Source organism: Furipterus horrens, unplaced genomic scaffold (genome assembly GCF_987537825.1).
Source record: "Furipterus horrens unplaced genomic scaffold, mFurHor1.1.pri manual_scaffold_13, whole genome shotgun sequence".
Lineage (NCBI taxonomy): Eukaryota > Metazoa > Chordata > Mammalia > Chiroptera > Furipteridae > Furipterus > Furipterus horrens.
Window position 1 is genome coordinate 7,194,120 of NW_028327183.1, and position 128,640 is coordinate 7,322,759.

General features: G+C 49.4%; 3 protein-coding genes across 3 annotated transcripts; all 3 read left to right on the forward strand.

Moving 5' to 3' along the window:
- The first annotated feature begins 1,534 nt into the window (after window positions 1–1,534).
- LOC149993980 (metallothionein-2B) lies at window positions 1,535–2,461 on the forward strand. Its single transcript, XM_090261026.1, has 3 exons — window positions 1,535–1,709; window positions 1,991–2,056; window positions 2,229–2,461. The coding sequence occupies exons 1-3, from the start codon at window positions 1,682–1,684 to the stop codon at window positions 2,318–2,320; spliced, it is 186 nt and encodes a 61-aa protein (XP_090117152.1). The 5' UTR covers window positions 1,535–1,681; the 3' UTR covers window positions 2,321–2,461.
- A 9,950-nt stretch (window positions 2,462–12,411) lies between these two features.
- LOC149993981 (metallothionein-1) lies at window positions 12,412–14,060 on the forward strand. Its single transcript, XM_090261027.1, has 3 exons — window positions 12,412–12,501; window positions 13,088–13,153; window positions 13,821–14,060. Exons 1-3 carry the CDS (start codon window positions 12,474–12,476, stop codon window positions 13,910–13,912), a joined length of 186 nt encoding a protein of 61 aa, XP_090117153.1. The 5' UTR covers window positions 12,412–12,473; the 3' UTR covers window positions 13,913–14,060.
- Window positions 14,061–38,259: 24,199 nt separating this feature from the next.
- Window positions 38,260–113,599, forward strand: NUP93 (nucleoporin 93). Its single transcript, XM_090259537.1, has 21 exons — window positions 38,260–38,450; window positions 44,069–44,186; window positions 78,962–79,024; window positions 84,519–84,647; window positions 93,936–94,010; window positions 95,976–96,065; window positions 97,541–97,680; window positions 100,195–100,327; window positions 101,980–102,137; window positions 103,012–103,177; window positions 103,403–103,496; window positions 104,230–104,421; window positions 105,014–105,140; window positions 105,227–105,299; window positions 105,550–105,594; window positions 107,141–107,257; window positions 107,963–108,081; window positions 108,854–108,971; window positions 109,420–109,503; window positions 110,892–111,020; window positions 113,330–113,599. Exons 1-21 carry the CDS (start codon window positions 38,272–38,274, stop codon window positions 113,438–113,440), a joined length of 2,460 nt encoding a protein of 819 aa, XP_090115663.1. The 5' UTR covers window positions 38,260–38,271; the 3' UTR covers window positions 113,441–113,599.
- Window positions 113,600–128,640: the final 15,041 nt, after the last annotated feature.

The following is a 128,640-nucleotide window of genomic DNA, read 5'->3' on the forward strand; positions in this document are numbered from 1 at the left end:
TCTCTCAAGGTGGTTGGTCCCTTCCAGTTGTGACCAGCTCTAATCGCAAAAAGGCCTTTCCAACCCAGTACAAAATCTTTATCCCTGTAACCCCCACCTCCTGTCCAACAACTGCTCTTGGAGTTTTCAAAGGCACACTGGGTCGGGGAAGGACACAGACAGCGATCTGAGAATCACTCAGGTACTACATATTACAGACATGGAAAGTTCCAGAAAGGAAAAAAACAGGATGTTTTCCAGCATGTTCCATGGGCACCCTGACGAAATATGGGAGTCAGGAAGGGGTCCCCAGAGGAAGTGACATTTGAGCTGAGCTGTGAAGACGTTTCCACAGGACTTTACAATAAATGCTGCAAGGACAGCCTATTCCCTGCCACCTCCTCACTCAGCTCCCCGCTGCAGCAGCCAGCATTCCTGAAGCCTGCCAGGAACCTTCCAGTAACCCGTTCCCTGCTCTGATGACACACTCTGAGCATGCCGAGGTTGATGATGCAGAGAGGAATCCGGATCCACCTGATTTCTCTTCCCCTTAGCATCCACTGGGGAAAAGAAGTTCTCCTGGGGTTTTTCCCTTCCACAAGTTCAAGGTCGATGCCAGCTTTCCAGTTCGCTACTTGCTCTGCTCCTTTTCCTCCCCTGTCTGGCTAGATCTTCTCACCCTCGCCCCTCAGACGCCTGCTTCCTTCCATCTGGATCGAGTCTCCTGCTCTCTGCTCCCCCTGCCCCAGAGGGTGCCCTCCATCCTAGTCCTGACCCTGGTTTCACTTTTCCTTGGGCCCTTGTGGCCCTGCCCCTGTGACCATGAGTTTCCAGATCACAAGGCTTGTGGCTTCTTGATTGTTATTCTCTCTTGTGAGTGGATGACGTCCACCCTTAGAAAGCCTCCAGCATGGGCTGGGCCTTCTCATTTGAATCGCCAGATTCTGCCACTTCCTAGCTCGGTGACCTTGGGCAAGTTACTTACCCTTCATCTTTCCTCTTCTTTAAAATGGGAATGACGGAGAGTCCTTATCTCATAGGGTTGATATGGGATTAAATGAGAAAGCAATGCACAGACAATGGGTATGTCATCAATAACTGTCCCCCGGGTTTAATATGTTGCTGCACAATTATTAAGGCTTCTCAGGGACAAAGAGTTTTTTGTAATCTGTCCTCACTTCCAACGGATTACTCGTCCGAGCTGGATCGCCAAGGCCGGCTTTCACACGCTCTCTGTAGCTACTCGGGTTCCAGTACGGGGCGGAAGGGGAGGGTGGGGGCGTGGAGAGGGAGCGGGAGGGGGGCGCGAGCGCACCCCCGGTCACAGCGGGAGGGCAGCGGCAGGGTGATCGGCGCACGGCCCGGGCTGCCTGGAACTCCTCGTCACACCTCTGCACCCGGCCCCACCCGCGCCGAGCTCTCCCGCACGTAGGGCTCCTTCTGGGAACTGTCGCCCCGCGGTCCGTGTGCACAGCCCTGTGCGCTCGGCCCTGTGCGCTCGGCCCGGTGCGCCCCGCCGCCGCCGGTGACTCAGCGAGGGGCGTGTGCAGGCGCGGCGGCCCGGGCGGGCTTTTGCACGCGTCCCGGCCCCCTGCCGCTATAAAGGGAGCCCACCGCGCGCTGCGCTCCAACCCGCCTCCTCGAAGTCCTAGCGACCCGCTTAGCAGCCGCCCTCGGACTCCAGCCACCACTTCGGCTCGCCATGGATCCCAACTGCTCCTGTGCCACCGGTAAGGGGACCAGGTCCGGGGCTGGGGACGCCGGGTGTCTGTTGGAGAGCTAGACGAGCAGTTTCCGACGCTCGTCCTGCTCTTCCTAACCCCTGGGCTTCAAGGTGCTAATCCCTCTCTAAAGCGTTTGGTCCGCGTCTCTCTGCCGGCCTCCGCTTTACCGAGAGCTGGGTGAGCAGTGGGGCTGGCGGAAGGTCCGGGAAGCGAGGCCGGGCTCCTGGCACCCACTCACTCGGTCAGGCCTCCGGGACCTTCCTCACTTGCGTCTCTCCCCCTTGCAGGCGGCTCCTGCACCTGCGCCGGCTCCTGCAAATGCAAGAACTGCAAATGCACCTCCTGCAAGAAGAGTGAGTGGAACCCTCTTTCCTACCCCCCAAGTGCCCTCCGCCCCACCTTCTATTCCCCCCTGAGGGGAGTTTAAACAGAGCAGTTGGCGCCCCTTTGGGAGGGTGGCACCTCCACAACGGGCCCAGTCGGGAAGGACGGGATTTCTTATTAATCGCTTATCCCCTTCTCCAGGCTGCTGCGCCTGCTGCCCCGCGGGCTGTGCTCAGTGCGCCCAGGGCTGCATCTGCAAAGGAGCGTCGGACAAGTGCAGCTGCTGTGCGTGATGTGGGGGGGAGCCTGCCCCCCGGTGTAAATAGAGCAACGTGTACGAACTGCAGTTTTTTGTACAACCCTGACCCGTTTGCTACATTCCCCCCCTTTTTTCTATAAAAAGACATGAATGATAATAAAAGTTGTTGACTTTATTCTGACTGTTTTTTCTTGGCGTACCCACCAGGGCTGGGGTGGGGGTGGGGGGTGGGGGGAAGTGCAGGGATATGGGTTCTGAGCCAAGAGTTGTTATTCCCTAAGAGCCTTAAGGCAAGCCAGGTACCTCAGTGAGAAGCTCTAAGGGCGCTGGGTAGATACAGGGTTCCCAGTGCTGTCATGTCAATGTTGGTGGTACAGAAACTTCTCAATCCCGAATTCTCATTTCTCTCTGGTTTCCCTGCCCAACTTCAGTCCCTCACTGGATTTAAGGCTTGAAATTAACTAAAGCGTGGAAAACAACTCCCTGCTTGCTCGATGTCAACATGGGCTTGAAAATCCTTGTAGTGAAGGGTCAGCTTTTTGTTCCTTGTCCATCTCAGACCTAAATCTTGGTGAATAATAATGACTATGAAATGACAGAAAAGAACACTACAAAGTCCACATTTTTAGATTCAACACACAATTTCAATACATAAAGATCAAATTATAACATGGGAGATTTTAAAATGCAGCACAGGGCTCATCAGAAGTGTGTACTGGGCACTGGAAACAATTCCTAAACGCCCGCAATCGGTGGGCCACAAACACCTGGAGTGGCACGGCCCCTGATGCCCCCACAGGGGGCCATCACTCTTGGCCTGCCCAGTGTCACTGATGGGATACCTGCTATCCCCCTGAGAGCTCGCTGTTTGACTTGGCTCCAAATGTTCCCAAGTTCCTCCCTCCGGCAGGCTGAAATCTGCCCTCCTCCAAAATCCAGCTCTTGGCTATTTGAAACCAGCAAAGTGTGTAGGGATTTGGGGAGAATTGCCCCACTTTTCTCACTGAGTGGGAGTGTGCCTGGGAATGGGTTCCAGATGAAGGACTTCTGTCAGCCTGCGCAGGGTGATGTCTGGCCCTGCAGCTTGGAGGGAATGACTTGTAATTAATGACAACGGTTAGTCCCCCTGGCTATTTGTGGAGGGAGACGCTATTTGATGTAAAATCAAAGAGAAAGACAAGTCACGTGGACCAGAGTCAGGACCCTGCTTGCCCACAAGGCCCTATGTGAAGAGGGGATCACAGAAGCCAGACTGGGCCAAGTGCATGGGTTTTGGTGTCACACATCCTGGTTCACAGACTACTTTGTCACAAGTGGTGAGTCCTGCACAGGTCGCTGAAACCCTCTGAGCCTCCATTTCCCCATTTAGAGAAAGGAGATTATAATCTCTAAGTGAGGATATATAAGTTATTAGAGTGTCCTGGCTCCAGGCTAGGGCTTACTAATCAGTGGCCCTTAGAATCACTATGTCCGCACTGACATTCGTGGGAAGAGAAACCCTTCTGGCTCCCAACAAGTTCCTGGGGAAAGGCTCATTGGTTTAGAGGCATTACTCTGGGATGGACGTTAAGGGTGGGATCAGACACTTGCTGAACCCGAGTTCACAATCTAATGCGATTAACTACTTAACTGAGGGTGTGATTAACTAAGGGTAATCTAGCTATAGGTCTATCTCCAATTTATTTGCAAAGTTATCTAGCTACACCTTCCCATTTCTCTGTGTTTGGTGATGACAGTCTTCCTCCTTTTGATCCCAGAGATAGGTGTGAGGAGCTGCAGAATGTCATTTCCTCACCCCTTTCCATGATTCATCTGTTAATGATCTCCTTACTGGTTTGAGTCACTGGCTTCTTTATCCCTAACACCTGGGAGGTCGGAGTGGAGGGTGGTGGGTGAGGGCCCAATGATGCTTCAGTCAGCCTGCCTGAGTGTGTGTCCCACCTGTGTCACTTAGAGCCACGCGACGTACCCTCTGTGTGGCTCAGTCTCCTCCACTGTAAAGGGGCAAATTAAACCATGTGGGTCATAGGAGTGAATGAATTCATACATGTGCAGAACCTACTGTGGGTCTGGCACATGGTGAGTGGTCTGCTACAATACTAGCTATTCCTTTATGATGCTTCTGCACAGCCTAGGGGAAAAATATTAACCTCTAGGCGAATTATTAGCCAGGGCTGGTGTGTCCTGTGTTGTTCTCGGCAACCCTGTGAACCTACAACCTGCAGACAAAACAGAGTCCTCTATTCCACCAAATAGTAATGGGCATGAAAAATATGCAGTTATGGGAAGATGCCCTGTGGGGGATCCCCAAAGTCCCCACAGCCAGTGGTTCCGGGATGAGAACAGGAGATAGTACGGCTGTTAAGATACTTTGCATATGCATGACAAGGTGATAGCTTGATAATCGCAGTGGTACTGCTCCAGGGCAAAAGGTACAAGTGACTCCCAGGATTTAAAAAGAAAGGCTCGCAGCCTTGAGAGGAAGGAGCATGTTGGAGAGCCTGATAAAGGGGCGCCATGATGTAGGAGGATGCTGTAGCCGCCGTGTGGGAAGCAGTGAGCAGCTGTGCAGTTTGTAGTCAGGATTCGGCCACGCGGCCTGGGCTAATGAGAAAGCAGGCCCGCTGCTGCTTTGATCGTGCCTGCTCCAGCTGACTCCGAAGCCACCAAGGACTCTGCCTTGAAGACCCAGACTCTATCTGGACTCCTGGAACTCAGGACATATGGAGAGGACACTCTCTTAGGACTTGTGCCTTTCCTGGACTCCGCCATGATCCAGTGTAACATGGGACATGCTTTTTTGGACTATTATATGGAGGCTGTAAGGGATAAAGAAACCAGTGATTCTCAAACCAGTAGGAGATCATTAACAGATGAATCATGGAAAAGGGGCGAAGAAATGACATTCTGCAGCTCCTCACACAGATCTCTGGGATCAAAAGGTGGAAGATTGTCATCACCAAACACAGAGAAATGAGTAGATGTAGCTAAATAACTTTGCAAATAAGTTAAAGACCTACAACTAGATTACCCTTAATTAATCACACCCTGAGTTAAGTAGTTAATCGAATTTGATTGTGAACCCAGATTAACCGGTAATGGAGAAACGGAGAGGGAGGGGGAGCTAATCGCATTACTATAAAACCAGTTTTCTTTGTCTACTTCATGTGCCATGCCCCTGGCTGGCAGTGAGCCCGACTCTGCAGACTAGTGAATAAATGCTTCGCTTTGCTGCTCAAGTCCTGTGTCCTAGTGTTTCATTGTGAGCGTTTCTCACAGGGCTGAGGACAATGGACCCCAGATCCTGAAGGAGAGAGCTGACAGATAAGGGATGGGAAACTTCTGGGCTTGGTTTTTTTTTTATAGCCTTTGAGGGAACAAGGGTGTCAGACTGTACTGGGACTTGGAGGACCTGAGCCACCACCTGTGCTGAAACAAAGGAGGTCTGCGTCACCAGCCAAGCACCCCAGCACGAGGTTCCCTGTTATCAGAGGCAACTGAGGCAGAGCCGCCAGCATCCTGCTGAGGCCTGGTTTCCCTCCCCCTTGAGCATTTCACAGAAACAAGGGCCATAAATCTCTTGGACTTCCTGTTGCCAAAGCAGCCATCCTTAATCAGAGGACATTGTTGTTTCGCAAACAGCTATGCCAAGGACTCTGGAGCTGACCGGCAGAGTGAGTCCCCCTCTGGGGTCTGCTCCACGCCCTTAAAGTCCCTCTACCCCTTCCGTTGGTGCTCTAGTCCTTTCAAACTCAGCCGCCTGCTTGAACATCCCTCGATAATGGCTTTGAATTGGTCCACCTGACTTCTCCCTTCTTCTGGGCACAAACCTTACAAAGGGAAGTGCTGGGTCCCGTGGGAAAACAGGGCTCTGAGTGGAAGTGCTCCCAGCACCCCCAAGGTTAGAATATTGTATATAAAGACCTGTTTTTCTCAGCACTAATTGTTGGGTTTGACACCAAGGCACCATGTGAACAGGCCCCGGTTTGCTCAGTAACAGTCTCAAAAACCCAAAGAAACCTGCTATTTTTTTCTGCTGCCTTCACCTCCTTGTACTTGGAAATGATTCCTATTTCCTTTTTTTCCCCATTTTTTTAATTGTTGTTCTATTACAGTTGTCCCATCCCCCCCTTTTAAAAAATATATGGAAAGCAAACTATTTTACCACTGATAAGAATCTGTCTTATGCAAGACATTGGAGATAGCCAATTTTATTGTTATAACATAGTACTATTATACTTATTTATATTATTAATTATTATATATAATTATTATAAATATCTATATATTTCACTATGGGTCAATCGTATTGCTGCCATGGTTGAGCTGGCAGCTTGCTGTTGTTAAAATGGCTTGCTTCAAGCAGTAGAGGGTTGTCAACAGACCTCAGCCACAGGCTGGTGACTTTGGGACCTTCTCCTTCCCTTGAAAGCCTGACTGCAATCCACTGAGTATACAAATACCCAGCGATGCCACCTTGGGCAAGGAATTTAGAGTCCTTGTGTTGAAGAGGTCTTGTTAGCTAAAAGGGCTCAAACGTGAAAGTATTTCCCTTGTGGGGCTCCGGTGCGGGTGCAGAGATGCGCAGAGATGAAACCAGGGCCGGGCACTTGGTAAACGCTACGTCCGGCTAGGAGGTGAAACTACTTTTACTGCTGTGTTTTTCAAAGCCATGTCTTCCCATCCCCTAAAACGATCCCTCCTTTGGGGTATTCCATGCTGTAGGAACCTCCAGGAGTGGGATATACCAACAGACTGCGGGGAGCACTAGCGTTTTCTGCAAAGGATGCCGACACACGTGTCCGTGGATCCCCCCTGCGATGGAGATTTGCAGGGTGGAAGGAGGCGGAGGCCAGAGTGGGCAGCAGTGCGGTCCCATGTCGGGGCACAGGGAGAAGAAATACGGGCGGGAGGCCGAGGTCCCACTGCACACGGTCGTCTGCACACAACGCCCTCGGCGTTCTCCTCCATTCCTGCCAAGTCAAGGACGTGAGCGGGAGGGGGTGTTGCACACGGGCTCCTGGAAGGAGCAAAGCAGAGGACAGGGCCACGAGACTAGGTGTAGAGCAGATGTCAAGGTCGCAGGGGCGGGGTTTCAGTAACAAGGGCCTGCAGATCGGAGGCGACTGCCCCCTGTGCAAAATTGGGAAGGGTCAGGCCTGGAGGCTGGACACGTGGGCCACAGGGCGTACAGGCCCCTCATGTGATCAGGCGTCAGCACTGCAGCCCGCACGGTGCGCACGGAGCCCCGCAGCGGGAGGGGAACGGTGCGCCCGGCCCGCCAGGGGCGCCCAGCCCAGCCCAGCCAGCCAGCGCGCTGCGAGCGGCGCCGATTCCGCCGCGCAGGGAGCAAGAGCCACGGAGAGAGAGGCCTGTGCCCGGGCCGCCTCCGCTGGCTATAAAGTGAGCACGCGGGCTCGGGGGGCGCCACCACGCGCTGCACTAGCGCAAGTGACTCTTCTCCTCTAGCTTTGGACCCCCTGCCTCACCTCTGATGGGAAGGGACCCCAGTTGCCCCTGCCCAGAGGGGCAGAGCCCCAGGCTCTGGCGCTTAGGAGGCCGCTTTCCCAGCCCCACAACAGTGTCCCTGAGTTGAGAGGGGGAGTGTTTTGAAGTTGAGAGGAAGTGGACTCCTGCAGAGAGAGAGCAGGTTCCGTGCTTCCCCTCCCGCCCCCCCCTCTCCGGGGAGCCAAGGGCCTTCATCCCCCTTTAGAGCATTTCCAGCCTCCCATCAGGTGATTGGGAGGCGCTGCTGGACCCAGGACTCTAAGTTGTCTGTGGTAGCTTAGAGGCAGGGGACAGTGTACCTTCTGCCCTCAGGATATAAGGTCCTGCCGCTCAGACCCAGCCTAGCTGAACTGGGTCTGGAGCCTGGGACCATCCCTGCGGGGTAAATAGGGAGCCACTGTGGGTTGACAGCTGTCTCTTCTGCATCACATGTCTCACTTCCTGTCTTTCTCCTCCTTGCAGGTGGATGGACCCTGCCTCTACGCCGCTCCTGCAAATGCAAGGACTGCAAATGCACCTCCTGCAAGGAGAGTGAGTTGGGAGCCTTCTCTGGGAACCTGGGGGCTGGGCGAAGGCAAGGGAGGGAGCCCAGAGCTGGTTATGAGTGGATGGTTCTCAGGGAACTGGTCTCCCTTTGCCCCTGGGACCCTATCACTGCCTCTGCGGGCTCTGCCCCATCCTGGGCTCAGATGGGGCAGGACAGCCTTCTCGTGGTGAAGACCAAATGTCAAAGGTCTTACTACGTGTTTCACGACAGAGCATGCTTTTGCAAACTATGGGCCCTCCCGGGGCTGAGGGTTTGTGCTGTTGGGCAGGAAGGTGCCTGGCAAAGCCACCTCTGACCTCTCCTTTTCCCTGCGGCCCCAGGCTGCTGCGCCTGCTGCCCCGTGGGCTGTGGCCAGGGCGTCCACGGCTGTGACTGCAAAGGATCATCGGACAAGTGCAGCTGCTGTGCGTGACCTCCAGGTACAGCCTGCTCCCAATGTAAACAGAGCAATGTCTACAAATCTGCATTTTTTCCCATTCCACCCTGACCCATTTGCCACATTCTCTTTTCTGTGAAATATGTGAAGGAAAGCAAAAGTTGTTGTCTTCACTCTGACTCCAGTTCTTTTTCTGTGCATTGGAAATGAGAAATTTTTGCCTTCCGGGGCTGGGTTGGAGATTATAGAAGTGCAGAGAGTTGTTCTGCATGGAAATATTAGTCCCCAACAAACAGTGTCTTAAGGCGAGCAGATGACTTCCGCTGAGCTCCATCTTCTGTCAATTGCACAGCCTTAGGCCACCAGCTATGAAGACTTGCTTCTAAAACACTGGTGCTGAGGACCATTTTTCAGTTTCTAACATCCATGGATATCGAGTTTTGCAAAATAAAATGAATTACTAAGAAAAATTTGAAAGGACAATATACAAAACCCATTTTGAGGGTCAACACACATCATCGCTATAAATATATGAAGAACCAATAAGAAAATTAGGTATTTATAAACACTGTACAGGTGTTCATTGGAAGTGTGCACTGGGCACTTAAAACAAGTCACAAACTCCCCAGTGTGTGGAGCACACAACCTGGCAAAGCAATGCACACACACACACACACACACACACACACACACACACCACCCCCATATCCCCACAGGCAGCCTTCACTCTTGGCTTGCCCAGTGTCTCTGACAGGACACCTGCCCCCGCACCTCCCCAGAGCTCCTAGTTGTGGGCTGGCTTTGAATCTGAGTCAGGCAGATATGTGCCCCTCCCAAATCCAGCCCTTAGCTACTTGGCACCAACAAAGTGACTAGGGATTTAGAGGAATTACCTGCCTTTTCTCAACAAGCGGGTGTGTACCTGAGAATTGGTTCCAGATGAAGGACTTCGTGTCTGTCTGCCCATGCAGGGTGATGGGGGGTCCTGCATGGAAGGGCGGGGTGGTGTTTATCAGACAGGAGTCAAGCCCTGAGTGACTTGTAATTAATGACAACGGTTTGTCCCCCCAGGCTGCTTGTGGAGGGAAATGCTATTTGATGTAAAATCAAAGAGAAAGCCAAGTCATGTGGACCAGAGTCAGGCCCACGCTTGCCCACAGGTGGCCTGTAGGAGAGGGTTCAGCAGCCAGCATGTGCTCAGAGCGTGGGTTCTGGTGTCAGGCATCCTGGTTCACAGGCCACGACGCCACTTCCTGGCCGTGGGACCAGGGGAAGCCCTTTTCCCCATTTGTGGAAAGGAGATTATATTTCTACGTGAGGAATAAACGACAGTGTCCTGGCTCCAGCCTAGGGCTTACCAAACAGCGGCCCTTTGGATCTCTATGTCCATACTGACACTCGTGCAGAGAGAATCCTTTTACTTCCCATCATGCTCCTGGAGAAAGGCTCGTTGGTTCTGAAGCATTATTCTGGGTCGGAGGCTAGAGATGGTTTAGAACCGTGATGACCCAGTGCTGGGGGGAAGGGGGATAACCGGCAATAAGCCCCCTGGGACAAGACACTGTCACAGCATTGGGACAGATGCAAAGCCGTTCCCACCTATCATGTCACTTGCTCTGCACAGGAACCAGCGAGAAAGTGAAGGTCCAGGGGCTGGAATGATTTGGTCACCTTCCAGAGAGGTTAAGCCACCTGCCCAAGATCACACAGCGCTTGGTCAGAGCTCTGAATCTGTGCTGTCCCTGGGTGTTAAGTCCTGCTTCTCATTATTCAGAGCTACAAGGGTCCTTTGAAATAGTCTTGTTGTGCCCCTGGCTTGAGAGATGGCCAACTGGAGCCCAGAGAAGGCACAGGGCTAGCTAGGCACAGGGATCTGACTGGCACTCAGCGCTCTTCCCACTGCTTCTGGGCCACGTGTTGAGTGTTCTCTTTCATGTGATGTCATGGCGCCAGGTGGCAGGTGAGGGCATGATGCTGCAGACAGCCAGCATGAGCGCCGGTCCCACCTGTGTCACTGATAGCTGGGTGTCATTACCTGTCTGTGTTCAGTCTCCTCCACTATGAAAAGGGCAAATAATAGCGTCTGGCTCTTAGGACTGAATGATTTAACACATGCAAGGAACTTAGAACGAAGCCTGGCGCGCTGTTCGTAACCTATAATATTAGCTATTAATTTACAGTCATCATTCACAGCACAGGAGACATTTGTCTATTTGCAGACAGACGCGCCAGGCCTGGGGTGCCGGCTCTGTGTCCCGTGTTGTTTCACTACCACGTGAGCATGAGGCCAGGGGCCCCCAGCAGGTGACTCCCCTGAAGAGAGGAACCCGCACTAGGGATGTGAAGCATGAGCGACAGCCTGTGTCCCGTCAGGTACAGAGGGCATCACCATTTCTGCGGTCCCCTGCACCGCTAGCTTACCTAACAATGTTGAAAACATCCACATTTCTTTAAATATATTTTTATGAAAAGCAAACGCCATACTACTGCTGAAAAAGAGACTCAGTTTACCTCTAAACAGAGAAGGTAGCCAAAGAACCATAAATATATATATCCAATCACATATATATGTGTGTATATGTATACACATACCCCTTTTGTAGGTATCCCTTTGCCACTCCCAGGATTCGGCTGGACACAATAGAGGGGGCAAGGACATACCTCTGGGCCAAAGGAAAGGTTCTCTCTGTCTCCTTAGGGAAGTGACGGGGATCAGACCCAGGGCACTGCTTCCCAGCACCCTGGCTGTGGGTTACTTATCAACTCCCGGTGCTGTGTGTAATTCTAGGATTTCCCTTTAGGGTTGTTGTTCGGGTTTAAAGAGGGAAAGTAATTAACCAAGCCTGGTATCGACTAAATGGTATGTAATGCCGTGAACACCGAAAGGGAAATAGATTTTTTTGCTTGTTATTTATGCCAGGTCCACCTAGTGCCTAAACTGACCCCTTCCCTGGGGGTGGGGTGGAGGTGGGGGTTGGGAAGTAGTGGGGGGCATTCCATGCTTTGAGAACCTCCGTCCTGGAGGGGAGGGTGTGGACCTGCTAGGCTGAGAAAAGCCCCGGAAAAGTTTAGGCAAAGGAGGACCAGGACAATGTGCCCACTCATCCCTTTGGCCGAGGAGAATGGAAGGAAGGGGGAAGGGGCCTCTATTGTCCGTGTTGCTGTAAACAGGAAACACTCAAGAAGCTGGGGTGGTGAGGGTGTGAGGGGGTGAAGGTCACATCCACCACGGGTCTCTGCACACAGCTCCCGGGCTCCAGGCAAGTCCGGGATGAGAGCACAAGGCTGGGCTTGCACACGGGCTCCGGGAAACGGTGAACCCGAGGGCAAAGACGAGGGGGCCAGGGGGCTGGGACGCGTGGGCTGAGTTCCCGGAACAGCCGGGAATACGGCTGATTGCCCCAGTGGGGAAAATTTTGGGACGGGTCCGAGCTGGGACACCGTGTGCTACACAAACCCCGCCACGTGATCACGCGCCGGAGGTGCCGCACGCCCACACGGTGCGCACGGACTCCAAAAGCCCCAGGGGAACACTGCTCCCGGCCCGGGCAGGTGCGCTCAGCCCCGCCAAGGGCGCTGCCCACGGCGAGGCTTCCGCCGGGCGGGGTGCAAGGGCCGGGGCGGAGCCTCTGCGCACGGGCCGCCTTCTCTGGCTATAAAGTGGGCCCGCGGGCTCCAAGGCGCAAAAACACCTCGGACGAGCACCAGCGCCTCTTCTCCTCTTGCTTTGGACCTCCTGCCTCACCTCTGATCGAAATGGACCCCGACTGCTCCTGCTGCACCGGTGAGAACCCCCGGCTCTGGCTTTAGGTTGCTCCTTTCCCAGGCGGAGGTCGAGTGTCTTTGGGGTGGAGCAGGGAGTATTTTAATTATGGCTGTAGTTGACTCCTGTAGTGGGTTAGTGCGTCCTTCTTAACCAAGCTGCTGAGAGCATTTCCAGTTTCCCTGGGCCTCTTATTTTGGGGTTGAGGGTACTGAGGCTCCAATTTGCCGTTCTCCAGGTTAACCAGTGGGTACGGGGCTGTTGGATTGGGACCCAGTTCTCTGCCCAGGCCTCCGGGCTGTCAAGACTTGATGGGAGGTGGGGCTATTGCCTGTTTCCAGTTCAGGACATACGACCCTGGCCCCAGCCCCTGTCCACCTGGGCTGTGTCTGGAGCCTGGGACCTCCCTTTGGGGTATAATCAGGAGGGGACCCACCTTCCTGGCACTCAGAGAGAGAAAGTGAGGCTTGTCTTTCTATGCCCTGAGTGGGACAGGAGCCCCCAGTGCTGGGTCCTGACAGAGGAGGTGCCGGGAGCCACTGTGGATTGACAGCTGTCTCTTCTGCATCACACGTCTGTCTCACTTCCTGTCTTTCTGCTCCTGTAGGTGGATCCTGCACCTGCGCCGGCTCCTGCAAATGCAAGGACTGCAAATGTACCTCCTGCAAGAAGAGTGAGTGAGGGGCCTTCCTCTGGGAACCTAGGGGCGGAGCTAAGCAGGCAGCTGCAGACCAGTGACCCAGCCTCTCTACCCCGCCCCCGCCCCTACCCCACTTTCCTCAGCAACTGAATCCGAATCAGAGCTGAGAGAGCCACAGAGGTGACTGAGTCTCACCTCTCAACCTAGAACAGAACGCTAAGGTGCAGAGAAGTCACCAAATAGTGTCGAGGAGGAGCCAGAACGAGAACCTGTCTCTTGATGCAGCCTAAGGACCCCCCCTAGTCTCCCGAGCACTTTATGCACCTGAACGTGGTCTCTCTGACCTGGTGCAGCCCTCTCCTTGGGAGCCAGCCCACAGCATCCCTAACCCTCGTGGGCACTGCAGTGGCAGAGGTGTGCTCCCTCTCTGATCTTGAGGACTTCCTCACTTCATTGTAAGGTTCTAGGAGGCCGGGGGCCCTGGCACTGCCTCTCCAGGCTTTCTGCCCTGTCTGGACTCAGAATGGCAGAACAGCCTGGTGGGAAAAGGTCCCACCAATTGTGTCAGGATAGCAGGTGCCATCTCAAACTCAGGGTCGTCTGGGGTTGCGGGGTGGGGAGCTTGTGCCAGGCCTGCTGTGAGCCAGGGAGGTGCCTGGTGAAGCCACCTCTGACCTCTTCTTTTCCCTGCGGTCCCCAGGCTGCTGCTCGTGCTGCCCCGTGGGCTGTGCCAAGTGCGCCCAGGGCTGCATCTGCAAAGGAGCGTCGGACAAGTGCAGCTGCTGTGCGTGATGTGGGGGAGAGCCTGCCCCCCGATGTAAATAGAGCAATGTCTACAAACCTGCATTTTTTAATATTTTTTTTCATAAGCCCTGAACCAATTCCCGTGTTCCCTTTTGTATGAAATAGCTGGATGACAATAAACTGTATCTATACTCTTCTGGCTCCATGTTCCTGATGGTGTCCTGGGAATATGGGGCTTGGTTCCCATTGGGCTGTAGGGGCAACTGTGTTGGAGGGAGGTAGGGGTGCTGGCACAGTAAGTGGGGGTGGCTGAAATGCTTCCTGTTGTCTGGCCTGCCCTTGGCTCTCCATTGTGAGCCTTTTCTCTACCACCTTCTAGAATTCACTGGTCCCTGCCCTTTCTGTGTGTCTGGGTCACTGTGTGTGACCTACTGTGTACACCAGCAATGGGCTCTCAGTGGCGAGGCGACGTGAAGCTTACAGGCTGCTGCGGGGTGAACGCGCAGGAGAAACAGAAAGGCTGAGACTGAGGGCGTGGTCGGGGTGAGACCTCAGAGCGGCTGGCACGGAGATCTGAGAGTCTGTTGGGACAGCGTGAGCACAGGCCCCGAGGCCAGGAAGAGCTTGCCATGTTCAGGAAAGAGAAGGCCAGCATGTCTGGGCCAGGGCGTGAGGGATGTAGTTCACGTGCACTTTGGAGCGGGGAGCAGAGGCCACGTGTTTCACTCATCTGAGTGACCCCCAACCTGGTTACGCAGCTGAGTCGCTTGGCAAGGCCGCCGCCACCCCACTTTGCCCATCTTAGGTCTTAAGACCGTCCAGGTCAGGAGGATCTGTTTTGTTTTTGTTTTCTTTTAAGATTTTATTTATTTTTAGAGAGGAGAAGGGAGGGAGGAAGAGAGGGAAAAAAACATCACTGTGTGGTTGGCTCTCGCACGCTCCCAACTGGGGACCTGGCCCGCAACCCAGGCACGTGCCGTGACTGGGAATGGAACCAGCAAACCTTTGGTTCACAGGCTGCGCTCAATCCACTGAGCCACACCAGTCATGGATGGACCTGTATTTTTAACAAGTACCTAAGGTTGCAACCCACTGACATGGTCACACACAGTCATTTAATGAAATGAAATGAGCTTCTGTCAGGAAGTATTTCTGCCCCGACTGATATTTGAAGCCAAGGCTTTGGGCATGTGGTTGGCTGCACTGGTGGCTGAGGGAACCTGGAGGGACCCAGTTCCTGTCTGTCTGGGGCAGGCAGGCCTTGCCACGCAGGATGTGACAAGTGGCTTCACAGAGTGCAAACCAGGCTGAGAGGGCAGCCCACGCCTACCTCGGGGGCTCACACTGTGAGAACCACAGCCCTGTAGGTGGGCTGATGTCCCAGCCGCCCTTTCCTGCCCAGAGCCTGGCACGGACCTCGGGGGGTAGAGCAGGAGTGTGATGTGGCTCTGCCCTGTTTGGTCTAGATATCCTGGTGCCAAGGTCGCAAACACACCCGGTGCCTGCTGTTTCACAGCTCTGCCCTTGGGTGTCACAGCTACCCAACCTCTCGAGACGGGGACATAAAGTTCTCACCGCAGCTGACAAACACAGTCATCTGACTGGCAGTTTTTTATTTTCTGAGCCACATGTGAAGTGGCATCTTCATTGTCCCGAGCCCCATCTCCCCAAGTGTGGGCGAGGCATGAGCATTATGGATGTCTGTGGGAGACGTTAATTTATAATAGTATTTCTCTAATTTTCTATGGCTGCATCGGAATGCCTTGTCTAATTCCAGAAGTTAATACCGTGTTTAATAGGGAAAGCAGTTTAAATGTGTCACCTCTGGAGCCAGACTGCCCGGCTGGGAGCATAGCGCCACTACGTGGGCAAGTCCTGTGACCTGTCCGTGCCCATATTTCTCATCTGGAAAGGGGGTGCAGTGACAGCGCCTCCTCCGTGGGTTGCTGCGAGGTTAAAGGTGACCAGCACAGTCTCGGGCACGTAACAGGTGCTTGGTAAGTGCTGCTCCCCTCTAGGCCAGGCAGGGTGCCTGACCGTCAGCAGGCGATCCATAAGCGCTCCGAATTTGATTCCAGGAGCATTTATTGGACCCCAGCTGTATGTAAATCATTGTGCTGGGCACGGAGAGGGAAGATAGCGTGTAAATAAGATACAAGCCCTTTGTTGGAGGAGGTCTTATTTCAAGTCAGGAAGCATTTATTTATCACTTCTAGATGCAGCTGTTGAACATTTCTGCCCCCGAGAGAACAGTTCCATTTCACACCGACTCTGGGATAGGCTGAGGGTAAGACAAGCTAAGACAGGTGTGGAAGCCTTGGGAAGAGGGTGTGATTCATCCGACCAGAAGGCCTACAGAAACCCTACTCCTTCCTACCCCCTACCCTCCACCCCGCTACCCCCTACTCCCCTCCCTCCCTGCCTTCCTTTCTTCCTTCCTCATTCACTCCCTCCCTCCCTCCCTCCCTGCCTCCCTCTATCCCTCCCTCCTTTCCTTCCTTCCTTCCTTCCTTCCTTCCTTCCTTCCTTCCTTCCTTCCTTTCTTCCTTCCTTCCTTCCTTCCTTCCTTCCTTTCTTCCTTCCTTCCTTCCTTCCTTCCTTTCTTCCATCTTCTCATTCATTCACATGGTCACTTCTTGTCCAGAACTGATTAGGGCACTGGTGGGGAGTGGGCTGGCCAAGCGGGAGGCTAACTTCTGGAGGAGCGGAAGCTGGCAGGACAGCCCTGCCCAACACAGATGCTTAGTGTGGCTGACACTGAGCCAATCTGATCCTCGCTCCTGAGAAGTGTAAATTCAAGGGGCAGGTGGCAGGAACAAAGGGTATCGGGGACACGTGCTATACCTGGAACTATGTCATGGGAACAGTCAAGAATCCACCCTAAGTGGCAGTCACCAGGGCAATGAGCCCAAGCTACAGTCCTGTTTCTGTGAGAACGCTGATACCTCTGTCTTCTGGGGACCCAGGGAGGCTGACATCTGCTGAGACCAGCTCCTTCCTGCCACCTTTCCTCCTCCACGGTGGCCTCCCTCCCTCCCTCTGCAGATTCTTCTATTTCGAAGGGGGGGGGGGATATGTTGTTAAGGCTGCCTGTTTTTTGCCTCAAGGCTGGCAGTAGGGACTTCTCAGACTGGACAGACTTGGTGTTTTTTTTCTTTTAAGATTTTACTTATTTTCTTTTTAGAGAAAGGGGGAGGGAGGGAGAAAGAATGGGAGAGAAATATCAATGTGTGATTGCCTCTCACGCGCCCCCAACAGGGGACCTGGCCCATAACCCAGGCATATGCCCTGAGTGGGAATTGAACTGGTGACCCTTTGGTTAAGCCACACGAGCTAGGGCATGATTCTTGAGCGCTCCAGGGAGGGGCTGAGACAGGGCAGGGAAGTTGGTGATGTCATGGAGGCTTGGATTATACACAGGACTGCATTAGCCCCTGGGATTCCAGGGGTTGCCTTGCAAACCTGAGGGATGGGATCTGGGTCCCATCAAGACACCTGGCCTGCCTGTTACATCATCACCATCACTGGGAGTGGGGACACAGCTATATGCAGACCACCTGGACTCTGTCTCCAAGATACCTTCCCGCCACCCCTCACTACCCCAACAAGGCTAAGTCAGGGTCACCCCAGCCAGGGGGAACCAGCTTCCTGTGGTCCTTCAGAGACCAAGGGCAATTCTTCCCCCAGAGAAGTCTCTCTCTGGGGTGGACTGGGGCTTGTGATAGGCATTGACCAAGTTTGGCTGTCTGGCATCCATCCAACTTCCTTTTGGGGAACCCTCCTCCGCCACCATTGTGCACAGCCTCAGAGGCAGGGGGGATCCTGGGGTCCAGCTTAAAAAGCTAGAGGTTTGAACCCTTGCTCTCCAGGGAGCCTCAGCCAATCAGGTGTTCCTCTTTAAACTCAAATGTGGACTAGAACAGGTTCCAAGGACATTTGTCACTGGCACACGCCCCGACCAGATACTCTGGGCCCCAAGTCCAGGCCTGTGGATCCTCCTCTCAACCCTATAGCAATTCCTTGCTCCTGCCCCCTCTCCACACCTGGTCCCGCAGTCCCCCACCTTTACCCTTGACCTCCAGCTTAATTCCATTGCCTGTAAATTGGGCATCTGGAGAAGATGTTGGGGGGCAAGGGGCTTCCTCCCTGTCATCACGGGACTGCCCCCAGGGCCTGAGACTCTGAGGCAGAACAGGGCAGGGCCTGCATTTCATCACCTGGTCCTGGTCCCGGGCCACATTCCTTCTTGCCTGGGCCTGCAAGACACGCCCCCGGGTGAGTGAGATTTTCTCGGAGTTGGAAGTGTCTCCTGCCTGCCCTCGGGGCTTGCCACTCTCAGGCCTGGGAAACTGACTTTCCTGGCAGGGATTCCAAGTTTGGGCCTCAGTCAGGTGAGGTTCCTTAGAGCCCCATGGGTCCCAGGGGGTGGGGCCCTGGTACAGATGAAAAACCAAGGCAAAATCCCCAGAGTCCAGCTCCCCTCGAGGGAAACTGCCCTGAAGAGCACATGTACACCAGGCCCTTGGTTCCCCTGACTCTCCTTACGGCACGCCCACCCCAATCCTGAAGGAGGAAGAGTATAAGAAAAGGCTTGGAGAGCCTTGTCTAATCATTTCCCCGAAAATGTGAAGCCACAGAGGGTTCAGGGACAAGGGAATGATGGGATTGGGGCTGTTCATTTATTCATTCCGGATACCTCCCCGGTGCTGGGCCGCAGGCAGGCACTGATTGGTGAACATGAATCCCGCCTTTACACACACAAACACATCTGTTTGCTATCAATGATAACGTAGAGGCCATTTAGAAAAATAACAAAAGATGCCATACTATTTCTTGTACTTGATACACTCCCTATAGTCTATTGATTTCCACCGAATGCGTTTGTTGATTTTTGCTGAACTGTTGTACCTGCTGCCAACGTATGGTTTGCAATTGATGAATAAATGTAGTTCCAGTACGATGAAAGCAGGTTCATATTTTTGTTTTCACTAGAGAGTAAGGTGAAAGCCACATAGGGTCTCTGTCGCGACTATTTGCTTATCTATTTATTTATTCATTTATTTATACAACCCTTTCAAAATGTAGAATCACTTGTAGGCCATTCAAAAACAAGCCGGGGGCTATTATCCACTGGGTCTTGATCTGTGTTCTTGAGATTGTTTAACATCAATATATCTGGTTGATGGAAATGCTATGTAACAGGGTATCATTGCACATCTGTTCCCAACTCTGCGCCCAGTTACATGGGAGCTGGAGATGGGGCAGCACTTACATCCTCTAAACGGGAGCAGGGCTTGGTTTATTGGTTGCTGATTCTCTAGATTTAAGAGAGTGAGACAGTAAGTGCTGATAATGCAGATCAAGCCTGAAATGTGTCACTGTTACATTATGAATAGCATGAAAAATTGAGGAAATATTCTTCTAGGATTTGAAAACGGCAAAGAAATCATTCGGGCCATTTTCATGCACAAGTCAAGTTGTAACATTCATCTTCTGGTAATGGGGTCCTCATCTCGCAGTGCAGAACGCGCCCCCCCCCCCCCATCCCCAACCACTCACTCGGTGCGGCTCTGTGGGGCTGACTCTGCCCCTTGTCTCAAAGACAGGTCCATGGCCCAGCCCTGGCCCATCAAAGGGACGAGATCAGGGAGAGTCACGTGACCCAATGCAGGCCAATCTAAGATATTTGCTAGGACTGGTGCAACGGACGCTCTGTTTCTGTTGGGGGTTGTTAACCTGCCGGAGCCACGACGTGGAGAAAACTCCTCTGGGAGTGACGCTGACAGGCTAAGACCTGGAGAGAGAGGGTCCCGGTGTCATCATTGGAGCACCTGTGTTTTCAGTTAAATGATTACACCCTTTCACTCAAGCCCGTTTACGGACTTTTTGACTCTTGATGAGCAGAGAGAGCGAACAGGCAGATATTTTGAATGGCCCGTCTCAGAGCCTGAGCCCTGGTTCCTGGAACCCCTAGACCAAGAGGAACGGACAGGAAATCAGGCATCCGGGGATCAGGGGGCACAGTCTCGAGCCACACCTGCTTGAGGGCCTGACCTCAGGCCAGCTTCTCCCCCTCCTAGAGCCCCAGCTTCCCCATTTGCTGGCTCTTCTCAAAGACGCACAGAGAGAAACAGGCAGTGAGAGAAGCGCGCTCTCGCTGGGTCGCGCTGGGGGCAGCTGCCGTCCACCTGGAGCGCTCCATCCAAGGGGTGGGTCATGGGATACCCCCGCCTGGGGTGGCTTTGTCCTCCACAGCTTCCCCGTGTGCTACCGAAGGAAGTTGATGGTGCCCGCCTACCGAAGAGGCAGGAAGGCTACGGGGGAAGGGCGTGGGGCGCGGAGAGCACCAACTCCCGGTGTTATTTCCGGTTATGCCACTTACCACCCGTGTGATGTTGGGCAAGGTGTTCAGCTTCCCTGCGCCTCAGCCTGTTCACCCATCGAATGGGATTATGGAGACTAAATAGCCCCACGCACAGCATACAGTGGGTGCTCGATAAATGGCCCATATGATTAAGACAGAGCCGGGTGGCTTTCCATTCGATAAACATCGAGGTTAAAGTTTGACAATTTCAAACGGAGATGCTCACCCGCTACTGGAAAAGACCAGAGGGACTTGAGCCTTCCCTACAGTGTTCTGATTTTTTTTTTTTTCTTCTTTTTTTTGGTCAGGCGACTGAGTTCATGCATTTCTTCTGGAATAACAACCAACGATTTGTGAAAGACGGCCGGGACAGACACAAGGTCGCGCGGCAGAGCAGGCACGTCTCTGCACCTGCCCATTGCAGTCCTGTGGGAACGGGGCTTCGGGGTGGCCCGATGTTGCACATTTTTAGGACAAACCAGAAATCCAGATGTTTTATGTAAAATACCTTGGTTCTAGAAAATATTGTATGGAACCTTAAAAGCGTTGTGTTACTGAAGTAAGCCAGACACGAAAGCACAAATATGGCATAATCTCACCTATGTAAAGTCCCTAGAATAGGCAAATTCATAGAGACAGAACATAGAATAGAGGTTACCAAAGGCTGGGGAGGAGAGTGAGTGTTTCATGGGGACAGAGCTGCAGTTTGGGGAGATGGGAAAGTTCTAGAGATGATGGCGGTGATGGTTGCATAGCCTTGTGAGTGTCCTGAATGCCACACTGAATCATACACTTTAAAATGGCCTAAATGGTAAGTTCTATGTTATGTATAGATTACTATAATTTAAACATCGTATTAAAAGAAAAAATACAAACAGAAGTCAGAGAGCCAGCTCTGGCCAATCTTCAGCTCCTGGTTGGGGTAGCCCTGTCTGCAAGGCTAGCTCTGGCCAGTTTCCCTCCACCTCCCCAGATTCTGCTCCTCCTTCAAGGACTGGCCCAATGTCACCCCTTTTCATTCCCCTCTCCCCTGCTGGAAGGCCCCGCACCCCTGGGTCCACTTTCCTGCATGGCTGCAGGGAGCCCCTTGAGAGCCACATTCTCCCATGGGTCACAGTCCCCACCCCGTTTTAATCTCTTTTGGTCCCTCTCACCCCTTTGTATTACCTCGCCAACCATATCATAGGCAAGTTGAAAGCCAGATACATTAAAAAAAAAAAAATCAGCAGCCTAATTGAAATATGGTTACCTAGAATTCTAAGAACTCCATCTCCCAGTGTTACAGATCCCAGCTCTACTGTTCCTATCTGCAAAATGGCTGGCTTCGTTTCCTGGTATTTGCTGCCACCTGGTGGTCATTTTATTTATTGTAAGCTGTCCCCTCCACCATTAGTTTCACCTGACAACCAATCTGCACATCAAAAGATTAAGACAAGCAGGCAGACCTGCTTTCCTCAGATGCTAGAAAGCAGTTCTAAGCGACAGCGTGCGAGGTGCACAGAGAGACCCTCAGGAAAAGAGTTTGGGTTAGGCTGGTGTACACAATGTTCTGCCAGTTTTCCTAGGGCCTTGGTATGAATTTTTAGAGCACCAGCTTTGCCCCCACCTTTCCTACCTTTTCTATGATGAAAGGTTCTGTCTGGACTGTGTTTATAATTTATGACCAAATGCATTTCCATTCATTCTTGTTAAGATACTTTGAGAATTGTGCAGTATACCTGGGGACAATTATTCCACATTAGGATACCATAAACTGAGGGTATCTTGTATTAAAAGTGTTTTCCAGATTTATCTGACATTAGAAATAAACAAAGTGATGCCATAGGCCTAAGCCCGGACCCGCCTGCCCCCCTTTCCAGAGACTGTTTACCACAAGGAGGTCTGGGAACGTCAGTGTCCTGGGGTGTCAGAGCAGTTGCTATGATGACTCAGTGTTCTGGCTGACCTTGAGGATGGCAAATATCCCCAAGGCTCAGTTTCTCAGGGCTGCCTACCGTCCATCTGGGCCCAGATATAATGGTTATTCAGAGGTCAATCTTGGGCAGAAGCCAGGTTCTGAAACTGTTATTAATATGTATAATATTTAATAGCGATAATGACTTTTCAAGAAGCTTTGAGAGAATCCGAGTGAGCGCAGCCAGAACTTTGGTGTATTCTCTACACAGCACCCAGACACATCCTGGTAGAACATGTCACTCCTCTGATTCAAACCCTCTAATGGCTCATCATTTTTCTTGGAGGAGAAGCCAAAGTCCTTACATTGGCTCCTAAGTCCCTACATCACTCCCTCCCACCAGCTACGTTTGCCTAGTCCAGTTCCTCAGGACCAATAAGAATGTTCTGCCTCAGGGCCTTTGCATCTTCCATTCCCCGTGCCTTAGATGCTACCAATGGCTCCCTTCCTCAACACCTTCAAGTCTTCACTCAGACCCCTCCACCTTGGAAACTCACCCCAGCCCCCTTCCCAGCTTCATTCTCTTCTTAACCCCCCTATCTTTGCACCTGATGCTCTGTATGTCAAATGCACACTTCATGAAGGCAGGGACTTTTTTAATGGAAAAATTTTTGCTTACTGCAGACATTACATGGCAGGGTGTATACATAAGAAGTAAGTCAGGCAAGGCAAACTTGCAAGTGAAAAATCTCTCTCTTTGGAAATAGGGACATTATTTGAAGGACACCGCTTATAAGCTATTATATAGTTACTGTAAAAGACGTCTTACAACTATGGTAAAAATCGTTCAATCACTTTTACTTAGCCCAGGAAGCAATATAATAGTCCCACATCTTGGTTTTATAGGCACAGATGAGATCTGACCTATATTTCTTCATTTCCTCTGCGTGTTACCTTAAGGGTTCATTCAGTTAAGGAAGAAATGAGAACAGTGAAGGGCAGTTAGAGTAATTGCCCTGGATTTCAGAACAACCACATTGGAGAATAACCACCGAGAAATGAATCATGATTGCTGCAATGGCTTTAATAAAAACAAGAATTTAATCATTGATGGTTCTGGGGTTGGTATCAGGCCTGGGAACAAACCCTGTCTCCGCTGCTTACTGGGCATGTCTCTGTGGGTCAATCCCAGTGCCCAGAATAGTGCCCTGCACATAGGTGCTCAGGGAAGAAGAAGCCAGAGTTGACAGTGCACCCTTGGAAGGCCGGGCGCAAGGACCTCTTTTTGCCCAAAGAGATTGCAATAGGTCCTCCCTAAATGTTGCTAGCTGGAAATAAACCAAGACATTAGATAAGCAGTTTCAGGAAATGCTTCCAGTGTCCGGTAATATTACAGAAACACTGACCACCGAGACAGGGCCTCATATAAAAGCTGGCTCTGCCCCCGCTACACCATGTCGCTGTTAACCCAGTCTGGGCCAAATGCAGGGATGCCAATTCTCTTTAAGAAATTCAGGCTCTGCCTTCCAGCATAGTTGATCATTTCGGGGCTGGAGCCTCCATTCTGAGATGCCCCTGGCGGGTGGGTCTTGCAGGATCTTTTTTGTCTTAACGCTGACCGAGCGCCCTCTGGTGGACATGAAGCCGAACACGCCACGCCGCTGCCCCCAGGGCTTCCAGCCTATGCCAGTTACGGAAAATGGCACGGTGCTGTGATGCCTGGGGTGGGGTGGGGAGCAGCTGGCAGCTTTGTTCTGCTGGGTGGGAGAAACCTGTGCTAATTGTATTGTGGCAACAGGCTCTGCCAGAAATAAAAACAGTTCACACTTCCTGAGTGCCTACGATATGCAAGACTGCTCTAAGCCCTTAACATATATTAACTATTTTAATCCTTAAAACAACACTTCGTGGTAGACTACCATTATCTCTACAAGAGCAACCACGATGTGAAAGAGGTTGTCCTCCAGTGGGAACTAGGGTGTTCTGGGGTATTTTCCTCAAAAAAGGGAGAAGGAGCCCTGACCAGTGTGGCTCCATTGGTTGGGCATCGTCCCTTAAGGCGAAAGGTCGTGGGTTCGTTCCTGGTCAGGGCACATGTCTGGGCTGCGGGTCCAGTCCCCGCGTGCGTCTCTCGCGTCCATGTCTCTATCTCTGTCTCTCTCTCTCAAAATAAATAAATACATAAAACCTTCCAAAAGATCGGGGGCGGGGGAGCCAATGAACGGTGGGAAGCCCCAAAGCCATCCACACCCTCTATCCATTACCTTATTCCTTTGCTGATAATTTTCTCCTGGGTTTTTAGAGAAGGGTTAGGTCCTCTGACTTCTAAGAGTGGGGATAACGGAAAGCCTGTTTCTGTTTTCTGCTTTTACTCTTGGGGACACTTTTCTTTTGTCATTTGTTACTGGAAGTTGGTTTCCTGCGCCCCCCCCCCCCCCAAATCTCCAGCTGCAAATACATTTAATAACCAACCACCACGGAGCCCCTGACAGGTGGGCCTGAAACAGATGGCTCCATTGACAAGCTGCAATTGAAACCGGAGGGTAATTTGAACCAATCAAGAAATGGGGTCTCTTGGAAGCAAAGTTTCTACAGAAACTGAAGCCATACACACACACACCCCAGTTTCTTCTGTACACTTTTCACCCACAGATAAGTCTTCCAACTTTTTATGTTTAAACATCTGGAACATTGACAAGGAGGAGAGAGAAACCCCGGAGGCTTGTCTATCAAACTTACTTTTCTTTGGGCAAATTCAGCATCAGTGACAAATTGCACAATTTGACATAAACAAAGTTGATAGATGTCAGCAAAGCTGTTTTGAAACAGCAGCAATGGAGACATGTATAGGATGGGTTTTTGTTTTGTTTTTTCACTCAATAGTATGTTTAATAACAAATAAAACAACCAGATGTTTATAAAATCCTACCACCTTCACAATGCCATCTGATAGTTAACTGCTGCTGATTGATGAGAACATGGGATTCGTTCCAGTCCCGCTTCAGAAAGCTGGCCCTCATTTAAGGACTTCACTGGATAGCTCTTATTAGGTAAGGTTCATGAAGGCTTCTGAGTTGACCTCTGAGGCTTTTTGGACTAGAAAATACTAGTTTTCTTTTTTAATTTTTAAAATTTATTTTTAAAGAGAGGGGAAGTGAGAGAGAAAGAGAGGGAAAGAAACATCAACGTGTGGTTGTCACTCATGCGTGGACCACATGCTGGGGATCATGGGGAAAATCAAAGAAGTACAACAAGGTTCCAGACGGCAAACAGTGGAGGGAGGAGTAGTGATATGAGTTCTGGGTAGCAAAAATATTTAATAAACCACAGTGTAGGGAATAGTTTACATTTTTACTGTAGTATAATGAATAATATATGTGTGGTAATGTGCACCTTTCTTAAACGTGCAGTTCAATGAATTTTTAAAAAGTGAATACATCCATGCACCCAGCATCTAGATTAAGAAAGAGAACATTAACCGACCTCAGAAGATTCTCTCATTTCTCTTCCTAGCCAACAATCCTTCCTGCCTTCAAAATAAGCACTGTTCTGACACTGTTGAAACTATATTTATATTGTTCTGCTTTTTTCCTCTTCTTTGCTATTTTTAATTGTATAAAAATATTATTTTACCCATATAAAGTAATTTATTTGTAATATGTACAATAACAAATAATAATATAATCAATGCCTATGAACCAACTACTCGCTCAAAAACTAGAATATATCCAATACCTTACATCTTCCCATGTGTTCCTCTCTGTATCCCTTTCTATCCCTAGAGACGATTACAATCTTAAATTCCTAGTTATCACTTCAATGTCTTCTAGTTACTTATCTAGGCATAAACGATATATTGTTTGGTTTTACTTGCCTTTTAACTTAGAAATTTTGAGTTCATACTATGCTATATAGTCTTCTGGTACTTGCTTTTTCAATTTAACATTGTTTCTAGGATCCATCCACGTTTTCTTGTGTGTGTGTGTGGCTATTAGCTCATTTATTTTTCCCTGATGTGTAATATTTCATTGTGATAATACCCACAATTTATTTATCCATTTTTTGTTAGTGGACATTTAGCTTATTTATTGTTTTGTTCTGGTTTACTGTTGTGAACTGCACTGCTATTAAGATTCTTGCTCATATCTCCTGGTGCACATGTGTAAGAGTTTCTTTTGGGCCCCGATCAGTGTGGGTCATTTGGTTGGGCATCATCCCGCAAAGTGAAGGGTCTCCGGTTTGATTCCCAGCCAGGGCACGTACCTAGGTTGCAGGTTTGGTCCCCAGTCAGGGCACATAGGAGAGGTAACCAATCCATGTTTATCTCATATTTAATGTTTCCCTCCCTCTCTTTCTCCCTCTCTTCTCCTCTCTCTAAAAATAAATGAATAAAATATATTTTTTAAAGAGTTCTTTTGGGCATAGTTTTAATGGTATGGAAATATTCAGCCTTAAAAGGCAAACGTCTTGACTTTTCATTTGGCAATGGTTTATAAGTATTTTGTCTGCCCTTAAAATTCTTCTTTACGTAAAGGAAAAAGCAACATAAAATTATAAAACACTACTCAGATGTGTCATAAGATGTAAGAGTCCAGTATGAACTGAATTCAACTTTAATCAGTACAGAGGTGACAGGATGTTTCAAAAAGAGAGTGAGAGAATAAGGGTAGGAGGTGAACAGTGGTGGTGGGAGCTCAAGTAGAGTCCGGGGAGTGAAAAATTACAAAAAGCGAGAAGACGGTGTTGGTCCACGAGAAAGAAACCCAGTCAGGCGTGAGTCTCACCCCACCTGTCCTTGCTCATCCTCTGCCAGCCATTCGCCTCTTCTTTCCATCCTACAAACACTAAACTTGTTTCCCAGCGGAGTCTTCACTTTGTTCCCCCTGCTTCGAATGTTCTAAAGCTAAGATTTTGCAAAGTTGACCTTTTGTCGTTCACATTTCAGCTCAGACGTCACCTCCTCGGAGGCCTTCTCTGACCACATAAGCATTCTCTCTTCCATCATCCTGATGTTTTCGTCCTGGCCCTCCTTACAAACTAGCAGCTATTGATCGTATTTTGTTTGCCCCACTAGTCTGCGACTCTATTACAGCAGGGATACTTCCCAGCGTCTAGATTAGTGCCTGCCACTAGGATGGCGCGCAATAAAGGGTAGGAAATCTGCGTAGGTAATTGTGGAATCGCTTTCTCTGAGCAGCGAGGTCTTTAACCACGTGGGAGGGGCGAAAGCGGTGGAAGTGGCCGCGCCGGGAGTGACAGCTCAGCCGAAGGCCCCGCCCCCGCCCCCGGCCCCGCCCCCGCCCCGCCCCCGCCCCCGGACCCGCCCCCGGACCCGCCCATGTCCTTGTCTTCCTCCGCGGGTCTCCATAAAGTTCGTTTGGCGGCGCGCCGCGCACGGGCTTCTGGGAGCGGCCGGCCTGAGCCAATCAGGAAGCGCGGGCGAGCGGCGCGAGAAGCGGCGGCCGTGTTCTCTCACTGGGAGCTGAGCGGCGGAGCGGCTGCGTTGCTGGGTAAGGCTGTCTCCGGCAGCGTCCTGCAGCCCCGGGGCTTGTCCTTGAACCGGGGGTTCCGAGGCTGGGCGGAGCTGGGTCCCCAGGCTCGGAGTCACGCCGTTCACACTTCCCGTTCGCCTCGTGGCCGACGGGCTCGCCTGACCGCTGCGGGCAACACAGCTCCCTGCCGAAGCGCCCCGTTCAGCGTCGGGCTGCGTCCCGGGAGTGCCTTCCGTCCGTCCTCTTTCTGAGGACCGAGCCTGGCCCTCGGACGCCCTCCTTCCCCCACGCAGCGCTCCGCCGCGGCGTGCCACGCCCCCACTCCAGCCCCGAGAGCCGGCCTGCGGGGTGGGCGCCACCTCCCCGCCATAACGCTCCACGCACGGCCTGCCCGCTCCGTCGCCCCTTGTGAGTGCACCCCGTCGGGAGGCGAGGGGGACGACCCCGTGAGCCTCTCCCGACCTGTCTTCTTCGTGGCATTGAGGAATGCGCCTCCCCGCCCCGGGAGCTGCTAGCGATGGGAACCTGGAAGTGGCTCGAACGTTCTCTGGGCTCACAGCACCCCATCCTCTGCAAAGGCAACACCTAAGGTTATGGGTCTGACTTTAAGAGTTACGGGGACGACCGCAGGGTCTTAGGCCAAAGTGTGGACGACGCGTGGACAGTCGCTGGCCCGGGTTTGCCCCTGCGTCAGGTGTGGAAGGAGGTGTTTGCTTAACCGAAGTGGCTTTCAGCAGGCAAGGACCCCCTTTAGTATTCCTTCTGGGAGGCGTGAGAGGGTGTCCTTAGCCATCATACGTTTTCTTTCCTTCAACTATATTCTTTGTGCATTTGTGTTTGGGACATTTTCATTCAAGGTGATCTCATCGCTTAGTTTTAAAATACCTGTGTATCAGGCTAACATCGCAGGTGAGGCTCAGTTTTAAAATACGCATATATTAGGCTCGCGTCTCGTGTACAGTGTCTCGGCAGCCTGGGCCTCTCGACCTGCATCCAGCTGCCTGCTGATTATCTCCACCGAGATGGCTGATAGGGAACTCAGACTGAACACGTGTAATCAGTTATAGCTCAAGAAAACCGGGAAAAAAGGGAGAATAACAACCGAAGGCACTGCAAAAATACAAGTGTCGCCTTGGCCGAGTGGCTCGGTTTGTCGAAGCATCGCCCCTTACACCAAAGGCCTGCAGGTTCGATTCCCAGTCAGGGCACATACTTAGGTTGTGGTTCGATCTTTGGTGGGGGCACGTCAGGGAGAGAGCCGATCAATCTATGTTTCTGTCTCACATCCGTGTTTCTCTCTCCCTTCATCTCTCTCTAAAATCAGTAAACATATTCTCAGGTGAGGAACAAAAAATAAAATAAAAATTAAAGTACCCCTTGCTATCTAAATCTGTTTGAGTAACGACAGGGTGGACAGCAAATTTGGAGGGTGGGTACCTTGTTATCTGTACAGTATGTGGTTTCCTGAGTTTTGTTAGAGAGCAGCAGTAGTTCAGATAGCAAAAGTGTATGTGCATCTGTTTGGTTTCTGAGGCTGGGGAGTGGAGAATACCTGTAAATAAACAAGCGCAGGTCATGCACAGACGCGGAGAACATGGGTGAGTTAGGGCCTGAGAGAGAGAGGCCAGGGGACAGAGCAGGAGGAGTTGGGGAGGGTAGCAAACTCGGGGGTGCAGTGTGAGTTCCAGGAGCAGGCCGGGGGTGTGGGTCTGACAGTCATTGTCTTGAGGCATTCAGGGGCGGGGGTAAAACAAACACTGAAAGAATTAGAAAAGGCCACATACACTGATGGGAAAGAAATCAGCCCGACAGGGTATAAAATGAGCAGTGGAAGTGTCCCAGCTCTTAGCTTTACTCTGGGGAGGTCACTAAGTTAAGTTTCATGGTATACTAGTGTTATGTTTCTTGCCATTTCTTCTAAAAACTATCTGTGAACAGACCATCAGTGTAGAGTTCAGCAAATTTTAAATACTCACGTGCACACCACCCACATTGAGATGTAGAACATTTCCGGTACCCGGTATGTTAGCTCAGGCTGCCATAGCAAAATCCACAACAGAAGTTTGGCTTAAACGACGGGGTTTGGGTCTCACGGTTCTTGAGGCTGGAAGTCCGCCATCAGGGTGCCGACGTGGTTGGGTTCTGGTGAAGGCCCTCTTCCTGGCTTGTAGAAGTTGTAGATGGCCACCATCTCGCTGTGTGCTCATAGCCCTTTCCTGGGTGCAGGGGTGGGGGAAGCGGGCTCTCTGGTGTCTCCTTAGTAGGGCACGAATCCCGTCACGCGGGCCCCATGTGTATACCTCACCTAAACCTCGTCTCCTCCCAAAGGCCCCGTCTCCAAATACCATCACCTTGGAGGTTAGGGCTTCAGCATGAGAATTTTTGAGGGATACATTTCAGTTCATAGTACCCAGAGAGTTCTGCTGCGCTCTTCCAGTCAGTCCCCTCCCCTCCCAGAATAACCAGTGTTCTGATTTCCAGAACCATGGATGAGTATTTTTCTGTTCTTAAAATCCATGTAAATGGAATCATGCAGTATGTCGTTTTTTTGGTGTCTGGCTGCTTTAGCATGCCATTATATCTATAATTTATTCGTGTTCTTCCATGTAGCTATAGTTTGAGCTTTTCTATTGCTGTATGGTATACCAGGGTATAAATATAACCATAAAAACCCCAGATGGGACAATACTGTATATATAGCAGTTTTAAGTGCTTTTTTGGGGGGGGGGGCTCAGACTTTTGTTAGGTTATAATAAAAGCTATACTGCTTTTCTTATATTAAAAAAGTTGAATGCATTTCCAGGTGTCATGGCCGTCAGGACAAGAAGCCTTCCTTGATTTACAATAGGGTTTCTCAAACTCAGCACTGTTGTGTCTTGGGCTGGATACTTCGTTGTGGAGGCTGAGCTGTGCACTGTAGGGTGTTGAGCAGCACCTATCATATCACCTCTACTCTAGATGTCAGGAGTACAAGACCCTTCTCCCTCAGTGTGACGACCAACAGTGTCTCTCGATATTGCCAACGACCTGTGGGAGGCAAACTTGCCCCCAACTGAGAATCACCGGTTTAGAGAGAAAAACCTGAGCCAAAGATTTGGTGACCTGTTATGTGCCAGCTGTCACATGGGGTGGGTGTCACTACTCAGGTCCTGAATACAGATAGTTTCGATCACCACTGAAGCGAAGCTGCTCCTGCTGAGGACGCATTAAGTGAGTTTAAAGACTGAGTTAAAATAGCCCATGTTTGTAGATTCTTCATGGGGGGCAGACCCTTAGAAATCATCTCATCGTCACTGGTAGTGAAACTGGGGTGGGTCCAGAGACGGGGAAGGGCCAGCCTCAATGTCAGAGCGCTGATGTGGGGCAAGGCCAGGTTGGGGTCCATTGTTCTTCCATCTCAGGCCTGGCTTCTTTTGGACTGGACAGCTGAGTTTACCAGAAAGTAACCTATGTGGCTACTTTCTGTTTCTGTGTGATGCCACGTCACCTCTCTCTGCTCATTGAGGATGAAATAATACAGGTGGTATTTTATGCATCAGGAAAGCTGATACTTACACATTCCTTCCTGTAGACACAGAGTCATCCAGGCCAGTACGAGAACTGAATCACCCAGTCTTTAATATCTCTTCTGTCTCGGGTCATTTATTTCAGTCACTTATTTTCTCCAGAAGTCTGCCTTCTGAATAATGAGTAGGTCTAACTTTGTTTTAGTCTTACAAGACTATAAAGAATTATCCAACAACAGTTTTTAAAAATCATTATTCTCTTCCTAGAAGCCTCTGAAACAACAGTGTCTGTTAAGGTAGAATTTTCTTTTTGATTTTAATTGACAACTGACAGATACAGTAAAAAGTGGAATGATACTGTCATCTAACCATAGTTTATATCTTCAAGAGAAGAGAGGAGAGCAAAACCAGTCTTTGATATTTCAAGTGAGACTTTACTCATTAATCTTTGAATACTGAACACGCTCTTGTGCCTTAATCCTGTTATAGTCTAATTAATAAGAAGGTTTGAGGCAGCCATGGCTGGGTAGCTAAGTTGGTTAGAGTGTCATCCTGGTACACCAAGGTGATGGGTTCTATCCCTGATCAGGGCATGTACAAGAAGCAATCAATGAATGCATAAGTAAGTGGAACAACATATCAGTGTTTCTCTCTCTCTCTCCCTAAAATCAATAAAAAAGAAGAAGAAAAAGAAGGTTTGTTTGAGGGCAGGATTTCCACTTGACATTAAATGCTAAATATCTTTTGAATCACACCTTCATTGTGGAGATTTAGATTTATAATAGTAACCATCTATGATAGCAGGGAGCATAACATACACTTAAATTTTTTTTTTAACTTACTTGTTTGTTGTTTATTTTTAGAGAAAGGGCAAAGGAGAAAGAGAGGGAGAGAAGCATCACTGTGTGGTTGCCTCTCACTTGCGTCCCCAACTGGGGACCTGACGTGCAACCTAGTCATGTGCCCTGACTGGGAATCGAACCAGCGACACTTGGCTCGCAGGCCGACGCTCAGTCCACTGAGCCACAGCAGCCAGGGCTACACTTAAAATTTGTTACTGCCTTCCAGAAGTTATTAATGATATGAGTTGTGATAAAATAAGTTATAATTTAGCATCACATATTTAATAGAACACTTTTTGAAACAGAGGTGTTTATAATGAAATGACAGAGTGTTGCCAAATTGACAGCTTTGGAAAAAAGCTAAAGTAACATTTTACAATGATATAAATCAGGAGAGTTTATAAAATACTTTCTGTGTATCATCAAACTCTTAAAAGGAGGTAGGGATTATCATCTCCTTTTGATAGATGAGACTGGGAGGAGAGATTTAGATTTCATCCCAGGAGTAAAGGGCCCCACTTTCAGCTAGTAAGGGAACACGCTAGACTCAAACCAGGTTTGTGGGTTCAAAATTCAGTCTTCTCGTTTACCCATTCTGTTTAAAATGGGTTTTTTGGATTTGTTCTATTGCCATATGAAAACTTTTAAAAATAACAAAAACATTGTTCATTGTACATTCTGAAGAAAAAAGGCATAAATAACAGCATGAGTTATTTCCTCTGATGTATGTAAAATTCCCCTTTCAGACAACATCCAAAAAATTATCGCACTGCTAACTGCATTTGCTAGATCGCAGGATCTTTGTAGTTGAAAGAGGTGATGTTTGGGTATGCGATAAAATTAGAGTTGCACGCTGAGCGGCAACAAGTATTGTTTGAATATATTGAAATTCTGCAGGGAAAGGAGTTGGTGTCGTCTTTTCATGCAAATGGGTGAGTCTTGAGATTCCGTTAACAGATGGCCTTGTCTTTATTCTTTCATCTCTTCCTCAGCCCTTTGTATTTCTTGGATAACTGGGCTGTTTGGATTGTGGGTGATAAGGAAAAGGAAAAATTCACATGGCTTAACGCGTTGCGTCGTATTGAAAAGGACAGTGAGTTCCATCTAGCATTCTGTGTGTTAGGTCAAAAGAGCATCGAGTGGACAGATTTCCTCCCTTAGAAACCATATTTCTTCTCCCAAGTATGCTCTGCAAATAGCTTCAAGAGAGAAGGAGAATGAGAACAGGTCTGTTGTGTCGTGCGGCTAATCTTTCTGTGTTCGCTGCGGAGGCCTGCTGGTGGCAGCTTGGCCAGGGCGCGGAGTAAGCACTGAGCCACGATTTACTTACCAGGTGTAGCTCAGATCCCCTTGGCAAACCAGGGGTTGGCACACTACAGCCTGGGGCCTGATAAGCTAAGAAGAGTTTTACATCTTTAAAAATCATTGAAAAAATTCAAGGAGAATATTTCATGGCATGTGAATGTTACATGAAATTCAAACTGGAGTGGCCGTAATTCAGGGCTCACTGGAGCACAGCCGCCCTCATTTGTTCACAGATCACCCGCTTCCAGGGAGACTTGAGTAGTGCAAGAGATGGGCCCACGAAGCCTAAGTGGTCACTGTTGCCCTTTTACAGGAAAAGTGCCGACCCTCACCTAGGTCACGGGTCTCAAAGACTAGAAGCTGGGAAAGAGAGTTTGGTAGACCGGATCGACGGGTGTGAGGCTGCTTCATACTCTCCCTTGTTTTCTGCCAGCTCTGAGGCCCTAAGGCGCTAATTTTGGGGACTAAATCCTAGAAGTAATAGAGGAAAACAGGTAACATCCGTTTCTGGGATGACCCAGCAGTCTTCAGAGCACCTAGTAGTTCCCCAGCTTGGGAATCCACAAAGCTCTGGGCTAGTGAAGTGCGGCCCCGATGCTTTAAAAGTAAAGAAACCAGCTCTGGCCAGGTAGCTCAGTGTGATGAGAGCGTCAGCCATCCTGTTATGCCAAGGTTGCAGGTTCGATCAGGGCACGTACAGGAATCAGCCAATGAATACATAAATAAGTGGAACATCAAATTGATCTCCCCCCTTCTCTTCCTTCCTCTTTCTAAAATCAATAAATAAAAACTTTTTAAAAGGAAAGAAGCTAATAATTAATATGATAAGCATGACTGCTCTGAGAGACTAAGAGGTCACCTGCAAAGTCCTGGAGGGGCCATTCTATGAGAGCACTGATTTACAGTGGTCTGGAAGTGCTCAGCTTTTTGCATATTTAAGTGTCTGCTTCTCAGGGAAGAACACTGTTCCTACACACTCTACCACTCCGCTACAGCACTGCCTCTCTCCTGACCGCAGTTGTGTGGGTTTGCCACACATCAGGCTGCACTCAGCTGCTCTGGACACCAGCTGGGTGTTCTGCAGTGTAACTCATTTCTGACACTGTCTAACTGGAGACAGTGTCAGATCCCCAGGGTTAGGGGTTCAGCCCCACAAGGCTGTGCTCCCCCACCCTTTCAGAAGCCAATCGCAAGTTCACGTTTTTACCTGTGCTTCTGACCAACTGGCTGTGGATTGAAGGTCCAGTTAATCTGCTAGAGCAGGACACAGAACTCGGAAACATTTACTTAGGTTTACCCGTTTACAAAATGCTATAGATGAACAGCCAGATGAAGAGGCACATACTGTGGGGTCTGGAAGGGTCCTGAGCTCTGATGCTTCTGTCCCCATGGAACAGGGGCGTGCATCACCCTTCCAGCATGTGGATGCAATCATCACCCACGAGCTCATCAAATCTCATTGTGGAAGAGTCTTTATAGAGTTTAACATGCAGCCCTCTCCCCCATCCCAGAGCCTGGGGGGTTGGGCTGAAATTTCCAACCCTCCATCACTTGGGCTTTCTGGTGACCGCTCCATCCACCCCGATCACCCTCCCCCTCTGAGTCTAGCTCAATGGATTTTCTCAAACTGAACCGACATACTGTTAAACAGCACCCAGAATAAAAAACAAGAACAGAAATTACCGCCAACCCCCCCTCCCCAAGTCTCCCTCTGTCATGCCCCGGCAAGGGTGACCAGTCCTGCCTCTGACAGCAGTGGTCAATGTGCCCTTCTTTTTAAGGCCTTTGGTTGCCCCAGTGGTTGCGGAGGTCTGGAGGCTCAGTAGGACTTCCACCAAGTGGCACCAGAGAGCAGCTTGTTGCCCAGGGCCCCGGTGCCCCGTGATGGTCTCTACGCACCTGTCAGCCTTTCCAGAGGCCTCGCACAGTCACGCTCAGAGTCACTGCTGGCAGAGAGGACGCCTGGTGTGTGAGTCCGCCCTTGCTGGCGGTTGCCCACCCAGCCCGTTCTGCTGCATTGACTGCTCCACATCCCACTTCTGCGAGTTCTCAGGCTTCTTCCTGACTCCCTCCTCCAGGCGCCCCAAGGGCACCTCCTGGCGTCCATCTCAGCGTGTGTCCTGGGCGTGTTTGCAACGCAAAGCCTGCCCTTCATCCCTCTCCCACCCCCATCCTTTCAGTTCTTTCTGTCGGTCAAAGCCAGTGAGGTTATTGTCATGATCAGTTTACAATATCTTGGGTCAAAATTGATATCTGTTTGGTTTAACTCCTCCTGTATTTTATGGCTAATTTGATAAATATTTTGCAGAGGGGATACAATTGTCCTTAAATTGATAAAAATTAACCACAAATTAAAACATTTTAGTGAAATGGGATGATGACTGTGTCAAAGTATAGATTTGGAAACTTTAATAACTTTTTTTGTAATTTAACTTCCACTGGTTGATTTATATATAATGCAGGATAGACCCAGTATTTCTCAAATGTGGTGTAATACATATCTCTTAGAGACATGGAACAAATTTATTTTCTCCTCTGAAGTTGTATAGCAAATTTATTTCTATATGTATAATTATTCTTTGGTTTGGAATTCTTTTCACTTGAAAACTGGGCTATTCTAAAATACCACTGGTTTCTGTCTGGGTATATAGAGGAAGAGCAATAGTCTCGACCAAGTGTGATCTGAAATCATGCCATTTTTACTGTCACTGCCTTATGCTCTGCAGCCCCAGAAATGTTAAGTATCAGTTGGTAGTCGCAAGGCAGTGTTTTTGCTCTGGTCTTTGCTTGCCAGAGGGTGCTGATTTGGCAGGGGAGTGCAGGAAGCTTTTGAGAAGAACAGACCCACAAACGGAAGAATGAAACTCCTCCTGTTCATTCAACAAATGATTCCCTACTGTGTGCCAGGCACTGTTCTTGGAGCCAGGGGAACATCCGTGAACAAAGCAGATGTCCTTGTGCAGTGTACATTTCGCAGGGGTGACAGACAGAGATGGGGGAGTGCTGGGGTGCTTGCAGGTTGCACTCTTTAATCTTGTTCTAGGTTGTCATCATAGGCAAGGCGGCGGTGTAGCTGAAACAGATAGGGAGCTGTCTTGAGCGTATCTGAGAGAGGAGTGGTCCAGGTAGAGGAAACAGGCATGAAGACTGTAGGGAGGGAACATGCCTGACTGTTGTGGGGCCAGCACGGAGGCCCCAGGGGGGCTGTAGCCTGGGAAAGGAAGGGGGCGGGGCTCAAGATGAGTATGGGAGATGAGAGGAGCCGGAGCCACTCCTGGAGGCCTGTACTCTGTACAAGAGATTGAAGCAGAGGAGGGATATGATCTGGCTTTCAGAGGTTCCCTGGGTGCTGGGTTGAGCACAGACTGTAGGTGGCGAGGGGTGACGCCAGGTCAGGGAAGAGGTGACGCTGACTCAGACGGGTGGAGGTGCTGGGAAGAGCTGGGTTCTGGATGCATTTTGAAGGTGGGTTTGAAAGGCTTCGCTGGCCTGTTGGATGTGGGGTGTGAGTCATGTCGGCCTTCAAGGATTTCGGCCGGAGCACCTGAGTAATGTTGTCCGCACACTGGGAAGGCCAAGGAGCACGTTTTGCAGACAGGTTAACGCTCATTTGGGGGCTTATTAAATTTAGGATGTTGTTTAGAGATTCAGGCTTTATTTTTACCATGATCAGAATAATTCTTTAAATAACTTCAAGAAGTCTTATTTATGGGACCGTATAAAAGTAAATCATGACTTTCATTTGCCTTTATTATTTATACTCAGATCCAGCACCAAGTCTTTGTATGGGCGCGTCATTTGAGAACTTGAGCACTTCCTTTGTCTGCATTGGTCTTAAATGAGTGTAAAATGTTATTCTTTTTCCATTTTTTTAAAACATAGAGAAGTTTTATTTCAGTTCTTTATTCAAAATTTTTCTTATAAACGAAAAAGTGTTTCATTCACCTTGGCTCTGTTAGACAAATTATTTTTATTTTAGAGTGAAAAGAACGTGGGGAAGAGGTAGCATTGCTCTTCCTCCCTCTTTCTGGTAACTGACCCTGTTTCTGGAGGTAGATTGTCATTGATCTTGTAGATTTCTGAGGCAAAACATTTTCTCCAACAGTCAGGAGCCGTTATTTAAAAAGGCTTTTCTTTTTCTGTCCCAGAGAGTATCTTCCTCTTTCTGCCACCCCCATTTCCCCAGAGGTAGGGATTGCCAGTCAGAGCCTGATTCTCTGGGGTTAACACAAACAAACAAACAGATCATGGTTAGTAGAAAACTTTAGGTAAAGAGTTATTGTGTGTATGACTTTCTGTCTGAAGATTGAAATCCGTTTAGCACTTCATAAAGAACACCAGAGTGTTTTTCTGTTTACTCCAGCTGACCTGTTTTTGTTTTAACCTTGTGCCCTTGCCTTTAAAGTTAATGTTCTTTAATGTTCACTTTAAAAAGTTCTTGTTCTCTTGCTGTCGATTTATGGTGGTAACCATGCCCTTTCCACACTCACCAATGCCTCACAGCTGAGACATATATTACATTAATGTTGTAACTGCAGTTCTAGACCAGTGGGATTTCAGAAGCACAGGAGAAGCCATTAGTTTAAAACAAAGGAGATAAGTATCGTCAGCAAGAGCTACTATTTAAGGAATTTTTTTTAAAAATGACAAGACAGAACAAATTCCAACTTCAGCCTGAGCATTCTTTTTTTAAATTATTTTTTATTTTTAGAGAGAGGGGAAGAGAGGGAGGGAAACATCAATGTGTGGTTGCCTCTCACATGCCCCCAACTCGGGACCTGGCCTGACTGGGAATTGAACCAGCAACCCTTTGGTTCACAGTCCGACTCATTTTCTCTGTCAGGCCGGTTAGACGATGTTAGGGAACAAATTCGCTTGTTAATGAGCTGTCTCCTTGTCTGTTTACAAAAAGTCTATTGTTTTCATTAAGTTTGTAACAGATTCAGGTAGTGCTTGAAGCCTGTTTTCCCTTTTTTCTCGCCCACTCTAGGACCTGCACCTCCAATGGATACTGAGGGGTTCGGCGAACTCCTGCAGCAGGCTGAACAGCTTGCTGCCGAGACCGAGGGCATCTCGGAGCTGCCCCATGTGGAACGGAACCTGCAGGAGATCCAGCAGGCGGGCGAGCGCCTGCGTTCCCGCACCCTCACACGCACGTCCCAGGAGACAGCGGATGTAAAGGCGTGAGTACCGGTGGGGAGGCCACATTCGTACTGGGTGGCTGGAGACAGGACCCGTTTCTTCTTTCCTGTCTTGAATTTGGATGCAGGGAGGCTTTGCGAACGGGTCAGCAGCCTGGCTTCGCCTCCCTGCCTGGGGTTCCAAGCCTGTCTGACCAGGCTGTAAGCCCACCCACAAGCAAAGATGATCAGGATGGGAAGAGGCAAAGAGTTCTGTCGTGCAGAAACCAGGGACAGTGGCCCCTGCTTGGGTTCACTGCCTGTTGGGCCCTGATGGCTCCCGTAAGTATGTTAGTCAGTGTGGGCCACAGAGATATGTGTTACCTATTGCACCAGAGAGCGCTCAGCGATGAGCGGCGTTTTTAAGAGCATTTGAAAGAAATTGATGCACAGTCAGTGGTAAGAAGCCATCCAAGCGAGGAGTGGTTCTGTCTGCTTATTGTCCGTGGCCCCATAGGCTGCCTCCCAGAGGCCTTGGCAATGCATTGCCTGCCAGTGATTGTAGGACAGGAAAGCGGGTGAGCGCCACGGAGCGCAGCTGCAGGGAAGTGCTGACCGACGGCCGGCCAGTGGCTGCCGCCGCCGCAGACCTTGACTGGGCTGCTGATTCCACCGGCGTGCCAGGCCTGGGCCATCTCTGGGGCTCCAACCAGTCGTTACGTGGTCCTGTCCTCAAGGCGCTTACAGTTTTGGAAGGAGAAAAAAATCTTGCTGCTTTCCATAAGAAGTGTGATTTACTGATTACTTCCTGTGCTTCATCCTCACAGCCTATGTTGAGATTGTTGTCCCCTTGTTACTGTTGAGCAGCTGAGGCTCAAAGAGGGCAGGTGATTCTCAGATCGCACCGCTGGTGAGCGGTGAGCCAGGCTTCATACCCAGGGCGGCTGACTCCAGAGCACATGCTCCTTTGGCCACGGCGGAAGGTCATGGGGAGGGGGAGGGTGCTGTTATTTGTACCTTGATGGGTCTGGAAAGTCACTGGGATTCTGTGTGGGAGATGTGGGAAATTGTCAGTTTCTGAATTGAACTTAAGACCTAAGAGCTGATGTTAACATGGGTACATCGTTTTGGGTACATAATAAATGTCCCAGGAGTGAGTATAAAGGCTATATTCTTTTTCCAACTAATCTTGAAAGGTGAATGTTTTGGAGTTGTAGAAATTCTTCTGTAGGCCTCCCCAAAAGTTTACCTTTGAAAATAGTACTAGTTTTGGTCCTGTTAGTATTGGTAAAGGCAGGTCAGAGGAGCCCTGTCAGGGGGTTTTAATCCAGCCTTGCAGCTACATGCAGCCAGCTGCTCTCTGCACAGGGCCCGGCACCCCGGCTGGCCGGCAGACACTTCTGCTAACTTGCCCGCCCTGCAGGCTCCGTGCTGCTGCTCCCCGTTGCCTGCAGTAGCCCCGGTCTTGAGTGTGCGGGCTCTGTGCTCGTGTGCAAGGGTGCTGCTGGGGCCAGAGGACCGTGGTGCCAGCTGAGTTGCTATCCTTATAATTCAATTGCATCAGCTTTACAGCCTATTAAGAGCAAAAAGGGAAAATGTTTTCTTGGTAACAGTTACCAGTCATGCTCTCTTTCTTGTAAATTTCCATTCTTCCTCATCCTTTTGTACCTTAAATTCATTATTTTAGGGAGGAGGAAGTTGGAATATTGAAAGAATGGGTATAGGGTGGGGCAGGTCCTTCAGAAGAAACCGAAGGGCTGATGACTGTATTTTTCCATCTTCTTGATAGGCAGAGCCATAAAGTGTGCTGTGAATGTTTTAGTCCAGGGTGAGGGGAGCGGAGAGGACTGAGAAGGACAGTTTTTCTTACATGAAGTAAATTTTGAAAGAAAATTCTGTCTTTACGGTTTTAGTTAAACCTTAACTAAATTTAACTAGTTAAATTTAGATTATAGGTTTAAGATTGAATTGTTTGGTGCTGATTGAAGTCACTTGTTTAAATACACTTGGTTGGATTTTGCATTATAGGGAATAAATTTGATAGTTTTTTGCTTCTGTGTGTTTAATATTTTTAAATTGTTAAATTTTCTTCGCACATGAAGAAGGTTATGCGTAACATCCATAAAGGTGTTCATCAGGGGCTGATTCACAGGGCATTTTCTGGGATTCAAAGGACTGTGATAGGCCTTCTCCTGACTCATGGGCTTCACAGGCCTGCGAGGTGGGAGAGGCAGGGCGTCTTGTCCCCATTTCACAGAGGAGACATGAAGCTGGGAAAGGTGATGTGTCTCAGATTTTCAGGCAGTGGCAGGTGGAGCGTGAATGCAGGCCTCCTGACTTTTTCTGCTTCCTGTGTGTGTACCGAGAACAGCTTTTGTTCTTCTCCTGTCCTGGGTGTGGAGTGTTGGATTCCCCTCTGTGGCTCTTTGCTTAGGAGAAGCTGCTTGGTTTACTGAAATTGGGTCTTGTAAGGGGCGGGAGACCTCTGGGTTTTTCCACCCTTAGAAGCTGAAGGTTTCTGGTACCCACCCTGTCAGCCCCTCCGCCCATCAGGGCTACTGCAGATGCTCTGTGCAGTTCCTGCAGGCACCACCCTCTGAGGTGGCCTTTCTCTCCTAACAGCTCTAATAGCTAATCCTCAAAGGCCAAGGTTCTCCACACTGGGACACCTTAAAGTCACCTGGGCACCAGGTGGGTACATCTGGAGAAGTCAAGTACAAAGGAATGAGAGTACATGCTGCTGTGGAGTGACCCCAGGACATGTTGTCAAGTTCAGTGAGAAGCAGGGTCGGGAGAAGTGCACAGTGCTCACATTTACTAAGAAAGCAGATGAAATCACCCAGTGTTCCTGAGTCAGAAGACTTAACTTTTTAAACTTAAGTTTATTGGGGTAACATTGGTTAATGACATTCCACAAATTTCATTTGTATAGCTTTATAATACAGCATCTGTGTACTCCAGTGTGTGCTTACCACCCAAATCAGAAGACTTAATATTACTAAGATATTATACTCCCCAATTGACCTATAGATTCAATGAAGTCACTGTCAAAATCCCACCTGTTTTTTTGCAGAAATTGACAAGTTGATCCTAAAATCCATATGGAAATGCAAGGGACTTGGAATGGCCAAAACAATATTTAAAAAGCAAAAGAAATTTGGAAGACTCATACTTCCAATTTCAAAACTTACTACAAAGGTACAGTAATCAGGACTGTGTGGTACTGGCATAAGGACAGACACATAGATCAATTGCATAGAATTATGAGTCCAGAAGTAAACTCCTGTTCTGTGATCACATTTCAGCAAGAATGCCAAGACCATTCAGTGTTTTTTCAGCAAATGATGCTGGGTATTTACATGCAGAAGAATGAAGTTGGACTCCTTAACTCCAAATGCAATACAGATCTAAATATAAGGGCTAAAATTTAAAAACTCTTAGAAGAAAACATAGTATAAATCTTCCTGATCCAGAATATGTTAAAAAAAAAAAAAAAATCTTACAACTTAAAAATAAAGACAGCCCAATTAAAAAATGAGCAAAAGATTGGAATAGACATTTCTCCAAAGAAGATATATAAATATCCAGGAAGCAAATGGAAAGATGCTCAATATCACTAGTCATCAGGGAAAGGCGAGCCAAAGCCACAGTAACGACTGCTTCACGCACACTGGGAAATATAATAAACAAGACGGGCAATAACAAGTGTTGATGAGTGCGGAAAAAATGGAAACTCATATCCTGTTGGTGGGATGTAAAGTCCTGTAGCCACTTTGAAAAACAGTCCAGCATTCCCTTGAAAGGTTAAATACAGAGTTACTATACAGCTCAGCAGTTCCACTCCTGGACATACACCCAAGAGAAATGAAAACAATTGTCTACACAAAACTTGTACGCAAGTGTTTATAGCATTATTCATATTAGCCAAAAAGTAGAAACAACACAAATGCCCATCAACTGATGAATTGCTAAATAAAATGTGGTATATTCATACAATGGAATACTATTTGGCAATAAAAAATGAACTACTAAGACATGATTCAGCATGGATGGACCTTGAAAACATTATGCTAAGTGAAAGGAGCCTGTCACCATCTTGTGTAGTTTCATTTATGTGCAGTGTCTAGAAAAGGCAAGTTTATACAGATAGGAAGTAGATGGGCATTTGCCTAGGGAGTAGGTAGGTTGGGGGACATGAGCACTGACTGCTGATGGGTAAGGGGTTTATTTTGGGGGGTGATGAAAATGTTCTAAAATTATTGCAGTGATGGTTGTACAACTCTGAATATGCTACAACTCACTGAATTGTACTCTTTAAATGGCTGAATTATATGGTATGTGAATTATATCTCAGTAAAGCTGTTATGAAAAAGGAAGGAGGGAGTTATACTGATGCCCATGGTCCAGGTATCACCCAACACTAATCAGAATCTTTGGGAGGAAAGTCGCCTCGGTGATTCTAATGAGCAACCAGGGCAGGGAGCCTATATTAGAAAGTTAACTATTAAAGATTGTTAGGAGGGAGAGGCGAGATTACCTCTCTGATGTGCTAACTTGGAGGGGGAGCCCCAGGATGGCATTACATTTGATGTGTCTACATGCAGAAGACAAAAACCTACAGTAGGGAGCCCCCCTATACACCATCTATTTCTGTAGTACTTAGCAGGACGGAAATAAACGTGACATGTCCTTTTCTTCAGTACATCTGTTCAGGATTGAAAGTGTTAGGTGTCACACCCATAGGCGTTAGGGTTACTTATCCTTCCAAGTGATCTAGACTTTTCTAGGTTATTCAGAATGCACACACGTGTTGTCGGTGGGTTTTTTGGATTCTAAGTCATAATCTAAAAGCAACAGTCTAAATAGTTAATCTAATTCCCCTAAACTTCTTTCTTCCAGAGAGTGTTCTAGATATCAGTGAGACTGATTTTTAAAAAATTCTTCATTGTTACATTGCCCCAGATAAGTAGAAATAAAGCCGTCGCTCCTCAAAAACATTTGTCGTCTGACAGCCTTCTGCATTAGTGGCCTGGGCAGCAGAGAGGAAACTCGAAAACATATGGCCCGTGGTCGTTTTTGAAGAGATGCCGTGGAGAACTGGCCTTGGGTTCTGGTTTGACTGCTCCTTGTCAGTCCCTCGCTGCCCTGGACTTAGTTTCCTCAGCTAGTGAACGCAGTTTGAACTAGGTTGCCCTGAAGCTGCTACAAGTTTGTGGTTCACGGTCATCTGTGTTTACAGAGGCTGTAGGTGGAGGACGGTGGGTAAGAGCAGAGCTTGACTGGCTCTGCTCTGTCCCGGCCCCGTGCCTTCGGATTCGTCGGTTAGCCTCTTTGCACCTTAGTCCCCCATCTATAAAACGGGGGTTGAGAAGATCGTCTGTCTCATGGTCTTTACTGGGAAACGTTTGGAGCAGTCTGGCCTGTTACTTTATGGATACACTCTCCCGTTATCTTGACAAGCCCCTCACTCAGGCACAATCCGAACTTCCTCTCTTGCTGCCAAATGCGATGTATCTCTTATTTCAGGGGACAGATCTTTCTGGAAAGGTATAAGGTAACCATAAAAAAGTATCTAGGTGGTAGATAGGAAATTTTGGATAGAAAATACTCTCTAGTAGTCTATGAAGCTTACTGGGTGTCTTAATCCTGCTTTTTCCTCCCTGTCCTGTATCCTCACACAGGTCAGTTCTCCTTGGGTCTCGGGGACTGGACATCTCCCACATCTCCCAGCGCTTGGAGAGCCTGAGTGCGGCCACCACCTTTGAGCCGCTCGAGCCTGTGAAGGACACAGACATTCAGGTAAGGGCTGCCCGGTGCCTGGATCGGTGTGCGTGAAACCCAGGCTGAGGGTCCTGGCCCCTTGTTGGCCAGTGGATTTAGGAATTCTAGATTACTTTGTTATTCCTCTTCTTCCTCAGGTGTTAAGAGAATGGGAGACTCAGCCTTGGAGGTTGAGTGGGGAATATCGGGTTATTTTCAGAGTGCTCTGTGGGGCTGAATTTAAGGAAGCAGTGCCGACCTGCGCTCTTAGGTTATTATAATTGTGAGGACAGATTTCTCTTCCTTTTTGGGCTTATTCCAAGCAAGGCACAGAGACATTAGTTGTATGGTTCTCCTGCTTTCTTTGCTAGATTTCAAGTAATTCTCCTCTTTGTCTTCTACATTTCTTTTCTACATCTTGCTTGCATTGGTTGGCACAGAGATGGGTAAACTTAGAGTACTATTTACTGAAACCTACTCATTGATTTCTAGGAAGTATTTGGCTGCATTAGTGGCACCAGGAAATTGTCTAATAGAGCACTCCAATCTCATTTAACCCGAACACACCACTGGCACAATTGATCGCTGTTTTAACCTCATCAGAAACTGATCTATGTGTGCGCATGTGTGTGTGTTTGCCTGCCAAAAGCTGCTGAGGAATTGGAACACCGCATTTGTGGAGAGTAAAGGGGCGGCGGGGTACCATTTTTATTACTTATTTACCTTTGAATTGAAACGACCCAGGTGCTCCAAAGGCAAACCCTAGTACAAGTGGGTATTAATCGTGTTACTCTTGGGGCTCAATATGAATTAATGCTCTCGATCTCACTACCCTTTGCAAGAGCTGTTTTAATCCATCTCGTAGCCCCAATTCTGTATTTATTCCAGTTGAGAAAACTAAACCCTGCACTTTAAATTGAGAGTTGAATTAACTGTAGATATCCATTATTTTACCTGATATCGATATGTTCCCAGAGAATGGAAATCCAGTTTTTTCCCCAACTTTATGTACTGAAGTACATTTGCCTGTCACCTTCTAAATGTCTTCTTGTTTCCATGTAATCTTAAAATGGCATATATACTTAACTTTTTTTTTTTTAGTTTTAGCTGTTGCCTTCCCATCCTTCTATTTTAACTGCTTGATGTTCTATCGTCGTCGGCAGCCGTCCGTCTCGAGAGACGATGGTGTAGCTTCTTAAGAGTCTATCTGCACCGCCGAGAATGGCTGTGCAGTCCGACTCGGGAGTGACACGGTATCTGTCTCCTCCCGTGTTGAATCGACATCTTGCGATGACGCTGGAGTGTCCTCTCCAGTGAAGCTGAAGCTACAGAGCCTGGGCAGGGTGATATGGAGGGTCTGCTGTTGCCCATGCAGCAGACCCCCCCTCTCTTCGCAGCTGAAGGGTCCAAGGGAAAGACGGAGTCAATACAGCTTGGCTTCAGGTGCGCCGCAGGAGTTGCCGGTGTTGACTACAACGTCAAACTGCCTTAGGGACTCCGGCTCCGGATTTTCTGTCGGGGTTTACTCCCTTAGCCTTTCCCCTGAAGAGGTATGCCGCAAGGCAGCGGAGGTTTTTTGGAGTCAGAGTTTTCCTTCTCTGATGTGCCCTGACTGGAAGATCGAACCAGCGACACTTAGCTCGCAGGCCGATGCTCAATCCACTGAGCCAAACCAGCCAGGATTGATGTTCTATAAGCAAATGCTTATAACAGGGATGAAGTGGGTAAATGGATAGACCTCAAATAATTTGGATAATTACCATACATTTTGGGGAGTATCCCTAATAGTACAGAAAGAAATGGCACTTGCTGAAAGGTTGTTGTCTGTGTGAGTGTTATTGATGTTTAAAATGCCAAAGACGTTGTTTGTTTTTAAAACTAACTGCTTTTTAAAGTTTTCTTTGGCTTATTTATAATGTATATATGGAATACCCAGTCCCATTTAGTGATGCACTTTGTGGACTCCCACTAATGTGGTACTCCATGTTTTGCTTTGAGATGTGAATGACAGGTCCTGCATGCATTGAATCATAACGATCATTTATTCTGACCGTCTGCTTAATGCAGGAACACTCCCCTTCAGCACGCCCATCGGATGTTTGCTAGCAATACACGCTTGGTCACATTAGAGGTTCGAATTTGGGATGAGCACAGCCAAGAGTTTGGCTCCCGACCACTGGGAGGTCTTTGAACTTTGAGAGGAAGGATGCTTCCATTTCAAAATCTCACTGCTCAGTTCTGCTTTTCTGGAGTAGCTTCAGAAATGCCTAATAGTCGGTCCAAGGTAACTTTTGATTAATTAAGAATTGAGCATCTAGACCTGAAGTAAAGACCTACTTGTTTCAAAATGGCCTCTATTGACTCCATCTTCTTGCCAGCAAAGGTTCTAAGAGGAGAAAATTTAACTTCCCTGGGGCTGAGACTTAGGCTTGATCTGAGCGGGCTCCGATTATTAGTGGAATTGGAGGCTTTAAGTTGTGCCATGTGGCGTCAGCGTCGTGTGCGCACCGTAGGGTCCCGTCCTTGCCTGCCCCCTTGGTTAGCAGTCAGGTGAAGGGCCGAGCCGGCTCTTACCCTGGGGTTCGTGTCCCTGTAATTCTTCTCATGGTGGGTTTGTTATCCAAGCAGGCTTAACTTGGAAATTTTCAGTTTTTTGTTATTAAAAAATCCAGATATACTTTTCGATGGACATTTTTTTCTCATTTGTGTCAACAGCTTTATTGAGATAAAGTTCACACACTACAAATCTGATGGGTTTTTGTGTATGAATTTCTGTTTTCCAACCAGTGAGGTTTTGAGATGAGCGTGCACCCTAATCCATGCTCTCCAGTGCCAGTCAGTGAATTTGTTATGTCAGTTTATAAACTCACCACAGGGAGCGCTAGAGGGTCCCCCGGACAGTCGCTGCCCAAGCCTTGGTGCCATTCACGGTTGCGTGGAAGCCTGAGGAGGTATTTTTCCACGTATATGTCTGTAGACCCATGGGTAGGCCTTTTCTGTTGGGTAAACATTGATTATATTTCTTTCTGTTTCTAATGGAGCTTGAAATTAATACAGGCTTTTTGTTGTTATTGTTTTGTTTGCCACAATCAGTGATGTTGGCATACACTGAGAATGCATTTTTAAAAGATCGCTGTGGCCAGCAAAGGTCGCATATTTCAAAAAAAAAAAAAAAAAAAACCACTTAAATATATGTATGGCTGATGCTAGTAGAATTTTTAAAAATGTTTATTGACTTTACTTTTTGGAAAAGGTTATAAAGAAGGCCTACTTATTTGTGTAACAGAGGTGAAGAGCAATAACTACCAAAGGGACATGCTACCGAAACGGGTGTCCTGTCGTTGTGAGTGCGTGTGAGCTCAGGTCGTCTCACAGACCCACTCGCTCACGTCTGTCCTTGGGGAAATGCTGAGGGCAGGTCGCACATCTGATTGTGACTTGACAGACCTTACATACCGTGGATGATGTGTACTATACAGTAATGACGTGCAAATTTACACAGGTTAGTCATGTTCCGGGCTCTTTCCTTAGACTACGTGTATATTTCCAGGAGGCTGTGCAGAGATGGCCCGAGCTGGTTGTTTAAATGGGAGCTGCAGTCTCTCAGCGTTAGGCCATGTGTTTCCCAATGGCATTAGACCAAAATCTCATATTATCGCATTAGATTCCCAGGGCTGCCGCCACAACGCACCACAGACTGAGTGGCCCGGGACGTTGACCTTTGCCTCTTACTGTTCTGGAGGCCAGAGTTTGAAATTAAGGTGTTGGCACACTGCTCTCTCTCTGGAGGCTCTAGGGGAGGACCCTTCTTCTGGCCGCTGGTGGCTCCTGGCGGTCCTCGGTTTGTGGCTGCGCAGCTCATCTCTGCCCCATCTTCACAGGCTTGTCCTCCTGGCGGTCAAATGTGCCTCTCCTTCCTTTTCTCTAAGGGCCCTACTCGTCGTCGGCTTTGGGCCTGCCCTGAATGCAGGCTGATAATGTTTTTGAGAGAATTCTGTAGCCATTTTTCAACTAGAAATAGCTTGCTTTATACAAGTATTAAGTACCTAGTTATCAGGGTGAGTATAAGTAGGATTAAATCATAGTACGCTTCTAAGGCAGGAAGAGCTAATGTGTGTGTTTGTGTATTTCTGCTTCAACCAGCCAGACGGCCTAATCTTTTCTCTCCGATACGTTGGGCCTTTGCTTCCCTCCTTCCTTTAGCGTGGAGTAGCACCTCTGAGATGTCCAAGCCCTAATGTCAGTCTGACACTGAGGCTTTCCTTAGGTGCCACCCCGTAATAGTCTTTTCAGATCTCTCTTCCCTGTGACGGCCAAATTTAGTGTGTTGGCTTTACTGCTTAAGGAAAAACAAAACTTTTGGAATGTTCCCCTGCAAAGTAAACAGAAACTTAGAATATATTGTCGGAATTGACTTAGCAGCTAACTCAAATCTTATAAGTGAAAATTTAGCTCCTTTAAAGAAATGCATCTTATACCAAAGGTATTTATATCTGAATTTCCAGATGGAAATCTATCCTGTGTAAATAAAGAGAAAAAGGAGTCTTAAGCAGAGATTAAAATGATTATAAGAAAATTAAAGTCAGGGAAACTGATATATCACATATAAGACTAATGGGGCAGTAATGATTGACTTGTTAAAACCTTGTTTTGCTTACCACACTTGGCCTATAATAAAATAGTCATTATTTCCTTCCTTTTTCTGTTTTTGGCTTTGACAGTGTAGAGTACATTCAAATCACTCTTAGCTTATCTTTTAAATTATCCGAAGACAATAAATGGCTTTGGTAAGTATAAAAATGAGTCCCACTGCTGGCGTAACCCCTTAGTGTTATGTAACCGAAATTGTTATTTTGGTGGTTTATCTTTTGACTTTAAATCTTCAGAAATAAGATCTGTTCTGTAAATGTAACTAGATACACCGGCTCAGAGGAAAAGTGGTGGTGGTGCTTGCTAATTGTGTGTGTGTGGCACTGGCAAGGTCTTGGTAGGAACTGGTTTCAGAAACCTGGTAGCAGTTCGTTGGAAAAAGGGTCAGACTTGCCTAGAATGATTAGCATGCTAACAGCAGCTCTCAGGAAGACTCCTGGCAAGATGTTAATATTGAGGGAAAAGCGCAGCAAGCTTTCCCGTGCTCGGACCCATTGAGGGAAAGGACATTCTGAATGGGTGACGAAATGTAGTCGTCCTTTTCATCCGTTTCTAGGAATTGCAACTGCTAAGCGTGTGTTCCAAGGAGGTCTTATCAGAGCTGCTTCAGTAAATTCAAGGAAGAGATGAGGTTCATTCATATGAGATACATCTATTTACTTACTGATAATTTTTGTAACAATTCCGAGAAATGGCCTAAGGAGGAAAAACATGCCTATCTTCCGTGGTATTTCTGCTGTTAACGGTGCTTGAGCAGGCTTCTCTGCACATAATGGTGACCAAGGCCAAATGGATTATTAGGAATTTTGAATGGATGGACTCTGAAGATTTGACTTTGCTCTTTACATGTTTTCACATGTGAAAAGATATGAGACCGTTGCCTGGAATCTTAACAGTGTGAAGACTTTTTGTTAAGCAAGTGTGTTTATTGACCTCCTTTATTATATTCCTCTTGCCCCCAAGGGAACTTTATGGCAACCTTTCTTTTGAGGTTTTAAAGGACTTTACTGGATAGTTGGATCTTGCCCTTCCCCAGCTTCTAACAGCTGCCCGTTCTGGACATAAAACAACCCATACGTAATGCTCTTAGGCTCACTAGCAAATGCGTCCAGTTCTCACTGGGTCCCAATTCTGTTAGTTAGAGAGCAACCCTGTGTTGGAACCAGTACCAGGTATGTTCGGTTGTGGAAGCTGAAGGGCGTGTGGAAAAGACACTTCTGTCTGTGCCCGGTCATCTTGTCCGGCAGTGGTCGTGCCCGGCTTTGTCTCTTGTGTGGGCACCTCCGTGTCCTTATGACCCCCAGTTAATGAGTATAGATGCTGTTCCTTGTTATTAAATCTTGACCCAGTATAAATCTCAGAGCTGGTAAAAGCCAGTGAACATGTAAAAAAGAAAAAAAATAATGGTCTTCACAGAAGCAGGTTAATGTGCCATCCTGTTCTGTGTTTATAATTAGGTAGTCTAATGCTGGTTGCTGGAGAGAGTACTGAAATGATTTAATTTTTCTGTTTGTAATAAGGGAAAAGGTAGGCATGTGGTCTGGTGGCAGAGTAAGCAATGACATTAAAGTCTCCTTCGAATGGAATTAAAATGGGTGTTAAAGGCATTGCCTGTAGAATGTGAAAAACTGCTTTTAAGTGAGCCAAGGACATAAGGTTTCAGGTTTTCCTCTTGTCCATTTACTCTTATCCTGAATGCAGGGCCCTCACAACAAGCAAATAAATGGGCGCTGCATGTGTTCGAGCAAGTGGGAAGTGACAAGCCTTTTGTCTTCTCAGAGGCATCTGGTGTCCTGTAGTGAGCGACGGGTGTCAGGTACCAGCTGTAGGAACTCGGAATGCTTCTGTAAGAGTTTTGGGAGAAGCCCAGGGCTGAAGTATTTATCTGACAGTTCAGAGGTTGGCTAGGCTCTGGTACCTTTGAACCAGAGCTGAGTCATCCTCCCTCCTTCACGAGGTGTCTGCCTCTTAACCTGTCAGTCATTGCCCGGCACTCTGGAGATGGTGTCATCTTCAGTCTGGTAGCTTTAAATCGCCTGGTTTCAGGATCCAGGAATGGGCACATCTCTTTATCTGCAGAACTATTTGATATGGAGCAGATGTGATTTAAATAAGGGTTAAAGCCTCCAGTGAAGGCGTTGCTGTAAGTTATCCATCTCTCGTTCCCAGATGGCAGCCCTTGACCCTGTGCGCCACTTTGATCTGCTTGCCACAGCGCCCTGTGATCTATTTCCATTTCAGAACGTTCGATCCAGGCTTTTTAGGCCTGCCGTCTGATGTGGCTCCTTCCCCTGGTGATGGTTGCAAAGTGTGGCTCCTCCGTTACAAAACTTTGGGACCCGGACTCCCACGGTCTCCACTAAAACTCCCTGTTCTGGGAAGGAGCTGAGAGGAGGGCCTCAACAGGGCAGACTCTTGGTTTTGCTTTTTTTGTTGGTTGGTTCGGTGGGGACTGGGAACAGCCCCTGGGAGGCAGGCTGGGCAGTGCCTCTGCTGACGAGACCCATGCCTAGAATCCCTCCTGCTGCAGGTCTGAGCCCTGATGTGTACTGCTTTCTTTCCAGGCGTTTTCCTGTTTCACAGGTGCCCGCTTCCATCTTGCTCTCCAGTCATGGACGGGTGAGCAAGCCCCCCAGGCTCGGGTTGCTGGCGGCCCCTGGTCTGCAGCGCTCATGGTCTGCAGCGATGCTTAGCGATGCACGCGCCACCTTAATTACCCTGCAGGACTGAAGCGCGAGTCCTGGCTTTCACTGGGAGTGGCCGTGAGGCCGCGGTGCCAGCACCAAAGCCCTGCCTGGGCTTTCCGGAGACCGGCAGCACTTGGAGCACCTCGGCCGGGTCTGCTGAGCAAGGCTGGGCGTGGCACAGCTCCCAAGAAATGACAGGGAGAACCCTTGTCGTAGAAAATACCTTCACGACTAGGACTGGGCTATTTCATCTGTGCAACAAAGGGGAGGAATAGGTCAGCAGAACACACATGGGTAGTGTGGGTTTACTGGCCGATTTTTATTAGTACTACCAGTTTGGGCTATTTCTTTGAATGGCATGAGCAAAAAATATTGTAGGGGGTGGTGGTGGATAGTATTCTCCAGTCCACCCTTTTCTTTAAATAAATTATTTGTGTATTTTAAAGTGCTGTCACTATCTCAGGGACAGGTAGAACCTGCTGCGGAAGGGTATAATATGCTTGATTTGCTCCGGTTACCAGAAAACACCGGTGCGATATTATCTGGGAGTGCTTTCTCCTCCCTTATTAGGTCTCTCTCGTCCACAGAGCATGTTGGTCTGTCTCAGCAGGACCAGTCTTTCAGTGAGCAGGCCTGGTGGATCCTTGAAGGTTTATGGGTCGTGTGATGAGACCCGCAGCTGCCCAGATGTCTTCATGGTGAAGGAGTGCGGTGGGGGTGGAGTTCATGCAGAAGGTGCTTCCTGCACTAGTGCTTCTCCAACAGCGGTTTCTTTTTCTTTCAAGTTTATGTCAAACTGAGAGATACTTTTATGAAATACAGTAAGACTGAATTAACTGGAAAATAAAAGATATATACAATACAAGCCATAGTTTTTAAAATTAAATACAGTTTATGTAAAACAACTCTGTCAGATTGCTGTAAAAGTTTCTAAGTGCTTCCCCTTGGTTTTTGTCCTTGTTTGCCGCAGACAGGGGACAGACGATTTGCAGACGGGCGCTCCTTCAGCCGTCCTGTGAGGAGTGCTAGTTAAAATAGCTGTGTTTCTCCTCCTCCCCCACCCCTCCCTTCCCTTCTTTTGCTTAGTCGAAGGTCCCCACTGGTACAGCGAAACATGGCACCAAAGACAAGTTTGAATTCCCGTCTGTCTTAAGCCAGCTAGAATTGTGGAGGCAAAGCTAAGATTCACTGAACATTATTATGTCCAGACACTGTACCAAACACTTTCTGGGTTTCCTCATTTCGCCCTTTCAGTACCTCCTGACGTGGCTGATGTTCACCCCATTTCACTGGCGAGGAGCCTGAGGCCTCAGGAGCTCGGTGGGCCGGCCCTGAACTCCCTTCTGTTGGTTTGAGTTTAGTGCTGTGCCCTTAGCCCCCTGTGTTATACATTTTATTCCTAGGCTAAAAGCCTTTTAGTAAAGGAGTGAATTTTCAGGATCTGTTTGAAGGAGGGAGGTAATGGGTGTGTGAGATACCGGTATAATTGAGTGCTCATGTAGGGCAAGACAGAGCGTCGTCGAAAGCCCCCTCTGGGTGTGGTGGTCGTTGCTCTTCTTTGCATCAGCTCAGTAAGAAAATAATGTTGAACGGGGAGAAGCTGGAATACGCTTTTCAAACCTTGGTTCAGACCCCTGCTGATTTTGGCAGGGTGGGGTCAGGGGTGAGGGGCGGAAGTTTTACAAGAAGACCAAACCTGTTTCATCCGTGTATCTTCTGCAGGTGCTGTTTTTTTTTTTTTTTTGGACATAGTTTATGCTTTCTGAGCTGTTGGTTTAATTTACTCTCTAAAGCTCAGCCCGTTATTTCTCAGGTTTGCTGCCCGCCAGGTACGCAGCTTTCGTTTTGAAATGCCAGGGCTTTGTGCTTTGAAAATAGGCTGTGTTCAGCTTCTTGCTTGATCATCTTTGTTTTGTTTTGCTTCTGAAGCTGTGCTGGAGTTAGAAGGATGATGCTAGAAGCAATTTAAAGGGCACATAAAATTTTTACTGTAATCCTGAACTATTGATTGGTGACTTATTTGTAGGTTTAATGCAGACCCATTTCCTTACTTAGCGTCTGACTGGCCATTAAGCCCTGGCAGTGTGCCGGAATGTTGAAATCTTGCGTCTTATAATATGATTTGGCTGCCTGAGGGTATTATGTGTGTTTGGTTTTTAAAGATACAGACAAAGCCTTCAACTTTGTGTTTGCTCCAGAATACAGGGGAGAATTTCTCTATGCAGCAAAACTGTTCATTTCTAGGCGACAGCACCGGGTCAGTTTCTGTACATGAACTGTCTTTTCCTTTATTCTGCAGTGGTGGAAAGGGACCTGAGACATGCAGATTTCAGCAGCAGCCATCACGTCATTTCACGTTGCCCCTCCGACTGTTTGGAAGATTGGTTGTTGAGAAAGTTCTGTGACTTTGTCCTACTTTGGAAGGTTTAGGGGGCAGTAAGTAACAAGCCAGACATTTTGTGTGAAATAGGAAGGGCACACTACTGTGATCCTTCCGTTTGTCCGTCACTGCGTGGCTCCTCACGCGTGGTTCCTCACCGCAGTGTCTGAGGTGGGCAGTTGGGTGGGTGTTGTCATCATCTTTCCTGGAAGCGGAAGAAGTTGAGGCCAAGGCAGAGAGATTAGTTACTATCTCAGGTGGAGCTGGAGCCCAGGCACTTCTGCTCCCCTGCCCTGCGCCCTCATTATCACTCCTTGCTGCGCAAGGCATCAAGGGGGGACCCACTGCGTAAATTCCACATTATTACTCTTTGCAAAGACCCTAAGGTAGTTCTTTCCCCACTGGCCAGGTTTCTTGATGTTTTGGCCCTTTCTTTCCTCTTGGACATTTTCTTGTTTTCTTTGGAGTGACATTTCCATTTCCTCCTTCCCGTGTGAAAGGTTTGCTGGTTCATGAAGTCAATTGTAGGGATGAAAATGCTACTTGGTGGAGTAAGTCTACACACTGAGTGGTGACAGACCTCTTTTTATCCATCTCTGATACACTTTGGAACAAAAAGTGGTGCCGACGTTTGCTGCTGCTGCTGACGTAGTTTTACAGGTGCCCTTTATGTGAAGGGGCTCAGGGTTCCTTGCGACCTGTCACAAGAGAGCCTTTCAGCCTGGTCTGTACTGAGGTGGTCACCGGTGCCAAGCGCATGCAAAGCAGCAAGCCAGAACGAAGTCATATTTGGAACTTTCCGTGAACTAGACTGTCGGGGTTTAGAGCAGATTGGCGGAAAGGGTTTGGTTTTTGTTTTTGCCAGTGTTTTGCTTTCCGTTTCACCCTCCCTGTTTTCTTGGCCATTTTTTCTTTCTTTTCTTTTTTTTTGTTGTTGTCTTTTCTCCTTTCTGCCTTGCGCTCTTGCTTTCCTGCTGTCCTTTCCATCCCTCCGTCCCAGCCCTTCAGACTGGCTCTCGCCCAGAGCAGCCGTGCTAATGCCCGTGTGTCTCCTCTTCTCCGATCCGGTGTTAGCTGTGAGATCGGGGCTGTTCCGGGGGCCCCTGCAGCCCGGCAGCCTGCGCCTGCCCACGCTGTCTTGCTGTCAAGTGAGCACAGGCTGTGGATGTAAGGTTGTCCTGGGCTGGGGGAGGGATGCTCCGGGGGAGCCTGGCCTTGTTGGCCGCCAGAGGCGGGCCCCTTCCTTACGCGCTCCCATTACTTACGTTTTCTGCATTTGCAAACCGCAAAGAAGTGGAATTTAGTTTCTCCATCTAGTTAATCTACTCATGTTTGGCTCTTCCAGTGGATACCCTGAAGTTGCATTTCCTTATTTTTGGCCCTTGCTCGAAGCTTCTGCTTATGTTCTACCTCTGTGGTTTTGGTGCCTGACTTGGCTTGATATTGAAGGCGTGTGAGAGTTTTCTGTTACAGACCATAGCAGAAGGACTGATGATCCATTAAAGCCAAATCCTAAGGGGAGAGAGGAGGACAGGGAAGAAAATGACCAAGGATATTTAATTTTGTTCCTCATGTTTTAAGAATGAATTTATAAATTACCCTAGCTCCCAGCTTCATGTGTGTTCTTTTACCATTTGTTAACTGTTCTCCCTCCCAGCTCATTTTTTAGGGGCAGGGGAAGTGTTATGGGCTGGGAGTTATTTTGGAGTCGCAGACGTATTGCCGAGCCCTTCAGGCAGCTCAGCTTTTCTCTGGGATTTCAAAAGGAGAGGAGCTATAAATTTCATTTCTGTCTTTGTATTCGCTTTCTGCCTCTGGTCGGTTTTAATTTCCTTCTCCGTTTTCCTCGTGCCCTTGATACCCTTAGCAACCGGAAAGGGGCTCTTTCTCAGTCGTTCCCAAGTGTTGAGTCCACACCAGCTTCAGCATCGCCTAAGAACTTGCTAGAAATGCAGACTCTCAGGCTTTACCCTAGACCTACTGGATCCAAATCTCTGGAGATGAGGTCCCCAAATCCGTGTTTTAACAAGCCCTCCGGTTTGAGACCCACCAGGTAAGCGATTACAGAAGTCTAGTGTAGACAAACCCTGCTTTTCTAGCTGTCTGCCCACTTTTTAAACTTAGTCCACCCATGCGTCAACGCTGCACTTGCAGCCTACAAAGCGTTCTATTTATTATTTAAGTGTTTGAGTCCATAAAGAACTCTTTACCACCCTTGATTTTATCTTTCCTTAAGAAGGTCACAGTGGTCAATAAAATATATGTTTAAAACTTACGTATATTAAAAACTTATGACTTATAATTGGTCATTATTATTTCAACATGGAGGTATTGACTGATACCAAGACTGTAGCTCAAAATACACTGCCTGCAAACAGGCAGAGCCCAGAGGGGAGTGAAGAAGAGAGGGAGACCGAGGAAAGGGAAGGGGAGGGATTAATAATCCCATTTTAGTTAATCATCATTATCCTCTCTGATCGCTGTGAGCGGATGTGCTATTGCTTCTACAAATGTTAATAATTCATGGGTGGACCATGCCAAAGGGAAGCCTTAAATTTGGTTTCTCAGCAGATTAAATACACCGTCTGCCATCAGTAGGAGCCAGGAGAGATGAAAAATGGACTTGTTGTTTTTCCTTCACTAACCCAGTTTTCCTTGCCTCTCTCCTCTGCTCCGCACATCCTCGTTTTGTTTACCTTTCCATTTGCTTCTCTCTGTTCCCCCGCCTGCCCCTGTCCTGCATTGAGTGAGTGCTAGGGATCTGGGGTATACTGTTAATGACATTAGGTTTAGTTTTCCTTAGCTGCTAGTAACAACAGATGCCGTGAGAAAACGCAGGAAGGCAGAATAAGCATTTCCTTGGAAATGTCTAAATCAAGCTGCATATTTGAAAAATGTATTAAAATGTGTAGCCTGTGTTTTAGAAATCGTTTGAAATGACTTCTCTTTGAAGAGTAATCCTATTGTATAGACAGTTGAAGATACAGTGTTCTTACTTCCTATAGGTCTGATGACATTTTCCCATTTTACAGATGAGAGAACCGAGTCATAAGGTACATGCCTTAGGTCAGGTTCCCTAAACCCAGTTCTTTTGACTCCAGCTTCAGTTTGCTTTCCATTTGATTACCTCCTGCTTTTAGAAATCATGTGTAGGTAGCCTTATAAGGCAATAAATAGAATTTAATTAGATTAGGCTCAAATAATATGTTGGTAGCTGCACAGGAACACACAGATTAGATTCTAACGTCAGTTTGCCAAGAAGCACCACAGTCAGAGAAGGCTGATAACAATCTGCAATTGTGGAGACATTTCTAGAGCTCCTAAATAACAACCCTCAACAACGTACATGTTAATCAGTACATATATGTTGAGCACTTAATCCTGGGCATGAGGCTTTGTTAAGCCCCCTAAGTGTGTGTAACACAGTCCTGTCTTCATTTGATTGCCAGTGTGTCAGGCGTACCGGAGGGAATTTGCTATTTGACATGCCAGCACGGACTTCAGGGTATGCGATGGCAGCGTAGCAGAACTGGGAATGTCTTAGTCACCTGTAGTCGCCTCGGTGGGTGGCTGGAGGACTCAGTGGTAAGAATCACGTTGATCAAACCAAACCATTGTTTTAAAACTGGTTTCCACCCACGTCACTGTTGGAGGGCTGGAAGAGAGAAGAATGGTGTGGGAAAAGCAGATTTAAACATCAACTGAATTTTCAAAAACGGTTTGAGAATGGCAGGTCCTTGTGTTCCTGTTCTGGAGCTGAGACAGGTGCGGTACAGGGGGGAGCCCCGGCCTGGCGGTTTCCTGCAGGGCAGCACGAGCTCCTGGGCTTAGCCAGGGCCACCCCTCGGGCGCCTTGGCCGTCTGTCCGAGGGAGGTGCTGGCTCCTGCACGGCCCCTCCGCCTCACGGCTCACCCCTCCCCGCAGGACTGCGGGCATCACCACTTTTTCTGTTTTACTATTTCAAATTTACTCTGTTGTTATTGCTCATATAATTTTTACCTTTGTCCTTTTTTTCTTTCTTTTTTTAAGGCGATATCCTTGAATATAATTTTATTATATCTTGATTTCAGATTTTATTTATTGCTTTGAGTAATGCCATATTCAACTTTATAATAGGGATTAATGAGAAAATGGAACTCTCCCTATAACTTTTCCTCATAGAAAAATGTCAGGAACCTATGTTTTGTATGTCAGTGAATTTGAAATTCTGACCAGATAACAGAATACAGCTTTCCCTTGTTTAAATCATTGAGGATTGGTTGGTTTTAGTGCACTTTTTCTTTCTAAAGAAGAGCCTTTCTTAAAATCAGTTTTTGTCCTCATCAGTGTTTTCCAGCCAATAGCAGAAATATGTAGTAAATATGTGCAGGAAAAAAAAAATTATTACACGAAAATTATGTCTTTTCTCTGAAATAATAGAAATAATATAATGGACCCTGCTGGAGTAAGCACATCCAAACTCTCAATATCTGCATTTATAAAAGAAATCTTGGGGCAATATTGAGCTTTAGTACTCCTTCAAATAACAGGTTCCCTGCTAAATTTAAAATAGAACTTGTTTAAGAGAATTCTATTTACACTCAACCCGATAATAAATACATCTGTTGTGTAAAGTACATTGGTAACCAGAACTAGCAAGCTAGAAGCCGTTCTTTTGTGTTCACCACCCTCCTCCATGCAATAACTTAATATTCCGTGAAATCTGGGCTCAGGAGCCCACCCTTGTACGGTTTTGGTACAGTGTCCCATAATGCTGTGCGAAGAGCTCTGTAAGCAAGAAACCCAGACCCCGAGTGACCTTGGCAAGAATCTGGGTTTCTCTGTGCCTTATTTTCTTAAATATGCCACAAGGGAAGTGAATTGCCCCTGAAATTTTATGGCTGTGACTGGTAACTTTCATACACTTTATTATTTTATTTTTTATTAAGGCAGAACTTCTTCATATAGTCTACAGGTTTTTGCCAAAATCATTTGTTCCCTCTGTGTAAATGCTGAGGCTTATAGATTGGGGGTGGTGGTGGGGTGGGCGTGTGTTGGAAAGAGAGAGAGAGTTGCGAGTTGCTAGCGAGCTAGCTCTCCTCGTTCTGAGTTTCTGAAACCTGGGCCTGCAGTATGATGAACTGCCCTGAAGGGATATTTGAGGATGCTTCCTCCTCTCCTTTTAGCCTATTCCCATTAGTAACTGCATTTCAAAGTGGGTTAAGTTTCCAGCCCACCGCTAAACCCTGTTCCCACTTTTTTTGGTTATGGGCCTGCCAGGAGCAGAACCCTGCTCTGGGGCGACAGAAAGGCCTCAGCTTCTCTGCGCAGAGAGAGCTTTCTTTTCCCTGTTGTTTCTTGACCCCTGAGTAGACAGGGTTGCATATGAGCAACAGAGAGTGACCATGATTTGTTTCACAGCTATGGAAAGATATACAGAAATCGTCTCAATTTTATTGATTGCCTCAGGCTGGTGGCCTCACAGAAAATGGTACTCAGGCTGAAGTGCCACTGATGCGACTGGCAGGTTGCTTTTCCGTTCTAGCTGCCTTTTCAGGACAGATCAGCTCTGCGGGCCACGCCGCTGACCTGACTTGGAGCCAGGACCGTCTCATCTTCCCTGAAACTCCTTGGCTCTAGACGCAGCGGAGAAGGAAGCCGACTTGGGGAACTGAACACTGTTAGTAATGATGCTTAGTCACAGAGCAGAGTTTGGTGCCTCTGCACGCTGGCCAAGAGCCACGTCAGCATTTGCCTTAACTACCTAAGGCCGCACTTACCTCAGAGAGTTGAAGAGGTTGGAAGAACCAGCGACCGGCAGAAGTAAAGTTTCTATTTAACCCCCCTTTACGGAGTTGCCTGCATCTGCCATGGGTGGGGCCCCGTGAGCACTGAGAAAAACCAACGAAGTGGCTTTGCTGAGTGCCCTTAAGGACACAGCACTGTGGTAGGCACTGACGATTAACGTAAGTATCAATTACGGATACTGCCCTCCGGAAGCTCATTGTCTTCCACCCGCAGAGGCAAGCCTGATGTTTCTGCAACAGGATTAAATTGTCCAAGGCGGTGTAGAGTGACAGGCAAAACTGAATGGGGGTCACATGCGATTCTAAATGCCGTGGAAGTTCAGAGGAGAGGGAGGAGGTGATGATGAGTGAATTTTGGGGTAGTTGAGGGAAGACCCCCTGCAGTAGACAGGATCCGAATAGGCCTTGAAAAATTAAACGGGTTTAGCTTGCAGGAAGGGAATGAGGACATGAGAGTAATAGCCTGACCAAAGGCAGGTTATATGCTAAGAAATAAAAGCCGCCAGGGAGGGGGCATAAAATGCGGAAGGAGCGCCTGCCAGGCAGCGGTGTGCGGGCAGCGCTCGCTGTTGAAAGCCTTGGAGCAGGTGACCGTGGAAAGGAAGGCCGGAGGGAGGGTGCAGAAGCACTTAGGGAAGCTGCGTTGGCCGGTGGAAGCACACCTGCTGGGGTGTCCTTCAGAGGCAGCTGTAGTCGTCCAGCCGGGGTGACGGGGGCCAGGACCTGCTGGTGACCAAGAAGAGAGGACGCACCGTGGGAGAGATGTTTGGAGCAAAATGCCTGCCGCCCGAGGTGGGCTGAAGAAGGAGGTTCAGAACTGCCTGAAGGAGAGGGATTGGTGCTGTCGGTCAAGTCCAAGAAAGCAGGAGGATTAACCGGATTGAGGGCTGAGAATTCCTATCAGCTTTTGATGCTCTGGCAGGAAGTCACGGTGGAAATGCCCCTGAAACTCAGAGAGAGGGTGAGAAATACTGCTCAGAGAATAGCTCCTGAGAGAATTTCCTAGAGCCACTGATCTAGAGGTGAGAGCTGTGGCAGGAAAAATGAAGAGATGGGAGAAATCAGTAGCATGGGGCAAGGGAGCCAGGCCTCACCGAGGGCAGAGGAGCCGGGTGGAGAGGCAGCCAGGATCCAGCTGGGCCTCAGACGGCTCGGGACCAGGGGCCAGGGACTGCGCAGCCTCACGTGGCCTCATTCCTAACTCTCCCGAAAGCACGTACCCACCAGTGATCCTACCTGGTCTTCCCGGCAGCCCAGTGAACCTGGCAGAGGCAGAACAGAACTCACTGGGGATCTGTGGAAGTGTGATTTCTGGGTAAAGCCCTGCATATTGTCAGTGTACTTTAGAGCTTTAGGGTTGGTCACCTGAACATCATTTCACTGATGACTATTATAGTTCTACTTGAACCACACGATTTCAGTAGCTTCCTTTTTCTATTCTGTAATCTTGTTTATTAATGATAACAGGTAAAGGGGGGGGGGTACTAATGCCACACCTTCCAAATGCCCCCCCCCCAATGTGTTTCAAGAGTGGGTCTAAGGAAATTGGAACTACCTTCCCCCCTCTTTGTTTTTTCCTTCCTACTCAGAAATTTTTCAGACCAATTAACTCCGTGATGGAGAAGGCCAGAGTCTTTGTAATCTGAGTATCTTAAGTTGGAGGAAGTGTTCCTACTTTTTTAGGAAAACTTTTTTTTCTTGGCCTACACCTGTACTTCGTTGGGAAGTTCTTCACCGGACTCCTTGGGAGAATCTGTAGAGAGATGAAAATAAAAATAACAAACTGGGAACTTTGCCCTGCAGAGTTACACTGGATGCTAAGGAACTATGTAAAGGCATGCTTTGTTGGAATTTTATATGGAATACTGTTGAAAATTTAAACCTTCACCTGAAATTTGGAGATTTTTCAAATACACAGAGGCCTTAATACACTGCGGTCATTGTGGCAGTAAGATGCATCTGTCTAGCTTTTTTATAGAGTGTGTATTGATGTACAGGTTAGCTGCTGTTGTAGTTCAGAACGGTGCAGTGCACTGAGGAGTTTGAAGAGGTGGTGCTGATCCCCTTTGGTAGAAAGGATTAGATGTCATCTCTGCATTTGTATAAGCAAGCCAGTTTTTATTCCTCATATTAATAAATGCTGGGCTCTAATGGTCTCCCTTTTCTCTTGGTTTTAGTTTTAGGTGCTTAGGGCTACATAAAGCCCAAACAAAATTAAACAAGGTACTACCACATGACAGTTAGGAATGGGTCACTTTATGTTCAGCTAAAGATAAAGCAAGCGGAGAGCTACCTCCTTCGTGAGGTGGTTTCTTTTCCAGCGTGTTCATGACCTTCACATACATACTCAGGCCTCTGGGGTCTATAGCAGGTGAGTTCAGCACTTCTCAGCACCCTCTGCTCCGAGGTCCTTTGCAGCCAGAATCTGGTTTCCTTGGGTCACTCGTAGGCTGGAGGATGATGGAGTCTGAGCTGGTTTGCAATTCATTCTGGCATAAATATCCTCTCAATTTATTTGTTGGCTGTACTGACAAAGAAAAATGTCTTCATAGTGAGGGACTCGGTGAGATAGCTTTTGTTCTCTTTTGTTCCTTAGTAATTACGGGGGTTTTCTCGTTCACCTATAGTGAACTTCACAAGGTCCCCTCAGAGGGTGGGTTTTAACCACTGGTGAAGTGCTTTGACTGTGACCACACTGGGGTTCTGGGGTTCTTTTTTTTCTTGCCCCTTCCATCCCCAGCCAGAGACTCTTATTGCTGCATATCTGCTAAGCTCCGGTGCAGTATTTATTTGATCCCAAACAAAAGAGTTTGCTTCTTGGACTGATTTAGAGGGAGGTCCCCCAGGATTGTCTTTTGTTCAGTAATTGGAGCATAAGCCGAGCCTGGTTAATTTCAAAGCTACTCCCAACACGCTGTTTCTCCCTCCTTCTTGTGCAGTTTCTGAGCTGCTACCGGTACCTTGTATTGGGTCTGGAACACAAAGAGCTTGGACTGTTGAATGTTTGCTGCAACTAGTGACATCTGCTATGGCATTGGGTAGCACTGCTGGTGCCGTTAATTTTAAGTTAGGGGAAGAAACAAAACTAGAAAGCTCTTGAGCTTTACAGCGCTTGTGAACACATGCACCTCCGAATTAGGCACTTGGTGCTGGCTGTCACAGTGACTAAAACAAAGGAAATCCTGAGCTGATTTTCCTGTTAGTAACATAAGTTCTTTCATTGTTACTCACTGTTCAGACACTGATGTGTTTTGTGTTCATTTTTTTCTATAGTTTCCTCTTTTTTTATAAGGCAGAAATGTCTGAAACATCTCAGCTTGGAGCACTTAATTGGCAAAAGTTCTGTTGTAAGGAATACGATTAATTATATCAATTGATTTATCATTTAAAGCAATAAAATATAACTTGTTCTGCTTCTTAAATACCAAGTTGATGATTGTAGATGAATAAGAACCTTAAGTAGCCAAATTCTAGATGCTAAGTAGCCAAGTCAGTATTTGTATCAAATATTTTATGAAGTTGGCAAGTATCGTGTGTCCTTCCCTTCTGCGGTACAGGTGCTGGTTTTGCCCCCAGCAGGTTGCAGTCATAGGGTGTGTGGGTTTTGTTTTTGAAGATGAAAGAGTCTTTGTCTTGATTTTTCTTATGCAAAATCTGCGCCATAATGACAGTCCACTACCTGCCTGGCCTGACTTTAATCATCTGGTGCCTGCTTCCTAGTGCGGTTTCATCTTTGCTTCTCCACAAGCTTCCCTGAAATTGCACAGTTGTTTGCTGCATCGAATTTCTTTTAGTGACAATGAAAAACACATGTTAGTATTTTAATGTAGTCTTTAATTTTCAGGTTATACATTAAAACATGGAGGGAAAAAACCTCTAAAGAACACTTTAAAAAACATTATGGACTAGAATGGGAATATTCATTACTCACACATCATATGTTTTCCTCTAAATGCTGTACAAAGGAGTGACAGTTGAGCCGAACAAGTGTTAATAAAAGGTCTGCATTTTCTGGTGTCGCTGTCAGTTTCACTGGCTGTATATTCCTGAGATGCAAATAGCCTCGGTTCTGCTCTAGGCTATAATTAATGGGAATAGTTATTTAAACGGTATCAGAATCTTTTAACTGCTGAGAGGCCAAACACTAGGATGGCGGATTGACTGTTCTGTGGGCAGGACGGGGCAGCCGACCAGGGCGCCGTCATCTGAGATGCTTTGGGTCGGAGCTGCACGTTCTGTAGGCTGGGGTGGCAGAGTCTGCTGCTGCTGTAGGAAACCCTTTAACTACCATTTAGTTCAGCGTTGTGGCATGTGCAGATTTTTGATGCTCAGTTAAGGGACCAGCTTCACCACTGGGGTTACAGTCCGTGGCCACAAAACTGCATCACGATGCAGCAAATGCGTTTTTCACATTAACCGAACATGACAGCTGAAGCGGTTTTTAATCATGCAAGATGTCGGAAGTCATCAAAAATTCACATCAGAGTAATCGCAGTGGCTGGGGGGGGGGGGGCGGATCACAGCATTCCCTGCCTGCGTGTTCTCTCTCCCCCTCTTAAATCTTAACTTGGTACAGTCCGTTAACAATAAAATACCCTTCTGTAACCTATAAACTGTTACTCCCGTCAGTTTGTGCTTTCAAACTGATGTCGGAACTTCTGGATTTGTGCAGAGTGGCACGGATGATGGTGCTGGGCCCCGGGGGCTGCAAGGCACCCTCTTTAGGGGGCCCTGCAATCTCATTGTCTAATTGGACTCTTTCGTGCCTCAGTCATATCAACATCTGCAGGGTGTTCTCTTTTCCTTTCCCCCCTTCCTGTCCTCTGACTCCTCTCTCCTCTCTCCCTGCCCCTCCCACACCCCCACCCCGCTTCTGGCTGCTTGGAGTGGGAAAAGCTTGAGCACTGGTTCTAACAGAGCTCATCCCACATGGGAGGTGTGGAGGAGCTGCAGCATCCGACAGCACCCGCCTGCCTGGAACTCCTTACGTTTGAGAGCTGCAGGTAGGACTGGCTTTGCTTCTGTTTTGTAAAGAAATGGAGATACACACACCTGGTAAACAGAGTGACAGCGTGTTGGTGGTGTGTTACCTCTGAAAGCCAGGGTCTTGGCTTGTTTGAAATGTTGAGATACGATCAGAGGCATGAACTCGTTTGATAGAAAAAGTACTTGATTCTCCTGAGAACTGTTCATATTTATGCCTTGTGATTCTAATATTTTTCTTTTTAAAAAAAAATCTGTTGGGTGGGGCAGAGGGGTATTTGCTTAAAGATTTAAATGGTCAAAACAAGCAAAGGAGCAAAATAGAACCAGAGGCATGGAAACAAGGAAAGACTGACAGTGACCAGAGGGGGGGCGGGGAGAAGGGGGGAAAGAAGGGGAAGGGGCTAGTCAAGGAACAAGTATCAGTGACCTGTGGACATGGGCAATGGGGTGGGGACTGACTGGGAGCTGGGTAGGGGTGGAGGGGGGCGGGGCAGGGGAAAAACGGGAAATTGGGACAACGGTAATAGAACAACAATAAAAAAGATTTAAATGGTTATTTAGGATTTTTGCAGACTTCATCTTCAAGTAGTAAGTAGTGGACTTTCTTTAGGATTAAAAAAAGATGCATGTGAGGTACAATTCTTATTTGATGTAAAATATTAAAGTAGAATTTTTTTTCTAAAACCATATCCTTTGGGATTGTAGATGAGTGTGTGTGTGTGTGTGTGTGTGTGTGTGTGTGTGTGTTAGGATACCTTACCAAGGAATTCAGTCATTTGTCTCTTGTTACAGGGAAAAAGTACTATTAGAGATATTTAGAATTATCTCCCAGGAAATGCTTTAGCTTAAGACTTTACATGAAAAGAACTAAGAAGTAACACCAGAGACGTGATTCTTAAAGTTATTTCTCTTTTAAATTCATCCTCAAAAGAGTATCCTGTGAGTCCTTTAAGTATATCTCAGATTTTTGGTGTTGAGAATGTGATTTGTGTGAGTGATGAAATGAAAACTTTCCAAGTCTTGCGAGCTTTACCTGGAGGGTAATAAAATTGTCAATGTCGCCTGTAACAGTTCAGTACCTTGGGTAATATCAGAGATAAGATGCATTTAACTCGGCGCTAGAAAGCAGCTTCCTGTTGTCTTTCCTTAAAGACAACAAAAAAGACAATGAGTGTAGCTTTTTGTTCCAGGGAATGTGTTTGTGTCACGGGGCCTGCAGGGTCTGGGCTTCAGGTCTGCACCTCTCTCTGCAGTGTGGACTCGGAAATTGCTCGCCCAGGTGAGGGACTCGGCTCCCTTCAGAGGCGTGGGACTCTCCCTACTCTTAACAGTAGGAAGACTTGAGGAGCTGTCAAGTTGGGCGCGGAGGAGGGCTGCTGCAGGAGGGGAGAGGAGCTGGGAGAATTGCGCTCCGCGGGCATTGGCGGTCTGGGTTTCCCCAGGACTAGGACTGCCTTAAAACTGACCCGGTGCAGTGCTGCCAAGAGTCGATTTCTGAGATGAGACAATGAGCTGTGGTTTGCATTTTATAAAGATGGAGGGACCCTCTAACACTGACCCTGGGTGGGAGATGACTCAATTCTCCGTGCCTGGTGCAGTTGCAAATTATTCTCCTTTGTCTGAAGTGGGTGGGTGCCAGCGCCTTCATCAGAGCTCCTTAATTTAATGTATGGAGGCCGTCTCTGCCTCCATTTTTAACAATTAGCTGCATCATGGTTGAGGTGAGCAGGGTTCTGAAGGCAGCTGCAGGGCCATGGCATTTACATTAGGTTCCGTGCCACCAGAGCTTTGTTACTGTAAAACTCAGAAATGAATTTGCACACTGCAGAGAAGAGTTCTTTAGGAGGGTGGAGAACATTCCCAGAGAGAAAATGGAATCCTTTTGTCTACAGTAAGTGTTTCTCATCCTCAGAGTGCTGAGAGGTTGGAGATTTGTCTTTGGTAGAATGGGCAAAAAAGACTTTAAAATGAATGCTGCGATGTTAAAGGTGTGACACAGAGGTCCTTGGGTATACATTTATTAATGTACGTGTTAGAAATCAAGTGTGATATGTATATATATAAAAACCTGAAATACAGGTTTTATGAATGATTTTAACTCATGCTTTTAATTACTCATGGGTAGTTAAGTTATTGAGAGGTATGAGTTTATTACTCGTCAAAGATGAAAATGACACTTGGGAGAAAAAAAAATCTCAATATGGTATATTGAAAAGAGTTCAGGCTTCTTTTCAGTGTCTTTTACAGTCAGTTTATTTTCCTGCCTAAAGAAAATTGCTGGATTTTAGGTTTAAGAAAACACTTTCATGATCTGTAACAGCTGATTAAAATATATAAGAAAAAATGTTTGAACAAAAGATTTTGCCCTAAAAGATCAATAGATTGGGACTTTCCCTCATTAATGAGAATAATTTTTAGTACCTTCTGTTTAATAGTTGTGACTTCAAAGCTGCTTGTGGAAAACTCTTGTTTGTGATTGTAAGCTTAGAAATCTTGATTCTTAAAATTAATTGGATTTGATTCGGCTAATTCCTTTGTTCCTTTATGCTGTTACTAAGAGGAAATGAGGAATTTTAATTTTGGTTTGTGTGTTTATCTTTTTAAAGGCACTTAACCCTGAAGAATTAACAGTAAGTGTATTTTACAGTAAACTGTACCATGAAGAATTTGCTCAAAATGCTTTCATAGCCGTTCCAGGAGTTGAATCTTCACAGAACTGGGTGTTGGAGAATCCTTTTCACTTGGTAGCTCATTTATAAAGCCAGCTGTTCTTACAGGTCTGGTTGCACTAGCTGTTGTTCATCTTATTCACTGAGTGCTGTTTTCTAATTAATAGATGTTTTTGAAGCTAGAGGAGAGGAGGATTTTCACATCAGTCTTTTCATTGAAATACGACAGCTCGGTTGTCCTAAGCCCTCTTTAGGATCCTTAGAGCTGGCAGAAATCTTATTTATGCTTGCAGCAGGAAAGCCTAGACCTCTATCTAATTTTGAATCCCAAGTGGGACATTAAATGTATTGCTTGTTCAGATACATGCAGAAGGAGTCTTTTCTCTTCAGCTGTGTAAGGCTCGCTCTGGGGCATAAAAGGGTGGTGAGGGCAGCAAGCGAGAGCTCCATTTTACTGGCAGCGGTGCGCTCATACGTGGGTGGTTGGATGGCATGGAGGGCGTCAGCCTTCCTTTGAAATTTTTAAACTAAGACTTGGTTGGAGGTTCTGGTCTTATTTTCTTTCTCCGGCTTTATGTAAGCTGTGTACGGTGTGCAAGGGAGGCAGCGGAGGCCCGGCTGCCCCTCGTTCCCTTCGCCTCTGCCGTGGTCTGCGCAGGTGTGGCTCCTGGGAAGAGGCTGCCCTTCCCGGGGACTGTAAGGGAGTCCCAAACCTCTGCCATCGGGAGCTCTCCGGTTTTCTCGTGGCATTTTCGCCCGGCTGGTAGCAAAGAGCGGGGGCTGGTTCTCTGGGCCACAGAAGAAATGCACCTGTGTGAAACCCGTGCCCGCTCTGGCAGCGAGTGGCACCGTGCAGGTAAGCCGGCGGGCGAGCCACCCGCTCGGACGTCTCCGCGGCGCTGGGATGGCAGCCGGGGGAGCAAGATGGCGGCACCAGGGGCTGTGACGAGAGGTAACCGCGTGTGACTCACGTTCCTTCAGTCAAGTTGGAAGCCACCCTAGTAACACTGTCTTGCCAAGTTACAGTTCCTTTTTATTTCTAGGAGATAGGAATTTTGAGATTATCCTGAAGTAAAGACTTAATTAGCATTTATATCTAGATAGCTTCCGATTGATGCCTTTAAGAAATTGTTGACAAATGTGAATAAACTAAAATTTTAAATAGATTTTTTTATATTAACTCTTGTGAAACTCCTTGCTTTGTGCTTCCTTCTTTCTTTTTTAAATGTAGAAACTTTGTCCTTCCTGTGTCAGAGGGGGAGATTCAGAAAACAAGACAGTACGCTTCCCCTGTACGGCGAGATGAACCTAGTGTTCCTGTGAAAAGGTTCTGGTGTTTGGTTCTGGCTTTCGTTCTCGTTCTTTGTGGGCTTTGGTTTTTCCATTTATAAAATATGTCAGCTGCCGTCAGAAGCAAAGTTTATTTTGTAGTTCAAGATACAGATTATTTTGGAAGTGAACCATAGCTACAGTGGTGGTGACAATGCCAATTTCTCACCTGTTCCCACCTGTCATGGAGTTGGGATTCCTGGAGCTAGCCTTAGAGTTTATGTGGTACAATCAGCTCATCTGACAGGCGAGGGAAGCAAAGTTCATTGTAGTTCAGTGACTTTCTCAAGGTCATGCATCTGGAAAGCAGTCAGTTTTGCCCTGGATCCAGGCCACCTGACTCTGTGCTGCGCCTCTCTCTGCACTTGGCTCCATCCTTTTCTCCTTGTGGGCTCACTGGTGACTGATGGATCTAATGGGCTGAGCTTTGAGCAAAGTCTTGCCAAAAATGACTTATTGAGCTGTACATGGAGTCTTCTGGGCCTATATTATAGTAAATAATAGGCATTTATAAATTTATATCTTACAAACAAATGCTTAAAAATAAGATACATCCTGCGGGTGAAGCTTTTAGGTCCGTCGCATTGGCTCGGTATGAAGGGTGAAATCTCTTGGGATGGGTGCAGGCGACACACCCCCCTGCCCTGAGCTGGGATGGAGCCGAGCATGCTGAGGTGTCCTTAGCTCTAGGTGCGAGGGGTCCCCCAGTGCAGGGTTCCCCTTCTCCTAGTACGGATGACCTGGGTGAAAGGTCCTAGCTCCCTGTCAGTTTCGGGCAATTTGTATTTGAAAAATGGTCCTGCCCTCTCCTCTTGTTGCTGGTATTTGTCACTCTGGCTGAGCAGTGTTTGGCGTTTCCTGTGCCCGTGGTAACAGTGGTGAGGGATGCATCCTGCAGTGTGACAGGGTAAAGTCAGAGCGTTTCCAAGCTTAATTAAGGCTTTAGAGAGAGTGAAATCCAGCTACTGCCAGTAGAGGAGGACCATGACGAGTCCCATTTAAGACAATGGGAAGTTATAAAAGAGGTCTGATCCCTGGCGTGCTTTCCTGGTCTCCCGATAAATGCATTTTTCATAAAAAAGAATTTCTGAAGTAGAAGAAGCCTTTTCCTGTGCCAGCCACGATGACCCGAGCCGGCGCCATCAGCATAAGGCGTGCTGCATAGCGGGCGGAGCTGTGACTCTGACTGCAGTGTGCGTGGCTGCCACCGTGCGCAGGCGGGGAGGTAACACGGCACGCGGCTCCCAGACGCTGTCCTGACGCGCAGTGCTCTGGTGCTGGGGCTTAGTCCTGAGCTCCGGAGAAGCCAGCCCGGCAAAAACCGCCCGGCTCCCACCTGAGGGGTGGGCTTGGAGCCACACCCTCTGCTCTCTGTCCTCGCAGCCCCCAGATCTTGCTTTTGTTCCCTGTTTCCTCAGGGAAAAGACACTAGATCTGACAAAGCGGGGGACCTGTGGGCGTGTTAGTTTTTTAAAAACAATACAGGGTTGTTTTAGAGTGGGTTTGGGGGGGGACAGGGGAAGGGGATGTTGACCATGATGAAGGCCATTATTGATGTGTTTCCTTCTTTTTTATATTGCAATGCAGTTTCAGTACCCAGCGTTCTTTGAATGTGGACAAATCCCTCTCCAAGTTGGGAATCAGTTCCCCAAAGACATATTAAAGCACTTTTTAATTCCCCTTCATGTATCTTCTTTATCTTATCTTTCCATCACCTTAGAGTGGCTTTGGGATTAACATTTTTTTAGATCTGCTCATACCTTTGGGTGAGGAGAGGATTCTTCTGCTGCTTTTTGAAGCCAAGCACACTCTGGCTCACTGCTGTCTTCCATCTGCACAGCTCGAGTGGAAAGTTTCCTCTTCCCTGTCCTTGTGTCCCCAGAGGTGAGCCCTAGCAAGTGTGCCGATTGGGGTGAGGGGCGGCGGGGAGGCGACAAGACGCTCAGAGTCGCTGTCCTTGGTTTCTGCCGGGGCCACCTCAGCAGTCTGAGAGCTGCTGGCTGGCTGCCCTCCTCCCTTGCTTGGCTTCTAGTGTTCCCGCCCCCACCCCCACCCCCTTCTTGGAGGAGAGAGAGGGTGCGGCCAGCACACCCTGCTGCTTCGGGCCCCTCTCACCAGGGTGCAGACTCTGGCTAAGGTCTGCGGGAGTGGTGAGGTTACCAGCACAGAGTGAGTTACAGCCTCTTCCCAGACCTGGTGACCAGCTCGGGACAGCTGCTTACACAACCCTGGAAGGTTACTTCAGGGCTTCTTTGGATTTGGGAGGAGAGGGAATTCTGCGGAAAAGCACTTTTTTCCCAGTAGTGCCTAAATGACCATCATTTATTATTTTCCTCATCTCTGTTATGCCCTTAGACTGCTCGCTCCCCCTCTAATGGAGAGTCCCAAAGGCTGAACTGGACAGGTTGCGTTTGCTTTTCTGTCCTGGATGGCCAGAGGTAGGTAGCAGATAACACAAATGTCCCGGGTCCCCTAAAAGGGGCAGAACGGGCTTTGCAGCAGCAGCACAAGAGACTACCATGGCCCTCCCAGGGCTGCAGCCCTCGACCTTCCTTCCCGGGTGCGGCTGCCTGGGGTGCTGAGCCGCCCTACCGTCATGCCCTGGTGTAGCAGCAGGAAGGGGTACCTAGTGCAGTTTGGTGCCCACGGGTGTTGACAGGGGAGGGGGGCCACCCACCCACCCTGCACCCCTCCTGCTGCACCGCAGGAGGGCCACGTTCCCGCTCTCAAAGATGGCTTTTCCTTCGGGGCCATGTGAGTTCTTCCTCTTCCATGCTCTCTTAGCCAGTGCTGGGAATCTTGGGAGTTGGGTTTTTTGTTATATGACAGTCCTTCCTTCCTTCCTTCCTTCCTTCCCCTTCCTTCCTTCCTTCCTTCCTTCCTTCCTTCCCTCCCTCCCTCCCTCCCTCCCTCCCTCTCTCTCTCTTTCTCTCTTTCTTTCTTCCTTTCTTTCCTTTCTTTTCTTTCTTTTCTTTCTTTCTTTCTTTCTTTCTTTCTTTCTTTCTTTCTTTCTTTCTTTCTTTTCTTTCTTTCTTCTTTCCCTTCTTTCCCTTCTTTCCCTTCTTCCCCCCCCCCCCTTCCTTCCTTCCTATTTTTGGTGGGATGGGGAGAATACTAAGGAGAGATCCACAAAAGGCAGTTAGATGGACTTATATGAATGACTTTCAAAGGCCGGTGGCTTTTCCAGAAGGCACAGGTGAGATGGAATTGTGTCATGGCCATATAGGCTTGCCCTTGAAGAGATCGGGCCGTGCCAGCACCCTTCAGTCAGAATGCTGCCCATAGGCCCAGGCAGGTCCGGGAGGAGGCATTGCTCGGAGCTGTGTACTCTTGGGTGTAGAACCTTCTTGCACACTTTGAGTTCTTTTCAAACTTTGTAGACCATCCTGTAAACCAGTTTGAGTTATGGGAACAAGTAATTTGTTTTGCCTTGATGGACCCAAATTCATCACATAGTTGTGTGACCCTGTGTTTAACCCAGTAGTAGAAACCGTGTACAAAATGGGACCCTGCAACCTGGCAGTGACAGATGGCCCGGTGCCCACACAGCACCATGTTGTAGAGCCAAGATCTGCCACCTGTGGCTCCGGAGCTGGCAAATGGTGGGACTCCGCGCCATTCTCTCTGGGTCTGCTGCCACCTGCTGCGCGAGAGCAGCCAGGCGTTTGCATAAACGCACAGCGAGGAGCACACAGCAGCAGTGAAAACAGGCCACAGTTGGCGGTGTCGGCTCTGCCAGCTTAGCCCTGCTTTCTGCAGGGGTGTCTTTTGAAGATATATATAGATTTTTTTAACGCACTCTGTGAACAAATAATTTAAAATATTAAAATTTTTGCAGAAAACAAGCAGTGGGACTTACTCTAAATATTTAAGTTGGAGAATAAAGCCTTGATTTGCTATTCCGTCTGTATTACATGCAAAAGGAGATTCAGTCTCTTGTGGGCCTTTTAAGCCAACTTCTTAGGCATCTTGTTTTATTACATTAAATATTGGTCTAAGAAAATTACCAAACATGCTATAAGCAATGTGAAGGTTTCCCAAATCCTGGAAATGTAATGAACCTCTCTTTGCACCTGAGAGATTCCTTGAGGCGCTCCCTGCAGGCACCGCAACGCCCCGGGCTCCGGGCTCCCGGTGCTGGCAGCGTTCCTGTGTGCATCTCAAAACAGTATCTTGCTGTTTCCTTCTTCACTTTCTCCTTAAGTAACAGAGAAGGTTACAGAAGAGGTCTTTCACTCAGAAACTGTGAGAGGTTAAGGGGGGTGGGTATTTTCCTCCAAGGAGCTGAAGCAAATTACCAGGTCTACCTCACACTCCCATAGTTATGGAAATTAGACATTCCCCGTTCCCCGTCCCAAGTTCCAACGGATCCTTGCAGTGCTTATTGGAATTCTTGTTTCATCTGGAGCAGACCTTCTTCATTATTCTGTTTATTATTTGATTTGCTTATATTTTGTGCCATCTTCATTGCCTTCCTAGCTATTGCTTGTATCTTTGCAAGGTCATTTTCAACTGCAGTGACCATTTTCTACTGTTGTGACCATTTTCTACTGTTCCTGCTTTCATTTGTTGATGTTATTTTGATTTGGAATGTTGGTTACAAGTTCCCTATTTTGTATACAGTGTATGCACTGAGTGAGAGAGGACTCGAGGGTTTTCTTGCACCAGCCACGTGGTCTTGTGTCAGACCCTGCTGTGGTGCCTCACGCTCAGCTTTGACAGGGTGGCTTGCCAGGTGTCTGTTGAAGAGGAAGAGGCATGGAATGGCCTTTTGTTTTGAGGGCCATGGAAACCGGCTTTTGCTTCGTGGGGCCACCTTAGCCTAATTATTTTATCTTTTTTCATTTTATTTTTTAATGACCAGACAATTTGTGTTCTTCCATTCAAACTGTTTATGTAGCTAACAAGTCACTGTTTGTTGTAGGTGGGAAGCAAAGACCCGTGAAAGCATCAGTGCCAGCTCTCCTTCCGCCCTGTTCCTTCCCCCGCCCAAGTGTATGCTGCCGTCTTTCTCGCAGAGACCCTTGCTTCTTCCAGCTCTCACTTTCGGAAAGCAAATGAGCTAAGAGAGTTTGGCCATTCTGCAAAAACAAACATCCTTTGGCTCGCTCTCTTTTTCTACAGTAGGAGCTAGCTGCCACTTGGGTTCTGAAACACAGAGTCTGCATGATGATTCAAAATTGTGTCGCTTCTGCCCGTCTGTCTTAGCCTGCACCACGTAAAAGCCAATTTGGCTGCCAGGTCCCTGAGGGTTGACCGCACGTTTGATAGCAGCATCGGCTTGCCTTATGGTTACATTCTGGGTTGTTTTCAGCCAGGGTGCATCGTAAGGCAGCCTGCTTCCTCCATTAAAGATGGAGCACGAGACTGAAATACCGCCTGGGCCGATGTACAGCATCTATTGTTCCATGGCAATAAGTGCTAATATTTGGAATGCTATAGAGCCGACATTTACAGCAGTAATTCCCGGCTTTTATGTCTGTGACCCATAGTAAGAAACACATTTTATGCCATGACCCCCTTTATTCACACACATACGTATGTATAACTGAAAAAAAAGTTCCACAAAACAGCATTGACCCAAAACCAAATATCTCCATTTTACTTTATTTCATTAAAAAAAAAAAAAATTGCTGGTTGATTTCATGACCCAATTATGAGTTCTGATCCACATTTTGAAAAGCCATTCTAAAGAAATGCCAGAAATTTGACATTTATTGTCTCGTTTTTCCCCTGATGTGTGAAGTAAGGGGAAGAAAGGAATGAATATGCAAGCATAACATATCTGTTTATCCCACTTTGAAAGGGCGTTAGAAAATTTGGATTCTAAGTCTGGACTTTGCAACTTCCAAACCAGGTGATCTTTATGTGCAGCCCCAACATTTGAGAGTTGGTAGAATCTTTAGAAACTATCTTGTACTGCTTTTTAAATGTTTAACCTAATTTTTAAAATTCTTTTTCAATTACAGTTGATACACAATATTATATTAGCTTCAGGTGTACAACATAGTGATTAGACATTTATATAACTTACAAAGTGATCACCTCTGTGAGTCTAGTGTGCACCTATGTTAAGCACACACTTTGAAATAGCATTGGGTTCAAGCGAGGACTAGAACTAGATGTGTGTGTGTGTGATCACCGTATCTGTGTGCATTGGCTCTTACGCGTGCTGATTTAAGGGTTAGTATTCTCTGAGCCTTCAACCTCATCATCTGTAAAGGGAAACTAATAACTGATGAAGAGAACAAATTTAAGGATATTTTGCTCCCCTCCTGGACTTCGTCCTCTTAGAGAGAAAAAAAGTTTTCCTTTACTTTCTTGACTGAGACATTTCCTCTTCCCTAAGTAGCTCAGAAACAGTGTATCTCTTGAGAGTTAGAGCTGTGTGTGAATTCTGCCTCTTCCTCTTCCTCTTCCTAATGGGGCACCCTTGGTAAAGTTAGTTAAATGCTGAGATCTGTTTCTCACCTGTTAAACGGGATGGGGAGGAGGAATGGGGGTGATCATGTCTGCTGTTTCATGTTGTTAGAAGATTAGCACTAGTGTCTTTGAATTGCTTAGATCAGTGTCTGGTCCTTAATTGTTTTCTGAATGGGAGCTATTATGTGTTAGAAACCTTGAAACTGAAACCGGACCCATCCAAAGAGCCAGTTAGAGGAGGGTCTGTTTCCGGGACTCTGGCAGTGAGGAGCAGTAGACAATGGGGACATCAGGAGTAGTTATCTCACCGAGCAGCCTGCAGTGGTTTATGGGGTGGGAGCCTATGAGCAATTTAAAAGTGCTCGTTGGCAAGAAGTGGGACTATTAGTGATGAGGAGCAAATTAGACCACCGGCATCTCTGGGCGGAAGGTGAGCTGTTGGGCCGTCTCTGTGACCAGGGGGCTTCAGGGTGGCAGGGAGCCCCCAGTGAGAGAATGCACCTCCCTGCCTGCCCAGCTCACCTCTCCAGAAAACCCATTTTCTGATAAGCGCTAGAAGTGTCTCTCTGGGGTGAGAGGAGCCTCACAGGAGAGTTGGAAGGAAAGGAAACGCACGCAGAAGAGATCTGTGGGAAACTTGGGCTGAGGTAGGTATATCTTTTGCCCAACTTTTAAATTCTTTAATTTGCTATTTTTTCTTGTGTGTCCTTGAAAAGAAACTAACTGCCACTAGATGGCACCCAGATCCAGCACTATTCCGACTGTATAAATGAGTGTTTTTAAGATTCTTCTCAAAAGATAGGTCACCAATATGTTGTTCCTAAAAATAAAATGTGACTTGTAGCCTATTTTGGCATTTCATTTTAGAAGGGAATAAAGGATGGAAAATTAAAATTCAAAATCTATGTATTCTGTGGGCTCAGTTTGTGTTGTAAAAAAAGCCCAATTACATACAATGACAGTGAATACTTTAAAGAAGAAAATAATCTGCCCCAAACTGGCATCTTTTTTCTTCTTTTTCTTTCTTAACCACTACTTGAAATGTCATTTCTTAGATAATTTCTTAGGATTATGTTTCATACAGAAGTGCAGTGCTTTTAAACAAATGTGTGTCTATTGCTTTGCATTTGTGTTTTAATTGTGTGTGTGTGGGGGGGGGGGTTATATATGTAGACCTGGGTGCAGTCAAAAAAAATGGGCTGGGCTGGTCCTTGGAAAGAGCAAAGGAAGCCCAGCGAGGGGAGGGGGTTGGGCGCTTGGAACAGCCCCTCCCACCCCACCCCAAAAAGGAAAATATAAGACCCGGCCTTGTCAGGTAGTGGCTGTCATTCTCCTGCCCGCTGCCCCCCGCACCCCCCCCCCCCCCGGTGTGATAAGCGCTTCATGAAAAGGTACAACAGAGTACAGCCTGTGCCTGCCCTTTGTTTGGGAACAGCCTTTGATGATAGTAGTCCTATAGCTTTGTTTATAAGCTGTGACACTAAAGCCTTTAGCTTTAGCAATTGAAGACCAGCCAAGAAAAAGTCATAGTAAAGGTTTGTTGACTTCATGTAATCATGTGGGTGACGGTTATAAACAAAGTTCGTTAAAACCCTTCCCTTCGCTTCGCGTCAGGCTCCCCTGGCATGGCCAGAAGCAGGCGTGTGGTAACAGGCACCTCGTTCTGCATGGGCACGTGGGGTCCCAGCTTTATGGGCTCTGGGTTACTGAGGCGGCAGTAGGCAACGACCAGCGCCTCTTCCCACCCCAGCACAGGGGATAGGTATTGGGGCGGTCCTTGTCCTCTGAGCTGCCTGGGAGCTGCCTCAGGGTCTGCCCTGGAGAGCCTGCCTCCTGGGCTGCTGCACTGTCCCCGTCTGTTCCAGTGCAGCACCCACGCTGGGGTGTGACAGCAAGTGTGGGAACAGCGTGGGCCAGTCCATACGAGATCTGGGGCATCTTTGAAGATTAGTAATATTTTATTTACATTTATACCCCCAGCCTTACCTGACCCCTTAGCTATTATTTCTTAAGAACCAGCAACCTCATATCTGGGACTGTTGGAACAAAATATACTCAAGTTTACCATTGTTAAAATACTATAAGTTATCAAAAACGAATTACTTAACCATGACAGTAACTTTTCAAGGACACCATCAAATAATGTTTTTTAACTCATGAATATGTTGTTTTAAAAGCTTTAGCCTAATTGTGCTTTGGATTATCTTCCCCCGAAGAGTTCCTAAAAAAGAAAAAAGAGCAAACACGTGGTTACGAAAGGAAGGCCGTTTTGGACAAACGCGGCAGCAGGTGCCTGAGTGCAGGCGCGTCTGACCCCCGGGACAACGTGCGTTCTTTCATATTTCACCTGAGACTTTGACCTTTACCTGTTAGTTGGCAGGTTAGCTTCCTTGTTTCTCCTTTGCTCCCATGCCCCAGCTGTGGAGAAGAAGCTTCACTGTGTGGAGGGCAAGGCATTAGCGTGGGGCAGGCCCCGCAGCCTGCCCTGCCTGCAGCTGTGCCTGGCTATGCGCGCAGGCAGGACAGTGAGCCTCTTTCTCCTCCCAAGGCCTCAGCTGGGGCAGCGAGGACAATGCGTGGCGGCACGGAGATCACCCTGGGCGTCTCTGTAATGTCACAAACCAGGTCTACAGTATTCCCTCACTTAGTGCGGCATTACGTTCTAGACCTCCCCGCGAAGTAGGAACCTTATATTTATTCTACACTCTTAAACCTACGTCACTTTAACAACATACATATATGGTACCGCAAAATCCTGCGATAGAGCGAAAAAGCTGTGCTAAATGATCAGATATAATGTTTTTTAAAATCCCGCGATACAGTGAGGCCGCGATAAGTGAACCGCAATATAGTGTAAATCTAATTGGTTCGGATAATAGAGTTACACGTGTTGAAGGTTGGGCCAAGCACTTCATGGCATTACCTCCCTTACTATCCATCTTGCGCAGGAGTAAACTGAGGTGTCGAGGGTTTGGGCGCCTTGGCTACAATCCTGCCGTTGGTAAGTGGGGGCGCCGCCGGCTGAAGTTAGGTCTGCCGTGTGTTGTCGCAGGGGCGCCTTCTACAGGGACTTAACCCTGAGCACAGGAGGCCAGGCTGGGGCTGCGTCCTCCTCACCCTGTGTCAGGCAAGCAGCAGGTCAGCAGGCCTGAAATAGGGCGTACGCATGGCAAAGCCCCGGAAGCGATGTGTGAAGAAATGAGGTTCAGGGCATCTCAGCCATTGAAAAAGTCTCCAGACAAGTGGATGGCAGTGGCTTCCTCCGTGTCAAGAAGAAGCTGGAGAATTCATTAAAAGCAGCAGAGAAATAGAGACTAAGGAGCAGTGAGAGGTGCTGTGACCGGCTGCCGAGCCTAAGCTCTGTCTGTAATATGGGCCATTTGGGAACTGAAGGGCAGTCCTGACGTCACGTTTTATGTTTATAGGACATGGGACTTCCCACTACTGCTTCATGGGGGCTTTGCTTTCTTTTATTTTTTAAAAGATTTTATTTACTTATTTTTAGGGAGAAGGGAAAGGAGGGAGAAAGAGAGGGAAAGAAATATCAATGTGTGGTTGCCTCTCGCACGCCCCCAGCCAGGGACCTGGCCCACAGCCCAGGCACATGCCCTGACTGGGAATCAAACCGGCGACCTTTGGTTCTCAGGTCGGCGCTCAGCCCACTGAGCCACACCAGCCAGGACAGGACTTAACTTGGAACAGTCATCATGTGCTCCTTGAATGAAGGAAACCGGGAACCATCTGTAAAACCCGCCTGCTTTGATACTTTCGAGTTGAGAGAGCTGTGAGAGAAGCCGGGCGGGGTAGAGGACACCCTTCTGGTTACCTTTTTCCCTAGAGTGTGCTCGTGGTGTCCTGAAGGTTCCTTTGAACCCATGTTGTGCCATTTCTCTGCTTTCACAGGGCTTCCTGAAGAATGAGAAGGACAATGCCTTGCTGTCGGCCATTGAAGAGTCCCGGAGGAGGGTAAGGAACGAGCCTGCGTGTTGGTGCGCAGCTGTGGCGAGGGCAGCGCTGTGTCCGGGGAGCGCAGGCCCCGGCGCTGGGGTCTGGGGCAGGGACTGGTTCTGAGGACAGCGTCATGCTGGTGGCTCCGTGTGTATTTATTTAGTGACAGAAAGCATCTGGGATGCGGGGCTGGTCAGTTAATTATTAAGTTAATTTTAAAATGGAAGGGCCAGACCATTCTTGGGTCTCACAGTAAAAAGGGGTATTTTATTTTCTATTGAATCAGCAGTTCAGAGAGACATTATGATCATTGGTAATTTTCCTCAGTTTCTTTTCCTTTTATCACCCAAGTTGACTTTCTGTGCTATAGCTGACATCTAATACATTCGTTTCAGGTGTACAGCATAGTGATGTAACATTTATATTCCGTATAATGTGGTCACCACAATAAATCTAGTAACTTTCTGTTACCATACAAAGTTATTATGGTAATATTGACTGTTTTTCCTATGCTGTACATTACTTACATCCCTATAGCTTTTTTTTTTTTTTTAATTGTTGGAGATTTGTACCCTTTTCTCTGTGTCTGTTTCTGTTTTATTTGATTTGATTTGATATCAGTAAAATCATATGGTATTTCTATTTCTGTCTGACTTATTTTACGTAGTGTAATACCCTCTCGATCCATCCACGTTGTTGCAACTGGCAAGACCTCATTCTTTACGCTGCCTTTTACATTAATAATTTCCCCAAACTTTTGAAAAAACAAAAACAAACTCGTTTGGCCCTTGAAAAGGGTGGTAAATAAGTCAGCCAGAGCAGCTGTTACATGTGCAGCAGCATTTTGCAACAAGCATTTTCTCAAGATACTCAAAGATAACTGATTTTACTAACATGTGAGTTATTGCTATTTGTTTCTGACAAGGATTAAAAGATCAAAACCTTTCCAGACCTTCCCATAATGGAGTAGGAGATCTTCCACCAAAGTCTTTTTGGGAGGCAGGAGGGAAGGTCAGCGATCATGTGGACCTCATTCTAAAAGGACAGTTTTTCCCAGGACGCAGGCAGCAGGGCTTGCGCTGGTCTGCCCGCAGCGGGTGCATCTGCAAAGGCGGGGAGGGGTGAAGGGAGAGCTCTCTGTGGCTGCTTACTTATATAATCCTTACAGGAAGTGACATTTCTGTGTTATTTATGTAAAAAATAATAAGGTAGAAAAAGCTGCTTCTCGGGGTGCTTTATTAAAGTGCTCCGTGCAGGTGGCAGTGTCCCAGTGGGCTGATGTGAGATAGCGCAGCAGGGGGCTTGCCAGCTCTAATTTCTAAGAAAATGTCCCAAAGGACTGACGTGCTTGATTGCCAGAGTAAAATTTCCTAAAATTTTATTAATTATATAATATTTTTGGCAATAGTACTTATTTCTAGAAATAGAGAAATTTGCTTGATTCAGATTTGAAACTATTTTTTGAAAGATTTTGTTGTTGTTGTTGTTCACACTTAGAGTGAGCTGCCACTTTTTGAGTCTCCTGCTCTAAAGGCCCAATGAAATTAAGTTAGAACCGTTGACTGCCACCAAGCCTTGTTAATCCCCTTACCCTGCGGAATGTGTTTCTGGCATTGGCAGTGTCTGAGCCTTGTGCTGTACTGAGACTCAGTGTGCAGCCAGCCAAAACATTTAAGCGACATACCACAGTGCAAAATGTGCGTGCATATGTATTTGCGAGGGAGAGGTTCCGGTGTTGGGGGCCAGCCTGGTGGGGCGACCTGTCACCTGAACGGACGCTGGGAGGTCGCCACTGAGCAGGAGTCATTTTCAAACAAAGGGTGAACAGCCTCCTGGCACTTCGGTAGTAATTTCACGTTTGAATAACTTGCCAATGTCCTGCTGAAATGCCAAGAAAACAAGCTGCAAAACCGCCAGTGTGTCCTATCTTTTCCCATTTGGTGCATCCCAGCAAAAACAGAACAACATTATCAGAACATATGTAGACCTTCTCAAAGCCAGCAACAGCTCAGTAATAAGCGGTGTGAAGACAAAGCATGTTGCCCTCTTCCCTTCACGAGAAAGGGGTATGAGTGCCCCCACCTGCTCTCAAGTCCCTTGCCCAGTTCTCTCCCTGCCTTCCTTCCTTGGCCATGTTCAAAGAGTTATGTTTCTACACAGAACTTGAAAGGTTCCAATTTAATTTGTAATAGCTTCTCTGCTGCTTCGTCATTTTCTGTGATTTGTCTTCCTTTAATTTTAGACTTCCAGGTTATCCCCTCCTTCTTGTTCCTACTATTCCCGCCTCCCAGCTCCCTCAGAACCCCCAGTGTCCTCCTCTTGTAGTTTTTAGGTGAGTAGCTCTGTTGGCTCTCTCATGAGCTCCTCTAGTTAAACATCCTCCTTTGCATCTAATCCACCCGGTTCAGACGTGGGTCTAAAGGGAATGCATAGGCTGGAATGGGGCAGATGGGTGGCTGATCATTCCTGATTAGCCCTCAAATTGGATGTTCCATTATCTCTAATGTAGTTAAGATAAGCTGGGGGTGGCATGGCCAAGGGAAAATAATTTTGATGTTGGGCCATTTATTTTTATTTGAAGCTCTTTATCACACTAATGATGAACTGAACCGCAGTGCTGTTCATTCAGGTTATGGGGCTGTTTCTAAATGAGTAGCTGGCATACTTCTCAGACCCATCTGAGGATTTGAGTCCAGAAAGCTGCCAGTTTTCAGAAGACTTCGTGTGTTCGAGAAGCAGGAGTTCTTGGCACACAGGTGGGCAGCCTGATTAACGGGATGGTGAATCCCCACTTACTGCTGCTCTGACCCTTACGTGATGCTGGAGGTCTGCCCCGCCGTCCTCATCAGCAGTGTCTCTGGATGGTGTGTTGTCTGTTTTCTTCAGTTGTCTTTACTACTCTGCCACTCTTGTCCTTGAGAAAAACTCTTGTGACACTGTAGTGTCCTGCACCAGTGCTGCAGTTAGGTCGGTGCAAGCTCAGAAGCCGTGCCCCACCTCCTTATTTCTGCGTCCCCTGGTCCTCATGCCATGTGGCCCTCCATTTCCCTGGCTGGGAGAGGCTCACGCTGAGGAGGTGGTTGGTTTCACCGCTGAACAAGCTGAGTTTTAGAAGGGATTGTGGTTCACTGGTGCAGTATTTCCGGGTGCCTACAGAGGAACCTCCCTCCCCCACCCCCACCTTTCTGTTCTCACATACTTCTCTGTATTCAAAAATACATAGCTTTCTAATGTAAGTTCTCTAATGTATCAAGAGAAAATGATTTTCTCTAGGTACTTTTTCAGTCCAGGCTGACAGGAATAGTCTATTCTTGCCTGACTCTCAAAAGAAGACTAGCTGAAACACTTTCTAATGTTTGTGGTGGTCATTTCTCCTTTTTTCTTCGGAGTACGTATTAGAAAAGAGGTCCATTGATAGATGGACCAAAATCAAACTTGTAAGATGTGCCAGCCTTTGTCCCAGTCATTTTTGTGTGTCTCCTCCCCTGTTTTTCACATTTTAATAAATATTGGTCCACAGTCAAACATCCCATTTGTAGGAAGATATATAGGATTTTTCTAACAGTTTTCCAAAGCTCATGTGCATGGTCATTATCAGCATAAATTATCTACATTGTCAAAAATAACGCAGGCATTACTCATACTCATTCCCTCGGTGCTGCCTAATTAGATGCCAGTCTGATCATAATCAGATTGTAAATGAAATGGTTTTTTGAAAAGTGGGATTAAGCTGATGGAAACCTGCTTTGCCAATTAAAGAATAATAGGCCAAGAATGGCCATGATTCAGTATTTCTCTGTCCGTTGCTTTCATTTCCTCCTCAGAGGTTTTATTTTGTCTTTCCTCCCTCCCTCCCTCCTCTCTCTCCTCCTTTCCTCCCGAGGGCGGGCCTTTGTCGTAGTAACAGCTGCAGTGTCGCCAGGGGGCAGGAGTGACGCTTACCAGGTGTTTCAGAAGTGACTTTGAGTGGCGGGCAGGAAACCTAACCATAAAAGGCTCTGTTTTTCTTTTACTGGTTTGCTCCCACCTATGAAAATGTCAGTTTCTTAAAAAAATAAAGACATTTGGAGAATCATTTGTTCTTGTGTTTTCTTATCTCAGATGCTTATTAAATCTTAAGATACCATTGATTTTATAATTCATCATTACATGTACTACAAAGAAAATAAACCAACATGCTATCGGTCGTATTATGTAGCCTGATTTCAGAGGTTTGAAAAATATACAGGGTTGAGCAAAGGAGGTTTATAGTTGTAAGTACGCAAAACAGTTTATTCTTGTATTATTGTTTCTTTTTTTTTTTTCTTTTTAGATTTTATTTATTTATTTTTAGAGAGAAGGGAAGGAAGAAAAAGAGGGAGAAATACATCAATCATTGGCTCTCCCATGCCCCCAAATGAGGACCTGGCCCACAACCCAGGCATGTGCCCTGACTGGGAATCGAACCAGCAACCTTTGGGTCTGCAGGCCAATACTCAGTCCACTGAGCCACACCAGCCAGGGCTGTTTATTAATTATTGTATTAATTTCCATACGAACAGCTGTAAACCTCCTTTTGTTTCACCCTGTATTTGTCTTACTAAACACATGAAAAGATGCCCAGCATCACTAATCATTAGGTAAATGCAAATCAAAACCATGAGCTATCACCTAACACCTATTAGGATGGCTGCTAGCAAAAAAACAAAAAAAACCCGACAAAGTAGTAAGTATTGAGGAAACTGCAGAGAAATTGGGAACTTTGTGCATTATTGATGGGATTGTAGAATGATACAGCTTCAATGGAAACAACCCCTCAAAAACTTAAACATGGAATTATCATGTGATCTAGCAGTTCCACTTCTGGGTACACACCCTGAGAACTGAAAGCAGGAACTTGAAGAGAGAGTTGTACACCCTTGTTCATAGCAGCAACTCGGGTGCCTATGGATAGATAAATGGATAAATACATACAGTAGAATATTATTGAGCCTGCAGAAGGAGGGAAATTCTGCATGTGCTACACCGTGGATGCACCTTGAAGACATGCTGAGTGAAATAAGCCAGACACAGAAGGACAAATACTGTACGAGTCCGCTTCTGAGAGGCAGAGTCACAGTCATAGAGGCAAAGGAGCGTGGTGGGTGCCGGAGGCTGGGGAGAGGCAGGAATGGGAGTTATGGTTTGTGGGTGCACAACTCCAGCTTTGCAAGATGAAGAAGTTCTGCATGTGGGTGGTGGTGATGGGTGCACAGCACTGCGAGTGTGCTCAATACCCACTGAACTGTACGCTTGGAAATGGCGCAGGTGGTAAATTTTGTTATGTATATTTCACCACAATTTCTAAAAATTTCTGGTGTGTGAGACTTGATGAAATGGGGTATGTTGCAAACAGCTGTCAGTAAACTCTTCAAGGGTAATTTTTCACAGTAATTGCTTTTTCTCTAGTTATGGGAAGGTGGGCGATCTCGGGGCTTAAGAGAAACCGTGTTCTTTGTTTTTCCGTGGGCCACTGCGCTGCCCGCCCCCGCAGACTTTCGGCATGGCTGAGGAGTACCACCGGGAGTCCATGCTGGTCGAGTGGGAGCAGGTCAAACAGCGCATCCTCCACACACTGCTGGCATCCGGAGAAGATGCCCTTGACTTTACCCAAGAAAGCGAGGTAGGTTGAGTCCGAAAGATAAACCTCTATTATTAAAATCGGAGGTCAAAGGACGCTTATCTCCTTGACTGCCAGCCTTCTTGGCACAGCTGATCACCATCTCCCCAAAACACCTCTTTCTCCGGGCTCACGTTTGCCTGGGTTGCCTCCTGCGTGTCTGGCTGCTTCTGCTCAGCTCCTTTGCTGCATGGTCCTCTTACCTCAACCTCTAGGTGTGTGGGTGTCCCGGGACACGATCCCTGATGTCTTGTTTCTCTTCTCCCTCAATCACTGCTCTGTTGATCTTGTCTGGGCTTGTGGCTTTAAATACTATCCATCTGCTGAAGCTTCAAATGCACATTGCAGCCCCGGGCCCCCGGCTCACTTTTCTAGCGGCCTCCCTGGTTCTACTGGGACATCTCAGAGCCGTCTCAGGCTGCCCGCGTCCAGAGCTGAGTCACGGTCGCCACTGCCCCCACGACCCCCCTGGCGCCAGCCTTCTCCTGCAGAGTTTGTCATCTTTATAAATGGCAGTTACCGTCTTTCGCTTGCTCAGATCCAAAGCCTCAGATTCAGTTTTGCCCTCTCCTCCTCCCGCCTCATTTCCACACGGTTGGCAAATGTGGTTGAACTCTCCTCTCAAAATACACCCAGAGCCCAGCCACCGTGAGCACTCCGGTCCGGACCACTGTGAGCTCTTGCTCAGATCATTGAATGAGCCTGACTGGTGGTTTTCGTTCTCTGTGCCATGTAGCAGGTCACTCCAAACCAGGGGGACTGAAAGATCGCGCTGAGCTCAGCTGGGTATTTCTGGCTCAGGGTCTCTGCAGGCTGCCGTCAAGGTGCTGGCTAAGGCCACGCTCATCTTCAGGCCTCAGTTCAGAGCAGACCACTCCCAAGTTCACTCATGTGGTTCTTGGCATGGCTCAGGTCCGCTCTGGCTCTTGGCCTAGGGACATTGTTTCCTATCATGTGGATCTCAACTGTACTGCTCAAAACCTAACTCACTTCCCCCAGAGCTAGCGTGAGGGGTCTGAGGGAGCGCTGAAGCACCCCCAACACAAAAATCACAGTCTGTATAACTTAATCTTGAAAGTAATATCCTGTCCCCCCTGTTCAAAGTCAGTCACTAAATCCAGGGGATTTACGCTCAAGGGAAGAGGGTTGTACAGGGCTTGACTCCCAGGAGGTGGGGCTTATTGGGGACCATCTTAGAGGTGGTCAGCCCCACTGGGCTCCCTGCCTTTTTCCTTGTACAGTCTCTTAACATAACAGTCAGAGTAACACTATTAAAACACAGGTTAGATTGAGTCACTCCTCTGCTCGGGACCTTCCCATCTGAAAGCCAGAGTCTTCACCATGGCCTGTGAGTCTCCACTAGACTGGTCTTCTTGCCTCTCCCAGCTCCCCTTTTACTCCTGTCCCCACTGCCCTGCTGCTGCTGCTGCTGCAGCCACGTGAGCTCCTTCAGGTCCCTTGAACAAACCTGGCAGGCTTGCTTCTGCCTCAGGTCCTCTGTGCTTCCTGTTGCTCCTGCCTAGATTGCTGTCCCCCAAATAACCTCATGGTTATCTCCCTCAAATAGTTATCTGCCAAGTATTGCCCAGTGGCATTTTAGTGCAGCCTTCCAAGGGCTGGCTGTCTGAAATCCAAACCAGCCACTCCCCATTCAGTACTTCCTCTGTTCCTTTTTTTAAAAAAGATTTTATTTATTATTTTTTAGAAAGAAGGGAAGGGAGGGAGAAAAAGAGGGAGGGAAACATTGATGTACAAGAGAATCCGCTGCCTCTCGAATGCCCCCAGCCGGGTACCTGGCCCCCCACCCAAGCTTGTGCCCTGACTGGGAATCGAACCAGCGTACTTCTATGATTCAAGAGTTAAAGTGCCCTGTCCCTAAAAACCTGTTCCCTCTCCGCTGTAGCCTCCCCCAGAGGCAGTCCCTGTTATTACTTTGTAGTGCATATTTCCGGTGCATCTTAATACAGATACAAGTATATGAGACTATGCATTCTTCTTCTTCCTGCCTCTTACACAAAAGGTAGCTTACTGCGTGCTCCATTCTGTGTCTTGCTTTTTTCACTTAACTGTGTTCTGGAGACCTTTCCTGAGAGGGATTTTGTGGCTGCACTTGGGTCAGCAGGAAGAGTGTCTTGCTTGATGGACGACGCCTGCCCTGTGCTGTGAAACTGTGGCTGCCACACATATATTGCTCCGGTGTCGGGGAGAGCACAGCCCTGGCTTCAAATTCTAGCTGCACCACTGACCAGGTCTGAGACCTCGTCCCAGTTACTTAACCCTGCAGACCTCCAGTGTCTTCACTGGTGGAATGTGATCATTGGGAAGATTAGTGATCGTGTGAGGCAGCTGACCCATGATGGCCATCCCTTACTGTTCTTAAAGCAGTATCAGATCATTTAGAGGTGCAGATTACAGATTATAATGTTACTAAAAATTGCAGTGTTAGACATTTCAAATGCTTTTACCAGTGCTTCCTGATAAGTCTTTTTTGCAAAAGTAGTTTTATGGTTAGCTAGCATTCTTTCCTCATGAGAGGTGGGACCGCTGGGACTCAGAGAGACATGTAATGAGCTGGGAGACCCAGGGCTGTTGGCTTCTAGACAGCCATGGCGCTGGCGAAGTCTGGGTCAAGGGTGGGTAGCCTGGCAGTCGGTCATGCCTGCGGGATAACTGGCACATCTCACATCTACAGATTTACTTCTGACTTGGACACCCATTTTTCTGTTAAGTTAGCCCCCCATATAAATAGGTGCTGAAGTCATTTGTCTTAGAGAATTACTCCTTCAGGCTCCTGCTCCACATTTCTTAGACTCAAAGACTCAGATCAAAGTCTTGGGAAAGAAGAACTAATGTGTAAGACCCTTGGTCAGTCTCATGTTTCTTTCTCAATTTCTTGGAAGTCTGGGCAGATAAATAGAACAGCTCATGGTTTTACAAACTTCATTTTTTAAAATGGTGTTAATAGGTTGTGGTCTGTATTGGGATTTGGAAGTAATTATAAGCTGCTAATGAGATGTTCTTTCTTGATTGTTCTTCTCTTAAAAATAGACTAATCTATTTAGCAGACTCTTCTTCCTTGACCTCCAGTCCCCTTGGAAGGGAGTTACCAACACTTTCCCTGTTCTCTGTTGCGCCCCCCACATAGTAGGGAGCTTTGCTGGACAATCTGGTGAGTGGCGCGGTGGTTTTCTCTGCAGGTTGTCCAGGGAACTGCCACTTGGTGGACCCCCGTGGCTTGTGGTGTTGGTTGCTGTTGTTTGGAACTTTTTCCCTGAGGTATAACGTGTACAGGAAAGCCCACATCATGAGTATACACCTCAATGAGTGGTCACAAACGGAACACGCCCAGATGGAGAAACAGAACGTTACCTGTACAGCTGTCCAGTCAGCACCCCTCACCACCTCCAACAGGGGAACCACTGGTGACTTCTCACATCATAGGTTAATTCTGCCCGTCTGTTACCTTTGTGCGGATGGAGTCACACAGCGTGCACTCTTGTTTCTGCTTAACGTTCTGTATATCGTTACCTGTAGCTGTAGGCCGTTCGTCTCATGGCGGGACAGCGGGACTGCAATCTGTGTATCCACTCTGGTGCTGACGGACATTTGGATAGTCCCCGGGTTGGGGCTTTTATAAATCGTGCTTTTGTGAATATTCTTGTACGTTTCTTTTGGGGAACGTCTGTGTGCTTCTCTGTTGGGTGCACCTGAGAGGGGAATTGCTGGGTCAGAGGGCACGTGTGTGTTCAGCTTTAGTAGCTCCTGCCACGTCCTTTTCCAAAGTGCTTGTACTGATGTACCCTCCCCCTGGTGCGGTGTGAGAATTCCATTTGTCCCAAGTCACAGCCACACTTGGTACTTTTTGTCTTTTCGTATTTAACCATTCTGGTGGATGTGTGGAACCATGCGCTTTTACGGGCTTGTCCCCATAATTTTCTTCAAAGTGATGGAAAGGTGACATTCTCTCCACTTGGGCAGGCACTTTCTCTACCCTCTTTATAGGAGACCACATGGTGTAAAGGCCAGGGACAGGCTTTGAAATTGGACAGGCCAGGTTTCCCAGCCAAGATTCCTCGTCGTCAAGGCCTCTCTTGAAGGACTGTCGGGAGGAACCCAGGTCGTGTAAACAGCGCCTGGCCCAGTGCTGGCGCAGAGCACGCACTCAGTGCATCCTGGCGGCCCGTGTGGTGAGCTCCACACCAGTAGGTGCCTTTTAATCACTTCCCTGAGGGCCTGTCCCTTTGTAAGTGTTTATTGCCAGGAACAAGATTGTTTGAATTCAGAGTCATTAGTTAGGAAGGAGGCTTCCACTCATTCTGAGCTGACCTTACAGTTGAAGGAAAATGTCCAAATGTGAATAATTTAATACAAAGAGAGGCTTAAGGATATTTTTTTGAAATCAGAAGAACTAGGATATGGTGCTTCTTGAAACATTTGCCCCTAAGCCTTTTGATAATAGAAGAGCAGCGACACATTGCTAATATCTATTCCTAGCGAGTTTTAATAAGGGAAATGATGCTTCAGGGGTATAAATTCAACTCGGGAAATTAATTTCCTTAGGATATCATTGAAGAAAGAGGTATAACTTTTAAAGGAAGGTAGGAATTGGAAGATTGTTAATAACTTCTCAAGTTTTGCTTTGAAGCAAGAAAGGGACTCATGTGTCCTACCTGGTCCTGCTTTCTGGTCAGTGTTGCGCTGCTGGCATGACAGCAGACGGGGCTTGAGCAGCGTTGGGAATCGATGTGTCTTAGCCAACTTTACAAACAGCATTCACAGGTAAATGTATCTCACCTTAGCGATGTCTGGTGGCTGTGTTGGTGTTAGATACAGTCAGCAGATGATCCCTTTAATGTATTATCTGGAAAAATGACTTAGCCTCGCAAGTAACGGGCTCAGTAGAGAAGCTGAGTTGTAGCTTAATAATTACAGGTAAATGGTGGTCACATTCCACACTGATGTGTGCACAGTGTATATGAGCCTCGTTTCTGATTTTGATAACTGACATAAGGCCATGTTTCATCAGTTCCCCATCACGTATCTTCCCCACAGTTCAACATTTCTGAAATCAGGGTATGTCTTAAATTCAGTGGTGTGTTGTAGTTTAATTGACAACATGTTTTTTTCTTGAATTTATTGGGGTGACATTGGTTAATAAAATTATATAGGTTTCAGTTGTATAATTCTGTAAAACATTATTTGTATATTGTATTGTGTGTTCACCACCCCAATTCGACGCATTTCCTCCTGCATAAGTAACATTTTGTCTCACCTAGATGGTGTATGACGTTCGATGGAATGCAGTCAAATATAGACTCACAGAGTTTGAATCTTAAAACCCCAGACTAGATGATTCCAAACTGTATTTTATGGCTCCCTGGTAGTTTCCTAGGGGGTGGGTTTGTATTACATATTGGAGTTGGAGTAGGATTTCAGTATAGCAATAGCGATCCGCCGTTCTTTCTAAAAGGAATTTAAAAACCTCAGCAGGTCCTTCATTTTAACGCCATGTTGTGTAACACGTGACCACCCCCTCCTGCACAGCGTTCTGGTGGTAGAGGTATGTGGACCCACGTAGGAGAACCCTGCCGCTCTCTTCCACCCCCACCCGCGCACAGCGGCTGGCAGTGGAGCGCACCCGGGCCTTGCAGTGCCTTCTCGGGGTTCACATGCACGTTTGTGCGCCTCTGTCCATCTCGTCCACTCGCTGGCCACCAAGTCCAGAAATGGCAGCATTTTATGTATCAGAGTCTACAATTTAGCATTATGCTTTCATTTCTTAAAAAACTTACTTTGGAGCTTTTTCAGGTTAGTACATGGAGGTGTCTGTCATTTCTTAGTGGCTGTAATAGGTTTCAAACATTACATAAATGGCCCAAGTTTTCTCCCTCATTTTAGCCATGAAAAGAGCAAGGCTACAGAGAGGTTAGATGCTGTCATTACCCAAGGTCATGCAGTTGGATTGCATTTAGCACCTGGGTCTTATGGTTCCCAGCTGGTGGTTTTTCCCCTTCTAGCGGCACCGGTTCCTGTGTACAGATTTCATAGCCAGCGATGTAAGTTAAGCACTGTGGTCCCGTTGTGCTCACCTAAAGTCACAGCATCCACCTGGAAATTAAAAACGCCCTTTCTTCTGTAGTATCCTGTTTTCCCTTTCTTCTCTTGTTTTGCCAGGAGTCCTAGTTCCCACACTTCTCTCCCTAACGAGTATGCCCTCCTTGGTTGGGAAGTGTTAGTCGTCCCTGGATACAGTTTGCACAAAAGTAGTTGCTTAGTAAGAGTTTGCAGTTTCCTTCTGCCGCTCTCCAACCATGTCCTTCCTCGTGCTTTCCGAGAATGAGTTTGGGAAACACCATCAGCTCTGCAAAGACCTCTCATGGGGCTGTGCTCCAGAGGCGGCTGTCTCTCCACACACCTCTAGGCTCCTGGGTGAGCCCCTTGTCTTCCCCGGCGCTGCCTTCCACCTTCCCTGCCTTTCTGGTCTCGGGTTCCCTGCCCCTGCCACCCCCAGTGTGGTTCAGCGCGGCCCCGTGCAGAGAAACCCAGAAGTCCGCGGAGTTGGGAATGTTATGACCACACAGAGTGCTGGCTGCCCAGCGCTCAGGCAGCCCCTGGCTGGGAATTCCTGCCCAGTTGGCTGGGTCCCCTGCTCAGGAATGAGTGTGCTCGCGTCCTGTTGACGGGTAATTGGCTTCAGGTGTGGGGACCAGAGGCTGGGCCAAGGGCGAGTGAAGGAGAGGTGCTTTTGAAAACAAGAGCATTAAGCAAAATTAATTTAAATGGAAATCGGAAGCCCGAAAATCAACGACTTTTTAAATGCATAGCTTTAAAAATGGAGTTTTTAGTACTGGAAAATACTTCTCAAGGCTGTTATGTCTGCTTAGCAGAAACGGCTGTGTCCTTGCAGAATGTTTTAGTGCTGTTCCCCTGCTCCTGCCCCTTTGCCTTCCCTGCAGGTAGGTTACTGGAATCAGCAGGCTCCGTGCTCTGTCCTTTAAAAAGACTTGGGGGCCATCCGCGTTCAACGGTTAGTTCTGTCCCAGAAGGGTGACTGTGTTACGGCCCCGGGACGTTCAGAAGTAGTCCGGGGGCAGAAAAGGAGCTGGCGGGGCTTCCGTGTGTGTGCTGCAGAAAATGAGCTGAGGATTTCCAGCCAGCACAGAGTACACTGTCGTGGGTTAGGTTTCTCTGGTGTCCGTACCTGCCTGTTGTTCAGTGTAGAGTTTATTTCTGTACTCATTGAGGTTGTTTGGTTTCTGTTTGAAGAGGGACGACAGCTGGCATTTAATGGCCGAGGGCTGGGCACTCTGCTGAGCCCTTCCTGCTTACGGCACGCACTGGTGTCAGTGCTGCTTCTCTCCGTGTCATCTTCCTCACACACCTGGGAGCTGCGTCTCGTCACTGCCCTTCTTTATGGCTAAAGAGACTGAGGCTCAGGAGAAGCAGGATACTCAGTCGAGGTCATGTAGCCAGTGTGGTGGAGCCAGGGTTTCTAACCATTATGCGCTCATGTTCTCTGATGGCGGTCCTTGGGAAGTCGCCCCACGCTGCCCTGGCAGGCAGTGTGGTGCCGCCTTTGGATTCAGACCATGCCCCACCGCTTCCTGTTGGCGTGACCTTGGGCACCTTGCTTTCAGTGTGCTGGGGTGTCTTCACCTGTAAAATTGATATGGTGTAAGTACATATCTCAGCGTTGCGGAGTTAACACGTGGACTTGAAGACCGTGCTTGGCCTGTAGTAGGTGCCCAGTAAGTGTAGGTTTTGTTATTTTAACTTGGAGGTTTTCAGTAATTTGTGTTTCAGATAGGAATGACCATTGGGTATATATTTAACTCCATATGCCAGGCTGAAAGGTAGCAGGGGTAGAGATGAGAGATAGGGACTTTGAATAGTCATTGGGTCAGCCAGCCAGCCAGCAGCATCTGCCAAGGCCATCACGTGTTCAAAGCTCTTTTAATACCTGCGGAAGGTCAGAGCTGAGGAGGACCTCTGGAGATCTCCCGGGACCACCCTGCGTTCAACTGATGGGAACCAGAGGCTCCGAGGGAATGTGCTGGACACCAAAGCCAGGGAGAAAGTGGCCCTCCTGGGCCCCAGGCGTCCAGACAGTCCAGTTCATTCTCCAGAGCCTGAGGGTTAACAGCCCACCCTTCTGCCTCCAGCCCCTCTCCCCCTCTGCCCTGCTCCTGGTGCTCGCTCACGCTGGTCTGTCTGTCACCAGCGTGGCTCGTGCTGGGAGGTCTGCTGCAGTCTCCCACTGGTTTCCTGGGAAGCCCACTTTAACCTGCTTTGTTTTTGATTTTAAAGAATAGAGCATTGGTTTGTTGTTGTTGTTTTTTAATGAGAGAAGCATAAGAAGTTTGGTTTCTGCTACAGTACAAACTAACATACTAGAAATTTAAGAATTTACCTATAGGATACACCTCATTGTGATCCATATGTGTTTACAGTAGGGAATAAGCTTAGCTAAAGATTACCCTTAGTCTTTCTCTTAAAAATAAAAAGACTGCTAACCTTTTCCATATATTTGTGTCTGACTCTCCCCAACAGACGGTAAGGTCTTTGAGGACAGGCTCTGCGGCCTGGCTTGTCATCCCTGTGGGGAGAGACGCACACAGCCATGCACGGGGCAGGCGGGCAGGCCCAGGGCAGTGTTTACTGAATGGCGGATGACTGCCCAGCTAGACTGGCTTCGTAGCTTCAGATGCAGAGAACTGACCACCAGCTTATGTCTTGTGTGAACTCTGACTGGAAATGTCTGAATCCAAGTCCTGTGACCCTACAGACTCCCGTCCCTCAGCCATGTGAATTTTTAGTGAATGAGCCCCACGCCTGACCCCTTCTCATGTTCATGGTATGAAAGTTGCTTTCTATTAAAACCCCTAAAATCATCATTTGAAACTCTGACTAGGAAACAGACTCCTCATAGCATGTGCCTTGACTGGTGTGGCTCCGTGGTTTGGGTGTCACCCCATGAACTGAAAGGTCACCGGTTTGATTCCCAGTTGGGGCACATGCCTGCATTGCAGGGCCGGTGCCTGGTTGGGGGCGTGCGAAAGGCAACTGATTAGTGTCCCTCCCTCTCTCTCTCTCTCTCTCTCTCTCTCTCTCTCTCTCTCTCTCTCTCTCTCTCTCTCTCTCTCCCCACCCCCCCTTTCTCCCTCCCTTCCCTTCTCTCTAAAAATAAATAAAATCTTTTTAAAAAGACAGGCATGTATTTATAACATTTCTTATTTGTTTATGTGACTGAATATTGTTCTTAATCAGTTCTGAATGTGTATTTATCTACAGCCAACTTACATCAGTGACATGGGACCCCCTGGCCGGAGCTCTCTGGATAGCATCGAGATGGCCTATGCCCGGCAGGTGAGCACGCTCTCCAGGACGGGCGAGTCCAGAAAAATCCCATGTGAGCCCTCTGGGGAGTGAAAGAAAACAAAGACTTCGTGTGAAAGTCAAACCCTGAAAGCAAGTTGGGTGTTCATTCAGAGGACTGGTTAATATTTTACCGTCTTGGTCACTGGAGAATTCCATCAAATTGGCTAATACACTGGCTCTGAGTTGACTCAGGGCCATTGAAATCTGCCTCTACGCTGACCAAGGCATCTCGTTTTGCATTTGGCAATAACTCACGTACAATGAAGCCTTCAGTAGCTGTACTGCTTAGCAAATGGAGTTCTCTATTAACTGGATTACCTGGTAGGCTGATGGTATTATCAGAAATCCTTCACTCCTTGTTGTGGAGAAATTTTCTAAATGCTTTTCTTCTTGGTAAGCGCCCTGTACTCACGGCTACCTCATATTGTCGTCCTGGGTGAGCTCACACTGCTCTGGGAACCGTGGTTCCGGTTGGGGGTCGTGACCACGCAGTCATACGGGTGTGGACTGAGGAGCCTTGCACTGAGCACAGGGACTCATTGGCCTGAGGAGCCCCTGAGGACAGGGCCTGCCTGAAACTGACACTTTGAATAAAGCAGTGCTGGCCACTTGTGTGTTTTATTCCAGTTTGCCACTTCCCTGCACAAAGTATCAAGAAGGGGAAACTCTCTTGTTTTTTGAATTGAGGGTAGGGACTTCACCCCTCTTACACCCTTTGTTAAGAACTTCCGAAATGCTTTTTTTTTTTAAGTCGCAGTGTACCATTGCCACTTCTAACCAGGCAGCCGAAGCCACAGCCTGAGCTTCCCGCACACGATTCCCCCTCCTTCCGAATCCCTCAGGTTTCCCCACTGAACCTTCATTGCTTTTCTTAGGCTCCACTTTTCAGATCTCTCCCCAGCTACATCTGCACCCTTTAAATTTCACATTTATTGTATGCCTGACTCCTTCCGTTGTCATGGCCACCACCAGAGTCCAAGCTTGATAAATAAGCTTCTGAGGAGACATACCATGTACCTTCTGCATAGTGAAGACTAAGCCTTCATAAAACTAACACTGTGGCACTAGGGACCCCACAGTGTCACGTAGCTGTTTACACGGCTGTCCCCTCCAGTGGAAGTGAGTCTTACATACCATGTTGAGCGTAGTACCTTGCAAAGAAGGGAGGGCCCCTAGTAAATGCTCATTGAGTGAATAAACACGACTTTAGAGTTTAAAGACCATTTTATTTTATGTTTATAGCTCCTCTGGCGGCCACATGCTAGCATCGCCCCTTTAGAGCAGAGGGAAGTGAGGCCCGTGGGTCCCTGGCTTGTCTGACCTCACTGCCTTGGAGAGCGAGGACTGCAGATGTGAAGACCAGAACTTACTCGTGTTTACCATCCTGGTTTCAGTTCTCTTAAAATAAAATGCGAAGTAATAGTGGTTTTTCAATACCTTAAACCTCCCGTGGTTCCTTTTTCTTGAGAACATTTATTAAGGAGAAGGGGGCACGCTGATGTACAGCAGCTGCCGTTCTAACCCGTGGGGCGCAGCGGCCTGGGCCTGGCCCGGCCTGGCCTTTCGCTGAAAGAGAACCAGACTTCGCCTCGGCTGCCTGGGAAGCAGCCGTGGGAGTCCTTCCATTGTCCATCCCCCCTTTGGGTCCTTGCTCTCTGGGACTGAGGGTCTGCAGGGCCGAGAGGCACCAAAGGGCCCGTGGTACGCCGTGCCCCCAAGACCACCTGCCCCTTTCCCAGGGGTTAGAAAGGCTGGGGCAGCCATGAACGCTGGCTTGACGCGGCGGCACAAAGCTCAGCCACAGAGCTGGGAAGCCGGCTGCCAGGAGGGAGGGGAGGTGCGGGAAGCTGTGCTGACTGCTGGGCAGAAGCTGGCTTCAGCGCTGCCTCAGGAGGTTTTAAAAAGGAGATGAGACTGGAAATGTGCCACTGACTCTGCTCTTCCTTATTTCAGATTTATATCTATAATGAGAAGATTGTAAGCGGGCACCTGCAGCCTAACCTCGTGGACCTGTGCGCTTCGGTCGCAGAGCTGGACGATAAGGTAGAGCTAACCCAGCAGACGCGTGGGGTCCGGGGTGCAGATGGGGTCGGCAGCCGGCTGACTTGGCAGAAATGGGCTGAAGAGACACTGTGTTCCGGGGAGCAAAAAGTGAACTGTTTCTTAGAGCTTTCTTGTAAATACTTTTGGAGTGGTTTTTTTGGTGATGATGCTATTATATATGCATTTTTAACGCATCTTTAGAAGGCTCAGCCAGGATCGTTGGCCACGAGAGGTCATGAGCTGTATTTGCTGTGAAGTCCTGTCGGGCTTCAGCTGCCCCCTCCCTGGGTCCTCTCCTAGACAGACTGACCGGCTCTTTAAGGAGAGCTGCGTTGTGAAGGTGCTGTGGTTTTCACACTTGTGATTCTGGTGGGGTCTTCAGGCGCATTCTCCATGTGCTGCTGGTGCTCTTTCTCTCTGACTCCCCACCTTTTCTTCCATCTCCCAGTTCTTCTCCCGGACAGTTTTCTCCCCCAGGGAGAAGGACCAGAGAGTGGACGGATGAACTGGGAGGTAGCCAGGAGGAAGGGCGTAAAGGAAGCAAACACACACAGAGTTTTTTCCTTCAAAAATGCATCCAACTTGATTACATTTTTAATAGTAAAATACAAAGCAATATAAATAGGTCTAAAGAAGAAAGTAAGAATTCACCTACCATCTCACCAGCTAGAAAGTCAACATTTGGGTGGATTTTCACCATTTTAATTTTTGAGAGGGACAGGAAACAGGATTTTCTCTTTTCCTTTGGCAAAAGCATAAACCTACTTTTCTCCGACCAGTGCTTTGTTTCAAGGATTCCTTAGAATATTGCAGAGGTTTGGGGAACACATTTTTAAGGAGGGCTTACAGCCAGGTGGGTCCTGGGGAGAGGGAATGCAGCGGGGTGGTGGTGACAAAGGCGACGGTGCCTGTCCCTGCCCTGGGAGGCCGTCACAGGAGGCGTCTTGCAGGCACTGCGTGGCAAGAAGAGTGGGAGGCTGTGACACCCCCTCCCCGCAAATGGGGCAAGAGCAGTGGCCCCTGCAGAGTCTCTGGGAGGAAACAACATACTATTTAGGTTAAACTCTTTCTTTAAGCCTTTGAGAAACTGAAATGACCTTGTAAGGACTGAAATGCAGCTACTTGAGTTCAGACTCCTAGAACCTTGGACAGTTATAAATATATTTGCGCTCTCTTAAGGGATCACCCACTGAGATTCAGTGATCTTGTTACTGCCGTGTGGTCTTAATTATGTAGACCTGGAGTGGTCATTGGGGTGAAAATCAGCTTGGGACCGGGTGCTCGTTGGAGGGCAGAAGCCTGGCCGGTGGCAGGGCAGAGGTGCGTCCTCTGTGCTGGGTGTAGCCTGGGGGCCTCAACGACATGAACCTCTCCGCCTCCCCATCCTGCCTGCCTGTGAGGTCAGAGTGCCACAAAGAGCCAGGCAGTTCCTCCAGCCCCGCGGCATCGTTCCGCGCTGTCTCCTTTATGTGCAGAACATCGCGGACATGTGGACCATGGTGAAACAGATGACAGACGTGCTGTTAGCACCCGCCACAGACACCCTGAAGAGCCGCGGCAGCGTGGAAGTGCGCATGGAGCTGGTCAGGCAGGCCCTGGGGTACCTGGAGCAGAGGTGAGGCCGCTCGTTTCTCCCGTGGCCGGCGGTCCCCAGGCTCAGGGCTCTGTAGCTGGTACGATTCGACCAAGGCCGAGCGAGTCAGAGAGACGTCTTTCTGTTTTCAGAAGCACTTTTCTGCCAGGACTAGCCCTGCAAGGGTGTGAAATCACGGGGTGGGGGCTCTGTTAGGCCTTTCTTCTCTCTCTGCACTCTCTGCCCTCAGTACAGAGAGCTCATGATTATCAGGCCTTAAGTCAAGGTCCCTCCCGTTCGCTAATGTGGTTCAGCCATTACTCTTGAGGCTCTTTTGTTTCCTGTCTGCATTTCTGTTTCCACACCCGCGATCTTGCCACCTTTGAGCCGCAATCCTGCCACCTTTGAGCCATAGGAAAGCCCCTTGATCCTTTACCTTCCTCTGGCTCTGTTCCCTTAATCCCCATGAGTCTGGATCCTTCCTGGTGGCGGATGCTGGGATTTGTGCCTGGGTTCCTCTGCCCCCACACACTAATTGGACTTGGTTGCTGGGGGGAGGGGGGGGGTGGCTGTGCCCTGTGCCCTAACTATCGTCTCCTCCGTCAGCAGGGCTGGGGCCATTCGTCCCTCCCTGTGGACTCTCCTTTGCCTCTGAATTGGCCCGCAGGGTTGTCATGAGTGGGCCACAGACCCTCTTTATTTCAGAGGCTCAGGAAGACACTTGCTGAACTCGGCTCTTGGCCCCTGGGCCTGTGCAGCTGCCCGTGGCCTGGCAGTGTCACCCTTTACCAACAGAACAGTCCTTCGTTAGGAACTCACGAAATGCCCTGTGTGCACTAAAGTAATTCAGATGTGGTACAGCGCAGAATAGATTTGTATACCAAATACTGGATTAATTGTACAATAGCCACCTGAGGGTGACACCATCAGACATTAAACTCACCAGCCTCCCCTCTCTTGTTAAGTAAAACCTGGAACTCCCTCCGACATCGGCACAGAAGAGTTCATAAAATATTTCATCAGGCTTTCGCTAAATTTTTCTAACGTAAGCTTTGAGTGTATTGATCTTGAGACATGAAGAAGTTAATGGTTTGGTGGTGTTTATTTGCTACAGTTTGCAAAATAGGAGTCAGAATACTTTACCATGTAGGGTTTTTTTTAGTGGGTATATGTGTGTGATTGCTCATGGCTGCTTTTTTCCTAAACCCAATTCTTAATGTTGGTGCCTGACTGGGTGAGGTGCCTGGAACTTGCCAGTTGATTCAGTTCCCAGGCCGCAGTCCTTGGTTTTATATCGGATAAGCAACCCCATTTAAAAAAATATTCTTTTTATTTATTCTTTAGAATTATCTTGTCCCATTGATTCCTTTAGCAGCACTTGAAGCCACTTGGGAGTTTCCTGTCCTCCGTTACTGTGACCTTACGTCCTTTCTCACTCCGGTGGCATGGCTCCTTGCTGGCATCCTTTTTAAGGATTCACCCTTACCTTTTGATAAAAGGGATATTTTAGAGTAATTATGCTCACTTTTAAAGTATTTTTGCTGATGCCAATCCACTGACAGGGGAGGGTGGGGATGAAGAAGATGGGCAAAGGGGGGTCAAGAAGTACCAGCTTCCAATTACAAGGCCAGCCAGTCCTGGGGTGGGGCCTAGAGCGCAGCGCAGCGACCGGGGTCAGCATGCTGACCGTACGTCGGAAGGTTGCTGAGAGCGCAGGCTCGCACAGGTTCTCACCCCAGGACGAGGGTTCTGACTGCGCGGTGGTGGGTGTTAACTAGGCTTGCTGCAGGGACCGTTTCACAGTCTATACAAGTGTTAAGTCGTTATGTACCTGAAAGTAGTACCATATTGTGTGTCATTTATGCCTCAACTAAAAAAAAGACATTTCATGTGGGCTATATTTTCGATGCTAACAGTTATTAATGTTGAATTTCTCAATGTCGTCATGGCATTGAGGTTAGGTAGGAGAATGTCTTAGTGTTTAGGAGATACATGGTGAAGTATTTATCGATGAAGCAGTCCCTACTTCTTACTTTTCTAATAACGTTTTTAAATACTTCAGAAAACAAGTGTGTGTATATACGTGTATGTTTGTGTATATGCGTGTGTATATATAGAATGAGAGAAAACATGCGCACGGATGTTCACAATGTGTGAATCTAGGTAAAGGGGGTAGAGCATTCATTGGACTGTTCTTTTAAATTCCTGTAGGGTGAAATTTTTCCAAAGAAAAAACCCACTAGAGCATTAGACTATGAGCTGGAGCACTTATTATTCTGCACATTAGCCCTAATGCATTTGACGTCCATGGTTATATTCCTCCAGGGGTTCTCTTGAGTACCTGCAGTGATGAGAAAGCTTTACAGTGGCCCGCTGCCCGCTGAATAAAGAATGCAGTTTCTTCATTAACTATGCCCTGTTTCCGCCTCGGCGTCAGGCGCAGTCGTGGTCCAGGTCCTGCCCCACAGAGCGCACGGTCTGTACCGTGGCTATGGACGTAGGTCTGCGTGAGATGTGTTTTTAACTGCCCTCATTTCTGCTTCTACGCTTTCCCAGTTACAAGGATTACACCCTCGTGACTGTCTTCGGAAATCTGAATCAGGCCCAGCTGGGAGGGGTGCCGGGGACCTACCAGCTGGTGCGAAGTTTCCTGAACATTAAACTTCCCGCCCCTTTGCCTGGACTTCAGGTACTGGCCGTTGTCTCTGTGTGGTCATTTGTACCTCCAGAGGCAGAGGTGTCGGTTACAGTGAGGTTCTGTGTGGAAACTGCTGTGTGGAGCAGAGACCGGGGGGAGAGGAGAGGAGCTGGGAGGCCTTGGAGGCTGGCTGATGGTGGCGCTGTCAGCTCAGTGTGGGCGGGGGCGGGGTGCTCAGCTCAGTGGGGACTGGAGGGGATTTCCTTGGTCCTGCACCTGTTTTGAAAGTAGAACCAGTAGGACTTGTCGAAGCACTTGATGTGGGTTTGAGAGGCAGAGTCAGGGGTGACTCCTAAGATTATCAGCTCCGACAGCTTGAAGAACAAGGTTCTTAGGAAGTGGCCTCTCCCCTCGGCTCACCGTCCACTCGGGGCAATTACCTGACACTCACTATCACACCGTGTGCAAAGTGCTACCAAGAGTGCTGGGATACATAGCAGGCAGGTTCCTGAAGGAGGCAAGCTTCGTGCTTGTGCCCGAAGAGCAGGGGCCGACCAGCCTGAGGGCTTGGAAAGCAGTGTTCCACAGACGGGCACGGTGTTAACGGATGCATGGAGACAGGAAAGGGTATTGGCTGTGCGCTCGGGCCTGGCAGGCTTGCAGCCAGCTGGTGAAGGCCTTGAGTGCCAGGCTAAGCACTTTGGATGTAAACATCTCAAAGGGTTTTTTGTTGTTTTTGTTTTGTTTTGTTTTTAAGATTTTATCTATGTTCAGAGAGAGAAGAAGGGAAGGAGAAAGAGAGGGAGAAAAACATCAATTGGTTGCCTTTTGCGTGCCTCCATCTGGGGACCTGGCCCACAACCCAGGCCTGTGCCCTGACTGGGAATTGAACTGGCGACCTTTTAGTTCTCAGGCCCACGCTCAGTCCACTAGCCACACCGGCCAGGGGGGTTAAATAAGAAGTGGCACAGTCAGATCTGGCTTTTAGGAAGAATTCTGCCAGGGGTGGGTGGAGGAACCAGAAAGGAGGCCTGTGGCCTGCTTCTCTGGGGCTGCACAGAAGCAGAGAGAGGAATCGCCACAGCCCTGCTGCACAGATGGGGGACGAGGCCAGGCTCAGGACAGATAAGCTCTAGTGCTGGGCAGGTGGGAACAGAGCTGCCTTCTCAGATCCCCAGCACCCAGCACAGTGTCTGAAACAGAGGTTCTCAGTAAGTGCTTGAATAAAAACGCCAGTATCCATTTGGCTAATCAATGGTAGTTAACTTTTTATAAACTCAAGAATGATAATGATGGTCTCTTATTGGTCAGTGAACGTCTTTAGCCTTCACCTTTGCGGGGCTTGCAGGAGTGGCTGTCCGAGTTATCACAGAGCATGTTGCGTGATTCCTGCAGGCTACTGGGGTTCCATGGACAACTGCTGGTTGGCTCTGAATTGGGTGGGGTACACATTGATTGGAAGAAAAACTTCAAAGCCACACTGCCACTTGCCAGCTTACGTTGAACAAACACTCAATGACCCAGTGCCTCAGTTTTCTCATTTGTAAAACGGAGGAGAAGGCCATGAGTGGTCCCTGCCTTTTGCAGTCATGGTGGTATTAAGTGACCTAATACAAGAGAGGACTTAGCTGAGGGTCGGTATATCAGAAAGCCATTGGTGGGCTTCCGTTTGTGTGTTTACCTGAGTATCCTTCCTTTTTTAGGACGGAGAGGTGGAAGGCCATCCTGTGTGGGCATTGATTTATTACTGCATGCGCTGCGGAGACCTGCTCGCCGCTTCACAGGTGGTTAACTTAGCCCAGCATCAGCTGGGAGAGTTTAAAACCTGGTTCCAGGAGTACATGAGCAGCAAGGACAGAAGGTACAGTGACCGAGATGGCGCGTCCAGAAGCATTGCGCGCTCTTCCCTGTACGTAGCTCAAAAGAAGTTTCTACTCGGGAAAAAAGGAAGTTCAGAAAGCGAGTAGAAGTCTCTTGAGAACAGCAGTGAGAAACCTTAGAAGAGCCCCATTCTGGCACTCCCGCGTTTGGGGAATTTTCTGTTCCTATGCCAGAGAGGCGGTGATGGGAGCGTGATTTGACTGATTCTGTAAATCTCAGGCACATCAGCGTGCTTATCACAGGAAGCTTTGTTGTCTGACACTTTTCTTACGAACACTGAGTGCTTTCTGGTTGGCCCAGTAGGCTGTGACCCACTCTGTAGCTCAGAGGCTAGAATTAGAAGGTAGTTGAAATATACATACATTACATAGAAGCATTGATAGTGGGCACCCAGTCACAGCTGTGGAAGGTAGGAAGGGACAATTTGTTTGGCAGTGTTACTAATGCTGTGTCCAGCGATTATCTTAAGCCATATACCCATGTTTTGTTTGTATCAGAGTAAAGTAGGGTTAATGTCCTTGAGTTTCCCCCGTAGGAAGATCCTGAGGCAAGGATTTGTATGCAGGTGTTTATTTGGGACATGATTCCACCTGGATAAGGGAGTGGGGAACCAGAAGGAGGCTGAGGCAGACCTGCCCTGTGGCCTCTGCTAGAGGTCTGGCAGACAGCCCCTGGTGCTGGTTGGTGCCATCATATTAAAGTAATGGTACCTGGTGGGTGTGGGCAGGACTGTGTCTGTTACCCTCGGTGGAGGAAGACACTCTAACTCTGTTACCTGAATGGGACCAGGTGCCTTCAGGTGCTTTTGAGCATCTTGAGTGAGTCTAGTTTCTGTCTGTTCCTTATGCCTTCAGGTTGTCCCCAGCTACAGAGAACAAGCTCCGGCTGCATTACCGCAGGGCCCTCAGGAACAACACAGACCCCTACAAGCGGGCCGTGTACTGTATCATTGGCAGATGTGACGTCACTGACAACCAGAGCGAAGTGGCTGACAAAACCGAGGATTACCTGTGGCTGAAGGCAGGCACTGCTTTCCTCGCCCGTGTGGGGCTTTGGCCCCTTCCCTCGCTCGCGTCCTGCCCCCAGACTACCTGCTTAATTTATGGGGTTCAGTGGGCAACCGGGCTGGTGGGTTTCCCGTCCCCTGGCCCATTATTTACTGTGTGACCCCCGGCCAGCAGCCACCCGTTAGCCCGGCTCAGGACGCACTTGGTACCAATGCCCGTGTTTCTCTGGGGGGTCTAGTTGAACCAGGTGTGTTTCGATGACGACAGCACCAGCTCCCCACAAGACAGGCTCACGCTCTCACAGTTCCAGAAGCAGTTGTTGGAAGACTACGGTAAGGTGTCCTGAGCACAACCCCCTTCCCTCTCCTTCGCCCGAGGTCACTGCCTGCCTTTCCTCTGGGAAAACCCTGCACCTCTGGGCTCTGTCTCTCCTTCAGACCCTGTGGACCTTCAGAGCAGCACCACACAAAACGATTTCAAACCTGGGTGGGGGCCAGGTGGCCTCAATAATGTGTGTGATGTGTGGTGACATACAGTGAACTAGCATCTGTGAACTGCTCTGACCGACGCTTGCTCAGGGAGAAACAGAGAGAGCACTTGCCTGTTCCTTCCTCGTCGATCTCACAGAGACTGTATCTGAGTCCAAACGAGGGAGAAATAGCCCCCCCCGCGTACTGTTTCAGAACTCTGGGGGGATTCCAACCACGCAGCGGTCAGGGTTGTTGAACTCGGGTATCTGCGATCTCAGTGCACTGAAGCACCTTCAAGATCTTCAGTCCTCTCCTTATTGAGTGACTTTATCAGAATAAAGGAGATCAGTAGTCCCTTTCACATTCCATTCTAAGGTCCTGAACTCTGTTTCTCTCCCTCCTACTGTAAGCAGTTTGGGCTTTACAGCGTGACCCCTACTTGCCAGTCGTGTCGTAAGGTCTAGAGAGGGTGCGGAGCCAGGGAGGGCTCCCGGGGCCTGCATCCCCCTCAGCCGGCCCTTCACGCAACAGGGCTGCCCGGGGCCGGGCTGCCAGTGGCTGACTCCCCCTGAGCGGGCGCTGTCCCCTCCCACAGGTGAGTCCCACTTCACGGTGAACCAGCAGCCCTTCCTGTACTTCCAAGTGCTATTCCTGACGGCGCAGTTTGAGGCGGCCATTGCCTTTCTCTTCCGCATGGAGCGGCTGCGCTGCCATGCTGTCCACGTGGCCCTGGTGCTCTTTGAGCTGAAGCTGCTTTTGAAATCCTCCGGACAGAGTGCTCAGCTCCGTGAGTATCTGTCGGCGATAGCATAACCGTAACACGCCCCCCATCAGTGTGCACATCCCTGCAGCCAACGAGGGTTCGGGCGGATGGTACCAACCAGCATGGCAGCGCCTTGCAAGGCACTCACTTTGTGGCCGGTCGGTGAGGTGCCTGGAGAAGGACGCAGGAGCGGCAGTGCCCGCAGCATGAGTCTGGTACCCGTGGCGGCCGTAATCAGAAGCCCAGCCAGTCACCTCCTGTGCAGAGCTGCGTGGGCGGTGGAGTCAGGCAGGAAGGGAAGGTAAATGTGGGGGCAGCTTCCGTAAACGCGGGTGCAGCGCACACTCAGAGCACGTCCCGTGGTGGTCAGCTGTCCCCGTCTTCTCACTCGGAGGCCAGCACGCTAGCAGTGGCCTTCAGAGGGCCGTTCGTTACCTCCACTCCGTGCTCGGACGGAAGTAGAGGACAGGGTGGCGAGGGGTTGGCCCGAGCCGGCTGACATGGGCTGGGCCGCAGCACTAGGTGCCCTGGGTCTTCAGGCTCAGCCCCCACAGCTCCTGGCTGCCTGGGTCAGAGAGGCCATGCAGTTACGACCGGCTCTGCCCCCCACGTGCAGTCAGCCATGAGCCCGGCGACCCCCCCTGCATGCGGCGGCTGAACTTCGTGCGGCTCCTCATGCTCTACACCCGGAAGTTCGAGTCCACGGACCCAAGGGAGGCCCTCCAGTACTTCTACTTCCTCAGGTAGAACTGGCCTTTGACCCTTTGCCTCGCTGGTTTTGACCTCAAGTCCGCACCAGAAACACGTTGCCTTTGTCCCCTCCCTACAGGGACGAGAAAGACAGTCAAGGAGAAAACATGTTTCTGCGCTGCGTGAGCGAGCTTGTGATCGAGAGTCGCGAGGTGCGTCGGTTTCCTTCCCCCACCCCCGCTTGTCAGGGGCACGTTCTCGGGCTGAGGGGTGCTGTGGTGGGTAGGGCCTGGGGGCGCTTAGGGTTGCCTTTGGTTTCTGACAACGACTCGCTGTTCCCTGGTTAGTGTAAGACTTCCCTCACCTCCCCTTCTTCCTCCTCCTCTTCTGTCCCCGAAGAGCTGTGGACTGTGTGTACGTCCTGTGCGGTAAATTCAGTCTAAACTGTTTTTGTCTCCACAGTTCGACATGATCCTTGGGAAGCTGGAGAGTGATGGGAGTAGAAAGGTGGGTAAACACACCCCTGGATGTGTGTTCCTTTGCAAGTGGGGATTTATAATTGTCCAAAGATTACAGTTCAATTTCAGAATGCAAGATACTGAAGATGCAAATAGGAATGAAGTTGCTTAGTTTAAAAACCAAAGAATGAATATTACAGGCCCCAAGTGCTGACCTTGATTTTACACATTTCTGTTTCTCCTTAAAATGTGTAAACTCATGATTAGGTAGCTTTTTTATTATGTTCAAAGTCCTTCCCTTTTCACGCCTGCCGTTTTTTGAGCTAAGAAAGCTCCGTGTTTGTCATTCTGGGCTCAGAAAATAGGCAAGAAAAGAAGCTGATTACTGCACCTCCTCTCCTAGGCGGGAAAGTGAGAAACAGGCCTGGCCCCTCTCGGGGCAGTTTTTGAGGGCTCAGAGTTTCCCACTGACCCCCGATACGCAGCTGCTCCCCTGACCCTCCACAAGCCCCTGAGGCCTGTCGTGCCCACCGGCGGCTGGGGAGAGGGGGCAGAGGCCCTGGCGTTGGAAACCAGTCTGAGCCACGCGAGCTCACTCCCTGTGGCCCTCACTTTCCTCACTTGTAAACATGGTGGCTTGGAGCCGTGACCTCAGAATGAGCTCATGCTGCTCACACCGCCCAGCCCAGAAGCAAGACCGGCGACTGTGCTGATGAGACCATGGCCACGTCTGCTGGGCAGTGACCGTTGCCAGGCACTGTGCTGAACGCACTGCGGGCATTTTTTATCTAATTACCACAGGAACTCAGCAAGGCCAGAATCAGTATTATCTGTGTTTTCCAGGTGAGGAAATGGAGGCGGAAGTTAATTATTTTTCTCAAGATCACACAGCTAGTAGGAAGGGGAGCTGGAATTTGAACCCAGTTTTTCTTGACCCCAGAGCCCCTGCTCCTCACTGATCCGCTGCCTCTAGGGGGCAGGTGCAGGTCCCCTGACTTGGTCCCATGCTGATGGAGAATCAGAGTGGCCAGTCAGACGTCACGTGATCCGCCCTAGCTCCTCTGTGGTTCCCAAGGCCTCTGTCGTACTCTGCTGACCATTTGGTTGCCTTTGAGTGATGATGGTGATTTTTTTAAAAAAGAATATTCTGACACTACTTGTCATGTATATTTTGAGCACTGAGTTCCTTTTGCCATCTGTCTTAGAAAGCAAATCCAGAATCTCTCAGATGTTTTTTCTGAGATTTTTTATGTTTCCCCCTCTGGTGCCTGCTCATCCGCAAAGTTAGTCATTGATTTCACCTACCCTCTGGGCCATTCTGGAAAACCAGAAAGCTCGGAGTCTCATTGGCGGCTCCTCTGTGCTGCCGGCTCCCTCTTCACTGTTCACTGTCGTTTCCTCGGCCCCTTTCATATGATTATGTTTAAAAAGGCCTCATGTTTGTAAGAAAGCCAGAGCCTCGCTGATGAAATACATGCATCGCCCAGGGCAGGCATTTTCAGTTAAAGTCGTTTTCACATCCCATTGCTTCTCCACCTCTGAAATAACAGCCTGTGCTCCCGTCTCTCCCTCCCTCCCATCATTTGTCTTGTCAGCCTGGAGTCATAGATAAGTTTACCAGTGACACAAAGCCCATTATCAACAAAGTTGCTTCCGTGGCTGAAAATAAAGGACTGTTCGAGGAAGCAGCAAAGCTTTACGACCTTGCCAAGGTAAAGTGTGCCCTTCTTCCTTCTGCCCTGAATCCATCTGCCTCCTTCCGGGGCTGCCGCAGCCGGCCGCTCCCCGACAGGGCCCTGCCCCGGTGTGCCGGCAGTCAGCGGGCCGGCTGGTGGAATTCCCATCTGCAGATTCATTTCCGCCCGTGAACGTTTCTGGCCAAACGTGACTGGTGTGTTGTCAGTGTGTCCTATGCGCGTTGAGCTCTCGCACTGAGCAGCAGAATAAGCGTCCATCACATTCTGATGGCGACGCTGCTGGTGAAATGCCATGGTGCCCACCCTCCAGGCAGCCGCGGGCACGCCAGCAGGGCAGAGCGTGACAGAAGGGGTGGAGCTGAGGCGCTCCGAGGGCTGGAGTGCTGGTTTCTGCGTGGGGACGTCCGGGGACTGCTGAGGACTGTGCAGCCTGCGAGTGGTTCAGGCTCTCCTTCCGTCACCTGGGAAGCGTGAACAAAGAGCGGATAATCATTCACTTCTTAAGATTTAAAATGTTTTGATTGAGGTCTAATGAAGATGGAGAGAAACGTACAGATAGGAAGTGTACAGCTTGAAGGGTGTCCGTAGGAGTAACTGCCCCCAGATCAAGACACAGGACATTGCCGTCCATCACTCCAGAAAGCCCTCTCTTGCGTGCGTTTGTTTAGTTTTTCCTTTTACTGATTATTTGATTCTTCCTTAATTTACAACGTCTAACAGAATGCTGACAAGGTGCTGGAGCTGATGAACAAACTCCTCAGCCCAGTCGTCCCGCAGATCAGCGTCCCGCAGTCCAACAAGGAGCGGCTGAAGAACATGGCCCTCTCCATCGCGGAACGGTAAGGCGGGTGCCGGGGCCTGCCCTGGGGACTAAGCGTCCCACCGCAACCTCAGCATCCTAGCGTCCCGTTGCCCCGCAGCATAACCCGCGCACGGTACCAGCAGGTGTAACCTTTTTTCCCAAAAAGGAGGGCAGGAAAGGATAGTAGCTCAGCATTTTGTCCTGTACATTAGGTTTAATTGCAGGCACTGCTGTCATCCCCATACTGTTATCACCCACCTCAAAGGGCGTTTGGGAGCAAGCCAGTGAGGGCTGGATGGGGAGTTCTTAGAGGGGTGGGAGCCCGTGTTTCAGAACCCCCCACCCCCCGCCTCCTGCGAGTTACCGGAGTTACCGGACTTGAACCCGTGCAGCTCCCAGGCGGGGGCCACAGGCATTGCTTTTGTGCCCTTTACAGATGCTCCCAGTAGTGACCCAGGAAACCGAGTGGGCGGTGCTTTCCTGGGCAGCGCAGAGGAACATTCTTTGGTAGATGAGACGTTCCCGCAGAGCAAACAGTCCCCATCAGGGACTCCCCTCCTGCCAGGGTATTTGGATGCTGAGGTGGCGGCTGAGGCTAGAGAACTATACTTCGTGCAGACTATTTGCAGGAGGATTCATGTTGAGTCCAAAGCGCAGCCATTTCAAAAAGAAACACTCTTTTTCACTCTTTCATTCACTTCCTGTAGCGAATTCAGAGGTTTTGACATTTTTCAGATGCTGTCCTGAAGTTCCAGATTGCACAGAAATCCATCATGTGCCCCTGCCCCCTTCCCTCTCCTGTCTTCCAGGTATAGGGCTCAGGGAATCAGCGCCATTAAATGTGTGGACTCCACGTTCTATCTCCTGTTGGACTTGATCACCTTTTTTGATGAATATCACAGTGGCCATATCGACAGAGCCTTCGATGTGAGTGTCGGGAGGGGTATTTGAGGTGCAGATTCACGTGTACCCTTGACAAATTCAGAGCAGCTCATGGGAGTCACTCAAAGCGAGGGCAGTGGCACCAGTATGCCTGTTATGTGGAGAAGGACAAGTACGGCCCCAGGAACTTAAAGGGGTTTCTGTGTCGCTCTCTTTTCCTTTCACCCCCGCCTCCCCTCATTCCTCTCTCCTTTGGTCTGAAAGCCGAACGGTTTCTCGGAGAAATCTGAAATCTCCGAGTTGTGAAATGGCCTCAGAAGATGAGGAATGCGGTTAGTCAGCAGGCTGGAGTCCAAGCCGCTGTGTGTCTGGAGGGGGTGGGGGTTCTGCTCAGAGGCCCGTCATGAGCGTGTCAGCTGCTGACTCTGCTGAAGCAGATGAAACGCCTGAGATGCCTGTAGCATACGGGCTGGTGGGGTTTTCTTTTCAACAGATCATTGATCGTTTGAAGCTGGTGCCCCTGAATCAGGAAAGTGTGGAAGAGCGAGTGGCCGCCTTCAGGAATTTCAGCGATGAAGTGAGTCCGTCTCTTCCTGCGCTGCAGAACTCATTATCCCCACTTCCAGCGAAAGCTCCTGTTCTCACGTAGCTGTTAACTTGGGGAGTCTTCGTGCAGTGGCCGCCCAGACCGAGTTCTCTGAGATGAGCTCAGTCCCCTGTATGTGGGGCTGGTTTTTCCATGAGCATATGTGTTCTCTTCAGACTATCGTCTGAATTTCTGACTCAGGAGACAGTCACTTTAGTGATCAGACATGTTCTTGGGAGAAACAGGTCTCTGGTTGATCCTGTGAGGTCTGGTTTAATTCTTTATCATCCACTTGTTCTAGAAGGTGTCTTAGTGCTAACTGTGGTCTTCTTTAAGCAGTTCCAGTCAGTGAATAAAACATGTATCACCATTCACTTCCTCCCTTCCCCTCTCTGACCTGTTTTGTCTTGAGAAGGAGGTGCAGTGGCCATGGACCAGCTTTCAGCCTTGAGCCCCAGAGCCACTGTCTGCAGAGTTTCTAGCACGTTGCCGCCATGTAGTCTAAGCGCCCTCAGCTTGTCTGCACCCTGGAATTGCTAGGAGAGCTTTAAAGAAGTCTCCAAGCCCAGGCCCGGCACCCAGAAGCTCTGGTTTCTGCCATCTGGGCTGCGGCCCCGATTGTCCTGGTCATTCCACGTGTAGCTGGGCAGGAGCCTTCTCTAGAGCTGTAGGCACACAGGGCCAGCGGATGTGTCACTGGTGTTTCAGCCTAAAACTACTGCTCAGGAGCCGTGCCTTTCATGAAGCATGTTTCTGTTGTAGAGGAGAAGGCAGGCCGGCCTCTGCACACGTGGGAGCGGGTGCCTGCTGCGGTCCAGCCCGCACAGTTCGGGCCCCGCCCCTCCCCGAGCCTCCCCTCGTACCTGCTGCCCTTCCGCCCCAGCCACGTGCTCCTTTGCTGTTTCCTGGCTTCTCTGGATACGTCGTGCATGGTGTCACGGGTGAAGGGGTGCTCAAGCACCCCCCTACGGACGCTCCCAAGGGCCCTGCGAGTGCTGGGCGGGTCCAGGGGAGAGTCTGCTGGGTCTGAGACAGGACCGTCCCACCTTCTGACATTCAGGTCCGCGTTCTTGGCGATCCCTCTGCCGGCCATTGCGAGCCTGCGCACTGGCCGCAGGTGGGCAGCCTGCTTCTGCTCGCCCCCTGCCAAGGAGGAACGGCAACGACGAGGCAGCAGGAGGGCGACCCCCGAACCTGCACCGCCAGGGCTTTGCTCTCACGCTTGACGTTTCAGTGCCGTCTGCTACTTCTTGTGACTGTGTGGCTCCCCCACCTGGCAGCTGTGGGCGTCCGGTGTGACCAGGTCTGCCTGGAGCCCCCGCGCCTGCCGTTGGCCCCAGGCCGGCTCTCCCTAACCTCCTGTGTTTCTCTCCGTGCAGATCAGGCACAACCTCTCAGAAGTGCTGCTCGCCACCATGAATATCCTGTTCACACAGTTTAAGAGGCTCAAGGGGACGAGTCCCTCCTCCGCATCCAGGCCCCAGCGCGTCATCGAGGACCGCGACTCTGTAAGACCCCAGCGTGGGCCAGAGCCCGCGCCCAGAGCGCCTTTCTGGTTTGCCATCGGCTGCCCCTCGTGAGACCGGCGCTTGTGCCCCGGCTGCTCTCCTGCTGCGCTTGGCGGCCGGGCAGACCTGGGCCGGGAGCTCCCAGCAGAAAGCACTCGTGACTGGGATTGCTGTTCTGCTCAGAACAAAACAAAACGAAGGAAGATGGCCAAGTCTGCCAGGATCACCTTTTAAAAAAGCCAGACAGCGTGCTAGTCTGTGGGGCTTCCACAGGAATTTACTGCTCGTTTTAAAATATAAGGTTATTTTGTGAGTCTCAGCTCAGTCCTTTCATCAAACCGTACTTACTTCTGGTCAGCACGTTAATTTGATGCAGACCCTTGTTTCTGCTCTCACTGGAGCCTCCCAGGGACCCCGAAGGCAGTCACTGTTACCCCCATTTCACAGTAGGGAGAGCTGAGGCCTGCAGGCAGGAGCACCTTGCTTTTGTGGGCCCCTCTGGGGGCAGGGAAGGAGCCATGTCTGGAAGCCATGTCTGTCTGACAGCAGGCCACTGCCCTTCCTACTGCCCGTGGGGCCTCAGCATTAGCGGGTCAGGCAGAGTCCAGGCCCACGGGACCCCGGGACTCCCACAGCGAGTGCCGTCCAGTTGGCTTGAGGAAAGGACAGAGGTGTGGGACCCAGTCACACCATTAAGACTGTTCATGTTTTAAAGTTACTTTTAACTTCTCCACTTAATGTTCGATGAGACTCAGTGTGGCTTGTAGCAGCCATCCCTGATTTTGGTCAGGCAACTAGATCTTTGAGAATCCTGTCTTCCCCCTCCAAGGATGTTGTGGGCTCTGCCTGCTGTGACCCCCCCACTGGCGCTGTCAGTGGCAGACCTGCCCAGTGAGCCATGGTGGACATTCTCACCTTTAGCTGCGTAGGTCGCAGCCTCGGGGGTGGCGCGCTGACGTGGTGGGCCCGTCCGTGTGTGCCCCAGGGGCAGCTGCTGGGATCGGCAACATTGGGAGACCCACCAGGTAGGCCCGCTGTGCCGGGGCCTGGGCAGCAGCCTCTGTTTATGGTGGCGGGGACCCAGGCTGTGCTGCTGGGCGGACAGTGCAGGTGGCGGGCGTTTCTGGTCCTCTGGGCTCTGCTCACAGGTCAGCAAGGCCTCGTCCACAGAGACGCTCCTCGTCCTCGTCTGCTGCGAGCTGTTTGGAGACCAGCTGAACTCACGTTCTGTGCTTTCGTCTCTCTCTTCTAGCGCTTAGTTTTTGCATGTCATGAGTCAAGCCATGTTCTTAGGAGAGGTGGAGAAGGGCAGGGCCAGGGAGGGGCTTACAGTACAAATGACCTGCCCAGAGGTGGCCCCCGGGTTAACATGCAGGGCTGCCAGCGAGGCGGGATAGGGCCTTTTGCCCGAACGCCCCCAGGGCCCGTTTAAAGTAGCTTCAGGTCAGCCTGAGGGCCTGGGCACTTGTGTGCACTTGGGAAGAAAACTCAATGGGTGCTCTCGTTGGGAAGTAAAAATTTCTTTTGATATGGACATTAGTTAGGACGCATACTTGCCAATTTATTTTACATATTAGTTAGAAAGCACTTGCCTTTGTTTTCTTCTTGAGTGGCCCTTGAGGAGCCTAGCAAGTGACCCTTGAGTTCTGCCTGAAAGTCTAGTTAGGTTCAAAACGATGTTTGTAGACTCTGCCTTGGTCTTTCAGACAGGGTTTCCCTTCTGACAGGTATAACCCACGTATCTCAGTTTGGGGCCGCATGGCGCTGTTCTCCAAAGGTTCTATACTTCTTAATCAGTTCATCACTTAGAAATCGGAATGAAGGTTGTCTTTTTAATGCTTTTATAAATACCCGAGTTAAACCCTTTCTCCCTCCTGGAATAATCCAGGAATCCCATAACATTGTTGCCTGGAAACAAGGGCCAAGGACTTAGGAAGGAAGGAAACCGGAAGAAGCAGGAGAGGAGGGAGGGAGAGAGAGAGCTGGCCTGGGGCTGCCCTTGGTTACAGCCGTTGTCTCTGGGGTTGCAGATCTCCTGGGAAGCAGGTGGACAGAAGCCAGCCAGGGGGGCCAGGCTTGGGCTCGAGGAGCCGGCCGTCTGAAGCACAGGGCGCGGTCAGGAGCTGGTCGCATGCCAGGGAGGGCTTTGGAGCTGGGGACCCATGGATGGCCTTGGCCAGCCCTGCACCAGGCTGGGGGAACATGGCTGCTGTCTGCCCTCAGCCATCTGCCCCTGGCCCTGAGGGGTCCCGGCACAGGGCCCCCAGCTTGGAAGGTAACTGGCCCTCTTCTCTTCCCCTTTCTCTCAGCAACTCCGAAGCCAAGCCCGAGCCCTGATCACCTTTGCTGGGATGATCCCCTACCGGACGTCCGGGGACACCAACGCAAGGCTGGTGCAGATGGAGGTCCTCATGAATTAAGTGCGGTGCTCTGAGGGGCTCCAGGGTGGCACGCTGTCCGCACCACGGGCGCATGGGCTGCTGGGTGGCGTTTCTGGTTCTGGTTCTGTTGTGTTGTGTTGTGTTTCGTTTTTTGTATTATGTATTTTCGTCAACGCCAATAAATTTCTTTGATTTGTATTTCTTTACCCATTTTTTATTTTCCTTTTTTTTCCTTTGAAATTTTGTTTAAATTTTTATTTGTGTGGGAGGAAATGCCTTCAACAGTGCTTGAGCCAGATGACGGGCTTATATAGGTGTCTGTGATTTGGTTAAAGTTGACCCTAAATGATTAAAAATTCACCCAACATGAGCAAGGAAATGAAGGTTTCTGCAATTACTTTTATTTAGATAACTGTCCTGTAGCAGGGTCAGTGTTTGTCACATTGTTATTTGAATGTGAAAGCCAGCCTTGGCCTTGGGTGAGCTGAGATCGGTGTGTGAATTTTGACTGTCAAGCACTTCATGTCCCCTCTCTTCTCTCCAGTGTGCCTTGGGGTCCTGGTGGTACCATTTGCTTGGATTCCAGGATTGCTTTGTTTGCTGTTCTCTTGCAGGCCCATTGGAGAGGAAAATATAGGCTTAGAAAAAGATGTCATAGGTGTCCCAGCTGGGGCTTGGGGAAGGATGGCCTTCACCGCCTCTCCCCCTGTCGCTGCCCAGTGAAGGGGGTCACTTGGCCCTGTGCGCTCCCCTCTCAAGAGGACTTCGAAGCGCGCATTCCCTCTCCTGGCGGTCAGTGCCTCTGTTTGATCAGTGAGCTGAGAGGCTGGGCAAGTTTGCGAGTCACATTCTGAGTGGCATCACTGGGCATCGGCAGTGGGCGTACATACAAGGTCCTGGAGCAGAGGTGGTCTCATCATCAGCTCACTCTTGCCACCAGTCCCGCAGGCTGGGACTGAACTGGAGAGGAAGGGAGAACAGGGGCTTGTTCCTGAAAGGGCTGCTGGGGGCTGCGGCCAGCTCTGCTGGTTTGGGGGACTGTACCAGGTTCCCCAGTGTCTCCAGAGGTGCTCTTTGCTCCTAGGGAGGAGAAATCTCTCTTGTCACGGGGGCATGGCAACCCATGCCATCCTCTGGTGGTTAAAATAATCGTTTGCCTTCCTTTTGGAAAAGGGCTGATGTATAGATAATGGGACCATCTGCTTGTTCATCTGCTGGATTCCATCTCTCCATCAGGGAGGAGCCTCAGGGTCGGCAGCGGCTGCTTTGGCCTTCACCTCTGGTCCCATCACCCCAGAGCACTCACCTTCATCTGAGCTTTGCTAAGCGGAGCCCTCGGGGACTTGGCTGGGCCTGTCCTGCCCTGTTTGTATGTACTGATTAAGATTTTAAGCAAGTCAAATGATTTGCTTTAACAGTGCTCTAAAAAAAAAGTCTGTGGACATTTCATAAAGTAGGACAGTGTTTTGTTTTTTTAGTATTGGTCTTACTTATAGATAGAACTAGAACGATACCATAAACGAGTGAATGCTCCCTGCTCACCTCTTGCTCATTCTTCTGATCTGCAGGATTCATTGTGCATTATTCGCCTTCCCTTGTGTCACGCAGCTCAGCTGGCTCCAGCCAGCAGAACTGCACACAGTCCTGCCTGGGGGTGAGGTCCCCTGCCCTTTGACTGGTAGAGGAGACATAAAACCAAGAGGGAGCGGAAAGTCACCACACTGTGAGCTGCCCCGCAGGGCAGCTGTGGAGCTGAGCGGAAAGCCCGGTTAGCATTTGAGGGCTTGCCCAGAGAGGGACCGTTGTATGAGAAAACGAGAAATAAGACGGCAGGTCACCCCAGGAGGGCCAGGGTCATGGCGCAAGTCCCAGGGCTTGACCTGTCGGCTGGTTCTGTGGTCAGGCACGGCCTTGCTGGGTCCAGAGATGCGGGAAAGACAGCCAGGTGTGCAAGGCTGTGCCCTCAGCAGGTTCCCGTGCACCTGTGGTGACAGCTTGTGCTCAGAGTCATGATCCTGTGACAGGCGATTAGCTTCAGAGTCATCCTCAGCGCACCTATTTGGGAAACTGAATCTTGTCCCTCAACATTGGTCCATGAGTTCACCTTTTACCCAGAGAAATGGAGAAAGTGGCACTGAGTCATTTTCCAGGATGAGTCCAATCTGTGCAACGAAATCAGGGCCCTTGGAGACACAGGGTCCGTGCCAGACCCTGAGTGGTTCACCGTGAACTCGCCGAGACACAGAAGGGAGCCACTGACTCACCCGGGTCCTTTGCAGAGGCCTCGAAATGTGATTTCAAGGAATCTGTTACTTTGATTTACTTTTTTAATGAAACAGCTCTGACTGCGTAACTTTAAAGGGGAAACTGGAATGAGCTCTTCCAGAGCGACTCCTTTGGTTTTGTTGTTCAAAGAGCAGGAGGTGCCCATTCCTACTGGGCCGGGTGTGGGCCATGCCCTGCCCTCCAAGAATGTCCAGTCTAATTCAGCAGCAATACAGCAGCCACGTTTGTTTCTCCTTTGAGGCATCATTTCAATTTTAGGGCTTAGGTTACTTTAAACACAGTACTCTAGACTCCTTCCCACAGTAGCCAGCATTTGCTCATTTTATTTTTTTTAATCGAGGGCTATTCGCTCTTTGCATCCTCTCCCTGCTCTAGTGGAGTGAACTGATCAAACCCTTAGTACTAAATTTAGCGATCACGTGCAGCTGTGCCGAATGTCCTACTGCTTTAGACTGGATCCCACAATCCTTGTTTCTCCATTAGGCATCAGAACCTTTGCCTAGCGCGTTAGGTAGTTCATTCACTGCCAAAGTTCCACGGAGCCGCTCAGGAAGCGCCTCGGGCCTGCTGAGGGCTGACTCGGCCCCAGGCTGGTGCTGGTAGGCGCGCACTGAGGGGACTCGCAGCCTCGCTCAGCCATGGAGACTGACGGAGCCCTGTGTCCCGCAAACTGGGAGGTGTCACCTATAAACTCTCATGGAAATAGGAAACTTCTGGCATCGTCCAAGATGCTCATTTTATATCAGTAAAATATGGCCTTTATTATGCCTGCGTTTCAGGAATATCAGGAGGAGTCAGCAAAATGAGACTATTTTCAGGATCCCGAATGCCCCCCATTCTTCATTCTTCTAGGCTGGATTCAGAAGTCACTGCCCCCCTCCCCCCACCGCCTGTATTGTGACAGTCTCGTAGCATAACTAGTACCCTGCACGGGGCAGGGAGGGGATGAAAGGAAATCTGCTTGCCACTCATTTCTTACTGCAATGATTGGTGGGAAAAAGCTGAAAACCACCAACTAAAACGTTTTGGAAAGAAATTTCAAATGATCTGCGCTTCTCCTTGCCTTGGTATGCGTCCGGCTGTCGTGACCGGCGGCTGTCCAGGGCCTGGTTGGTCGAGCCCAGGTAGTGGTGTCAGCCCAAGTTCAGCTCAGCCATCACAAAGCCAGGTAACGGAGCCCTCATCCCAAAGTTGTTCTAAAGTCCAGAAACAGGGGGCCCGCTCTTCCAGTCCTCCTCCTGCCGTGATCACCTAACTGGAAATACGGTGCTGAGCTGCTGACCCAGGAAAGGAGAACTTTCTGTCCTCACTGACTTTTGAAGTAGCTTTTGTGTGCCCTGTCCCAGGCATCTCGCCCACAGTGGGCGCTCAGCGAATGGCGGAGTGAGCAGATTCTTTGCTTTGGCCCCCTGCGCTCTGCACCCTCTGTTGCACCTCCCCGTGCCTGGGTGCGTAGTTTCAACTTGGGGGTCCCTGAGAGGCATTCGGTGTGACGGAAGGAGGAGAGGGGCGAGTGTCCCCTGGAGTCAGGTAAACCAGGGCCGCTCAGTCTGCAGGGAGAGGAAGGCATGGAAATGCCTTTACTACCAACAACAAAGACAGATCTTTAAAAAGGTGCCAGGGAGGCCTAGCGGAAGCCCCAGATTGCATGGGCTCACTCTGCCCTCCCTGTTGCCCTGTTTCTGGGCGGCAGGGGAAAGGAGTTCGCCTCAGAGCAGGAAGTGGGGGAGCCAGTGGTCCCAGAGGGGGTTTCTAGGGGAGAAGCAGACATAGCGGAGCCCCTTGCGTGGCCCCAGCAGAGCCAGCCTGGACAGGTGCTCCGGCGACATTCAGGGCTGCTGGGCCTGTAGCTAAGGCCCCTTCGTGTGGGCTGGACTGAGCAAATGGAAATACAGGACACGAGTTAAATGTGAATTTCAGATAAATGACGAGTAAGTTCTTAGTATAAGTGTGTCCCCGTTTTATCTGCTACCCTCTCCAGGCCTGCCTCTGCTGGCATACGCTGCTGGGAGGCTCCCAGCCCGGCCCAGGCCCCTCGGGGCTCTCCAGCTAAACAGATTACCCTGATCTGTCTCATTGCTGGTGCTTCCGTGGGCCGTGGAAATGACCACGCGGTAGGAAGCCCCTTGAGAGGGGGCTATAACCAGAATGCAGTTTTGAAGAGCCAGGCTGGTTGATTGAGGGCTGACTGTGGGCCCCCAGCTGACCTCAGCTGCTGTTCTCTGGGTATTTTTCAAACAGGAATTTCAAATGCGCATTTTATAAAGAGGAGGCAGGCTTTTCTCAATCAGTAACTTTCATTAGAAATGCACTGGGGAGATTCTTTGCTTTATTCAGCTGACAGATTATTTTCTTTCCGTCTTTGCTTTTCTGACATTGTCACTCTGTGTGGTGTTCGTGGGCAGAAGGGACAGGGTGGGAGAGAGTCGGCATATGTGGTCTGCTTGTTCCTTCTGTACAGTAACTTCTGTATTTACTCTGTTTAGGATGGTCCCTTCATCGACACCCGTCTGTAGCCAGTAAATTTCTAGGATGTTCTCCCAAAGTGCCATGTGCCTGCCCCTTTGTTCAGTCTGTCGTGGAGCAGAGACCTCTTGGGCTTCCTTTCCTGGGAATGTCCTTAGCGCAGCCTGGGGCTCCTCCGAAGGCAGCGAAGTCCCTCTTCCCAGCCTCGGGTGCTGAGCCAGGCCCCCTCTTCACTCCCTGCAAGGAAGGCTAAGGCCTGCGCGGTCCCTGGGTCTGCAAAGTCCCCACAGGTCTCTGTAAGTACAGCCTCCCACTCCAGCTCCGAGGTCTTGCTGACCCCTGACCAGGGGTCTGAGGAGAGCCAGGGTTTGGCTGGAGCGGTGACCAGGCAGGAGCAACCTGGTGATAAGCCCAGCATGTGGCGTACATCCTGGCGCTGGGAGCTGGGAACCGTCTGTGACCGTTTGTTTTGGACACTTACTGGAAAACATCTTAAATGGGGGTTGCAAGCCAGTTATTGGCCTTGGGTAGGGGGAGGTGGGATTGATGGGCTGTGTTTGGTCAATGGTGGGAAACTTGGGCCTGATCACAGGACAGATGTGTTTCTTGCTGTCTCGGACAGTCTCTGCCTGCTTCTGACTGGGAGGGGCGTTATCAGGGTCTGGGGCACGGGATGCCACTTGGGGACATGCAGATGGCTGAGGAGGAAGAGGGTGTTTCTTTCTCTCCACCTGGGGGATTTGGCCCTAATCAGAAGCTCTGAAGGGACTTGGCTTTAGCTGCCTGGTGGCCGAGGTGGGCTGCATGAAAAAGTTCCAGCCTGCTCCCTTGGCATGGGGATCCTCGGCTTGTTTGGGCCCTTGGGGCTCAGGGGAGGCCGTTCCCGGGTGACCGCTGGGAATCTGGGCCTCATACAAGTGCCCCCACACCCTGTGGTAGGGTTTACTGGTCTCTTCAGGGACGCTGCAGCCCCTTAAGGGGCAGGGACTGGTGAGCCAGTGGCAGGTGGAAAGGTGGCTGCTGTGGTCAAGGGTGGGCTGTTGGCCCGTGTCTCAGAGCTGGAGGCCTTTCCATGGGTCCTCAGTTAAAACTTTTTTTTTTTAAGATTTCGCTCATTTACTTTTAGAGAGAGGGGAAGGGAGGGCAAGAAACAGCAATGTGCGAGAGAGACGTCCACCGGTTGCTGCTTGCACTCCCCCTAACTGGGGACCTGGCGTGCCACCCAGCTGGGAGCCCTGACTGGGATCCGAACCGGTGACCCTTGGGTTCTCAGGCTGGCGCTCAGTCCTCTGAGCCACACCAGCCAGGGCTCAGTTAAAACCTTTTCACATTCCAATCAGGTGGCTACCCCAACACAAGAGGTACCTTAGCTGTTCCCTAGGTAAGGCCGGGTTTCCATAGAAGCGCAAGAACAAGCAGCCACCAAGAAGTGGGAGGAGCATGGTGGGCAGGCGGTGAGGCCCTGGTGCTTCAGGCTGGCTGTTGCTGGGAAAAGACGTCTTCCTGGGGGCGGAGGGGGGGGGGGTCGGCTGGAAATTCTTTTCCTCAGTGGCTACAAATGCCTTGGTCCCAGATACACCAGCCTGGAGGCCTCAGCGCCCCTCACGACCCAGCTGGCCCTCCCGCCCGCACTCAAGGTTGGTCCCGGGGCTGAGCTCTTGTGCTGCTCAGCCAGAGCGGTCAGCTGGCTTGTATTTTTAGAAAAATTAATCCAGACCAAAAAGGGCACTTTGACGCTTCAGAGACAGCCCAGGTGTCTGAGAAGGGGTCCTCTGGTGTCCGGTAGCAGGGATCACTCACATTAGAAGGCACATGGGGTCCCAGAGGGAGCAGAGACTGCTCTGAAAACTGAACTCTGAAAGGGAGCGCTCAGCCCCATGCGGCAGCGGAGGGAGGCCCACGGCTCTCAGGGCGCAGAGCCCTGGGCCGGGTGAGCGGGCAGCGGCCCCACCCAGCTGCAGGGCCCGGTGTGTTCAAGGGCCAGCCCCAGCCCCAGAGCGGGTCTGAAAGTTGGGGGGAGATGCCCTCTTACCACCCGGTGATCGTGTGACCAAGGGCGAGTTCTTGGTCCTCTGTGGACCAGTTTGCTCAGGTACAAAGCAGGATGCCAGTTCCTGGTGCGTCAGCCTATTGGCAAGATCAAGTGAATTTCTAGAAATCACCTTCTTATCTGTCACACCTCGAGCCCTCAATAAAGGTTCACTGTGGCCACCCTGCCCCTAGCCTCGCTCAGACAGGCCTCTAGAGCCAAACGTATGTCCTCTGCCGGTCGGCGTCTGTCCTTAAAGTGGGTCTTCCTCAGGGGCACAGGGTGGAATCAATTACCCCTGCCCCGGGGATGGCTTTTTTTTCCCCCAAGAGACAAAATGAGGTTCAAGTCGTTGGGCTAAGAAATTGCTGTTAGGGGACAGACACGGACGTGTCAAGTTCAGCTTGTGATTCCTGGTATTTCAGTGACTGCTAAGCGGAGAATGCCCGTGACAGATGTTTGCCAGGCCTTGTTCTGGGCACTGGGGCACGGTGGTGAACGAGTCCAGCTCCCTGCCCTCAAGGAGCCTCCGTTTTACTGGGTGAGGCTGGCCTCTTCCTGGAAGCGTGGTTCTCTCCCCACAGGCTGACCCGAGAGCCGCACCTCTCAGCACCCACCAGAGGCCATGGGGCGGAGGGCTGTGGGTGAATTTTGACACTGAGGCGCAGTCCCTGCTTGCGTTGGTGTAGGTGCGGCTGGGGAAGAGAGACGAGCAGGTGTGGGTGCGCAGGAGCTCACACAACCCATAATAAAATAGGCGGCCTCAGGGAAGGGAAGGAAGGGCCAGGTAAGATCAAGGGCAGGATTTCCTGTGTCCGGGGCCTGAGGGAGCCATGTACAACTGACCGGGATTCAGACCTGCAGACATGGGGTGGGGGTGGGGGGCCTTGTTGTGGGTGTGGCCGTCCGGATAGGCCCGATACAGTGAGCCCAGCTCCATTCTTGGCCTGGCCCCAGCGGTTAATCCCTCCTCCAACCTTGAAGCGGGCGCAATGGCACTCAGGTGAGTGCAGGGGCCCTGGAGCCAGGCGGAGACCTGCCAGAGGTCAGAGGCCTCACCTGCAGCCCTTCCTGGCCAAGCAGAAGCCTGGCTGTAGGAATCCACTTGCTCAAGAGGTGAGTATGTGGAGGTGGGGTGCACCTGGGGGTGTGGTCCACGGGCAGAGAGAGAGGGAGGTGGTCCGATTTGGGAGGATGGGGCACACACTTGTCTGTACAAATCAATGATTCAAGGATGCTTGTTGGCCTTGGACAGAGAATCCAGCATAAAGGGCTGGTGGCCATGACGAATTCATTTGTCTACCTGGGTGAAATAAGCTCTTTAAAAACCTTTTACAACATGGAAGATAATTTTTAAGAAACTCCAAATCAGCAGTACTTCTACGAAGAAGAGCCAGATTTCATGCTGTGCACAGCATTAGTCAGCACATTTCCCCTAGCTTCCAACTCCAGCTCTGAGTCCTAGCCGCATGTGAGGATCTTTGGAGGAGCTCTTCAGAAATACCTATTTTCCCCCTGAACTTCTGACTTAATTGGCCTGGGCAGGGGCCCAGGCAATGACTGGCTTTTTAAAAAGCTCCCCAGGTGACTTTCATGCCCTGGGTCAAGAGCAGGGTCAAGACCCCTTGTTCTACATGCAGAAGCCCCTCACCACTCCTCAACACAGGTTTTCAACAAATCATAGACTTGTTGACATGCACTAACTAATCTCCTAGTCTGCACTCATAGTCTGAGGTGCACTAACTAGGGAGATGAACATTCTAACTGGTGAGGAAAAACAGGCACCATACCCGGGCGTACTGCGTCAGCTTGCCCGTTGTGTACCCACCAAGGTCAAAGCCAGTTGCTCAGCACGGGCTTTGATGTTGGTGGTTACCTGGTAAGAATGGCATCAGTTGAAGAGCAGCATCATGTGGATGTTGGGGGGATAGTGTCACATTTCCTAGGAAATCACAAGTGAATGACATCTGACAACTCTGTGTCCACCATTGGGCATCGTGGCCTTGCCGGGACCGCTCTGCGGGGCACGTGCTCGGTGCTCGGTGCTGCTGCCAAGGGTCAAGGACCGGGCTCCGCTCCATGTGCGGCCCCTTAGACTCCCTGCTATGGGGTTCGATGCCCTGTGCCCGCCCCCGCTCCCTGCCTCCAGCAACCAGCCTAGGGGAAGACTCCCCGTGGATCCACCCCATCCCCCACTTTAGTACAAACGCAACCTCAAGGGCAAACGTCATCTTGCAGCTGGGCACCAAGGTGCTGGGTAACCACGCACAGAAGACCCGCGCAGGAAGGAGGTCGCGGCTTATTCCAAATGTCTGGTAAAGGGACAGCCAGGTGATGCGCAAAAGCCCCTCGGAGGTTCTAGGATCCTGGGAAGGTTTGTTTCTGCTGAAACCATGAACTCGGATGACCGCCAGCAGCGACGACCAACTCGCTGGGTTTCTGCTGCTGCCCCCGAGCCGCTCTGCTCCCTACCCCTCCGCGTGCCCCAACTCTTGTGTTCGTTTTTAGTAAATGTTAGCCACGGCCCTTAACAAAGCACTGACTTAAGGACAGGTTGGTTTCCTCCCATCTTCTCTGGTGGCTAAAGAGCCGGGACCAAACAATATATAATGTACATATTTGCATGTTTGCATATACCGGTATGTAGTTTTATATATATTATATAATATTTGTAGAGCACTGTTCATGTCCTCGGAAACACTGCTTTCACAAGTCCCGTTGACGGGGAGGAGTGACCCATTTGACAGATGATGAGACAAGCACCCAGCGACCGGCCTGAGGTTGCGAGGTAGGTGGTTCAGAGCCAGGTCCAGGCCTCCTTGGCCTCACATGCTCCCCACTGGGGCTGGGCCTGGTTTGGGGAAGGGGGTGGGGGCAGCTAAGCTTTTCAAAGCAGCTTGGTGATTCTAAGCCCTCTGGCCCTGCTGCAGCTCTAGGGGGTACATTAAAGTGTATTCTGACCAGAAATGCACCCGTGGGATTCAAAATCAAGCAGAATGATTATGTTTTCCCTATTGTTTTCAAGACAGAGAAAGGTTTACAGTAAAGTTAGAAAAGCTAAAGGTGTATTTTGAAAATGAAACGCTAGGCTCCAGCGCTCAGGGTGAGAGCGCTGGTCTTATAAAAATGAAAGGCTGGGGCAGGAGAGGCAGCGGCTTGGCTCCTTGGTCTCTGGGGAGCACATTGGCAGAGCCAGTCAGAGCAGAACACATGTTCGTGTCTGTTACTGTAGGACTGAATTTTTATGAGAATTACTGCGTCTGTGTGTCGATGTGGCAGGACTAAACTCGGCCACTCCTGTGTTAGAAATCGTCTCAGCTCAGCCTGGATAGAGGCATAAGGCTTGGTGGAGAGTTCTGTATCAGAAGAGTAAGAGAGGGAAAAAATGATATCTCACTCATCAGAAAGTGACTACTGCTCACAATTCTACTTTTTGCCTTGGCTGCCAGGAAGCTCCAAGCTAACGTTTGGCCATTTCCCTCGCTAAATGATTGCTTATTTCTTTTTGTCTTTATTCTACTTCTGCTATTTCATTCACCCCACTCCGCCATGGCCCCAGCTAGAGGAAGTTGTCCCTTCTTTGAAGCCATGTAGCATTTTATGCCTTGGGGTGAGGCAGTTGTTGGCTTTACCACCAACTATATGCTGCTTGAGGACAGCGATCAAGCCTTGTCCTTCTGTCTGTCCTCCAAAACAGCCAGCCTCGGTCCAGCACATCATTAATACCTACGTTTACTTGTGGAATGAATGGTGGCTAAATAAGATTTTTTTTTAAAGCAAGTCTGACTCCAAGGGGAAAAAACAAAGCAAAACAGAAAACCAGGCGTTCTTCCTTCAACAATGAAAATACGTTGTCATCAAGCATGTTTCCCTGTTTGCTTTAGCTGCCAGTAGCCTCAAGGCACTTGGGTGTCTCATTGCTATAGCGTTGTCTGGGTAGCGGGACCAGGAATGCAACAGACACACTTATGTGAGCGGCAAGGCTCTGAGGAAGCCCCAGTTTCTTAGTCCTGGTTGCTGGAGAGGTTGCCATCCAGCCCCCGGCTCCTTCCCAGCGCCTGGTCCGTCTGTTGTTGCTCTACCTGCTGCCCTTCACAGGATTCTGTGTCTGCTCCCCTGTTCCCGGGACCATCAAGTCTGTGAGCCCCCCGTGGGCAGGGACCCAGTCTCCATCCTTCACAGCCCTGCGCCCTGGTGCTACACTGGTCCAGGGCCGCCATCGGTTGGGGAGGGTGTTTGCACAGGCCGGTCGGTGCCTCCAAGCCACGCAGCCACACCCGGAGGAGGAAGCCGGCGGAGCTCTGGTATCGTTGCTGCAGCTGGTGTTGTGAATCAGGCCGACGAGCAACGCATCCTCTTACCCGGCTATTTCACGACACCAGGGTTGCATCATACCCATCCTCTCCAGGAGAGCCTCGTGGGACCGCGGGACCCGGCCGACGCGGGCCTGGGGGCGGGGTGGCAGTGGGGAGTCTGTGTGAAAGATGGTTCTTTTTAGCAAGCAGGAGCTCAGTCGGACTGCTCCTCAGGACCAGCTGGGGAGCTTTCCAAAAATGCTGGTGCTGGCCCCCCAGCTCTCCTCCACACCAGGGCCATAGACGCTCCTGCGCAGAGCCGGGGAATGAGCATTTGTTAGCGGCTGCTGAGTGATGCTCAAATCCGCGTGCAGCCAGGGCGGAACCCCAAGGCTCTCAGCTGGAGCTTTGTCCTTGCTGACTGCTGCCCTAGCCCCTGCCGTCCTCCCTGGCCCTATTTTTTCTGCCTTGCACTGCTCAGCACACCACTGCTGACCCCCAGCAGCTGTCCATCAGACACCCAGAACAAGTGCCAGGCTCCTTGCCGTGGCATTCAAGGCCCTTCTCTACAGCTTTCCCTACTCAGAAATGAGACCACTGCCCCCCCCCCCCATAGAGTCCCCCTGTTCCCGTCTGCTGTGGAACCCCTGCCCTGCACAAATTAATGGGCTGGTTCTGTCGACTGTGCCTTCAGATGATGCCTCAACTCCCACCACTTCTCACCGTCCTGGCCACCCACTGCATCTCCCTGGCCTGACACTGCCACCATGCACCTGCACTGGCCCCAGACTAGTCTTGCCTCGACCTTGCCTCCCTCAGTCCACTCCCCACACAATGGCCAAAGGGATCTTGGGAAAATAGAAATCTGACCATCACATAATAGAACATGGAGCTTCTAACCCTGACTTAGAAGGCCCAACGGTCCTTCTTCCATGTCTCATACCCCATCTCCTTGGTTCCTCTGCTCCAGCCATACCTGCTTTCTTGCTATTTTGAAGCCCCAACCACACCAACCTCCTACCCCAGGGCCTTTGCACATACTGTTTCCTCTGTCTGGAACCTCTGTGCTCATACCTGCTCATGTATGGGTGGCTTCTTCTCATTGTTGGGCTCAGCTCCAATGTCTCATTCTCAGAGGGGCCTAAATGCCCCTCCAGAAAAAAAAAAAAAAAAAACAACTTTGTTTTCTTTATAGCACTTATCACTAAATGTATTATAATGATTGCTTTCTCATTGACTGTCGCCTCCACTAGAATGTGAGCTCCAGGAGGGTAGGGCCTTTGTCTTGTTCCCTGTACCTGTGTTGCCTAGCACAAGGCAGGATGGTATGCAGTAGGCACTCAATAAATGTGTATGAATGAAGAAACAATTGGACCCCTTTCAGCCTCATCTCCCACCATTTCTTCCCGCCCCTTCATGTCCACCCACTTCCTCCCTTGCACTGACCACACCGTTCCCCAGCCCACGCCCAGCATCCCCCCCAACCACGCCCACCCTCTCCCCACCCAGCTGCCCTCTCTCCGGTGCAGCCTCCCCCTTCTCCTGGGTTGTCTGCCGGGCTAGGTTGTGAGTTTCAGTGCCTGGCATACAGGAGGCGCACAATAAGTGCTTAGGTGCCTCTGTGGCCCTGAGATTCAGAGGTGGCAGCAGGACCCCCTGTGTTCATTTCAGCACCCTGCATTCAGGGTTTTCACTCCTAGGGCGTTTCCTGCCTACCGAGTCTTTTCAGTCCCTTCGCTACCTCTGTTCTGGGTCCTGAGCACAGGAGGTGATGCGAGGGGCCCTCAGCCACTCAGGCAGGGGCTGGCACTGGACGGGTGAGCCATAAATAGCAAGGGCCCCTGGGGTCAGGTGACTTGCTCAAAGACACACAGAAACTGAGACCTAACCTGGAGCCTGAGACCCCCTGCGGCCTCATCACAGGGCTCTGCTCAGTCAGGTCCCAGGTCTCAGACCTGAAGGGCTCTGGGGGCCCCTGGAAGCTGAGTCCTGGGAGGCAGGAACTGTGTCTGACCCAGCACTGTGCTCCATCAAGAAGGGGCCTCGGGAGCCGTTCTCAAATGGACGAGGCTCCATCCACGTGCAGGAATCCCCTTTCTCAAGCCTGTGCTTTGGCACAAGGTGTTACCACAATCCCTTCAGCATGTTCTATTACTCAGTCCTTGGAGCGGTCCTGCTCATACCCATTCCCGCCCCAGAGAGAGGGGGGTGGAGCAGGAAAGGCTCCTTAAAGCAGCCAGTGTTCCCCTCCAGGACTGGAAGGGACCTTGGAACTGACATTGCAGAGGGAGAAGGAAGAGGTCGCCCCGGGTCACCCAGCAAATCTGGGGCCCCCTCCCTCCACCCATGGTCCCCACGGTGCTGGAACCCAGCCCTGGCCCCTTCCTCCCCGGAGATCTTAATCAGGAATTTTCCACAGCTTCTCCAGGGACAGGGTGTGTAGGAATGCTGCAGGGGGTGTGGGGTGGCTGTGATTTTCACCAGTCAGGTGGCAGTTTAAGAGTGAGAGGGTGATAAGATCTTCCCCGAGGCCCATGGGAGGGAATGAGTAACTCACAGATCTCCCCCCGCCAGCGGGGGTGGGGGACCAAAGGTAGAACATTGACCACGATTGGGGTCCTTGCCCTGGAGTCCTCACCTCTGAGCCTTCACTGCACTGGCAGCTGTCATGTAAGTGGGGGACACACTCCTGCAGAAGCCTCTCTTAAGGAGTGGCTGGAACTCCTGGGAAGGGGGCAGGCAAGCCTGGGGGTCAGTAAGTGGAGCCCCTGAGAGGTCTTTTTTTTTTTTTTTAATCAACACATAAGGTAAATATATAAACTTCGCAAGCAGTTTCACAGTGATCATAACCATTTGGGTTTGTCACCAAGTCCTGTCATCCCCGAGCTTATCTCCATACCTGGCTGAACTGGGGGAACCCCAAGAGGCTGTCCCTGGCACTGACCCCCACTTGAGGTAATTCTGTCCACCAAGGGTTCCTATGGTGGCTCCTCTCTGCCTGCTTTGGTCTGGTTCCCTTTGTTATTCACTCAACAAGCATTTATTGAGCACCTACTCTGTGCTCTTGAGTTGCTAGGGATCAGTGAACATGATCAGCCCAGATCCGTGCCCCTGTGGACCGGCCTTCTAGCAAGTTGGATGGAATGGATGTCCTCCTTCCCAGAAAAGTGCACTTAGGTGTAAAAACTCATCCACAATTTTGTGGGGCTCCTGGGCTCCAGGTTAAGCACCCTCATCTTGGAGGGTGACCCCCTAACCCAGCTTGCTGCTCTAACACTGAGCATTTCCACCTGCCCCTGCTGCCCGGCCCCACAGCTGGGCACACTTGCCCTGGGTCCTCTGGACCAGGGGCGAGGGCGGACGGCATGAACCAGCCAGCCCCCCCTGAAAGCTCTCGGTCCCCAAGTGCTGACTTGCTGTTGGAGACCAAGAGGTCCCAAGGACTCTGAGCATCTCAGAGCTGGGCCTTCTGCGGACCCATGTGAGCTCTGAGAACCAGGTCTGAGAGGCGAAGTAGGGAGGGAGAGAAGATGTGTTCCTCCATGTCCCACCCAGGGGTGGCTGCAGCATGAGCATAAACCAAGTTCCAATGCCTGGAGTTGGTGGTGGCCTTGAGGCCTCCGTTCATCCCCTGCCTCGTCCTCCAAGACTCTGGTCAGGGACTGTCGTGTCTCTGTCCCCACCCGGACTCTCTTCCAGAGCACCCTCTCCCGTGGCTGCCCTCACCACACAGCTCTCCTGGTCTGTTTCCCCATCCATTTCCCCACTAACTCAGCCGGGCCATGAGCTCAGCCACAGGGCCCGCTGTGGATGTCCCTGGCTCCTGTCACCACCCATGGCAGGTGGCTGGGCAGTATAGGTCTGTTGGGTGAATGGCTGAAAGATGCAAAGCCCTGCAGGGGTGACAAGGAGATCGGTGGATTGCTTGTGAGCTGATAGGCCCCCCCACCCAGGGAGCAGAGACAGGAGCAAGCGTGTGAGGCACACACCAGGGAGGGCTCGTGGGGTCGGCACCTCTGGGGAGAAGGGAAGAAAGCAGGACTGAGCAGCGGGAGGGAGGGCTGCTGTATAGACGCAAAGCCTCGGCCAACCTGGGGAGCTCCGGAGCTGGGGTGGCCCTTCGCCGCTGGGGCGGGGCACCAGGCCTTTCCACCCGGCCCTCC

Excerpts from the sequence above, each read along its gene's own strand:
- NUP93 (XM_090259537.1), top strand. The coding sequence starts at position 38,272 with ATGGATACTGAGGGGTTCGGCGAACTCCTGCAGCAGGCTGAACAGCTT. Across the intron at positions 107,258-107,962 it reads AGCTTTACGACCTTGCCAAG|AATGCTGACAAGGTGCTGGA; the intron begins GTAAAGTGTGCC and ends AACGTCTAACAG. Across the intron at positions 108,972-109,419 it reads ATATCGACAGAGCCTTCGAT|ATCATTGATCGTTTGAAGCT; the intron begins GTGAGTGTCGGG and ends TCTTTTCAACAG.
- LOC149993980 (XM_090261026.1), top strand. The coding sequence starts at position 1,682 with ATGGATCCCAACTGCTCCTGTGCCACCG. Across the intron at positions 1,710-1,990 it reads CAACTGCTCCTGTGCCACCG|GCGGCTCCTGCACCTGCGCC; the intron begins GTAAGGGGACCA and ends TCCCCCTTGCAG. Across the intron at positions 2,057-2,228 it reads ATGCACCTCCTGCAAGAAGA|GCTGCTGCGCCTGCTGCCCC; the intron begins GTGAGTGGAACC and ends CCCCTTCTCCAG.
- LOC149993981 (XM_090261027.1), top strand. The coding sequence starts at position 12,474 with ATGGACCCCGACTGCTCCTGCTGCACCG. Across the intron at positions 12,502-13,087 it reads CGACTGCTCCTGCTGCACCG|GTGGATCCTGCACCTGCGCC; the intron begins GTGAGAACCCCC and ends CTGCTCCTGTAG. Across the intron at positions 13,154-13,820 it reads ATGTACCTCCTGCAAGAAGA|GCTGCTGCTCGTGCTGCCCC; the intron begins GTGAGTGAGGGG and ends TGCGGTCCCCAG.